Raw genomic sequence first — 121896 nt, 5'->3', positions numbered from 1 at the left:
TAGTATTATTACTATTGCTAACCGATACAATGTAAAGAAGAATAAAAATGTCTTATATTCCTTAGGGCTTCACAATGCAATTTTACACACATTTTACAAAGGATAACAGAGGCTCAGAGAGGCAACTTATCCAAGACCACACAGAAAGTAACCAGGAAGGATAGGGTTGTTTCATAATAATAACAATGCCTTACATTCCAGGACTCAACAAAAGGCTTTTCTTAAGGAAATTAAACCCTAATCGCAGAGAGACCTGGCATTGGCCCGGGTTTGTAGCTGGTTCGTGGCCCCGAGGCAGTGCGGACTCGGCGTCAGGGCAGGCTGGGGCAGTGGGAAGACCCTGGCCCCGAATTCCCCCAACCCTGCTCTACCCAGGGACCCCCGACCCTTCCCGGCCCCCGGAACCTCCCGGTTGGTCCCACCTCCACTCTAGGCCCTGACCCGCCCCGGGCCTTGCCCGCCTGGGCCCGACCCTCGCTTGGCTCCCGAACCCCTATCCCCACCCCCGCCTGGAGCGCGGCCGGCCGCCCGGCGGACGGGCTGGCGGACTGAGGCCCCTCCCCGGCGCGGAGTCGCCGCGCGGAGGAAGCGGAGGAGGTGCCGCGCCGAGACCTCGCCGCGCTCATGGCGTCTCCCGGGTGAGTGTGGCGATCCGAGGGTCGGGCCGCGCTGTCCGCTGCGGGAACCCGAGACAGACGGGCCGGGGGACCGCGAGTCTCGGACCCGGCCTCAGACCCCGACCCGAGGGGCGTCCGCGCTGGCCCTACCGCGCCACGGCCCGGCGACCCTTCCGGCCGGGATCCGTCCCCGCCGACCTTGGGCGGGCGCGGCGGGCGCTGCGGAGTGGGAGCCGTCGGGCGGCCCCTGGTGTGGGAGCGGCCCCGGCGCCGCCGCGGGCGGGGAGGGCCGGGGCCGGGGTCCGAACGCAGCCAGCGCGGCAGGGGCGCGAGGGAGACCTGCGCGCCAGGCCGGGGGTGGAGGGCGAGGTGTGGGGCCTGGGCCGCGGGTGGCGGGGTGCGGGGCCCGGTTGGCAGGGTCCCGAGCCTGGGGTGGGGTCCGCGGGGCCTCGGCTGGCGGGGTGCGGGCCTTGGGGCCTGGCGCGGGGCCTTGGGGCGGGCGGGGAGATGTGTCATCGCATCGCCTGGGGAGCTGTGCGGAGGCCTGGAAACGGCTTCACGGCGGGTGCCGAAAACGCAGGGCCCCTAGTTCCTGGCCTCTATCTTAATTTTTCAACTTTACACCCGTTGGGAGTTGGTGTCCGGTTTTCACAGTCGTTAGGACGTATCCTGAATGTCACCGAGTCCGGCAAGAGCCGCTTCCAGGATCTCCTGGGGTCTGCGCTGTTACCCACGGCCCTTCCTCAGGGAGGCTGTGCTTTTCTGACATCGCCTTCATTTTACTTTTTTACTTGATAAAGTGTTCTTTCTTTTACGAAATGATATTGACACACATCATTTGTTATTTAAAGGAAAAAAATCCTCACTTGGCAAAATAAAATTTCTAGCCATCCGTTATCCTTTTTTTTGTTTTGATAATTTAATAGGTCATGAGATCTGTGATTGACAGGTTTTCATCCTACACCATCATTTTAGGAAAGTTAGACCCCAAGGTCATTAGTTTGATTGGTAAAATTCTTCATTTGACTGTTGTTCATCATTCAGAGAGTCTTAGACCTGGTGACTGGGATAGCAATGAAAGTTGTATGTCTTTATAGCCCACAAGGGCTTTTCTGGGTATTACTAGCAGGCTTGTGGATCACTGCAGGATTATGGCTTTTTCCCAGTTAAGAGCAGAGCTGTGGAATGAATTGGCTCCAGGAAATGAGTTTTAAAAAGTATGTGGGGATTTGAACCCGGACCTCCAGGCTCCAGTCATGTCTTGGCATCTCCTTGCTGCGTTTCTGGAATTGGGGAGTGGTCATCACTCCTGGTACTGGGTCTTTTCATTGCCAACTGAGTACCCAGTACTTTGAGCTTATAAACAGAATAAACGACAGCCCATCCCTAGAAAGTCGGCCAGTTCAACAGGGGTTCAAGGTCCCACTGCATTCCTGCCCTACTTGTCAGGGAAGGGTGAGGTAGGGTGGACCTTGGGACAGCAGTGACCATGGCATCTGAGCCTGTGTAGGGCTGACATGATTCTTTCCTTAAAAATTGTGATGCATTTTGGCTGGTGAGGTCAGGAAAGGCAGTTGGCACCCAGTCACACTGCTTGGAGGTGGGTTAGAGGTGAACTTCATGCTAGGTGGTCCCCTTTTGTGAGCCAAATAGGGCCCAAGTTATTCCCTGCAGAAAACAGTGTTCAATTTAATATTTTAGATCTTTGAGCTACCTCATGAGTCCGCATTCTGAGGTAATCTGTTATCTTCTGAGGGGGAATCCATTGTGAAGCTGGGGTCAAAACTTTATTTCATTTTATGGGGAAAAGTATGCATTTATTTGGTATATACACATTTGGGACTCGGGCAGACATAACCACTGGACAGGCTTCCCTGGGAGATCAGAGTCCATCAGGGAGTCAGCATTTCCTGAGGTCCTCTGGCCTGTCTCACTGAGTCAATCAGCAAACATGAAGCCTATTTGACTAAGTGTGATGGGGAACAAGTCAGAGATACAGGGCAGAGGTGGAAGGAAATGATTTCTGACTGGACTGTTCATCAAGAAGGAGTCTCCCAAACCGGTGCTCTTTCCTATATGACCATCTCCATGAGATGGTAGGGAAAGAAAGAAGAAATCCTGACATTTTCTGAGGTCTTAACTAATTTGCTAGGCATTATGCTAAAAGCCATCAAAAGAAAAGACAAGTGTTTGAGAGAGGACCCACAACCATTTGGAGCTAAGTGGAGACAAGGCCAGGGCAGGAGAATGGTGCAGGTCTGTGGGACCTGGCCTTCAGGCTGCATTAGGACCTCTTTTGTGGATAGTGAGGTCTCACTGAGGCTGGTTTTAAGTGGGGAAATGGCATTATCACATAGGAACCTTTAGGAAAATCCACCTGACAGCCGTGTGGAGGAGGCAGTGAAATTAAGAGAGATGGAGGACAAGTGCCATCAGCTCATCAACCTGTTACCATCTGGTTTCTATCCCTGCCCTCTTCTGAAATTGCAGAAAGAGCAATTTCAGAAGAATGTGACAGTTTTTTACCAGCTCCCACTTCTTATAGCTTTCTTTCTTATCTTTAACCCTTGCCTAGTTTTCTTGCAAATGCTCAGTCTGCGACTTAATTGCCTGACCAGCTCCTCTGTGCACTGCTCCAACTTTCCTTGGGCTCTGTGGTCATTGTTTGCTGCATTCTCTCTGCATGACAGCATCCACTCTGTGGCATTAATGTCATTTAAAATATCAGGTGTTCTTATCTTAGGGTCTACAATTTAACGGTTGAGCTTCTGGGGTCCTTCCTTGTGTTTGTGGTTCATATATTTTCTTAGGATGAAAGTCTGTAACCTTCATCAGATTCTTTTTTTTTTTTTTTTAGCACTTTTATTCGTATACCATATAATCCATCCAAGGTATACAATGAGTGGCTCTAAGTATTTTCACAGAGTTGTGCATTCATCACCACAGTACATTGCTCCAAAAAAAAAATCCTATACCCTGTATACCCTTCTGTTGTTCACCCATCATTGGTAAGGTAACTTTGTTACAATTTATGAAAGATATTACAATATTACTGTTAACTATAGTCCATAGTTTGCATTAGTATATTTTTCCCCATATGCCATCCTGTTATGAATACCTTAAGTAGTGAGGTACATTTGTTCTAGTTCGTATAAGAACATTTTTATGTTTGTACAATTAACCCCAGTCATCATCCTCTACAGGATTCTCTGTTAAACAGTCCCATGTTCTGTCATCTAGCTTTCCTTTTAGTGGCATACTTGATCCTAAACTTTCCCTTTCAACCGTAATCACACCCACAATTTAGTGCTGTTAATGACACAGTAAATCGCTATCGTCACCTCTATCCTTTTCCCAACATTTATAGTCAACCTTGTTAAAAATTCTTCATCAGATCCTTCTTGAAGGGGCTTTTAGCCTTAATGTTACAACCACCTATGCTCCTGAATTTCCCAGATTTGCATTTCCAACTGCAGTAGCTGTACTTCCCTAAAGGGATAGCTCCTGAAGCTTCCATAACAAACCTGGCTTACCTGTGTAGAAAATATTGTTGGTTGTTTTTGCATTTTTTTTTTTCAGATTATTTGATGGATGATTTGAGAAACAAAAAAAGTAGAAAACAAAATAAAAATAGAATATAATCTGAGTGAACTAAGGTCATCACCCTTAAAATCTTGTGTATTTTTAATTTTAAATGAGAGCCAGCTTTATAGACACAACAAAATTGCCCCTCCCCACCTTATTTTGGCAGGCCTCCTTCTAGACCATTTTTTTTTGCATTTACGTATTGTTTGTTTTTTGCTCTGTTTTTGTTTTTATGTGTGTGGATTTTTAAAAAACTAAATGCTATTGTTTTGCAGTTTATTCACTCAACAGTATGCCTTGGAATTCTTTACATGTCAGAACAAGAAACATCTCTACCAAAATTTTAACAGTATTATTCCGTGATATGATTACTATTATTTTGTTAAGAATGTTTCTACGTTGTTTTTTTCTGTTAGGAAGATGCCACACATTTGTGTCTCCTTCCAGATGTATTAAAGTGTTTTTCTAGAGTAGATACAAAGAATTGGACTTCTTAGTCAGACACCCTGCCTATTTTTTAATTGATACTATCAAATTATCCTAATAAATGGTTATGCCTTACCCTTCCACCTCCATATTTAAAGGGTTCCCTGCACCTCCAACACAGGACAACGTCAGACTTTAAGAGTTTTGCCGTCTGATGGATGAAAAATTAGATCTCATCTTTATTTGCATTTTTCTTGCTTGCTGGTGAGGCTGAATATCTTTTTACTTCTTTTGCCTTTCATATGTCCTCCTTTTGGGTATTTTATGGTTTAACTTTTCTTACTGATTTGCAGGGATTCTTTATATGATTGAATATTGATTGCTTGTCTTTGTCATTTTTTAAAACTTTTTTATTGTATAGTATAACATATATACAAAGCAAAGAAAGGAAAAAGCATTAGTTTTCAAAGCACTCTTCAACAAGTAGTTACAGGACAGATCCTAGAGTTTGTTGTGGGTTACCATACAATCCTCTCAGATTTTTCCTTCTAGCTGTTCCAGAATTAGGAGGCTAGAAGGAATAAATGTTTCTTTTTATCATCACGAATTACTTTTTTTCCTTTTCTTGTGAAAAATAATATAAAAAAGACAATAAATTTCAAAGCACAGCACAAAACTTAATTGTAGAACACATTTCAGAGTTTGGTACGGGTTACAATTCCCCAATTTTCGGATTTTACTTCTAGCTGCTCTAAGATACTGGAGACCAAAAGAATGATTTTTAATGATTCAGCAATCATATCTGTTTGTTAAACCCTTCCTTCTCTGTATAACTCCACCATCACCTTTGATCTTTCTATCCCACTCTTTAGGGGTATTTGGGCTATGGTCATTCTAACTTCTTCCTGTTGGAAGAGGCTGTCACTAGTATGGGTTAGGGAGAGGGAACTAGCTGGTATTCTGAAGAGGTTGGGCCCTCTGTCATTTTTGTGGTACATTTAGTCCTGAAGCCTATTGAAATTAATTGTGTAACGAATGATGTGAGAAAGACTTCTTCTACGCACCCACCAGCTCTCACCCCATTTATTGACTAGTCCCTTCTCTCTCTACTGATTTGAAATGTCTCTTTCATAATAGGTTCAAATTTTCATAGACACGCTGTTTTAATTGCCTCCTGTTCACCCCATTGGTGAGGAGGGGATTCCCCCTCTAGGGTTCTGGGGATTGGCTGAGCACTTGACACTGGACAGGTGAGACAGAAGGCACTTTATTAATTACATAGACTCACAGCCTGGAGGCAGAAGAGGATAGTGCCTGCCCCCCAGGGGGTTGCACTTGGGAACAGAGCCAACAATCCAGGGCTGTGGGATGCAGGCTTTGTAGTATCAAAAGGGTGGGGTGACCCCTGATTCCTACCGAAGAAGGTGATTGTCTTGTTTGAATAATTCCCCAGGCTGGCAGGGAAATGAAACTACTGGGAATACTTGGAAGTGTGCCATGTCCCCTTGACAAGGAAGGTTTTTGGTTAAGAGACTTATCTTGGGGAGTCTGAATGGGGGGATGGTAGGAAATTGCAGTGAGACCATTCAAGGCCCTCTGAGCAGTGTATAATATTGAACCTAAAGCTTCACCCTTACTCCTAATGATGTCAATTTAAACCTCGGTGACAGCTGAAACTTCTAGGGTGTAGGGGAGGTGCATCACTGGGAAGCAAAGTAGGCACTTGTGGGCCTTGTGATAAGGCTGTCACAAAAAACATGAACTTTAGAGGTACTCTCCTTTATAGCTAATAAAGCCAATTGAGAGACCTGGGTGGCGTTGGTGGGGTAGGGACTGTCCCTATGGAGTATGAATTTAGACTAATTAATGCCTGTGGCATTAGTGAACCTAGTGCCATTTTGTAACTTAAATAGGAGCTCTTTGAGAAGCTTTTCAATTAAACTGGTTGCCTGGGGCCTGTGGGGAGTCATTGCCTCCTTCAAGAGCCCAGCATTGTGGAGTCTGAAAGGTGAAATGTGTGCCTTGGTCACTATGGTCAAGTCTGGAACTATGAAGGCGATATGGTGTCCTAGTGAGGCATTAACTTGTGGCTATAGTATACATCTGGAGAGAGTATGTGGACCTGGATTTATATTTTAGATATCTGTGCGACAAGGGATTCCTGAAGTTCTTTATGACAAAGGGGGCAACTCTTAGGCAATGGTTCGAGACGGGGACAGTCATTGGGCAGTCATCAATGCTATGTTTGGGCAATTGTGGTGACCCTGGGATTCCATCCTTTCTCAGGGGTAAGAGATGAAAAGCAGCCACTTTCCACTGAGCTCCATCAAGTATGATTGTGGCAATGTGTACATGAAGTGTACAGACTCCCAGTGTTGGCCATTCAATTCATCCTAAGGGGCTCTTTAAGTAGCCAAGGGGTCTGGGAGAAGGGTGACCTCCATAATCAGGGTATCTGGCAAGGGACTCAGAATAGGGGACTCTTGCAGGTGGAATAAGCTAGAGTACCCAAGCTTAGTTCCATCCTGTAGTAAGGAGGTCTTGCCAGCTTGGTGGCTGAGCTTGTAGTATGCTGCTTTCGTGACCCAAGACATAATGGACAGCTGGGTACAGAGAATCTCTTTTTCCAGCAGTTGCCACTTCACTGGCATATAGCATAGGCCCCAGAAGGGGAGTTTCTTGCATCATAAGTCCATGGGTAACTAATGCCATTGTGAATGGTCTAGAGACTCCAGGAAGCATGAGTGGAAGTTACTTAAGCCTCCGCAATGAAAATACCTATGGGGTATTGAGAATGTCTCTTGTAGGGCAGTTTGGACATTCCTGGTAGGCAGATTTGCAAGTAACAGCATCAGTGAAATTAAGAAAAATTTCTAGATGAGGAATGTGTTGCCTGCAGAACCCAAAGAGGCCTAAAAGTACTTGTTTTAACACTGTGGGTGCTGAGAGGGTCAGTAACTGTTTCCTTGACTGTCAGAGATGGAGCAGCTCTTGGCTTATCAACACTTCTCAGGAAGTTTACAGAGGTGAGATTTTTTGGCAGTATTTTTATGTCCTGAAGAAGTGTGTCAGGTGAATGTTCTCAGAGAAGGACGTCACTGATGTAATGTCATACCTGTGTTCCTGGAGAAAGTTGTAGACAATATCTTCCCTGCAAAGGTCTGTGTAATGATAATACTGTAGGTAGCCAGGTAAAGGTGTATCATGTCCCTTTGGAAGTAAAGACAAAGTATGACTCAGAAGCTATTGCAGTAGGCACTGAATAGAACATGTTAGCCAAATTGATAATAGCCAAATATATCTGTTGCTGAATCATTGTTGGCAAAAAAAAAATCTTCTTGCTTATTGGGTTGAGTCAGTTTCAATAATAATGAGTATTTGGTATGGGGCCTCAATGAATGGGACCACAGCAGTAAGACTGTAAGGTTGCCTTCTTTCCAAATTTAAGAGCAGGCCAATTGGGTTGATAAATGGAGAAGCAGTGGGGATAATTATCCCTTCATTAAACAGGTCATATACACTGATTTCCATCCTTGAAAACCCAGTTTTGATTTATATTGCCATGTTAACTATTATAATTGGAGGGCTGATGAGGTCCCATTTTTTTTTTATTAATTAACAGAAAAAAAGAAATTAACCCAACATTTAGAAATCATACCATTCTACATATGCAATCAGTAATTCTTAACATCATCACATAGATGCATGATCATCGTTTCTTAGTACATTTGCATCGGTTTAGAAGAACTAGCAATACAACCGAAAAAGATATAGAATGTTAATATAGAGAAAAAAAAATAAAAGTAATAATAGTAAGAACAAAACAAAACAAAACAAAACAAAAACCTATAGCTCGGATGGATGCAGCTTCATTCAGTGTTTTAACATGATTACTTTACAATTAGGTATTATTGTGCTGTCCATTTTTGAGTTTTTGTATCTAGTCCTGTTGTACAGTCTGTATCCCATCAGCTCCAATTACCCATTATCTTACCCTGTTTCTAACTCCTGCTGAACTCTGTTACCAATGACATATTCCAAGTTTATTCTCAAATGTCGATTCACATCATTGGGACCATACAGTATTTGTCTTTTAGTTTTTGGCTAGACTCACTCAGCATAATGTTCTCTAGGTCCATCCATGTTATTACGTGCTTCATGATTTTATCCTGTCTTAAAGCTGCATAATATTCCATCGTATGTATATACCACAGTTTGTTTAGCCACTCGTCTGTTGATGGACATTTTGGCTGTTTCCATATCTTTGAAATTGTAAATAACGCTGCTATAAACATTGGTGTGCAAATGTCCATTTGAGTTTTTGCCCTTAATTCCTTTGAGTAGATTCCCAGCAATGGTATTGCTGGGTCGTATGGCAATTTTATATTCAGCTTTTTGAGGAACCGCCAAACTGCCTTCCACAGTGGTTGCATCATTTGACATTCCCACCAACAGTGGATAAGCGTGCCTCTTTCACCGCATCCTCTCCAGCACTTGTCATTTTCTGTTTTGTTGATAATGGCCATTCTGGTGGGTGTGAGATGATATCTCATTGTGGTTTTGATTTGCATTTCTCTAATGGCCAGGGACATTGAGCATCTCTTCATGTGCCTTTTGGCCATTTGTATTTCCTCCTCTGAGAGGTGTCTATTCAAGTCTTTTTCCCATTTTGTAATTGGGTTGGCTGTCTTTTTGTTGTTGAGTTGAACAATCTCATTATAAATTCTGGATATTAGACCTTTATCTAATATGTCGTTTCCAAATATTGTTTCCCATTGTGTAGGCTGTCTTTCTACTTTCTTGATGAAGTTCTTTGATGCACAAAAGTGTTTAATTTTGAGGAGTTCCCATTTATTTATTTCCTTTTTCAGTGCTCTTGCTTTAGGTTTAAGGTCCATAAAACTGCCTCCAATTGTAAGATTCATAAGATATCTCCCTACATTTTCCTCTAACTGTTTTATGGTCTTAGACCTAATGTTTAGATCTTTGATCCACTTTGAGTTAACTTTTGTGTAGGGTGTGAGATATGGGTCTTCTTTCATTCTTTTGCATATGGATATCCAGTTCTCTAGGCACCATTTATTGAAGAGACTGTTCTGTCCCAGGTGAGTTGGCTTGACTGCCTTATCAAAGATCAAATGTCCATAGATGAGAGGGTCTATATCTGAGCACTCTATTCGATTCCATTGGTCGATATATCTATCTTTATGCCAATACCATGCTGTTTTGACCACTGTGGCTTCATAATATGCCTTAAAGTCAGGCAGTGCAAGACATGAGGTCCCATTTTGTCAAACCAATGTGTAAGTGCCAAAGACTTAATTACAATTTATTACTGTTTGTACTATACCCACTATGGGGTATATTAGTACAGTCTGTACTATGATGATGCTAATTTAGGCTGGGCAGTAGTCCTAATGGATAAGATAAAGAATGCCTATTTGTCCTCTTTTATATTTAGTAGCTCTAAAATTACAGAGAATATCAGATTTAAATTTAGTGGGCTCCCTAGGTATAACTAATTTGAGCCTCTGTCTTTACTAAGTCCATGAAAGTTGCCAATTGATGCATTTCAGCAAAGGTCTTGATATCCTTGGTGTGTGTGTGTCTGGAGAGCATGTTGACAAGAGCAAAGGGAGCAGCAATACAGGAGATGGCCAAGGCTGCTACCCTTTCCTGAACAACTCTTTTAGGCAGTCAGGGTGTTGTGCATCTTTCTCCCTGAATAGGGGATCTCCTTCCTTTCTGCAAACCTCACACAGGACCGTCCCTGGGCTTGTCCTGGGAGTACACAGTCACAAACAGGTTTCCATGTGGTAGCCCCACGTAGGCACTGACAGTTATTAGGCCAGACGCAATCACCAGAAAGCTCTAGCTAGACCCTTGGTCAGCAGTACTCTGATTGGAATGTTTTGTGTAATTTTCTCCTTTACATCCTCAGAGATCACCTGCCAAACACAGGGCAAACCTGAAAGCATGTCATGCCAGAATATAGTCAGTTAACAACAAATATTGATTTGGGATGAGAATGTTTTATGGTGGGAAGATGTGGATAATTCCATCTTCAGAGGCAGTTCCATGGCAGGCCAAAGTTCAAACTGCCAGTTGGTGGTTGTGCCTCAGGTGGCCTTTATCATATCACAGAATTAGGTAGTTGGCCAAGAGTAGTTTAGCTGGTATCCTTGGCCATAGTTGGGCATTCTTAGTCATAGTTAGGCATCCTTGGGCATGGTTGAGTGTCCTTGGTCATGGTTGGGGTTTTATGGTCGTAGTTGCGCATCCTTGATTGTGGTTGGGTGTCCTTGGGCATGGTTGGGCAGCCTTTTTGGTAATGCCAGTTGTCTTAATCACCTCCTATTCACCTCTTTGGTGAGGGAGGATTCCTGCCCTAGGGTTCTGGGGATGGCTGCGCACTTGGCACCTGACATTGGATGGATGAGATTGACACAGTTTATTAGTCATGTGCGCTCATACTCCAGAGAAGGAGCTCAGTGCTTATTGTGCAAGACCACGTGGGGAGTGCAAAACAAACAGCCGAGGACTGTACGAGGCAGACATTGTAGCATTAAAAGGATGGGGTGCCCCCTGATTCCCACAGTAGGATGTGATTGGCTTGTTTGAATATTTCCCTGGGCTGGCAGGGATCTGAAGCCCACTACTTTGGGGATAAGCAGGAACGGTACCTAGTCCTACTGATAAGGAGGGTTGTTTGGGTAAGAGGCCTTATCTGCAGGAGCAAAGGAAGAAGAGAATGTGGAGTGAGGCTATTTGAAGACTTCCCAGTATCCCCCACGTGTCAAGTCAGTGTGTGCTTTGTACCTTGATTTTAGGTATTATGATAGCAGCAAACCTGTTTCTGTATCTCTTCAGATCATTTGATCTTTTTTTCTGCGTGAATGTTACAGTTTAATTTCTCTACATCATAAAAGTCTTTAGTATCTTCTGATAAAGCAAGTCTCCTTCATTCTTTTTTCGTTTTTTGGCTGACTGTTCTTGCTCATTAATTCTTCCATGTGAATTCTAGAGTTAGCTTACCAAGTTTAATGACAAATCCTATTGGAATTTTCCTTGGGACTAAATTTAATTTATGAATTTATTCTTATAGTCTTTGTCTGTTGCATATGTGTGTGTGAGATAGTTTAAAACCGAAAACAATGTACCAGTTAGAAACAACTTTTTTCATATATAAATATATTGTGGCCATTTTCCCTTACCATTACATAATGTAAAATGTGAGTTAAGCACCTTCATAATATTGAATAATTTACTTAAGTTATTCATCCATTCTCTTTCATACAGTTAGGTTGTTTCTGAAAAAAGTTTATGTATAATGCTCTGTTGAACATTTATGCAAAATCTTGGTTCATTTTTCTGATTCTTTCCTTAGAATAAAATGGAATTATTGAGTCAAGAAATTGGAAGCTAATGACATCTTCACCCAGTCTTTGAAGGTGGAAAGCTCATTCCTTATCCTTCATATTCTATTAGGCATATTTAGTACCAATTTATTTGATCCAATCAGTAACATCAACTTCTAACCGCCCACATTCCTTGACTATCATCTGATCCCCATAAGTAAACACATATGCCTCAGATTTTTGTTTCAGGAAGTATGGTCATTGTAGCACTGAAGTATTTCCTACAGTAGTCCAGGAGTGATGAAACAAGAGGTGTTCTAGAATGGAAATGGATGGAAAGGAGGAGCTTGGTCTAAGAGAGAGTAAGGGATGAATCAACAAGTCTGATCAGAAGTGGGGGAGAGGGAAAACATGAAAGACACAACAGAAGGAACTGCCGGTCTGTATGTGGGGCTGGGGAGAAAGGCTAGCTGCTTGGAAGGAACACCATGGCTTGGTGGACGAGATCATTCAATGATTGAAACACCAGGAATATGTGACTGATCAGGAATGAGTCATCAAACTGGATGACAAACCCCAGGTCAGTGGTTTCCTCTTTGGCAGGAAGAAAAGACCATATGACCAAGGACTGGGCACCCAGAAAAAAAGGAGAGCACAGCACAGGAGACAGAGTATGGTCCTTTTCCCTCTTGTGTGACCCATCAGACTCTGTGCTCTGCATGTCCCTCCTATCCCCTTCTCCATTAGCACCTAACACCTCACCTCTAAGACCTGAGATCTCCTCTACTGCCACCACCTTTCCATTCTCACCTCAGTGTCACCGCACACTGCAGTTCACAAGGATTCATTACATTTTAGCAATTAAAAGCATTTCCAATAACATTCACTCAATATTAATAAGAACCTCCAACTATATTTAAAAATAATTTTTTAGATAAATTGTAGGTTTACAGAAAAATCGTGCAGAAAATACAAAGTACTCATATATCCTCCCTCCCATGCAGTTTTCACTATTATTAACACTTTGTATTAGTGTGGAACCTTTGTTACTATTGATAAAACAGTATTCTTATAACTGCTGTTATATATTATATAATATATATAGTATGTATAATATTATATATATAGTATGTACTATTATATATTTATTATGTGTCTATAATATATATTATATTATAGTATAGTATAACTATACTATTAACTAATGAAAACATGGTTTACATTAGGGTTCACTGTTTGTTGTACAGTCCTATGATTTAAAAAAGTTTATTCTTGTAACATATTGTTCTAGTTTGCTAGCTGCCAGAATGTGATATACCAGAAATGGAATGGCTTTTAAAAGGGGGAATTTAATAAGTTGTAAGTTTACAGTTCTAAGGCCATGAAAATGTCCCGATTAAAGCAAGTCTGTAAAAATGTCCAAATTGAGGCACCCACAAGAGATTACCTTCACTCAAGAAAGGCTGATGAGGTTCAGGGTTTCTCTCTCAACTGGAAAGTCATGTGGTGAACATGGTGACATCTAAGTTCCTCTCCAGGCCTCTTGCTTCATGAGGCTCCCCAGGAGGTGTTTTCTTTCTTCATTTCCAAAGATCTCTGGCTTGTGGACCCTCTCCTTCGTGGCTCTGCCGTGTTCTGAAGCTTTCTCCAGAAATGCTTCTTCTTTTTTATTTATTTATTTATTTATTTATTTATTTATTACATGGGCAGGCACCGGGAATCGAACCCAGGTCCTTTGGCATCGCAGGCAAGAATTCTTGCCTGCTGAGCCACCGTTGCCCGCCCCATAAATGCTTCTTCTTTTAAAGGATTCTAGTAAAGGATCAAGACCCACCTAGAATGGGTGGAGTCACATCTCCCTCTATTCAAAAGTTAATATCCACAACTGGGTGAGTCACATCTCTGTGGAGATAACCTAATCAAGTTTCCAACCTGTAGTTGTACTGAATAGGGATTTGAAGAAATGGTTACTCCCACAAAATTGATTAGGATTAAACATGGTTTTTCTAGGGTACAGAAATCCTTTCAAACCGGCGCACATATATACAACTCAAAATTTCCACTTTTAATAGCAAATATATAATTCAGTGGTTTTTTTTTTAATTCAGTGGTTTTAATTGTACTTACAATGTTGTGCCTCACCACCACCTGTTACCAAAACTTTCCCATCACCCGAAGCAGAAACTCTGAACCAGTAAAGCATTAACTTCCCATTCCTTACTCCTATCCTAGCTATTGTATTCTAGTTTCTGACTCTATGAATTTACTTATTCTAATAATTTCATATCAGTGAGATCATGTATGTTTGTCCTTTTGCATCTGGCTTATTTTATTCAACATAGTATCTTCAAGGTTCATGTTGTTGCATGTATCAGAAGGTCATTCTTTTCTATGGCTGAAGAATATTCCATTGTTAATACATAAACCACGTTTATCCATTCATTGGTAACCCAAGCAACATTTGGGTTGCTTCCATCTCTTAGCAATTGTGGATAATGCCACTATGAACATTGGTGCACAAATATGTGTTTGTGTCCTTGTTTTTGGTTCTTTTGGGTATATTCCTAGAAGTCGGATTGCTGGGTTGTAGGGTAAGTCTTTAATTAGCTTTCTGAGGAACTCCCAGACTGTTTTCCACAGCAGGTGCACCTTTTTACATTCTCAGTAATAATGAACAAATGTTTCTTTTCCTGCATATCCTCTCCAACACTTGTTATTTTTCTGGGTTTTTTTTTTTTTTTGATAGAAGCCATTCTAGCGGGTATGAATTGATAAATCGTTGTGGTGTTGCTTTGCATTTCCCTGATAGCTAATGATAATGAACATCTTTTCATGTGCTTATTGGCCATTTATTCATCTTATTTGGAGTGAAGTCAAAATCTTTTGCCCATTATTAAGTTGTTTGTCTTTTTTTGTTAAGTTGAAGGATTTCTTTATGTATTCTGGATATTAAACTCTTATTGGATATGTGGTTCCCAAATATTTTATCCCATTCTATAGGTTGCCTTCTTATTTTTTGATAAAGTCCTTTGATGCACAAAAGGTTTTAATTTTGATGAAGTCCCATTTATCTATTTTATCTTTGTTGCATATGCTTTTTTTATTAATTTATTTAAAAAAACAATCGCATTCTTAACTTTTGATCATTCCATTCTACATATATAATCAGTAATTCGCAATATCATCACATAGTTGCATATTCATCATCATGATCATTTCTTGGAACTTTGCATCTATTCAGAAAAAGAAAAAGAAAACAGAAAAAAATTCATACGTACCATACCCCTCATCCCTCCCATTCATTGATCATTAGCATTTCAATCTAAATTTATTTTAATACTTGTTCCCCCTATTATTTATTTTTATTCCATATGTTTTACTCGTCTGTTGATAAGGTAGATAAAAGAAAGGTACAGGCACAAGGTTTTCACAATCACACAGTCACATTGTGAAAGCTATATCATTATACAATCATCTTCAAGAAACATGGCTACTGGAACACGCATTTTCAGGCACTTCCCTCCAGCCTCTCCACTACATCTTTACTAACAAGGTAACATCTATTTAATGCGTAAGAATAACCTCCATGATAACCTCTTGACTCTGTTTGGAATCTCTCAGCCATTGACACTTTATTTTGTCTCATTTCGCTCTTCCCCCTTTTGGTCAAGAAGATTTTCTCAATCTCTTGATGCTGAGTCTCAGCTCATTCTAGGGGTTTTCTCAATCCCTTGATGCTGAGTCTCAGCTCATTCTAATTTTTTGGTCTCACGTTGCCAGGAAGGTCCACACCCCTGGGAGTCATTCCCATGCAGACGGGGAGGGTGGTCAGTTTGCTTGTTGTGTTGGCTGGAGAGAGAGGCCATATCTGAGCATTTGTTGCATATGTTTTTAATATAAAATCTAAGAAACCATTGCCTAACACAAGGTCCTGAAGGTGAATTCCTAGGTTTTCTTCTAGGAGTTTTATAGCTTTAATACTTATATTTAGGACTTTTCTCCATTTTGAGTTACTTTTTGTATATAGTGTGAGTAGGGGACCACCTTCATTCTTTTGCTAATAGATACCCTGTTCTCTCAGCACCATTTGGTGAATAAATAATTTCGTCTTTGAATGGACTTGGCATCCTTGTCAAAAATCAGTGGGTCATAGATATGCAGGCTTATTTTTGAACTCTCAATTCTATGCATTGGTCTCTATATCCTTGTGCCAGTACCATGCTGTTTTGTTTACTGTAGCTTTGTGGTAAGTTTTAAAATTGGTACTTGTGAATCCTCCAGCTTCATTCTTCTTTTTCAAGATAGTTTGACTATTCAGGACCCCTTTCGCTTCCATATAAATGATGATTGGCTTTTCCATTTTTGCAAAGAAGGTTGTTGGAATTTTGATTGAGATTGTGTTGAGTCTGTAAATTGCCTTGAGTAAAATAGATTTTTTAACAATATTTTGTCTTCCACAAAATATTCCAAGAACACAGCATATCCTCACATTTATTTAGGTCTTCTTTGATTTTTTTTTAGCAATGTTTTATAGTGTTTCACTTACAAGTCCTTTACATCATTGGTATAATTTAGTCTTAGATATTTGATTATCTTAGGCTATTATGAATGAATTTTTTTCTTTATTTCCTCTTTAGTGTCTAGAAACTGTACTGATGTTTTCAAGTTGAGCCTGTACTCCACCATTTTGCTGAATTTGTTTATTAGCACTAATAGATTTCTTGTGGATTTTTCTGGATTTTCTCCGTATAGAATGATACCATTTTCAAGTAGTTCTTCCTTTCCAATTTGGACACTTCTTATTTCTTTTCATGCCTAATTGCCCTAGCTAGAACACTGAATATAACATTGAATAACTCTAGTGACAGTGGGCATCCATGTGTTGTTCCTGGTCTTAGAGGGAAAGCTTATAATCTTTCAGCACTGAGTATGATTTTTCCTGTTGTTTTCATATATTCCCTTTATTCTGTTGAAGGAGTATTGTACTATTTCTTATTTTCTAAGTGTTTGTATCAAGAAGGGAAGCTGGATTTTCTCAAATGCCTTTTCTGCATCAATTTAGATGGCCATGTGGGTTTTTCCCCTTTATTCTATTAATGTGATATATTACATTAATTGTTTTTCTTATGATGAACCAACCATGCATGCCTGGGATAAATCCCACTTGATAATGGTATATGGTATATAATTCTTTTAATGTGCTGTTGGATTCAGTTTGCTAGATTTTGTTGAGGTTGTTTTTGCATCTGTATTTGTAAGTTTTATTAGTCTGCTATTGTAGAACCATTTATTTCTCCCTTCAAATATGCCAGTTTTTTATTCTATATTTTGGGACTCTGCTCTTAGATACGTATTAATATAGCTGCCTTAACTCTCTTTGGTTACCGTTTGCCTGGTGTATTTTTTTTTTTCATCCTTACACTTTCTACCTACTCGTGTCTTTGAGTTTAAGGTGAGTCTCTTATAAATAGCATATAGTTGCGTCATGGTTTTGTATCCATGTTCTCTGTCTCTGTCATTTGACTGGAGAGCTGTACTGATTTGTGGCTGTTGTGTACCCCGGAAAATCCACTTTCTTTTTCCTAGTCCAATCTTGGGGGGCAGACTTATCATAGGATGGGCTTTTTTTTTTTTTTTTAATATTTTGATATTGTTCTAGTTTGTTAGCTACTGGAATGCAATATACCAGAAATGGAATGACTTTTAAAAAGGGGAATTTAATCAGATGCTAGTTTACAGTTCCAAGGCCGAGAAAATGTCCCAATTAAAACAAGTCTATAAAAATGTCCAATCTAAGGCATCCATCCAGGGAAAGATACCTTGGTTCAAGAAGGCCGATGAAGTTCAGGGTTTCTCTCAAGTGAGAAGGCACATGGAAAACACAGTCAGAGTTTCTCTCTCATCTGAAAAGGTACATGGTGAACATGGCATCATCTGCTAGCTTCTTCTCCTGGCTCCCTGTTTCATGAAGCTCCCCTGAAGACATTTTCCTTCTTCATCTCCAAAGCACTGGCTGATGGACTTTCTGCTTTGTGGTGCTGCAGCATTCTTTGCTCTCTCTGAATCTCCTTCATTCTCCAAAATGTTTCCTTTTTTATAGGACTCCAGAAACTTATCAAGACCCACCCAAGTGGGTGAAGACATGTTGTCACCTAATCCAGTTTAACAACCACTCTTAATTAAATCACATCTCCAGGGAGATGATCTAATTACAGTTTCAAACATACAGCACTGAATAGGGATTAGAAGAAATAGCTTCCTTTACAAAATGGGATTAGGATTAAAACATGGCTTTTCTAGGGTTCATATATCATTTCAAACCAGCACAGATATCTTCATGTACCATACAGTCCATCCAAAGTATAGAATCAATAGCTCCCAATATTATCACATAGTTGTATATTCATCACCATGATCATTTTTAGAACATATGCATCACTCCAGAAAAAGAAATACAAAGAAAAAAAGGAAAACCCCATTCATCTCATACTGTTTCCCCCTCCCTCTCATTGACCACTAGTATTTCAATATACCCAATTTTTTTTAATCCCTCACCACCCCCATCATATATATTTTTTACCTATGTAACCATACCCTGGATAAAAGGAGCATCAGCCACAAGGTTTTCATAGTCACATAGTCACATTGTAAAAGCTGTATAGTTATACAATCATCTTTAGGAATCAAGGCTACTGAAATACAGTTCAGCAGTTTCAGGTATTTCCTTCTAGCTATTCTTATATACTAAAAACTTAAAGGGGATACCTATATAATACATAAGAATAACCTCTTGAATCTATTTGAAATATCTCAACCACTGAAACTTTAATTTGTCTCATTTCTCTCTTCCCCCTTTTGGTCAAGAAGGCTTTCTCAGTCCCATGATGCTGGGTACTAGCTCATTCCTGGAGTCCTGTCCCACATTGCCAGGGAGATTTACACTGTGGGAGTCATGTTCCACTTAGAGGGGAGGGCAGTGAGTTCAGCTTCCTACTTGGCTTTGAGAGAGAGGCCACGTCAGAGTACGAAAAGATGTTCTCTGGGAGTGACTCTTAGGCATAATTATAAGTAGGCTTAGCTTTTCCTTTGCAGGAATAAGCTTCATAAAGGCACGCCCTAAGATCGAGGGCTAGGCCTATTAGATTAATTGTCCCCAGTGCTTGTGAGAATATCAGGAATTCCCTAGATGGGGAAGTTTAAAATTTCCTCCTTTCTCCCCTGTTCCTCAAGGGGCCTTTGCAAATATTTTTTTTGTTCTCTGCCTAAATTACTCTGGGGTGTATCGGGATATCACACTAACTTGTACAAACCAACAAGACCTCAGTCCCTATTCAAGGTTCTGTGTAGTTCTGGTATTCAAAGAAACTAACCATACAAGTTAGATTAGATAGTGTGTTACCAAAAATACAAATTTTGCACTAAATAAGCACCTCTCCCTTTAGTCTCACAAAGACATTTAAGTTTTACAATATAGACCATATCCTCCTTTACCCTGTATTCTGATACCTTAGTCTATCCAGATCAGCTTCATTCATACCTCTAGTTGAAATCTGAGCTCTTTTTTCAACTATTTGAGCAGTTGTTGTATTGGGTATTGCTGACTGTCAGAGCTTCCATGCTCTAACTCTGAGTTTCAGGTGTCACATAAATACCTGAAGTTCCAAGGAACGACTGGGTTAGACACAAGGAACTCAGCATCTCAGAATTTAGAAATAACAGTTACGACTCTAGAATAGATGTAATTGCTGTAAGAGCTTACAGTCTAGGAATCTTTACCATGGGCCTAAACCTGATAACCCATGCTCTCAACTTTAATTCTTCCAGTTTGTACATTATATTTAGTCCATATGAGTGAGGCATGATAATGTTTGTCTATTCATTTCTTATTTCATTCAACTTACTGTTCTCAAGGTTCATTGATCTAATTGCGTGCCTCACAACTTCATTCCTTCTTGCAGGCACTCAGTAGTCCGTTGCATGTATATGCTACAGTTCCTTCTTCCATGCCTCAGTTGTTGTACCCTTAGGCCACCTCCATGCATTGTGAATCACGAACACTGCCACCATAAATACCAGTGCAAAAGTCCATTCCTGTCTCCACTCTCAGTTGCTCCAAGTATACACCTAGCAGTAGGGTTGCAGGATCATATGGCAGCCCCACCCTTGGCTTCCTGTGGAACCACCACGTTGCCCTCCAGAGGGGCTGCATTCTACTTCCTTACTAACAGTGAATATGTACATCTCTCTCTCTCTTCACATTTATTCCAGCACTTGTATCTCTCTCTTCATTTTATTTATACATCATACAATCCAACCTAAGTAAAAAAATCAGTGATTCCGGGTATCCTCACAGAGCCATGCCTTTACCACCACAATCTATATGAGGATATTTCTTTTTCCTGTGCAAAGAATCCCTTACTCCTCTGCTGTATCTCCCACTTATTGACATTTAGTTCTGGCATATTGCCTTTGTTACATTCAGTGGAAGCATATTACAATGTTATTGTTAACTATAGACTCTAATTTGCATTGACTGTATTTTTTCCTGTATACCATCCTATTTTCAACACCTTGCAATTTTGATATTTATTTATTTGGGGTTGATCTTTTTGATTAAGTTGTTTCCATGGAGATGTGACCCACCCAGATGTGGGTGGGATCTTTTGATTAGGTAGTTTCAATGGAGGTGTGTCTTTGGCCATTCAAGGTGGGTCTTAATTCATTTACTGGAATCCTATAAGAGGGAACCATTTTGTGTACCACACCAATACTATGGGTCAGTGGGTGGGGGGGTGGGTGATAAGGGGAATGGGAGGATTTGGGTTTTTAGTTTTGGTTTTTTGGGGGAGGGTTTATTTTTTATTTTTATTTCCTCTCTGGAGTAATGAAAATGTTCCAAAATTGATCATGGGGGTGGATGCACAAGTACATGATGATACTGTGAGCCAGTGATTGTATACTTCAGATGGTTTTGTTGAGTGTATCTCAATAAAAAACTGTATTTTAAAAAATTAATAAATAAATGAAGATGAGGAATTATACAGACAGAGACATTGGGAGATGCAGAAAGAAAATGCCTGCAGGGAAGCCATTTGAAACAAGAAGCCCAGAGCGAAAGCTAGAGGATTTCACCATTTGCCTTCTCATCTGACAGAGAAACCCTGAACGTTATTGGCCCTTTCTTGAGTCAAAGTATCTTTCTGTGGATGCTTAGTTTGGACATTTTTCTATAGCCTTGTAACTGTAAACTTGTAACTTAATAAATTTCCTTTATAAAAGCCAATGCATTTCTGGTATATTGCATTTCCTGCACACTAACAAACTAAAACAAAAATTTAATCCATTTACATTTAAAGTAACTGCTGATAATATGGGACTTTCTTCTCTCTGATTGCTATTTGGTCTTTCTGAGTCATACCTTTTCTGTGTCCCTCAGTTCTTCCATTAATGCCTACTTTCATTTTTATTTGATTCTTTGTGGTGTACTATGTTTTGTCCCTTCCCATTCCATTCTGTGTGTATTTTCCAAATATTTCTTTGTGGTTACCATGGCACTTACATTTAGCATTCTAAATCTATAACTATCACATTTGATTTGATACCTTAAATAATTCTTGGTTGACAGTTCTTTTCTTTCAGCACTTTAAATATTTCATCTCAATGCCTTTTTGCTTCCATGGCTTCTGATGAAAAATTGACACTTAATCTTATTGTAGTTCCATTGTATATAATACATTGGTTTTCTGTTGCAGTTTTCAGAATTTCTTGTCCTTGGTATTCTATAATTTGACAACTTTGTGTCCAGGCATGGTTCTCTTAGAATTTGTATTGTTTGGGGTCATTTGGCCTTCTTGAATGTATATATTCATGTCTTTCATTATTTTTGGTAAGTTTTCAGGTTATATATCTTTGAATATTCTTTCTGTTCCTTTCTTTGTTCTCCTTCTTCAACTTCCATAGTTTGTATATTATACAAATAGATCTCTTAGGCTCTATTTCCTTTTTTTTTTTGTCATTCTTTTTCTTTGTACCCCTTATCCTAAATCATCTGAATTATCTTAACTTTGAATTCACTGATCCTTTCTTCTGCTAGCTTCGATCTGTTGTTGAAACCCTCTAGGGAATTTTTCATTTCAGTGATTGTGATCTTCAACTCCACTATTTGTTTCTGTTTCATTCCTTTGTGAAATTTCTGTCTCTTTATTGATATTCTCATAATATTCATTCTTCCTTTCCCTGATATCCTTTCATTCCTTCTCCATGTTTTCTTTTATCTCCATGTTTTTCTGATATGTCCAAAGTCTGTTCTCTGTTTTTGGTTTCTGAATTTTATATCCTCTTCATTTCATGTTTCTTTTGCAATATTTTGTCACACACTGGACATTTTAATATTTTTAAATGTTAACTCTAGGATGTAGTCCCTGGGCTGTCTGTTCCTTGCCTTTATTTCTAGCTGGTGAGATGACAGAGATTTCCTTGAAGGCCAGGAGCTAACATAAACACATCCATGCAAACAACACCTTTCACTGTCTTTGCATATTGTCTCTGTTGGCTGTTGCTGTCCTTCAGAGTTTAACTCTCCTATCAAGAGGATCAGCCTAGGGATAAAGTGAAGTGCAAGGTCCTCTGTGTTTTTCTGAGTCCGAGTCTTGACCTGGGTTTGACCTCCTGACCTTAGGAATCCCCCCATTTACAGGAATGTGAATGCCCCATCTAGTCCCTATGAAATAGATGTTAACCACCACCACCCCTTGGGTTTCCTGGGTATCTGGTGTGTCTTAAAGCTGGTAGTCCTTTGCTCAGGTTTTTGACATAATTGTTTCTTCACTGCATTAGCTGTCAGCAAGCTACTTCTGCCTGTAGGGCAAGTTCTGGGAGGGTGAGCCAGAGTTGAGTATATTGGTTTAGACTTTCATGTTTTGACCTGCTATTTTGGCATTGACAGTAGGCATCCCAATATGCATATAGGAGTTATTCTGTTCCCTTCAGAACAGGGCCAGGGACCCAGAGTGGAAACACAGACTAGCCCCGCATGATTCCGGACAGTAGGGAGACGGGGCCAGCAAGGGTTGCATGAGTTTCCCCAACCATTTTTAAAAAATATTTTTATTGAGAAACCTTCACACATACGTTCCATACATGGTTTACAATCAATGGCTCATGATATCATCACATAGTTGTGTATTCATCACCATGATAATGTTTTTAGAACACTTGCATTACTCCAGAAAAAGAAATAAAAATAAAAAGACAAGTATATCATACATCTTACCCTCCCTCTCATTGACCACTCTATTTCCATCTACCCAATTTATTTTACCACTTAACCCCCTGTATTATTTAGGGTTTTCTAGAGAAACAGAATCAACAGGAAATATTCATAAACATAAAATTTTTAAAAGTGTCTCACGTAACCGTGGGAGTATAGAGTCCAAAATCTGTAGGGCAGGCTGTGAAGTCGACGACTCTGGTGGAGGGTCTGGACAAACTCCACAGGGGAGGCTTGCTGGCTGAAGCAGGAAGAGGAGACTCTTCTCTGAATCCTCCTTAAAAGCTTCCATTGATTAGATTAAATGTCACTTATTGCAGATGACAATCCCCTTGGCTGATTACAGATGCAGTCAGCTGTGGATGCAGCTGACGTGATCATCAGTTAATTCTATGAAATGTCCTCATAGCAACAGACAGGTCAGCATTTGCCCAGTCAAACTGGCACCACCACCTGGCCAAGGTGACACATGAAACCTGACCATGGCACCCCCTATTATTTATTTATTTTGTATCCATATTTTTTTACTCATTTGTCCATACCCTGGATAAAAGGAGCTTCAGACACACTGTTTGTACAGTGACACAGTCACATTATTAAAGCTATATCATTATACAGTCATCTTCAAGAATCAAGGCTACTGGAACACAGCTCAACACTTTCAGGTACTTCCTTCTAGCCACTCCAATACACTATAAAGTAAAAGGACCATATATATAATGCATAAGAATAACCTCCAGGATAACCTCTCGACTCTGTTTGAACTCTCTCAGTCCACTGAAACGTTATCTCATTTCTTTCTTCCGCATTTTGGTCAAGAAGGTTTTCTGAATTCCTTGATGTTGGGTTCCAGCTCATCCTTGGATTTCTGACCCACTTTGCCAGGGAGATTTATACCCCTGGAAGTCATGCTCCACGTAGCAGGGGGAAGGCAGTGAGTTCATCTGCCAACTTGACTTCGAGAGAGAGGCCACATCTGAGTAACAAAAGAGGTTCTCTGGGGGGTCACCCTTAGGCATAGCTTTAAGTAAGCTTAGCCTATCTTTTGCAGGAATAAGTTTCATTGGGGCGACCCCCAAGATCAAGGGTTCAAAGCTGCTTTTTCTTGATTTGGCACTTGCCAAGTCACTGCACCCTTTAACTATTTTCTGGAGTTTTGAGGAAGATGGCTCTGCCAGTCTTTGCTACTTATGCAAGGATTCTGGGGCAGGGAGTAGGGGGTGGGGGGTGGCACCCTTGAGCATCTTATACCCCCATATTGGTTGAATGCTTTCCAACTGTTTACCTTTTCTCTTCACTGTCTATGGAGACTCCTTCAACACCATTATTGGGTAAGGTAGGGGCATCCTGGACTTCATCATCTTGAAAGAGCTTAGCTTGGACCACATACCCAGAGCCTACAGGCACTCTTTACTGTAGGTGAACGATTCATTCCTCTGGCCAGGCTGGATAAGGGACAGAATGGAGCCTCATAAACCACAGTTTGGAGAGGAAATGCTGATGAGCTCAAACAATATGTATCTTTGATTCTGGGAGAAGTCCGACAGGATTGCTTAGCTTGCCAAATATCTGCTGAGGCTTCCTCAGAAGGGACATGTCTTTGTCAGCAGGACAGGCTGTCCAGGGGCTCTCCCCACCCATGAATCTAGGATGGTCTAATGAGCTGAGCCAGTAGCCATTTCAATGTGTTCCCCTCATGAGATGATTGGAGAACTAGAAGGGGAGAACAGGAATAGGCCAGAACCCCCATGCCCTAACTCTACAGAGAGGGGCTCACCAGATTTCATGGATTTTCCCATGGATGGTAGAATGGGCTAAGACTTGATCTGATGCAACAACCTGCACTTTACCTATCCATGGAGGAATATCAGAAGAGCCTACCCCAGTGCAGCAGTGTCCCTCTTACTCAGAAAGATCAGGGCAGGGACATTTGAAGGGAATGCTGTGCTTGTGTGTGTTTGTGTGTTTGTTTAATTTAGACCTGGTTACTTTCAAGAATTCTTGAAATAATAGCAGTGATAGTTCAATAATAGTCAACACTTAATTTTGTGTTGTCAGGCACTGCTCTAACTAAGTGCTTTTGCATATATTCCGGTATTTAGTCTTTCCACAAACCTATGTAATAGTACTATCCCTATTTTACAGACAAGGAAACTGAGGCCTGACTAAGCAGGATCATTACACTTTTAAATTTTGCTGCTAGGCTATGTAGTTTTGTCTTCTGATCGCAGAGCATATGAATTAGACTAAAAGAGGAACACTCACATAGATTCTCATGAGTAAGAATCTGTATTAACAGAGCAGATAATACCTTTAATTATAATTTTACACAAGGTGCCTGAAAATAATTAGAAGCAATGCTTTCCTTTAAAGAAGGAGTGACAGTAGCATGGCTTTATACAGTGAACCTTCTAAGTACATTACATTAGCTTCACCTCTGTGTCAGGAATCCCTTCACCACTGTGGTGCAAATGTGGCCTTTTCTGTTTTACTCTCTGTATTGTAACTTTTTATAAAATTGTTAATTCCTCTATTTAAAAAAAAATAGGCAATATGTGCACATAATACAAATTTCAAAAGGTATGAAAGGGACTTAAAATGAAAATTAAGGTACTTCTTACCTTTCCCCATCCAGAAAAGAGGAGATGCCATAGTCAGTCTGGATCCTTCTGGAATCAGGCAATGCATGTGCAGCACAAAGGGTACAAGGCTGAACTCTTTGTTCTCCATCTTGTTGTGTGTGTTATCTTTAAAACACAAAATATATTTTAGAGATGTCTTTTCATCATTTTTAATTCAGTTGGGATTCTTTGCATTTCTTTCAGATTTTTAAGAGCTCTTTATATCTTAAGAAAATGAGCCCTTTGTCCTTGTGTTTTTTATTTTTTCTCCCATGTGAGTATCCTGTTATTGTAGCACCATTTATTGGATTTGTTTTGTTTTTTGTTTGTTTTTTGGGAAGTGCATGGACCTGGAATTGAACCCGAGTCTCCTACATGACATGTGAGAATTCTACCACTGAACTACCCTTTCACCCCCGGCCTTGTGTTTTTCAAAGTATTTAATGTTTTGTTTCAGTACATTTTGGGTTTTTTGTTTGCTTGTTCATTTTTTGCATTTAAGTCTCAGATCCAGTTGGTATTCATTTTGGTGAAAGGAGTATAGTGGACCCCCTTTATTTTTTTCCAGGTTGTAATTGAATAATCACCTGGTGGTCAAAGCCACCTGGATCATAGTTTATATTTTCAGTTGTATTTGGACCTATTTCTGGTCTCTCATTCTACTGAATTTTCTTGTCTGTTCGTGAATCAGAGCTACAACTGTAAATTATTGTAGCTTTTAGTATTTTCTATTATCTGGCGAGTTTTGTCCTCTTTCATATTTGTTCTTTTTCAGTATTATAATTGTTACTGTACAAATATTTTTCCATAGAATAAGCTTATCTGTTTTTTTTTTTTAGCTGAAATTGATTAACAGGTTAATTTAGGGGAGAATTGACTTAAAAATTATATTATTAGACTTTCTTTAAACAAGGTATGCCTTTTAATTTAAGTCTTTTATATTCTTCAGTATTTAAATTTCTTTTCATGTAGATCTTGCACATTTATTATGTTTTTTCATAAATTATTTAGTTGTTGTTGCTATTACAAATGGAAGTTTTCCTACCACATTTCTAGCCTGCTATTTGTATATAGGAAGATGTATTAGCTAGGGTCCTCTAGAGAAAAAGAATCAGCAGGAGATATCCATAAATATAAAATTTACAAAAGTGTCTCACGTAACTGTGGGGATGTAGAGTCCAAGGTCTATAGGGCAGGACACAAGCCAGCAGCTCCAATGAAGGTCCTCAACAAACTCTCAGGAGAGCCTGGCTGACTGAAGCAGGAATAGTGACTCTCTCTTCTGAATCCTCTTTAAAAGCCTTCCAGTGATTAGATTAAGTGTCACTCATTGTAGAAGACACACCATTAGTTGATTACAAATGGCCACCAATGTGGTCATGATTTAAGTCCATGAAATGTCCTCATAGAAGCACACAGGCGAGCGCTTGCCTGACCAGATAACCAGGCATCACCACCTGACCAAGTTGATACATGAACCTGACCATAACAGAAGACAACGAGATTTGTATTTTAATTTTCATGTGTTCACAGCTTGCTGAATTCTCTCATTGTTTGCAATCGCCTTCCAGTTGATTCTTTTGGATTTTCCAGGGACCATAATTTCTAGACACCATAATTTCTTTCTGTTACCATGGATAAGTAGCAAGTTGATTCGGTTGTTGTTGTGACTAAAACCTTATTGCCAGGTGAAATTGTGGTGTGTGTCTTCATGAGAAGAGCAGACAGTGGTGTTTCTGGTGCATAATGTAGGATTGACTTTCATAAGCCTTTGAGCTCCTTGGTCCAGATGCCTGCTTGGGACCCCTATTTGATGTCTGATAGACATCCTGACTCAGCCTGTGCCCACTTGCAGTAAACCCTCAAACTCTGAGACAGTAGCAATTCTGTTTTTTTCTTTCAATTTTATTGAAATATGTTCACACACCACACAAACCACCCAAAATATATAATCGTTGGCTCATAGCACCAGCGTATAGTTATAGCCCATGATCGATTTTAGAACATTTGTATTACTCCAGACAGAAATAAGAATAAAAAATATAAAACCCAAACCCTCCCATACCCTTTATCCCCCACTATTTTTGAGCCTTACTATTGATGTAGTACATTTGTTACTGTTGATGAAAGAATATAGTCATAGTTTGCAATAGCTATGTTTTTCCCCATATATTGCTATTTTTTTTTTACATTTGTAGTTGTTCGTGCAAGAACTTACATACATGACTTTAAACAACAACTTTCAAATTCAGCTATGATATGTTACTATTTCCCATAATCCCAAGAACAAGCTACCATCACCTCTATCTATTCCCAAACACCTAAGTTCACCTTTGTTAACAATTTTGTGCATATTAGGTAACCATTCCCCCTTCTCTAGCTTCTGTCTATCTCTAGGTACTCTGTATTCTACATTTTTTTCCCACACATGTCTTTATTTTATTACTCATCTAGTCATACACTGGATAAATGGAGTATTAGTCCCAAGGTTTTTACAACCATACAGTCACAAGATAAAAGCTATAAAGGTATACAATCATTATCAAAGATTAAGCTATTGGGTTGCAGTTCAGCAATCTCAGGTATTCCCATCCAGTGGTTCCAACAGATTAGAAACCAAAAAGAAACATCCATACAATGATTCAATAGTCATAATCTCTTGTTAAATCCTAACTACTCTGTCATAACTCCTCCCTCTCATTTGATCGATCTCTTGATCTTCAGAGATATTTGAGCAGTGACTGTTCCAACTTCTTCATGCTGAAATGGGGTGTCGATATTATGGTGTAGAGGAATGCAACTGGTTAATGTTAGTAGCAATTATTTTAAGCCTCAAGTCTTGAAGTTACCCTTGGCTTCTGTCTTCCTCGCACATACTGTCCATTCTGTTGAAATTGTTCAGATATATCTTCAGAGTCCAACCACCTAGCATGTCCTTTGGTGCTGCCACCCAGGCCTGAGCCTTCATCATCTCCCAGCATCCAGTGACATGAGGCAGATGTGCCACCCTCACTCAGAACCCCAGAATGGCTCCCTCCTTCCTCCAGAATAAAAGCCAGACCCCTTTCTGTGCCTTGTAAAGCTCTGTCTTATGTGACCTCACCTACTGTCACATTTGTCTCTCTGCTGACTGCTGAGCACCCCTGAAGGTGCTACTGTCTTTTGTCCCCCACTTTAAAAAAAATATATTTTACTGATAAATTTTCACACACATACGTTCCATATATGGTGCACAATCAGTGGCTTACAATGTCATCACATAGTTGTATATTCATCACCATGATTGTTTTTAGGACATTTGCATTACTCTAGAAAAAGAAATAAAAAGAAAAAAGTTATACGTCTCATACCCCTTACCTCTCCTGGTCATTGACCACTAATATTTCAGTCTACCCAATTTATTTTAACCTTTTTACCCCCTATTTATTTATATATTTATTTAATCCATATTTTTTTACTCGTCTTTCCATACCCTGATAAAAGGAGCATCAGACACAAGGTTTTCACAATCACACAGTCATATTGTAAAAGTTACATCATTACACAATTGTCTTCACAGGTCAAGGCTACTGGACCATGTCTTCTTTTGAGTGCTGGAGTGTAATGATTATCTCCCATTTTCACTGAAGGAGCATGTCCCTAACGGCCCGAGGCACACAAAGCATGTGCACCCAGCCCAAGGAGGCATCTTTCCTGCTCTCCCAGGGAGTTCTAGTTGAAGAAAAGCAAGAGAGCAGCAGTGGGGCAGTCACTGGGGCTTCTTTGTCACACTCCCTGCATCCTCTAGCATATTTAGTTTTTAACTTTTAATTTTGAAACACTTTCAAACTTAGAAAACAGTTACAAAAATAATACAAACCCCACACAGAGAACTCCAGTGCATACCCCTTTTCTTGAGATACCCAGATCTACCCATTTTAACGTTTTTCCTCCTTTGCTATATAATTGTGTATCATCTATCCATCCATCAGCATCTCTATTTTCTGAGCATTTGAGAGCAAGTTGCAGACATCATATTCCTTGTTGTTATTTCTTACGAACAAGCATATTAATTTGTGTAACCGCCTTAAGTACAGTTATCAAGATCAAGAAATTTAAGATTGATATAAAGCTTACAGTCTATATTTCAGTTTTTTGATATGTTCCAATAATGTCCTTTGCTGTTGTTGTTTTGATTTTTTATTTTGAAATACTTTCAAATGTAAAGATCAGCTGCAAAAACAATACAAATTTCATGTAGACAACTCCAACATACCCCCATCTCCCAGATACTTAGATCCACCAGCTTTTAACATTTTGCCACCGTAGCCATATATTTTCTTTTTATCTATTTTCTGACATTTGAGAACAGATTGCACATATCATATTACTTGGACACTTAATATTGCCATGTATATTTTCTGAGAATAAGAATATTCACTTATGAAATCACCTTAATTGCAGTTATCAAATTCAAACAATTTAACAGTGATATAAAACTTACAGTCTATGTTCCGCCTTGGGCCTTTTCTCCTCTATTCTTAGATCCCATCCCAGTATTTGATTGTCATCTCTTTAATTTTTCTTTCTTGTTTTTTAATTGTAGAAATGTATTCCATCTCCAGCCCTTCTCAAGAATACCATTCTTGGGATTAATCACACTCACTATGTTGCAGTACCCCCCCCCCCCCACCATCCATTACTAGTACTTTACCTTCACCCTCAGGAACTATACTCATTTTGCATCAATTCCCCATTTTCCTTGCCGCCCTCCCCTGGTAACCTGTACCCTACTTTCTGTCTCTATGAGTTTGCATATTCTCTGACATTTGCTTTGTGGTTACATGGGGCCTAAATTTAACATATTAAGTCTATATAGTCTCCTTTGCTTTGAAACCAACTACATGGCATACATTTAATTGTAATTGAATTTTAATTGCAGCTGATCAATTTATAATTAATTTAATTATAATGTAATTTTATTTCTGCATGTGGTTTCAATCTAGTTTTCTTAAGTTCAGTGTCCTTTCGTTTCATCCTGCAGAACTCCCTTTAACATTTCTTGTAGGGCCAGTCTAGTGGTAAGGAATTCCATCAGTTTTTGTTTATCTGGAAATGTCTTAATCTCCCCTACATTTTTTTGAAAACAGTTTTACCAAATATAAAATTCTTGGGTGGCAGTTTTTTTGCTGTCAGCCTTTTAACTATCTCACCCCACTACCTTCTTCCTTCATGGTTTCCAGTGAGAAATCGGCACTTAATATTGAGGCTTCCTTGTACATGACATGCTGCTTCTCTTTTGCAGCTTTCAGAATTCTTCATCTTTGATGTTCCTGCAGTTTGATTATAATGCGTTGTGATGGTGTCCACATGGGTTTATTGTGTTTGGAGTTTACTGAACATCTTGGATGTGTATATTTATTCTTTTATTAAATTTGGAAAGTTTTCAGCCATTTGTTTCTTTGATATTCTCTCTGCACCACTCTCTCTTCCTTCTCCTTCTTGGACTCCAACAGTCTATACATTGGTATACTTGATGGTGTCCCACAGGTTCCTCAGGCTCTGTTCACTTTTCTTCGTTCTTTTTTCTTTCTGCTTCAAAGACTGGAAAAGTTCAGTTTTCTTAGCTTCAAGTTCACTAATTCTTCTGCCAGCTCCAGTCTGCTATTGAAACCCTCTAGTGAAAATTTCATTTCTGTACTATGGCCTTTAGTTCCATTTGATTTCTTTTCATAATTTCAGTCTCTGTTGGTATACTCTTTGTCTTCATCTGTTGTTTTTCTGATTTCTTTTAGTTATTTGTTCATGTTTTCCTTTATCTCTGAACATATTTTGGACCATTTTTTTAAAAAGTCCTTGTCTGGTATATGCCTGGTTCTCCTCATTGGTGATTTCTAATGCTTTAATCTTCTTTGTCTGGGCCATCACTTTCTGTTCCTTTGTATGTTTTGTAATCTTTTGCTAAAACCTGGACATTTTAATCTAATGTGTTATTTGTGGAATTTAGACTCTTAATCATCTGTACCTTAAGCTTGATTCCTGCTAGTGTTATGATGGAGCTTTCCTTGAATGTCAGGAGCTAACAGGAAGAAGAAGGAGAATGAGATTAATAATAAAAAAAAAAAGAAGTAAATGACTCTCCCAGGCTCTGCAAATGGACCTATGTGAGTGCTCTCCTTCAGGCTTTTCCATACAGTGAGTTTAAAGAATAGCTCCAGCCAAAGCATAGAGGCCTCCCTGTCCTTTATGTGTATGCACCTTGTCTCAGGCATGCATGTGTGGCCCTAAGAATTCACCTGTTTACATGGATATAAATGTTCCCTTGTCCCTAGGGAAGTTTTCTTACAGTCCCAGGCACTGCACTATTTTTTTTTTTAATTCAGGATTCTAATTTAATTTTTTTAAACTTCTTTATTGTATAGTATAACATATATACAAAGCAAAGAAATAAAAAAGCAGTAGTTTTCAAAGCACTCTTCAATAAGTAGTTACAGGACAGATCTCAGAGTTTGTCATGGGCTACCATACAATCCTCTCAGTTTTCCTTCTAGCTGCTCCAGAATATAGGAAGCTAGAAGGCTTAAATTTTTTTTATCACCACAGTCAACTTTTTTTCTTTCCTTTTTTTGGTGAAAATTAGCATATGCACAAAAAAGCAATAAATTTCAAAGTACAGTACCACAATTAGTTGTTAAACATATTTCAGAGTTCGGCATGGGTTACAATTCCACAATGTTAGATATTTATTTCTAGCTACTCTAAGACACTGGGAGACTAAAAGAGATATCAATTTAATGATTCAGCTATCATGTTCATTTGTTAAGTCCTGTCTTCTCTGTATAACTCCACCATCACCTTTGCTCTTTCTATCCCTCTCTTTAGGGGTATTTGGGCTATGGACATTCTAAACATTTTGTACATTCCAACATTTTTCATGTTGGAAGTGTACAAAATGTTGAGAATGTTCCAACATTTTTCATGTTGGAAGGGTCTGTAACTAATACGGGATAGGGAGATGAAACTATCTGATGTTCTGGAGAGGCTGAGCCCTCTAGGTTTCAGGAGTTATCTGGACCCAGGGACCCATCTGGAGGTTTTAGGTTTCTAGACAGTTACACTAAGTGCATGGAACCCTTTTGGAATCTTAAATATTGCCCTGGGTGTTCTTTATATTGGCTGGAATGGTCCTGGTTGGGGTTTGGCAGGTTATGATAGGTAGCAGTGTCTAACTGAAGTGTGCATTAGAGCAAACTCCAGAGTAGCCTCTCAACTCTATTTGAGCTCTCTCTGCCACTGATACTTTATTAGTTACACTTCTTTACCCCTTTTGGTGAGGATGGAATTGTTGATTCCACAGTGCCAGGGCCAGATTCATCCCTGGGAGTCATCTGCCATGCCGCAAGGGAGACTTTCAGCCCTGGATGTCATGTCCTACATAGTGGGGAGGGCAATGATTTCACTTGCAGAGCTGAGCTGAGAGAGAGAAGCCAGACACTGCACTGTTTATCTTACCAGAAATCCTTTCTTCCAGGCAGGCAGGAATTGACTGCTCTCACACAGTATTCTGTGAGCCACCTACATGCAGGCAAGTTCTGGGATGGAGAGCCTGTGATGAGTGTCCTAGTTCAGTCCCTCAGGCTGTTACCCAGACACTGGGCTAGATGTGTATGCTTCAGGTATGCACATGAGGGATACTGTCCTCCCTCTGGAACAGGGACCATGAATCTTCACTGGGAGTGTGGAATGGCTCCATGCTGAGCTGGTGAGGGGTGGGGTAGGGGTGGGGTCAGCCATGAGATTGTACCATTATCTTTTTTTTTCTTGCCTTTTGCCTTGTTATTGCAGTCCTTTAACTGTTTTGGAGGCTTTGAGAAAAATGTTTCTGTCAGTTCTTACTGGTTGTTCAGAAGCTTCTGTTTGGTGATGGAGCCCTGAAGCTTCTTGATTGGGGACAAGCTAATTAGTATAATTTTTTGAATTGTAAATTGCCAGATTCTACAGTGCTTCTACATTGCCTGTGTTGTAATAGCTGACATTTATTTGTCCTGGTGTGGCCGCTTGATGGAGCCCTTTCACATACATTTTCTCAGCTAGTCTGCGCTGCTGCGCATTGAGTTTTAGACTTTTCAAAGTACTTTCAATGTATGTGGTCAACCTGCCTCTCCACTCTAAATTTGGTTCAGATGTTGACGCTGGTGATGTCATGTTAACACCAAGAGGGTTTAAAAAGGTTTATTACTTACCTAAATGTGGAGAGCTGGAAGGTGTAACTGGCTTGGCATTCCGTGGTAGTCAAAGGGAGTTACTGGGGTGAAGCTCCATTGCATTGGCTGGTGCTTGCATGGTTCAAGCTTTTTGCTGGCTCCAAAGGAGGGAGCCCCCTACCCTCCTTACCAGCTTGCTTAGATGTGTGGCAAAAGGGGGAGTGGGAATGGTGGGGCTTGAAAGCTGTCAGCAGTTACATTTCAAAATGACACAGGGCAATTAATAATACAGTGTTGATCATAATATGGCCAGTAATCGCACCATGTATTTGTGTAGTACACTTCCGTTCAGGATGGTTTTCCTATAGCATCTTGGGTTTTTTGGGGGCATAGTAGACCTCACAAGGAAACTGGGTTTGTTGCTGGGAATTAGTGATTGTTTTAGTTTCTCCTTTCTCTTCCAGATCCCATTGACTTCCAGTTTCTAGCTGCTCCCCATGGCTTCTCTCTCCATCTGACTTTCACTCTACATATAAAGGCCTTTGGTTATATGGATTATAGCCCAACATGATTTACTTGGGCCATACCTTAAATGAAGTAACATCTTGGAGAGATCTTATTTACAGTGGGTCCACACCCACCAGAATGGGGGCCAAGACATGCACAAACTGAGGTATACAATTTGGTCCACCAAAGTCTGCCCTTTGGACCCCCAAAAGACATGTTCTTCCAACCCACAAAATACATTCATTCCATCACAACATATCCCTAAAGCCTTAAGTCATTTCAGTAACAATGCTAAGTACAGCTAAGAGTGTGGTCTATCCTTGGTCAAAATTCCTTTCCATCTTTGGACCTATGAAATCTAGAAAACAGTTGTTTAATTTCAGAATACAATGATGGGGCAGACACGGAATAAATATGCCCATTCCAGAAGGGAGAAATTGGAAGGAAAACAGGGGTCATGTGTCCCAAACAATTCTGAAACCCAGTAGGGCAAACTCCATTAGATTTCAAGGTCTGAGAGTCATCTGTGGGTCAATGTTTTGTCTTCTGGGCCTGATGAAGTGGCAGCCCCACCTCTTCCAAGTGCTTGTGCAGCAGCCATGTTCTCCTCAAACTCTGGTTGAAGCCCCCCTCTCTGGGCCTTGGGGTGTTGGTCAGGGTCTCCTTGATCACTAGAGCATAGGTCCCACCATATCTGAGCATTGGGGTGGCAGTACCCCCTCCCTGTACAATAGGGCATAACACCTGCCCCCTCCACATTTAGAAGCAAACTTGTCCTTTTCACACATGTTGGGAAGGGGGGCATCTCCTCTTATGGCCCAGGATCTCTACAGTCCAGACTAAAGGTACATGAATTCTGCCCTTGAAGTCATTCTTCCTTCATTTCATCCCTTCTCTGTTCCTTTGCATTGCTGTTTGTACACATTTTGCAAAAGCCTCATTGGCTTAGTGTGCAGTTCACAGGGATCCAAACTGCCAGATGGAGGATGTCTGGATAACTGCATTTCCAATCCTGGCTTCCTCTGAAATGGCAATGTTGTTCAGTTAAACCCTCAAGTGGAACTCTGTCTTTCTGGAGGCTCACTTCCCAGAAGCACAGGGAGGTCCCTGATAGAGCTGCTTCTGGCCCTAATCTCAGCACACTTATCCTGATTGACTAAGAATTTTCCAAATTATCAATTGCTAGTTTTCTTCTGCTTAACAGTTTAGTTTTCAGTTTATCACTTTCCTCTTGTATTTCTCTATAAGCTATGAAGAGAAATCAGGGTATACCTTCCAAACTTACTGTAGAAATCTCCTTAGCTAAGTGTCCAAGTTCATCACTTTCCAGTTCTGCCTTCCATTCCAACATCAGAACACAATTTCTGCCACATTCCCTGCTGCTTTACCACAAGGTTGCCTTTCCTTCAATTTCCAATAAGATATTCATCATTTCCTTTTAGGCGAAGTACCTCCGACATCCATTTGCCTGTCGCTAGTCCCTTCAAAGCAATTTAGGCTTTTACTATCAAGCAATTTACAATTCATAATTTACCCATTACCTAATTTTAAAATTATTTCCACATTTTTAGGTGTTTGTCATAGCAGCACACCTTTTTCTGGTACCACAAATTTTTTATTTCCCAGATGCTAAAACAAGTACTATGCAGTGGGTCAGCTTAACAATAGGAATTTATTGGCTCACAGGTTCAGAGGCTAGAAGGCTTGCTTCCTCCTGGGGTTGGTATCTGGCTGGCTTTTCCATCACATGGCATGGTATACAGCAGCATCTTCTCCTTTCTCTTCCTGGTCCCGCTGACCTCCAGCTGAATTTCACGCTGTTTATAAAAGACTCCAGTAATCCAGATCAGAGGCCAGCCTGATTCAGTTGGATCACACCTTATCTAAAGTAACATCTTGGAGAGATCTTATTTACAGTGGGTCCACACCCACCAGAATGTGGAACAAGACCAAGATCACATCCAAATTCAGTCCATCACAGTGAATGATGTAAAACAAAATCCCAGCCCTGCTTACGATACTTGCCCTATTTGCATGACCATTGATAAAGACTGTTGAAGGAGTGGCTGACTCTGAAATGATATAAAGTGCCTTCGATTTTCAGAGTTGGGTGAATGGAAGAACAGGGAGGAGGTATGTTTGATCCCAGGTGACAAAGCTGGGGGTATAATTTCTTATGCATTGAATACCCCAGGTCTCCTGGGCCCATCAGAGCCCATCTTCCAAAAACAAAGATATTGAACCCCAGCATGATGGTAATATACGAAAAGAGGAGACCTAACTAGTGACTCTGGTGGGCAGGTTGGATGGTGCCTGTTCCTGAAGACTATTTAGTGAATGTCCATTTATTAACTCAGTGAGAAGAACTGGTGGGCAGACAGAGTCTCAGGCTTGCCTGTCAGCCAACTCTGGCTCTGGAGGGAAGCGTGGGTCGGGACATCCCCTGAGTAAAACTTTTGCAAAGGATAGATCTCAGTTGGGAAGTGCAGATTCTTACCAGTTTCACTTCATGAGAGCTGCATTTTCCCTGCACAGCTCTGCCTGGACTATAGGGGGGGGATATAGCAAAGAAGCAGGAACCGGGTGCTCAACCAAAGAGGGCTAAATCTGCAGGCAGCAGATTGACTGGTTCCTCCCACCAGTTACTAGCTGTAATGATAAATTATCTAAAACCTTTCTGAGACTATGAGTGAGGCAGGAACTGGGACCACGGGCTGAATTGCCTCCCATGTGGGTGGCTCAGTTTCTGTCTCCTCATTCTCTGGTCTTGACAGTACGCCCTGATAGAAAATAACAGTATATTCAAAGGGAACAAGAGAATTTCACCAGCCTGTCCTTTTCTGGGGATACAAGGGTTACAAGCTAAAACTAGCTAGGGAAGTTGTTGGTTTTGATGATACTGGATCCATTCTGGGAGCTAATGAGGATTCACCTCCTAAATGTTAAATTTCTGCTAAATCCCACCTGAGGCCTTGAGCAAATATTCTGCCAAGTTTTCCTCAAACAGTCCTTTCCTTCATTTTACGGATAGACATTCTACATTTTCCTCCATAGTTTGGGGTCACCTTAACATATATTCTTAGTGCCGCAGAGAAGCTTGGCCTTTAAGAAATGATCTCTGATATTAACAGTAGAATTTCCAAGAGTGGTTAAGGACATAAGGAAATATTGTGATTAGTTAAATGAGTAAGGAAGGTTACTGAACACTACATAGAGTAAAATGTACCGATTGAAAAATGAGACAATGACTGCGGAAGGCACAAGAGGGATGTGGGTTCTGGCTCAGTGGCTGACTAGCTTGTTGATGCTGGCAAATCCCTTGACTTAAACTCTAGCCAAGCCTGGTTTTCCTCATCTGCAGAGTGGGAGAAAATGTCCACCGTGCAGAGTAGTTTTGAGTGTTAAAAGATCTACCTGTTTCAGATTCCTTCATTCACCACCCATTCCTGTGTCTTTGTCTTCATTAAGCCACCAATAATCCCATCAGTGCCCCACACCTTGACTAAAAATGTCTTCCAAAGCTCCTGTTTACAATGTGCTCACACCCACAGAGATGTATGTTAAGATTGAGAACATGTCTAAATCAGGGCATATAGTTCTATTTACCACAAGGATTTCTCACACAGGTGCTCAAGAAGCCACCAACAATAACTACTCATTGCAGCTACGTTTTAGTAGTGAATTTTAAGTACCTTAAATGTCCGTAGTTAGGAAAATGGAAAAATTATCTATGACACATTCATACAATGGAATAATATGTAACAGTTAACATGTGCTAAAATAAAATAGAGGACACCAATTGACCGGGAGGGCCAAGCCCTGACAGGCAAGCACAGATAACCAGATGGAAACTGGGGAGAGGCAGTCTTTGGGTAAAGGCCTGCTGTACTAGCAGGAGGGCTTTAAGGCCAACCAATCAGAAGTAGACACCACAGGAAGGGGCATTCCATGAGAAATAGCCCAAATAAGGCAGAGTAGCTTAGCTGTCCAAATTTTTCTTGCTTCCTCATTTGCCATCTATAAGCTTCTGGTTTTCACTCCTTCCTGGGAGTCCCTGATCTCTTTTGGCTTGGTGTGTCCAGGTTGCAAATTGTTTGTGATCCAAATAAACTTTAACAAAAATTAAAAAAAAAAAAAAAAAAAGGACCTGCCTGTGACAAAGTCAAAGCTTATAAAATGGGAAATACTGTTGCTGTTCTCGCCTGCAAGGATTTACCCTACCCCCAGCCTGGAGTGCAGTGAACCATTGTTGGGTACCCCAGTCAGTTATAAAGAACCCCAGGTAATTTGCTGCCAAGAATAAACTGCAGAATTTGCCACTGATTTTGTACTTTAAATCTAAAATGTGTGTATTGGGATGGTATCCCACCCACCTTGCCTGCTTCCATGTGAAGCAGCATCTGTCTGTAAGTTCTGCTTTTCTTCCTGTAGGTTGGCAGAGGACAGGGAAGCAGCTAACACACCGAACTGTTTGTGGATGACTTAAAACTGTGATGGTTATATAGCATCCTGGGTTTTTCACCTCCATGAACTAGGAATTGGGGCTCTGTGCCAGGCACAGCTTCTTGTTTTCTCTTCTCTTCTTCTGGAGTGGGTGCAGGAGGTCCTTTGTGACAGGCATGTTGTCACAGTGAGGTTATCTTTGCAGGAAAAGTGCAAATGATTGTTTGGGTTTTTTTAAAAATAAATTCTAGCAAATCAAGGTCATGCCTGTAATGCACTGAGACTGAATGCTTTCTTGTGTGGGAAGGAAGGGTCAAAGTTGAGTATTGGAGTGGCACCTACTTGGGAGGTACGTCCTTGGGAATACACTGTGCATGTGGAGGAGAAAAGTCCAGACTAACGCCCTTGAGTGTAAACCACTGGACTCAGGCCCTCTTCGCCTGTCTGAGATCCACGGGGGAGGTACCTGCCAGGGCCGAGCTAGACCCACACCTAGTTTTTCCCCTCTTGGGCTGAGGAACTATTTTTAACCAGTCATATTGTTTTCTTTTCTTAAGATTACCTTTTTTTTTTTTCCTATTATGAAAGCAATATGTGCTCTTCACAGACAAACTTGTAGAAAAGTGAAGACAATGACACCTTCCATTTTTATCAGCATCAGAGGCAGAATAAGTCAATCAGTTGGTTGCATAGAGCTCTGATCTCTAAAGTGGGGGAAACAGCTGTGAAAATGACAAACTTCTCAGAAGATTGAGAAAAACTTCCTGGAATAGAGGATGAGCTCCCCAAAGACTGTGCCGAAATAACAACCAAGCATCCTTATACATTCTTTCTGGGAGGGTGGATTTGATTAATGCAAAACTCACGTTTTGCTGAGGACTCTCTGAGGAGGGCTAAGCTTTGCCTCCCAGCCCCCACCTGGGACCTGGGATGGACTCAAGTTTTCTGTCTGAAGAATATTGGCTTGAAGGGGCATCAAATGATCGAGTCTTCTCTAAGCACTCGTATGTCTCATTCTGGTCCTGACCCCCACCCACATAATTTTAATTGCTCTGTTGGCTTTGTGAAATTAACACATAGGTCTTCTATTAAAAAACATCAAATAGGACAAAAACAAACCAAAATCATACTGTCCAAACGTAACTAACCACTGTTAGCTTTTTTGAACTTTTCATTTGGAATCATTTATAGATAAGTTACAAAAATAAAAGTATTCTTCATCCAGATTCTCCTATTCTTAACATTTTACCTAACTTACCATTCTCATTTATTTTTTTCTATGTCTTGCTCTCACTATATGTGTGTATAACATATATATACAACACACACACATATATAAATACAACATAATTATATTCTGAACCATTTGAGTGTCAGTTGCATACATCATGGCACTTACCCCAAATCTTTCAGTCTAATTCCTTGATACTCACTTACATAACTTACAGTTGTTATCAGTGTCAGTAAATTTAACATTGATAGCATCCATATTTCAATTTTGTCAGTGACCCCCAAATTTCTTCCTCCAGTTTAGGATCCCGTCTAGGTTGGATATTGCATTTGGTTTTCATGTCTCTTTAGCACCCTTTCATCTGAAACATTTCTTCATTCGGTCTATGACATTGACGTTTTAGAATCGTGCAATTTTCTGCTCAAATGGAGCATTTTCTCTTTGGGCTTGTCTGTCTGCTTAGAGCAGGGTTTTGTGGTAGAGCCTGACTGTATACTTGCTGAGAGAACACAGCTGGAGGTGCATGGTGTCCTTCTATCCCTATTGGGGATCTTAATTTTGATTACCTAGTCAACATATTGTCTGAGTCTGCCGTTGTGTAATTGTTCTTTCTTGTTTTTCTTTCTACCTTGCACCTTGTTAAGTTGCCTGTGGAGAGAAATTTTAAGACTGGGCAAATGTCTTCTTCCCAGCAACATTTTCCTCTAAGAGTTTGTATTGGTGGAAGTTTCTTGCCTGAACCATTACTTATTATAATGGTTGCAAAATGGCATTATTTCAACCACAACTTTCCCTCCACATTCTTCCATTCTCCCCCATTTGTTTATTTATCTGTTTATTGCCTTGTATATTTTCACTAATTCCCATTTTTCTGTTGTTTATGATTAGTTACTTTTGGTGCTCAAGTGGTCCCAGATTTGGCCAGTGGGAGCCCCTTCAGGCTGATTCCTGTGTCCTGGGATTGCTCCATCTTTTTTTTTTTTTTCAGCACTTCCTTACTTTCTAAAAAGATGCTGAAGCTCATCTTATACTTATCCCCAGGCCTCAAATCATCCATTTCTCCGAGGAGATCTGATTCCATTTCATGGAAAATGGTGTTAAAGGGCACTTGGAATACTCGATGCTACTGTAGCATCTTTGCTTCTGGCCCTTTCACTGGAAACATATGCATACATTATATATACATACATAGATACACACTTTTGCACACACACATCCACATATTTACATGTGCATGAACATGTGCACATAAACATGCATCTGGAAATTACAAGTTGACACTCATGCTCAGTTCTGATCTACCTCTATGGAGACTGTCCTTTTTTGACTTCCTCCATTCCATGCTGTGTGTCCTATTTTCCATAGGGGACAGAATTCTAGCTTCTGACAACATCAACTCATTTATTTATTTGCTCATTCCTATAATATGTCTTAAATAGTTTAGGAGTTGCACTACAATTCTCATACCTGCTTAAAAGAGATCAGTATTTGTTTGTAATTTTTCCCTGCCCCCATCCCTCCTTCCCACATTGTTAACTTTTGATGAATGTGCTTCTAGATCTCTCTATATATACATAGAGATAAATATACTTTATATATATATATATATATATATACATACATACCATTTTATTAAAATGTAATCATACCATCCATACTTTATATAATCTGACTTTCCAGCCCACTGATTAACATATCATTAACATCTGTCCATATTCACGAAAAGAGATCCACAGACTATTTTGTAGTAGCCATAGAGTAAAGACTCACCATAATGTCCTTTTGTTGGACTTTGATTTTTAAAAGGCATCCAGTTTTTCACTATTATATATAAAGCTGGCATCGACATCTTTGTAACTAAATCTTAATTATTTCCTTAGGATAGAAGTGGAATTACTGGCCAAAGGGTATGTACATTTTTATGTCTTTCTGAATGGCTGTTTTTATGCTTTGGCCAGCAGTCTGTGAGAGTGCTGGCTTTTCTAGACCAGTGTTTCTCAACCATGGCTGCACATTTGAATCATGTAGGGCACTTTTAAAAGCGATGAGACCCAGGCCCAGCTCCCAGCGATTCTGATTTGGTAGATCTGGGGTGGGACCCGGGGTTTGTAGTTTTTAAAAGCCCTTCAAGAGATTTTCATATGTAGCAGTCTGATAAATAGAAGTCATATTTCATTATTTTAATTGTACTTTTCTTCTGAAATTGTTTCAGACATTCAGATTTGGGAGAAGTGGCCCCAGAAATAAAAGCATCAGAAAGACGAACAGCCCTGGCTATTGCAGGTAAAGTTGGTGGATTGTCCCTCTCTAAAGCAGATGCATTTCTTTCATCCTTTTGGTATTTGGGGTATCAGCATGGTCCTTGGCCAGAAATCATGGGCCTCTAAAATATATAAGCTCAAGGCTTTTGCTTTTCCTTTTATGAGAAGATTCGATCTGAGGGTCTTTTAGCTTCCTTTTTATATCCAAAATAGGATTCAGTTTTAAACTGATGATTATCACACAACTAATCAGGAAACCAGCACTCCAGCTTGAGCATGTTGTAGCTGTCATGTTGGGTAATCTTTAGAGTGGAAGGGGATTTATGTTGGGACAGTAGGTTTAATCTGGAATTGTGTTGGGGCAGACCGGGACTGGAGGTCTCTCTGTTCCACAAAGGGTGGTTTTTTTCCTCTGAGGATTTGGGGGTGGGGCTGTAGTTGCCTTTTGTGGGTTCATTTAAGGTGTGGGGGCCACACTTCATTCATCTTAATTTCTCTTAGTACCTCATTTTGGATTTTTCATTAATTTATTGCTTCCCAAAATGAATGTGTTCTGTTGGGTGCTAATAGTGTTAAGCAAATAAAAACAAGAACAGCAACAACAAAAACCCAAGTGTCTGGCAGGTGAATAGATAAAGAAAATTCAGTGAATACACAGTGGAATACTGATCAGGCAGAAAAAAAAATAGAGGTCTGATACAAGCTGCAAGATGGATAGAACTTGGAATTATGTTGCCTGAAATAAGCCACACCCAAAAGGACAAGTATTATGTGATCTTGCCTATATGAGATACCTCGAATAAGCACATTTCTTAGAGAGATAGTAGATTAGAAGTTACTGGGGCAGTGGGGGTAAAGGAGAAGGGAAAGTTGTTGCTTAATGGGTGCACATTTTCTGTTTGAGGTAATAAAAAAGTGTGGTTAATGGACATTGATGATGGTAGCTCAATATTGTGAATGTGTATTGAAAGTTGTAAGAAGGGAAACTGAAGCTGTAAATATATATCAATAAAAAAACTTTTAAAATATGCACAAAAGTTTGGGTTAATCAATTTTGTTTTATTTATTCAAACAAATATTTATTGAACATTTGCCATGTGCTAGCATTAGCGATAGGCATCTGGAATCCTCTAAACACTAGCAAATGAAATGGTTCAGAAATCCTTGTCTTTATGGAACTTGCCTTCTAGAAGGTAGTCGCTTTGGGAATTAAGGGCTAGCTGGTCAAGGCTCATAGGAAAATGGAGATTAAGCAGTAATTATCCAAAGCCCTTTAATTCCTCATGGTCTAGAATTGAGTTGCCCAATGTAGTGGCCACAAATTATGCACAAATTAAAATGAAATGAAATTGAAATTTAGTTCCTCAATCACGTTAGCCATGTTTCAAGGGCTCCAACTCTGATTAGTTCATAGCACTTTTTTTTAATTAAAAAAAAAAGACAGTTTAATATGCATGATTCATTGTGTGATATTTAGTACATTCACAATGTTGTACAATCACCACCTCTATATAGTTCCAAAACATTTTCATTACTCCAAAGTAATTAAGCAGTTTCTCCCCTTTCCCCCCAGCTCCCTGCAACCACCAATCTGCTTTTTGTCTCTGGGTTTACCCTTTATGTGAATGGAATCGTATAATATGTAACCTTTTGTATCTGGCTTCTTTCACTTTAGCATGATATTTTGAAGCTCCATCCACATAGCATGTGTCAGGAGTCCATGCTTTTTATGGCCACATACCATTTTGGATATACCATATTTTGTTTAACCATTCATCCATTGAGAGACATTTGGGCTATTTCTGCCTTTTGGCAATTGTGAATAGTGTTGCTATGAATATGCTTGTTTATATATATTATAATATATGTATTATATATATATATTTTTTGTTTAACCATTCATCCATTGAGGGACACTTGGGCTATTTCTACCTTTAGGCAATTGTGAATAGTGTTGCTGTGAATATGCTTGTTCCTGTACATATACTTGTTTGAGTCCCTGTTTTCAGTTCTGATGAATATATTCCTAGGAATGAAATTGCTGAGTCATATGGTAATTCTATGTGTAAATTTTTGAGGAGCCACTAAAATTTTCCACAGTGGCTGAATCATTTTATATTCCCCTCAGCAATGTATGAAAGTTCCAACTTCTCCACATCCACCCCAATACTTGTTATTTTCTGTGTGTGTGTGTGTGTGTTTGACTATAGCCTCCTGGTTGGTGTGAAGTAATATCTCATTGTGGTTCAGGTTTGCATTTTCCTAATGACTAATGATGTTGAGCATTTTTTCATGTGCTTGTTAGCCATTTATAGCTCTTATTTGGAAAATGTCTGTTCAAGTCCTTAACCCATTTTTTAATTAGGTTGTTTGTCTTTTTGTTGTTGAGTTGCAAGAGTTCTTGATATATTCTGGATATATTTGCAGAATCAATTATTTGTATCTATTTTCTCCCATGCTGTAGGTTGTCTTTTTGCTTGTTGATAGTATCCTTTGATACAAAAAAGTTTTAAATTTTGATGAAATCTATCATAGTTATTTTTTCGTTTAGTTGCTTCTGCTTTTGCTGTCATGTCTAAAAATCCATGGCCAAATCCGAGGTCATAGAGATTATTCCCGTTTCTCCTAAGAGTTTTATGCTTTTAAGTCTTTGATTCATTCTGGGTTTACTTTTGTTTATGGTGTAAGGTAGGGCCTAACTTCATTCTTTTGTATGTGGATATCCATAGCTCATTCTTAACACTAACAGCCTCAAGTTATGAAATTATGTCATGAATGTCCATGCATTGCCTAATCAGAAGTATTCCTAGATTTGATGAAAAATTGTAGGCCCTTACCAGTGCTGGACACAATAATAATTGGGAAGAGGGGGAGGGGAGTCATTCAAGCTTGGTATGTGGAAATAGTTTTAATCTGGCCCTTTTTGGTTTCTGTAACAGTAGACTCATGTTTAGGGTTTGGACTGGCCTGAGCATTATCTCCTTATTTTCCACTTGAGGCCAGTGCTTTCACTTGGCCATGGCCCAAGCCTGTCCCATCCTCTGACCAGTTCTTGCCCAAAGAAAGTATTTTGGAGCTTTTGGATTATGGTATCAACCTCTTCTCTCCTTGTTGAACCTCCTCTAGTTGTGGCTGACTGTGTCCTTTCCTCTCTTCCTACGTACTTTGTACTCTGCCAATGGCTACTGTTTGTATTCTCTGCCTGTGAAACATAGGTCTCTCCCTTCCCTTCTGCAAGCTCTGATCTGTAGCAGATTCTGACTGCCATCTGCTTACCTGCTTCTTCTCTGAGTCAGAGTTTCCTTAGTTTGGTAGCCCTGGCTCTTTTGTCACTTTGTCCATCCTTGTCCTCATCTACCTGTTATCTGCCCAAATCCCAATAAGGGATTCTCTCATCTCTAGTTAAGCAGGGCCCTATCTTCACTGGGTTTAAAGTATACTTTTTATTTCTAAACCAGAAGTCCTTCTTCAGAGCCACTCTGACGCCATTTCCAGCATCTCTAGATTTTCCATTCTCTTTAACCATTTCCCCTCCTCATAAGGCACTGGATTCCTTAGGAAAAGCCTTCTGATGTTTTTTCACCACTTTAAATAAAGTAATCTTCTGCCTGCTGGTCATTGCAGTTTGATCTGTGCAAATAATCCTGTCTTTCCTCTAACATTCTCTTATTCCCCCCCCCCGCCCTTTTCTTTTTTTCACTTCTTTTTCCTTTTCTTCACATATCTGGCTCCCTGAGACACCATCAGAGAAGACTGAAATTTAGGTTTAATCACTTGATTCTTTGGAAATCATGAGAGCATTGTCAAATCTGAAAATACCAGGATTTTTTCTTGATTTATAAACTTTTAAATGTATAAATTTTGTAATAGGTAATACTTTTGCCTGGATCAAAAGTCAAAACAAGAAAAACAGAGAGAGAAATTGTCCTCCTACAATCCCCAATCATCTGTTCTGTCATTGATATTATGTATTTAACTTTATGGGATTTTTAAGGCCCTTTTCACCCCAGTGTAAATACTTGAAGAACACTATACTTTCTGTAATGAAATATTAATGTATTAGAGACGCTGGGCAAATAAGACTATATTTGCAAGTTACAACCCCTCCCCTACTGTGCATACTGCAGGATTAGTAAATTCTTCAAGGAATATATCCTAAGCAAAGCCCTATCCTTTGTGGCAGCTATTATACCTTGATATCATATTTTGGGTTAAAAAAGATACAATTTACATAGGAAAAACTAAAGCCAGTAGTTGCGCTAAAAATAAAATGCCACCACCACAGTCTCCCTTGAGCTTTTTGATTGAAAGTGTTCTAATTTGCTGATAAAACTATGTGTATGTATCTTGTTTTATTCTTCCAGATTTGGAATGGAGAGAGATGGAAGGAGATGATTGCGAGTTTCATTATGGAGGTAGAAGCTCTGGGGGTTTGGCAGCAGATTGGATTGGGGGCAGAGAGGTGGAATGGGTAAAGTGAAAAATAACTGGGATTTTATAGTTTGAACAATTGAGGGAAATTGCTGTCTTAGAAAGAGGGAGGTTTTAAGTTCAGCTGAAATGACTTTTTTGTCAATCAAAGGCACATTATTTGATTGACACTTCATTTTTCCTCTGCTTTTTCCATAGATGGTACAAATGAGGCTCAGGACAATGACTTTCCAACAGGTATGCCGTTTTTTCTCTCTCTCTTCTATCTTTCTGTCCTAGTGAAAGAGGATAGCATCTACACTGGTGGTTTCCAAACCTGATTGTCTATCAGAATCATCTTGGGCGGCAGGGCACTCTGATTCCATATGTGCTAGGCCACCAGACTAACTCTTTGTGTGTCATTAATACTATTGCAAGAAAACCACTGCCACTACCCAGGGGAACTGTTGTTGACAGTTATTCTTGTTAACAACATAGAATAACCTGGCTCCACCCAGACATGGTGTTAAACATCTCTGGAGGCAAGTCTAGGAAGCTGTTATTTTTGCCAAGCTCCAGAAAGTGATTCTTGTGTCCAGCCAGGTTTGGAAACTATCCACCTGGCACAGGATCTTCTATTACAGATCAGGAGCCCCATACCCAGGGCCACCAACCACCTGCTGGGGTCACCCCTCTGGTATGATTGTATATATAGATAGGATTTGTGTGCTGTGTCTTTTCTTCTTTGCCTTTCACTTCCATGCTATTAACAAATAAAAACAGTTGCCCCAAGCCTGGATAAGAAAAAACAATGGCCCTGGTTTCCTTAAGGCAAAGTTCAGAAACCCAAGGAGCACCTTTAAAGAAGTCTGCACAGTGTGACTTTCCTCGTACAGTCCTTTTTCATTTTTTGTCTTACGTTCCCCAGCACTTGGTGCTCTCAGGAGGCTGTACCATCACCACACTGCTGTTGGAATTCTGGGCCCGGGCAAACCAAATTTAAGAAAAGACACAAGGTAGTTGTTGTAGGTCCTGCCAAGAAGCAAGATGCCTGGGAATCAGTCACTTGACTTTCTAGGGAAAGATCAGAAAATGGCCCACTAGCCCTTGCTTACAGCATTCAGTGTTGTACTTAAGTGCACATCAAGGTACCAGGTCATAAATGTTGTGTCCTCTTTTGAGGAGGGAGCTGAACAAAGCCCAGAGTTCAGGGAGATTTGCATTTATTTATTTTGTGTATTAACATATAATGTACTAATCACACACAGTACTAAAGTTGGTAAGATGCCACAGACAGGAACTAGGAATGGTAGCATCACACCTTTGGAAGTAATGGAGCCATTTTGAACGTTTACTAGTTGTAAAATTGTATTGGGGTGATATTTGACGATTTGTACAAATGGGTGCAGAGTTATAAACAGTCTGTACTGAAAAATTTTCATACTTTTATGAAAACAGAGTTTAAAACAGTTACAAGTCTTAGATTTGCAAAATGATTGTTTAGCTATGATTTTGAGCCTTCTGCTGGGCCTCAGGGTGTGGGGCAGAAGCAGAGAAAGCACCGTGCATGAGAGAGAGGACCTGGGGGGGGGGGCTGCATGCCCCAAAGAAGGGGGCGCAGTTGCTCAGTCCAGCCATTTAAATTAGAACTCATTGTTGCTGGAAATGTCAGTGTTTTTTTCAAGAGAAACCAGAAACCCAGATTTTTATATGAAATCTCCCAATTTTTAATTGTAGTCAATTTCTATTTTCTTTTCTTCTAATGCCACATGTATCTGTGGTTACTTTTTACCTCTGGCATAGGGCTTAAAAGCTCCTGTTTTGGTCTCAGGTAGACCCAGGTGTTGGCACAGGTCCACCTCTGATTGCCTCTGTGACCTGGGCATGCCCTGAATGTCCTGTACACTCATCTCCTCCTCTGAGATGAGGCCATTGGGAACCCTCCCTCCGTGCGGGGCCCCTGTATGCGGGGATCTCGGGGTGAACATTTATATATGCACTTCTTTCTGCAGTGGAGAGAAGTAGACTTCAAGAGATGCTGTCACTTTTGGGACTAGAGACATACCAGATCCAGAAACTCAGTCTCCAGGATTCTTTGCAGATCAGTTTTGACAGCATGAAGAACTGGGCTCCTCAGGTACCCAAAGACTTGCCTTGGAACTTCCTAAGAAAGCTGCAGGCCCTCAATGCTGAAGCCAGAAACACCACGATGCTGCTGGATGCGCCGTTAGATGCCAGACCTGTGGAGAAGGAGAGCTGGATGGAGGAGGAGATTGTGTATTGGGACACGGCCGACGATCTTGCCGCCGACATCTACTCTTTTTCTGAGCTGCCAACCCCCGACACACCAGTGAACCCCTTGGACCTCCTCTGTGCCCTTCTGCTCTCCTCGGACAGTTTCCTGCAGCAGGAGATCCTTTTGAGAATGTCCCTCTGCCAGTTTGCACTCCCTCTCATCTTGCCCGACTCAGAGAACCACTACCACACGTTCCTGCTGTGGGCCATGCGGGGCGTTGTGAGGACGTGGTGTTCGCAGCCCCCTCGGGGGGTGGGGGGCCTCCGAGAAGACAGCGCAGTTCTTTCCAGAATGCCCACCTTTGCCTTCGTGCGCATGGATGTCAGCAGCAACTCCAAGTCCCAGCTCCTCAACGCCATCCTCAGCCTGGGCCCCAGGCAACGGGACTGCTTCTGGCACCGGGATCTCAACCTGGGGGCCAACCCTCGAGAGATCGCGGACGGGCTAGTTGAGATTTCCTGGTTTTTCCCCGGAGGCAGGGAGGACGCAGACGTCTTCCCGGAACCCGTGGCCTTCCTGAACCTGAGGGGCGACATAGGGTCCCACTGGCTGCAGTTTAAGCTCCTGACAGAGATTTCCTCTGCCGTGTTTATCCTAACCGACAACATCAGTAAGAAGGAATACAAGCTGCTGTATTCCATGAAGGAATCTGCCACAAAGTACTACTTCATCCTGAGTCCCTACCGTGGGAAACGGAACACAAACCTGAGGTTCCTGAATAAACTGATCCCTGTGCTGAAAATAGACTACTCGCACGTCCTGGTGAAGGTGAGCAGCACAGACGGCGAGGGCTTTGTGAGGAGGGTGCAGGCCATCCTGCGCCACGTGATGAGGCCCCCCTGCAGGCGGGTGTCCGTGGAGGACATGGCCAGTGCGGCCCGTCGGCTGGGCCTGAAGGTGGACGAGGACTGTGAAGAGTGCCAGAAGGCCAAAGACCGGGCAGAGAAAATCACCAGGAAGATCAAGGACCCTGAGGCCTACAGAAGGGACGAGCTGAGGCTGCAGGGAGAGCCTTGGTGGAAAGCAGCACAGGTGGAGAGGGAGCTGGGCCGGCTGCTGTGGGCTGGGGACCCACCAGAGAGGCAGCGGGCTGAGCTGAGGGGCCGGCTACTGGAGCTCCGGCTGCAGCAGAACCGCCAGGCGCCTCCTGGGGCCCTGCAGGAGTTCATCGCGGGCGTTAACAGCCCCTCCCTGAGCGAGAAGCAGTACTTCCTCAGGTGGATGGAGCTGGGGCTGGCCCGTGTGGCCCAGCAGAGGCCTAGGCCACCTCCAGAGACCCTCCTCACTCTGCGGTCGAAACACTGTGGGGCCGTGGACTTTCCCGAGCGGCCAGACCCTGTGGGGGTGGAGCACTTTGTGCGGGAGATGGGGCAGTGTTATGAGGCCGAGAGCTACCTCGTGGAGGCCGGGAAGCTGCCTGCAGGTCAAAGGCGCTTTGCCCACTTCCCCAGCTTGGCTCTGGAGCTGCTTCTGAGAGGGCTGCCCCTGGAGCTGGTCGATGGGAGCACACTGAGTGTCCCTCTCCGCTGGATCACTGGGCTCCTGAAGGAGCTGCATGTGCGGCTGGAGAGGAGGTCACGTTTGGTTGTCCTCTCGGCCCTGGGAGCGCCCGGCACTGGCAAATCCACCCTCCTCAATACCATGTTTGGCCTGCGGTTTGCCACCAGCCGGAGCTGCCGACTCCGAGGGGCCTTCATGCAGCTCGTTGGGGTGGCCGAGGGCTTTGGCCAGGACCTGGGCTGTGACCACATTCTGGTGATAGACTCCGGAGGGCTGATAGGTGGGGCCTCGCCTGCGGTGGGGGACCGCTTCGAGCTGGAGACATCATTGGCCACCCTCATCATGGGCCTGAGCAATGTTGCTGTGGTCAGCCTGGCCGAGACAAGGGACGTGCCGCTGGCGATCCTGCATGCGTTCCTGAGGCTGGAGAAAACAGGGCACCTGCCCAGCTATCAGTTTGTATACCAGAACCTCCACGATGTGGCTGCCCCCAGCCCCAAGCTGCGAGACAGGAGGCAGCTCCTGGAGCAGCTGAGTGACGTGAGCAAAGCTGCAGCCCACATGGAGAAGCAGGGGACCAGTACCTGGACGCCAGCCAACAGGGCCTTCTGCGACCCTGCGAAGCAGCACGTGTGGCATATCCCCAGCTTGTGGCAGGGTGTGCCCCCCATGGCCTCGGTGAGCTTGGGCTACAGCGAAGCCATTTTTGAACTAAAGAGGTGCCTGCTCGAGAACATCAGGAATGGTCTTTCCAACCAGAACAAGAACATCCAGCAGCTCATCGAGCTGGTGAGACGGCTGTGAGCAATGCAGGGAAGCGGTTCAGCTGCGGGAAACTTGCTCTGAGCGGAGGACTAGGCATGTCCACCTGGGGACCTTCCGCAGGGTAGCGACAGCATGGCCTGGACAGGCACCTGGCGACCGCCTGGTCCAGAGTGGGAAGGGAAATGAGCGAAAGATGGGGAGCTCAGTGTCTCCCAGACAGCATTAAAAGGAGAAACAGCCTTATAGATGAATTCAGAGATGCTCTCGGGAGTGTAAAAGGCTCTCAGTGAGTTTTTTGGATGCCTCCAGTGCCCGGGGCTGGGGGGCTGGTGGCGAAGATACACGAGCACTAATCTTTTCCCTGGTTCTCAGCCCCTCTCAGGGCTCCTCTGAGTTGGCCTCTCCCACTGACCCCTATCCTCTGTCTCTCCACGCCCAGGTAGTGGGAGGATGCCCAGGGTGAAGGTGGGCAAGGTTGTCCTGTGCCAAAGAGGCCATGACTCCTGCCAGCCCCTGAGGCATCTGGGTGATGTGATCCTGGCACGGTATTTATTGACTGAGCTGTGAAGCCATCCCCAGCCTCCATCCCAGGAAGAGTTGGCTGTTCCCGCTCTCATGCTCACAGCACTTTGTTTTTTACCTCTAGGAGAACACTCAACACGGCGCGTTGTGATTTATCTGTTTACATGTTTGGCCCCACCCCCCCTAGACTGTGAGCTCCTTGAGGGCAGGGACTAACTGCACATTACCCACTGTTGTACCCCCTGGTGCCCAGGACCGCGCCTGGTACTGTAGGCGCTTAATAAATGTTTGGTGAATGAATGGAATGAATGAATGCACAGATGGCAGCCATGGGGTTCTCCCAACTCTCTGTGCCTTAGTTTTCCTGTTTCCTCCAGGAGGACGCTAGTGCCTGCCTCACAGAATGTCGGAAGCAGGGGCCTCTGCAGAGAAGAGGCCATGCTGCACCATCCTCTAAGCAAAGATCCCTTCTCTACCTAGCAACTGAAGCTGCACTCACTCTCGCATTGCAGAGGCAGGCTTGATATGATGAGGAGGGAAGCACGATACCAAGGAAAGGTCTAGTAGAATCAGTTAAAATGGGGTATGATGGTTTGATGGTACAATGGGGCATGGATGGTAAATATTTTTTATGCACGATTACAGATACTCACATGAAGTCACTCATAGGCAGAAACACATGACCACTCCCTACTCTGTAGTTTTCAGGCTCCTGGATTGCTCCTGGCAGGCCTCTTCACCAGGACATTGAAGAGTCCTGACCTTGGACAGTTCTCATAATTACACCAAACCAAGATGGGCTGAGATTTGAACGATATGGTCTGAATTCTTTGATTCAACTTATCTTGTCATGTTAGAGTAACTCAGAGTCATCACTCCTTTGTCAATATATCTTTATATAATCATCGTCCAACCCAGGAGCAGACTAACTGTAAAGGGCCAGAGAGTAAATATTTAGGTTTGCGAGTCGTAGGTCCTGTGATGCAGTAACTTGGTTTTTGCTTCAGTGCAAAAGCGACCGTAGACAACACATAAACCAATGGGTGTGGCTGTATTCCAATAAAACTTTATTTAAGGACACTCAAAGTTGAATCTCATATAATGTTCATGTGTCGTGAAATACTCTTTTGACTTTTTTCAACTAGTTAAAAATATAAAAAACATTCTTAGTTTGCAGGCCATACAAAAGCCAGCATGGGCCAGTGCTGGCCCTCCTGATCTAGCCAAAAAGAATTTTTTGTTATTGCCCCATAGAAGTTGCACACTTCCACCTCTTCTCCTCTTCTGTCTTTATCCACATGCCACGTCCTAGATGCCAGTTTTAAAGACCAGCATGCATGCTGCCTCTGCCCTGAAACGCTTTATCTTCCTACTGGCTGCAGCCACTTCTCAATCTCCCAATCTTCTCTTTGAAAATGCCATCCCTCCTTCCTATTTTTTGGATTTGGAAGGCAGCATTCCACCCCTACCCCATCCCCCCGCTTTATGTGGCTTGGCAGGCCCCCTCCCTTCTGTGGCTTTCACAGACAGTTCCTGACATGTTTCTTGTTTTCTTCTGTCCTTGGCTGATTTTCCCTATAAGCTGTGATCTTCTTAGGGTGGCATCCATATCTGATTCATCCTTATATGTCTCCAGTGTTTGGGCAAGAGCTTTAGTGCTTTCTCCTCTCCTATCTTGTAGGGTTGGCTTTGCCCCCGGTGTCTCTTCCTAACTGCCAGATATCCCCATACTCCAAAATAAGTTAGAATTTGGCAGGAAATACCTGAGGACTCACTAATTTGGAAAGACAACTTTTGGTTTGGCTTCCACTTACTTTCTTGCTATTGGAGCCTAAAACCTTCTTGTCTGGACACTTGGCTGTTGCCCAGTGTTTTCTGTGCTGTTTGAGTTAATGCCTGAAACAGGCATATCAGGATAAAGAGGAAACCCAGGAAAGAGGGCAGTGCATGGCTGGAAAAGTCCCCTTGAAGCTACGTGGTGGAACAGAATTGTGTCTTAACGATGAGCCTGCAGGGTCCTCACAGAGGTTGGGTCAGAAGGTTAAGGTAGCTATGGTTTCAGCATGCAGAAACAGTTCAGGGCTAAGCTATCCTCATGCCTCAAAGAAAACTGCCTACTAACCAGGATGACTTTAGAACTTCTTTCTTTGGGTTCTGACCTGATTTGTCAGTCTCTTGGGATGTAAAGGGCTGATCTTTACTGATCTCTGACCACACTCCCATATTGGCGGTATCCTCTGACCCAATGAGCAATCAGACCAGCCTTGTCTCCCTTTTATCATTGCCATTATTCTTTTATGGCTGGGTAAGGGCACCCTGACATCTTTGTGATTGTCCCTGCTGGCCCATTTCATGGACTTCTGACCTTTGGCTTGACCTCCTAGGACCAGTCCAGACTCTTAATCCTTTGACTCCCTCTGAGTTTGGAACTGAGCCTCAGGACAATCCCCTGTCTAGTTTTCCAATGCCAGCAGCTGGTCCTGCAGATGCTTGTGGCCTAGCTCCTGGGGCAGAATCAGGTATTTCATGATGCCTTAGTCCATGCTGCTTAGAGAGTGAACTTTTCACTTCTCCTTGCTCAGATGGAAATTGGGCTGGCCATAGAAAACCTGTGAGAGTAAATACATGGGTGTCTGGTCAACCAGGTTACATTTCTCATAAACCTGTACATTGGCTTTGAGGTTTATGTCATAGTAGTTTTTTTGGTGGTGGTTTTTAAAATTTTCTTTAAACTTTTAAGTTTTTTATTAGAGCTGATGTAGATTTACAGAAATATCATGTAGAAAGTACAAAGTTCCCCTAAACCACCCCCTCACACACACAGTGTTAGTTTTTGTAAGCTTAGTTCACATGAGGCTGCTTCCTGGGAGAGAGTTTTGTGTTCACTGCACATAAAAAAATAATCAAGTTTCTCAGCTAGAAAGCTGAGGAACAAACCTTGGGCCTGGACAAATTTCACAAACATAAATAATGCTTATCCTCATTTAATAGATGAACAAAAGGAAGCCTAGGAGGGATTAAGCGACTTATCCCAGATCACCTGACCTGAGTGCATAGACCTGCATTCATAAGCCAGTGTTCTGGACTGCTGGGCTCTACACCTCTCCTACCTGCTACTTACTTTCTCCCAAACTCCCAGAGTTTCTAGGCTTTCTCTATGAGATTGTCCTTGGCCCATTTGCCACCATTGGTGCCAGAAGCTCAGCCAACTACCTTGGGCACCTGCCCTGTTGATTTTCCTGCTGGAATACTTGCCTGCATTGGCCTTCATCAGGGGCCAACCATCACCTCACTGAGCCGTGGAACCCCAGCCGAGCTGTATTACCAGGCTCTTGGGAGCCACTTCTTGTTTCTCTGAATCTTGCTACTTAGAACTTAAGAGGAGTCTCCTTCCTCTGTATTTCATGACTTTAGAAACAAGGCTCCTCCCCCAAGTGGTGACTGGAAGCTTCTATCATGTTATATTCCTTAAACCAAACATGGCAAGGGACCCCCAGACTCTGGTCCCTTATTCACACTTGGTCCCTTTTCTGGAGATCCTCCCTGCCATGGCTTTCTGGAGTCCCAGAATGCTTCACGTGTTGCTCCCTCGGTGTTGAAATGTTGCCCCTGGGTTTTGGTAGCCTGGTTCTTGACATTGGAAACTAGGGTTGAACACAGTACTGAACTCTGGAAACCTGATACTTAGCTAACAAATTAAAAAAAGAAAAATCTTTTCCCTTCTGAAATTCAAAAAAGGATCTCTAGTATCCTCAAGCTTTAGAAACTTCCATCTCTCCCTGGCTCAAAGCAAATTTTAAGAAGTTCGTTGACCTGTCAATACAAAACTTTCCCTCTCTCTACCCCCACCCCCGGAGCCATGGAAACTACCCAGGTGCTTCTCCAGAACTAGGAATTTCACCCAGGTTGCTCAAGCTCAGGCACTAGAAACTTCTCTTCCTAGTGATGCTCATCAATGTGGGGGTTATTTGCCTGATGCTCATTAAAGGCCAATCTATGATGCTAGGATTTCAAAGGGAGAAATAATTTTTTTTCAAAGTGCTGAGCAAGGAGAACAAAAGGCCTATGAGTCTTAAATCTATCTCCCCAAACTGTCATAACAGAGTTTTATAGTATTAGAGGTTAGAAATAGTCTAATTCTTGTATGCCTAGACTACAGAATGTATATAAGAAAATGGTGGCTTTAACATGATGATAAGTATGATTTTTAGTATTATAATGAGCTATACGTTACCTGTAGGTTAAGGTTTAAGCTACTGCATGTGTCAGGCCAACTAGCTTTGTCTAGTTAGATTGCTTAGGAATTGGAGTAGGTTAGTTCTGGGCTGACTCAAGTTCCTTCATTAATAAACATTAAGGGGCTGTCGAGATCACAAGACTTTGAAGTGGTAAAATAAGGAGTAAAAGTGGGGCCAGTCACAGGTTTTAATGAGGCTTTACAGTTAGAATGTAAAGGTTAGATAATAAAAAGTATTCTTATCAAAGATCAAGGCATCTGGTTTACAGTTCAGTGAGTTTCAGATATTTACTTTTGGCTATTGTACAATATAATAGAAAAAAGGCATCTATATCATGATTCAGTGACTATAATTATTTGTTAACTCAATTCTCAGTTACATTAGCATCACTGATTATCAACCAGTTCCCTTAAAAACTGACACTAACGATTTCTTTATTCCTTGGGGATAGTCCTAAAGTATATTATTAGAATCCTGAAATCCAAAACAGGGAAGCCAGCCCTAGTGGCTTCCTACAAATCAAGGATTCTGTATACAGGGTCTATCCATTATCCAAAGATAAGACTAAATCATTGAATCCTGAAAATTAGGTGTGTGCATTTTTTTTTCCTGGGGAAAGTGTTCACTTTTATCAGATTGTCCTAAGCAGTGAAGAATCTGAAATAGATTAATAACTGCTTAGTGATCAGAAAAAATATCAAACATTTGCCCCCAGTATTTAAACTTTTAAACAGAAAAGCTGGTCTAAAGACCATATTTAACAAACTTGGAGCAGCTTCAGGCAAGACACCGGAAAAATAATACAAAGAATTCTGGAACTCTCTGGAGTAGTGTTCTAGTTTACTAGCTGCCAGAGTGTGATATACCAGAAACAGAATGGCTTTTTAAAAAGGGGAATTTAATAAGTGGCAGATTTACAGTTCTTAGGTTGTGAGAATGTCTACATTAAATCAAGCCTATAAAAATGTCCAATCTAAGGCATCCAGGGAAAGATACCTTGATTCAAGGAAGGCCGATGAAGTTCAGGGTTTCTCTCTCAACTGGAAAAGAACATGGTGACATCTGCTAACTTTCTCTCCAGGCTTCTTGGTTTATGAAGCTCCCCCAGAGTGTTTTCCTTCTTCATCTCCAAAGGTCTCTGACTGTGAGGCTATCATGGCTCTCTTCTCTCCTGGCTCCGTGGGGTCTTCCAAAATAGTTCCCTCTTTTAAAGGATTCCAGTAAACTAGTCAAGATCCACCTGGAATAGGTGGAGTTACATCTCTGTGGAGATAATCTAATCAAGTTTCCACACTGCAGTGTTGAATAGGGATAAAAAGAAACAGCTGCCTCCATAAGTGGCTCAGGATTAAAACGTGGCTTTTCTAGGGTACACAATCCTTTCAAACTGTCACAATGGCATATATGAAAAGCTTTTAGACCTTGACGCCAATGCTGCTCTTGTGATTCAAATTTCCACAATACCCAAGCCTTGCTGGAGTCAAAATGGTAAACCTCAGTCTTCTCTCCCCATTCTTGAATGTTCACCACAGTCAGAGGCCCCACCTTCTTTAGACCTGAAGATATCAAGGCCAGAGAGGCCCCAGAACTTGCTATGGGACTATTGCTACTGGGGAGTAATGTTCTTGGGACAGAGGTTAGGGAAGAGAGAGCCTCTCACAGATGTGTGTAAAGAGTGAGTCTTAGTGGACAACCCATGAATAGTGCAGAAGGTTGTTAACAAGAGAAGGGCTGCATGCTCCTAAGGGGATATGGTTTCTTTGATGAAAGAATTAACCAAGTAAATATAATCTTTTGTGGGTGTGTTTGTGAGTTGTTTTCTTTGATCTGTATCATTTAATTCTTAAAAAATATTCAAGATGTATTTTATTGGGATATAGTTCACATACCACAAAATTCACACACTTGTGCAACTATCACCACTCTCTAAAGTCAGAAATTTTCACCATCCTAAAAAGAGACCCTTTACCAGTTAACAGTCCTACTCCAAATTCTCCCTGTTCTCTATCCCCTGGCAACTACTAATCTTTCAGTCTATGGAGTTGCCTTTTCTGGGTATTAGCATATAAATTGTATCACAATAAGTGGCTGTTTTGTGTGTGGCTTTTTTCAGTTAGCATGCAGTTATCCATATCATATCATGTATCAGAACATCATTCCTTTTTATTGCAGAATAACATTCATTGTATAATTGTACCACATTTTACATATCTTCATCAGTTAATGGGCATTTGAGTTTCCACTTTTTGGTTATTAATATGTCAGGATTGGCTTTTACATTTCTGCACAAAAGTCTGCTAGAATTTTGATAGGGATTGCATTAAATTTCTAGATTGCTTTGAGCAGTATTGAGATCTTAACAATACTACATCTTCCAAATTGTGAAAATGGGGTGTCTTTCTATTTAAGTCTTTCCTTTAGCAATATTTTGTACTTTTCAGGGTACACATTTTCATCTCCTTGGTTAGATTATTTCTAGGTATTTAAAATAATAGCATTCTTTTAGATGCTATTGTAAACAATCCTTTTCTTGATTTCCTCTTTAGAGTGTTCATTGCTAGTGAATTGAAATATTGATTTTTTTGTGATGCTTTTGTACCTTGATACCTTGCTGAATTCATTTATTAGCTCTATTTACTTTCTTGTGGATTCCTTGGGATGTTCTATATGGAACATAGTATAGTCTAGGAATAGATATAGTGTTACATCTCGCTTACTAATTTGGATGCCTTTTTATTTCTTTTTCTTACCAAATTGCTCCCATTAGAATTTCTGGCACAGATCTTGAATAACAATGATGAAAGTAGGCATTCTTGTTTGTTCCTAATTTCAGTCAAAAACATTCAGTCTTTCACTATTGCATAAGTACATTTGTGAGTTTATCATAAATGCCCTTTATCATGTGGAGAAAGTTACCTTCTATTCCTAGTAGTTTATTGAGTGCCTTCTCTATCAATCTCTTACCTGCTATATTTTATTAATTCTAAGAGGCAAAGTTTTTTCATATTTCAACATCTTAAATCAGAGTCATGTTATAATCAGTCGGTGGTAATTAAATTCGCCACATTTTTCTTAATGGTATATAAAACAGTGGTGTGTCTTCTAATTGATGTTATCTTCAATTTATTGAACTATAGTACCTAGCAAGGATGGTGTTGGGAAATCTTTACCAATGTGAAGTTGAGCCTGATATAGTAGCCATCTCCAACTCTCCAGATGTAGTGTGCTAGCCCGGTAAAGAAAAGTCTCTTCTCTCTTCTGAGACAATAATTAAAAAATGATTTTTAACTGTAAGCTTATCCTGAGTTCCTCTAAGACTCCAACAAAATTACCTCAGGGTACAGCTTTATGAGCACTACAGAGTCCAGACCACAGAAGACAGAACCAAAAAGCTTCTGGCTCTTGGTTTTCTAGAATTGTCTCTGTGACTGCTGTCTCTCATCTATGGCACACACTCTGCCTGGAACCTCTTCTTGCCTTCCTTGGCTCTGGTTTGACTCTAGCTTGTCCTCAGGATGGCCAGTCTCATGCCAGTCCACCCCAAATGTCCCTCCCTGAGGGGGCTTATAGGCCCTTTTTTCTGCTTCTATTGTAGTCCTCGCTGGCTGAGTTTTCATTTTCTCCTTTTCTGTCCTCCCTGTCAGAGCTCCCTAGAGTGTCTCACTTGTGTTTGTGTTCAGATCTAGCACAATGTTTGGTAAATCACAGCTGTCTGAGATACAATTGCTGGTTCAGGCAAGGCCCATTCCTCTGTCTTGTCTTTGTGCAGATTCTACCCTTCTACTCCCAGTCATGGTTTGGCCCCTTTGGGTTCTGACTCTCTTAGCTCAAGTTCCCAGTGTGACGCTGATAATATGTTTCTAATTCCCTGTGATTCCAATGTCAGAAGAGTGGACGTCCCCAGGGCCCTTTTCACTGGGTGGAAGAAACATATTGCTCAACGCTGATGTAAATAATTGTAGCTTGATAGATGTTCAGGTAGGAACTGACCTCTGCCCACTGAGCCTACTTCTTTTCCTGTGCCCCGACAGAGGGAGAATGAGAATAGTGACATGGAGCATGAATTCACAGGGTGAGCTTTGAATTCGTGGGTCCTGCTCTATTTAGCATTTATTCAAGGGGAAATAAGTGATGAGAGCTACTCTGGTTACCTGTACCTGAGAGAGATGGTTTTGAGACATCTCTCTCTGCTTTCACTTATAAGATTTCAATAGTTGGTTGACTTATTTCCCAAAAGGGGGCTCAGAGCTTCTGGTATTCATCTTGGTGAATGGGCTGATTATTAGGAGAAAATGATTTACCGGGAGTAGTGTAAAAAACACAGATTTACAAAATTTAAAGTCAGCAGATCTACAGCAGGGTAAGGGCTTGCAAATGGAACTATTGCAAGAGGAATTGTCTTGGCTAACACTCCTTGCCAAAAGGAAGGCACATGTTCCTCAGGCTGGAGAGCCCTCTCCCAAAAGCTATATTCTGGTGAGTTACAGGGAATAAACACCTTGCTTCAAGTTTGATTGTGCTCTGCACATCCAGATGGGTCCAAATGCACACTGTCTCCGTACTGTCCAGCCAGGGCTGGGTCTGCTGTATCCTTTGAGCATTACTTCAGGTGATCTCATGGTGCCCTGCACTGGACCCAACTGGACAGACCATCTCAAAGAAATCCAGACTGACCAGCATGCCCTCATCTGCCTTGTGGCCAAAGAGTGGCAGGCTTGGGCTGGGGCTAGTCCTCTCAAGATTAGAATTCATCTTTTGAGTCTTTTTTCATCCTGAACAGAGCTGCCTGGGTCTTCCAAGGCAAGTGGGAGAAAAAAAGGAGTATGAATGGCATCCAGCCAACCTTTTTTCCCAGAAGGATCTCTGCATATACAGATTTTGGAAGTCTCCCAAATTTTTAAATTTAGGGAATTGGTTCTCAACCATTGCTGTGAATTGGAATTATCTAGGGACCATTTAAAAAATGCCACCCCCAAGACTTTTTAATTGTTTTGGTGTTCTGGGGATGAAATATCAGATACGATATTTAAAACCTGCCCAAGCTATTCTATCATGCAGCCAGAGGTGAGAACCACTGGTTTTAGAACTTAGAAGTGTCTTCTGTTTCCTCCTGGTTATCATGTGGAGAGTAAAGAAGTTCTTGCCTGATAACTGTTTTTATATTTCAGTCTCCTCAAAGGCCTCAGGGCTCTGGTCCCATATTCCACAGCTGGGGTACAGGTAGGCCTGTAGAGTGCGGTCACCATTAGGTAGATTTTCTACATTTCTGGATGTGGCTGCTCTATACCCAGTAAGTCCACAAAGGCTAGTCTGAAGTGGTCTGTTGCCAACTACAGATACTCAGGCTTTTCTCCCAAATGAATGTTTTTGAACCCCCATCTGTACTCAATGATGCAGTGGAACCAAAGATGGTGAGGGACCCTAGATATAGAAAGAGCACATTCTTTGGAACAAGAAGGCTTATCTCGGGTGACTCACTGAGACCCCATCTTCCAATCTGTAAAACCTGAATACTATTGCCTCCTTTATAGAATTGTTGGGAGAACCAAGGTGCATCAAAATGCCAATAAATGGAAGTCATAGAGAAATGAAACACCTCATTGAAATTTTTTCCTAGGTGTAAAACATACAAAAACAATGAGCAAACTAGCTCAAGTTTTGCCTTATCAGTAATTACCTGAAATGTAAATGGATTAAACATGTAATCAAATGGTAGAGACTGGTAGAATGGATAAAGGAGTATGGTCCAACTATATGCTGACTATAAGACACTAACTTTAGATTACAAGACACAAATAGGTTGAAAGTGAAAGGAGTTTCAAATTCCTAGAAACACACAAATTACCTAAATGGATTCAAGTAAAACAGAAAATATACTTCGAACAAGTAAAGAGATTGAAAAAGACAATTCAACAGACCAAGAACAATTAAAGAGATTGAGTCAGCATTAAAAAAAAAAATCTCCCAATGAAGAAGTCCAGGACCAGATGGATTTATTGCTGAAGTCTACCAAACATTTAAAGAAGAATTAACACCACAATTTTTCTCAAACCCTGCCAGAAAATTCAAGAGGGAACAGTTTCTAATTCATTCTGTGAGGCTAGTATTACCCTGATATCAAAGCATGATAAAGACACCACAAGAAAGGAAAATTACAGACCAACACCCTTTTTGAATACAAATGTAAAAAAAAAAAAAAATCCTGGATCGAACAGTGTATAAAAAGATTATGCACCATGACCAAGTGGAATTTATTCCAGGAATACAAGAATTGTTCAACATATAAAAATCAATCCGTTTAGTATAACACCTTAATAGAACAAAGGAAAAAACCCACATGATCATTTCAATTGATGCAGAAAAAAAACTTTTGACAAAATTCAGCAGGCTATCGTGATTAAAAACACTCAGAATATTAGGAATAGAATGGAACTTTCCCAACATTATAACCAGAGTGAACATTACACTTAATGGTGAAAGACTAAATGTTTTTCCCTGAAAATAAAGAGCAAGACAAAAATGACTGCTTTCATCATTGTTATTCAACACTGTATTAGAAGTTCTAGCCAGCAATTAGGCAAGGAAAAGAAAAGGCATCCAAATTAGAAAGGAAAAAGTAAAACTATCTCTAGTCACAGATGATATAATCCTATTTATAGAAAATCCACTTGGAGCAAAGAAATGAATTCAATAAATTTGTAGGGTAACAAGAGCAGAAGAAAAAATCAGCTGTTTTTCTATTCACTAACAATAACCTGAAAAATCTAGAAAACAATTCTATTCACAATAGCATCAAAAAGCATAAAATATCTAGGAATAAATTTAACCAAGGAGGTGAAAGATATATACTTTAAAGTACAAAAAAATTTCTTTCGAAATTAAAGAAGACCTAAATAAATGAAACAATATCTGGGTTCATGAATTGAAAAACTTAATATTGTTAAGAGGCCAATACTAGCCCAAATGATCTATAGATTCAATCCAATCTCTTTAAAAATTCCAGCAGCTATTTTTGCAGACATGGAAAATCTGATCCTCGCATTCATACGGAATTGCAAGGAGTCCCAAAGAGCCGAAACAATTCTGAAAAAGGACAAAGTTGGAGTACTACATAATCAAAACAGTGAGATGAATGAGTAATAAGAAACAAAAACAAAACAGCAAAAAACAAAAAAAAATGTGATACCGACATAAGGATAGATTTTATAGACCAATGGAATAGAATTGAAAGCCCAGAAATAGATCCACACATGGACAATTAATTTTCAACAAGGGTGCCAAGTTCATTCAGTGGGGAAAGAATAATCTCTTCAACAAATGGTGCTATTAAAACTGGATATCCACATGCTAAGAAACGAAATTGGACCCCTACATTATGCCATATACAAAAATTAAAATAGATCAATGTCCTAAATGTAAGGACTAAAACCATAAAACTTCTAGGAGATAATATAGGAGCAAATCTCTATGATCTTGGCATTGTATTCTTAGATATGAAACAACAGGTACATTTTAATTCACTGAAATTAAAAACTTTTGAGCATCAAAGGGTATTATATAGAAGGTGAAAAGACAACCTTGTGAATGGTAGAAAATAGTTGCAAATCATATACTCAGCGTTTAATATCCAGAATATATAAAGAACACTACAATTCAACAATGAATAGACAAACAATTCAATGAAAAAAAATGGATAAAAACTTGAACAGACATTTCTATTCATATACAATGGTCAATAAATACATGAAAATATGTTCAACATCATTATCCATAATACCTCATCACACTTACAAGGATGGGAATTTTTTTAAAAATATATTAACAGGTGTTGGCAAAGATGTAGAGAAATTGGAACCCTTATATATTATTAGTGAGATCGTAAAATGGTGCAGCCACTGTGGAAAGCAGTATGGTCATTCCTCATAAAGTAAAATATAGGATTACCATATGACCCAGCAATTCCTCTTCAAGGTATATGTATTGGTTTGTTAAATGCTGCCAGAATGCAATATATCAGAAATGGAATGGCTTTTCAAAAGGGAATTTATTAAGTTACAAGTTTACAGTTCAAGCCATAAAACTCCAAACTGAAGCATCTGGAGAACTAAACTGTGATATTCTCAGAGGCTGGAATGTGACACAGCAATTTAAAATATATTTTAAAGAATACATAATAAAAGGGATTATGTTCATGATATTATGTTTGGTGAGAAAGCAATCTACAGATTGTATAAACACTGCATGTACAGAATGTATTAAAAAGTTTCCCCTCATGATTTAAAACAATATAACAACTCATACTAATGTATAAAAATTAGTACAAAAACTTTTAATCATGAAAACAGACTCACATGATTCCCTGTCCTCTATGAACTAGTGGAAACCCTTTTTACAACAAGATTGTGAATAAAGTGTAGGTAAAAGTATTTGGACCATGGAAATGTTTGCCAACTGACATGCTCATTGTCACTCTTGGAAAGATCTAGATCACTTTGAAATTGCTGGGAGACACATCAAGCCTAAGGAATAGTGGCTTCAATAGAGGAAAACAAATTTGATTATGCCTCAAGGACAAAATCTGAACTCCTAAGCACAGCACCAGGTGCTAGGAACAGCTACCCTGTACTGTCTCCTGCAGGAGTGCTATGGGCGCCCAAAATGCCTCTGTCCCTTTTGCTAGAAAACCAGTCCCCTTCTTGTCCTTTATTTGACTCACATCTGTTTCAAAACTCAGCCCATATCTGTTCTTACCTCTCTCCCATTTCCTCTGGTCAGGATGCTAATTCCTGTGAGTTCTCATAGAACCCTTCATAGCTGGTTCATGTCCCTAAAAGGATAGAGTTTTTAGGGACACCATTCTCTGCATTCTGTTTTTTTGTTTTTTTTTAACATTTATTAGCTGCTCACTCTGTGCCAAGCATTTTTATTTCTTTTCTTACTTTTTTCTGTGCCAAGCATTTTACAATGCAATTTTCACAACCATTTTTGTACCCACTTTACGGACAGGAAAAACTGAGGCTGAGGAAGGTTGTCACTTCCCCATATTACACAGCCAGAAAGCAGTGGGTCTAGGATCTGCACTCAGGCAGTTCAGACACAGACCTCATGCTCCTCACTAACTTGGAGCAAGTTTTAAAAAATCTTTCATTCTAGAAAGATTCATCTAAGAAAAGTTGAAGTTCTTACATCTGGAAAGTACTGTGGATTGGAGATCATCTCACCCCTGTCCTGACTTCTTATCCAATATGTAGAACAACTGGAGGCCATAGTTTGAATGATCTTACACCTTTACTAATAGGTATTATGAGAGCCCAGCTTCAAGTTTGATTAATGAAAAATCTTGGTAATGCAAAATGTTCCTGACAGAAGTCAAGAAATCTGTGTCTTAGCCCTTCTCTGCCTCTCTCCAGTGTGACCTAGAACAGCTCACTCTTTCTCTTCATGTTCCTATCCTCCCACAGGAAACAAGGAAGGTAAAAATACTAAAAACCACAGCTGAATACAAATAATATTGAATTATTATTGAATACAAATAATAGTGAACCACATGACATTGACATCTTCATAGGTCTAAAATGGCCAAATATTGGCAACTTCACATGATTCAACAGAATCAACTAATAGCTATCATTGATTAAATACTCTTTTGATCCTAGGAATCGGTGAGGTATGTACTATCACCCGATTTCAGTTTCCAGGTTCTTGGTTGCACCATACGAAAGAATTCAGAGGCACAGACAGCACAGCTAGAACAAGTAGGTAAGAAATTTATTAAGTACACATTCAGAAAAAGGAGCACTGCAGGCACTCTTGCAAGTAAAGAAAGATGGAGGGCGAGAGGCCATGGGCAATATGGGGCCATTTCCATTTGCTTTTTTAAATTTTTATTTTTAAAGGTGTTTATTAGTCATATACAAAATAAAGAAAACCTTATATGTCACAAACATACACTATGTACAGCAAGAAATACCTGAGGGGCTGGCTCAGTGCTGCCCCTCCTGGACAATAATTTAGTAATAAATACTGTGCAGGGAACCCACCCCACCCCACCCCTGCCTGCCCAGGTTGTTCCTGACCATCAACAGCGAAGGCCAGTGGGGCACCTTGGCCCCTCTTCCCTAGATCTTTAACACCTGTCCCCCACCTCAGCCCACCCAACCCCAGCCTTACCCAGCTTCAGCTACAGGTGGAGCAGGTGGAGTCTGCTCAATCTGCCCCACAACCCACCCTTTCAGCATGGGTACAGCGCTAGAGCTGGACACACTGGGCAGCCCTGGTCCTGGTGCAGCTATTTGCTTTTTATTGCAGCATCATTTGTTGAATTTGTGTTTATTTGCTTATTTGCTTTTGGGGGAAGTGCATGGACCAGGTATTGAACCCAGGTCTCCTGCATGATAGGAGAGAATTCTACCACTTAACTACCCTTGCAGCCCCACCATTTGCTTTTATAGATGAGTTGTACCTATTCTCCCTCCCCCTTTCCCAGAGTGGTGCTTGGTGGTAGATCTTCATTTGGGTGTGTCCCTTGGCTCCAACTTGCTTCTGTAGATGGCTTACTCAGGTGGGGGTCGTTTGGTTCCAGGTGGGTCTGCTACCCACAGGTGTTTCCTGTAAGTGAGTAAACCCCAGGCAGGGTATCTGTGATGGACACAGGCCCTGCTGACCTTGATCAACCATCTTCCTTCACGATTTTTTTCTCTCTTCTTTCTGTTCTAGTCTGCCTATTACTAAAGCCCATTTTACAGGTAAGGGAACTGAAGCTTAAGGGTATACCAAGATTGTTATAATCTGGGTCTGACTACCGAGCTCAAGTTTTTTTGGTTACTGTGGGGAATTCTGAAATAAGACATCCGGCGCTACTACTCTCCCCTCTGCCCTTAACGATTACTGGATACCAATTTGCAGCGGCCAGGCTCTGGTTTGAGTATTGCAGACCCAATGATATCCCTACGATTTTCCTTGCTTGCAGGCCCCCTTCCTCATAATTCAAAAATTTCCCTCCCCAAAGATCGGTTAGCCATTAAGGTTCTGGTCACTCATGGCCAAACTCTTCACTCTGCCTAATTCATCATTGAAAAATTGAGTCAATTTAACCGTAACAAGCATCTTCTTTGTTTGTGGGTCAGAGCTCGATTTTGTGCGTGCGTGCATGTGTATGTGGATGAACATCATGTGCTGGCAGGGAGATGCAGACCAGGTTCGCCTCCTTACCTCGTCTCAGGAGCGGGCTCAGCAGTCGTATTTCTAGCACCTGGGAAAAAAACAACCTCTTCGAGCTGGACTGTAACGGAGCTCTTCAGTACAGTGCGAGATCTTTCGAAAGGAAACTCATTTCTTGCATCATCAAATTTTCGGATCTGAACTCCGATGCAACGGTGTGGCAAGGCGGAGAGCTGCAATGATGAGCCTCTACCATGGTTGCAAGGAAATGCAGGAAAATTCTGGTGCTCTGATCTTAGAACCACCCGGCCCCAGCACGGCCCAACCCGGCGACCGCAGAGAAATAACCTCCTCCCTCTGAACTCCTGGGCCAGAACACCAGCACGTCGCCAGATTGGCCAGATTTCCTCGCTTCTGCCACGCCCGCTCCCCCCCCCCCTCCTTCCCGGCCCCATCCCTCTACACCTCGCCGGATCCCCTGACGAGCGGCCCCGCCCCCTCCATAGTTTCCAGCCCAGTGGCCCCGCCCTTCCCGCGCTTTCCGCTTGGCCCAAGATGGCGGTGACCCTTTACGGCTCCGCGTTCCGGCGGCGGGTAAGTGTACGACGCGGGCCGTGGTGGCAGGGAGTGGGAGGCCCTGGTTTACGTCTCACGCTCCCCCGTCCCCACAGGTCCTAGCCGGGAGTCGAGAGCTGCTGTGCTCCTGGCGCGCCCTGCACATCTCCGCGGCCTGCGCCAAGGTGAGGGACGCGAGGCGGGGTGCAGGAGCCTCCTAGCCCGGGGAGAGCCGGTAGTGCGAGTGGCAGGGGATACGGGTTCACGGGTCCTTTCTGCTCGCAGAACCGGGCCGCCCGCGTCCGCGTGGGCAAGGGGGACAAACCGGTGACCTACGAGGAGGCACACGCGCCGCACTACATCGCCCATCGTAAAGGCTGGCTGTCTCTGCATACAGGTGAGGGGACAGCGACGTGTCAGAGAGCCGGCAACACGCCGACCTCAGGGCGCCCTGAAAAAAGAGCTCTCTCTTTTGTTCAGAGTGTTAAAGGACGGTTTAAACAATAAAACAACCCTCGACTGCAAGCAATAGAAAGTGAACGTGTCAAAGATTTTTAACTCAGTAATTAATTAGGGGATCGGAAAGCGAATAAAACTGGTTCAAAGGAGAAATAAAAAGTCCAGACATATACATCAGGAATATGAAAATGAAGTAAATGCGAAACTGGCTTTTTCAAAACTCGGGGATGGGGCTTAGTTGAACCCACAACGAACAGAAATTATTAGCATGTCTCTAGGCAAGAATTATTTTTCAGCATTATCAATTATCTTCAGTTTACAGAGATGTACAGTAACTCAGAGGTAAGGACAGGTTTAAAGTCCCCTTTTAGCATCATATAACAGATGCATGTGCCCTAACTAATGCTATTTTCCATTTAAACAAGCTTGCATTTTACAAGTATTTAAACATACTTGTTTCTCTCCAAGTATGTATTTGGTTTGGGGCTGTGGTTGGGGAGGATTCTCAACTTGGAAGTCTGAGATGCACCGAAAATCTTATTTACAATATAGATTCCTTTTTCTAACCCCCTCAGGTCTGGTTCTAAGTTCTGGGGGTCGGGTGTGGAGAATCTATTAACAGATTCCTTAAGTGTTGTAGGGGACTTCATGGACCATATTGTGCAGTCCTCTGATGGAGGCAGTGACGCTGGCTCATGAGGGAGAGCTTGTGTCCCTAATCCTAGAAATAGCTCTTGGCCTCTGAAGGAAGAGTGCTTCTTTAAGCCAAGAAAGAGTGGGAAAGGGGCTAGATCATCTTTTTTACCCTGGCTTCAGGCTTCAATGCCCCCTTTTGTAAAACAAGAATGATGATTATATCTACCTTGTGAGGTTGGTTTGGGAATTTAATGGAATAAAGTACTTTGTTGTTATCCAACTGGCAGAGGAAAAGAGAAGAGATGGGGTGGGGGTGGCGTGCAGCTTGGGGGTGAGTGCCCATAGCTTGTAGGTGTTACCTGTGGAGTTTGGCAGGTCCCCTAGGTAGCCGGACTGAAGTCTGTGATGTCCTCCCTTCAGGTAACCTGGATGGAGAGGATCATGCTGCAGAGCGAACAGTGGAGGATGTCTTCCTTCGCAAGTTCATGCTGGGTACCTTCCCAGGCTGCCTGGCTGACCAGGTGGTACTGAAGCGCCGGGCTAACCAGATAGAGATCTGTGCCCTGGTGCTCAGGCAGCTGCCTCCCCACAAGTACTACTTCCTTGTGGGTTACAGTGAAACTCTGCTCTCCCACTTCTACAAGTGTCCCGTGCGTCTGCATCTCCAGACTGTGCCCTCAAAGGTTGTATATAAGTACCTATAGGATAATTCCCACCCCACCCATTTTTGGCACCAAGCTCTAGCCTGCAAAGGACAGAAATGTGTGGGAAAGGAACAAAGTAGAACATGGAGAAATACATCCCCTCTGCGTTCTGAGGTCTTGTTTTTAAAGCTGCTGTTGAATAAAGACCCTCTTTGTTGTCTTGCCTCTCAGTATGTCTCTACTGTTTAGGTGTGTGAATGAGTGCACAGTTTCATCTGAGGAGGCTCCATGGTTACCAGGAAAGCCTTCAGTTACCTGAATTTTCAGCTCCAGTTCTACTTCATTGAGTACCTGGTGCAGTCATGTTGTGGGTACTTTACCCAAAGTTCTTTTATTCTTTCTAAGTAGAAAGTTCCATTTTTGGTGATTATAAAGTAAACAAATTAATTTTTAAAAAATCAGAACGGGAACATATATGAAAAAGGCCAAGAAGCTGTCTTACAATCCTACCCAGAAAGAGCTACTATTAACATTTTATTGCATTTTATTTCCAAATGTACCTCTTTTCAGAAATACTTTAATGTGTACGTATCTATTCATTCAACAAATTTTTACCTTATTTGTCCAGGTTCTCTTCTAACTGCTTGGGATTTGTTAATGTGCAAAACTTTCTAAGATCCTTGTTTTGTGACACTGATACTCTAGCGGAGGGGGCTGGAAGGGTTAGGCCATGTTAGAGTCTCTAAGGAGGTGAAGGAGGTAGATATGCAGGTCAGTAGAGGCAGAGCATTTCAGAAAGTTGCCTCCACGAAAGCCAGCTTGTGGTGCTGCAGGCAGAGAAGAGGGGTTGGGAAGTAAGGATCACTGATTTTCACCTCAGTACTGACCTAGACCTCACTTTGAGCCTAACTCTGACAAACTCATCCTTATCCTAATCCCCACCCTGACTGGACTGTCATACTGATCCTGAACTTGGCAATGACCCTGAATCACTAACCCTGGCTGATATTGGCCTTTACCCTGACCCTAACCTTCACTCATTCTGACCACAATCCTCACCCTGACACTGAACCTGAACGTCATTCTTACTCTGATATTAATCCTCTCCCTGACCTTGTTCTACAATCTTACCTTCGCCCTCAACCTCAATGTGGCTATGACCATCACCCTCACTCATACTTTCCCTGACCATGTCCCTGACCCTCACCCAAACCACAACCCACACTTGACCCTGAATCTGAGCTTATCCTTGATTGATTTTCAGCCTGACTCTGACTTTGTCCCTCATATTTGCCTTAACCCTCCCCTGTACCCTCACCCTCCTTTGTCCCTCACCTGGACACTGGCTTTACTCTGATCCTGACTTTGATCCTTTGACAAAGACCCTCATTCTGAACTTCATACTAACATTACCCCAAGCTTTTCCTGGATACTGACCTGGAACCTTAACCTGACCCTGACCTCATCCTAACTAATGCTGATACTCACCTTGACTGTGGCCATGACCTCTCACTGATACCCCTAATGTGACCTTCATCCTGAACCTGAGAGCCATTTAAATCTGACTCTGACTCTAAACCAGAATTTTGCCCAGAGTCTGATCTTGACTTTGACACTGAGGCTGAACTCTAACTTATACCATGCCCTTGATCTTCACCCTGACCCTGCAACCAGACACTCTGCCTCATACTGATCTGACCCTGAGATTGACCCAGAATCTGATCCTAACTTTGACCTTCATTCTGATCCTGCTTTTGACCTTCAATCTGACTGAACTGTTAAATCTGAATTTTACCCTCACCCTTTACCTGATTCTCACCTAACATGGGCTTGAACATGTTCTCATCCTCATCTTGACCTGAGGTGGACCTCACTCTGACACTGATGCTGAACTTCACCCTGAACTTGATCCCTTACTTGGTCCCTTATCAGCTTGATTTTTGGGAGCATGGGCAGGCACTGGGAATCGAACCCAGGTCTTCAGCATGGCAAGCGAGAACTCTGGCCACTGAGCCACTATTGCCCACCCTATCAGCTTAATTTTGAGTCTATCTCTCACCATGAGTGACCCTCAGACTTTTTTAAAAGAAACTTTTTATTGAAGTAACTGAAATATAGCACAATTTCTTTTTTACCACATTTATGTGTACAATTTTAGTAGCATTAATTTATATTTATAATCTTGGCACTACCATCACTGACATCTATTACCCTTTCTTTCTCATTACCTCAAACAGAAACTATACATTAAACTAGTAACTCTTACCACCCTGCCCCGTTCTATGCCCCTGCTAACCTATAAGCAACCATCTGTCTCTATGAATTTTACTTCTAGGTATTTCATGTGAGATTATACAGTATTTGTCTTTTTGTGTTTGGCTTATTTCAGTCAATAGAATGTTGTGATGTCTACATATAGCATCTACATATAGCATCTCGTACATACCCCTGCCTTCCTTAGATAGCCCTTCCTATAATGCCCTGGAAGCACGCCAAGCTTTGGGTGCTATAACCTTGAGTGCAGACTGCCCCGAACACATTTTCTTTTGAGAAGAGAGCTCATAAATTGTTTCCCCAGTACTTGCATGCAAGCCCCTGGCACTGAAGCACCTTTGTTCCTCAACCATATATAATCTGTGGACACACTCAATTGACTGTTTTGCTGTTTCACTGTCCATTGCAAGGTACCTGAAGCACTCTAAGGGAGCTATTAGGGGAGTTTTTCAGTTCCCCTAATACATGCTTTTGGACTGATCACTCTGGCATTTAGTATTTCTTTTTTTTGGAATCTCAGCTGGGTCTCCCCCTATTTCTTTCCAAGCAAGCCCTGCTACTGGTTCATTGGGACACATTTGTGTAGTCAGCAGGATTCTGGATACAGCTGAGGAAGGAGAAACCAGGGTGGCTGCAAGGGTCTATGTGGGGCTCTGTTACATTTCTTGTGGACATCTCGGTCTGGGAGTACAGTAATGCTCTAAAAACCCTGGGAGGTCTTGCCTACCTGCTGGAAGGGCTAAAATTGTATTCAGCCAGCAGGAGGTGAAGTGGCTAGTGATTGGGGTAGGGTGGAGCTTGGTTAGCAGCTGTAGCTGGAGTACATAAACTAGAGGAAGAAGTGCAGGTGGTGTGGGACACGAGATCAATTACAACTCTGCTAGAAACTGATACAGCAGGGAAGATGAAAGAAGGGGGGCCTAAGGCTGAACTCCTTGGCCTGCCGATATACAAAAAGGTGTGGGGAAAGGCACCTTGATATAAAGGTATGGGCCATATAGTAAAGGCTTCCACTTGGGATGCAAAGACCCAGAATCCTTTAGATAGATTGAATCTGAGGAATTTGAGGTAATCAGCCCAGAGAATGGGGACGGGAAGTGTTTCTGTGTGCTCATCCCCTTATACAGAAAAGGTAAAACAGACTAGGCCAGTAGGAACTTAAGGACCCCCTCTGTCAGTGAGTCAAATATATTCCACCTAGGACTATAGCCCCGTGGAGCTGATAGATATTGTAAGCTCTTTCTGCCAAAATCCCACAAAGACTGCTGGCTGCGTGACTTTTTTTTTCCTTTTTTTTTGCATGGGCAGGCACCGGAAATCTAACCCGGGTCTCCAGCATGGCAGGCAAGAACTCTGCCTGCTGAACTACAGAGCCTGCCCTGCATGACTTTTAAAGCTATAGGATAATGGAGCTGATGGAATAGTCTTGTCAGGGAGTACAGCTGAAAAGATAAGTAATGTCACCACCCACCCATCCATCAGACAGCACTGACAAGGGGTGAGGGCAGTCCTGGGCAATCACACCTTAAATTGATCGGATCGTTAATGTCTGCTAAGAGGCATGGCTGACAGAGGGGGAAATGCCAGGAGATGCCATGACTCCCTGGAATACTATGGAAGGGGCACAAGCCCACTCTTCCAGGGCCCTGACCGCCACTTTTACAGCAGGCATAAGGAATAAATTAATAAAATCAGCACCTCTCAGTTGGCAGGGTACATTGCTCCCTGTTCTAAGCCCTCTTGCTGATATCCCAGTGTATGATGTAGGGTGAGGCCTTGCTGAGATAGGAGATGTACCCCTATCATACAATAAGCAGATACTGGGACTCTCATGGACACCATTATGGCCTCCGACAGCATTTGGTATACTGTTGTTAACCTGGCAAATCCTTCACAATCCCACTCCTACAGGAGCACCAGGGTCAATTCGCTTTCCAGTGGCAGGGTCTAGTGTACCTACAGCATACTGCCACAGGGGTATTGAAAGGCTTAAACTCACGCAATTCCTATTTGGGACAAGAGAAATGTTTTGGTAATGGATGGTGGTGCTGGTAGCACAGTATTGTGAACATAATTAACAGCAGTGAATTATATATTTGAATGTGGTTAAAGGGGAAATTTTAGGTTGTACATACGTTACTAGAATAAAGTTTTTAAAAATCCATGGAATGGCATAACACAGTGAACCCTAAGGTAAATGATGGTCTATAGTTAACAGTAGAATTATTAAAATGTGCAGTTGAGGCAGGCTGGAATAGGACACCTGCAGTCAGGGGCTTCAATCAGTCTAGGCACAGAACGAATGCTTAAATCTGATTTAAGATTGTAGTAGAAGTGAGGGCAGTATAGGAAATGGCTTAACCACAAGGCATCAAACATCAAATGTTGGAGACTTTTGGCCTACTTCTCAGAAATGGCTGAAATGAACAAAAAGAGAATGAAAGGAGGGGTAGAGTAAGAAGGGAAATTTGGAATTTCTATGCAATAGGCTGGGATTATGCCCATCAGACAAAAGGACTTTCCACAAATCCTTCCTGAATAACTCCATCTCCAATCCTGGCTTTTTCTGAAATGGCTGACTGGTTCCACATTTGGTTAAATCCTCACATGAGATACTATTCTCTGTAATTAGTGGGCACTGTTAGTGGAATTAGTGGGGCACTTTTCTTTGGAATTAGTTGGGCTCTATTCTCTGGAATAGTGCTTCCTGGAAGCCTAGACTTTTCCAGACCATCAATTTCTGGTTTCTTTGCACCCAAGAATTCAGTTCTCAACTTATTTCTTTTCTCTGGCATTTTACCATAAGCTTCAAGGAGCAGCCAGACTGAGGTTTCCACTTTTAATTTGGAAATTTTTCTGCTAATTATCCAAGATCGTCAGTTTCAAATTCTGCCTTCTATTTACATAGAATACCTTCCTTCAAGTTTGGAATGATACATCCATCGTTTTTGTCTAAAGCCTCATGAGAGGTATCTCTAGAGTCCACATTGTACCACAGTCTCTTCAAAGCACTGTAGGCCTTCTCTATCAAGCTTCTCACAATTCTTCCAAAATCTGCCCCTTATCCATTTAAAAAGCTGTTCCAACATGTTTGGTATTTGCAATTAGCAACACCCCACTTCTCTGTTACCAAAATCTGTTTTAGTTTGCAATCTAGTATGCCAGAAATGGAGTGACTTTTTAAACAGGGGAATTTATTGTGTTGCAAGTTTACAGTTCTAAGGCTGTGAAAATGTCCAAATTAAGGCAAGGCTATAAAAATGTCCAAATTAAGGCATCCAGGGAAAGATAGGTTGGTTCAAGAAGGCTGATGATGGTCAGGATTTCTCTCTCAGTTGGAAAGGCACATGGCAACATCTGCTAGCTTTCTCTCCAGGCTTCATCAGTGGCTGCCCTGAGGCTCTGTCTTTTCTGTTGGCTCTGTCAGTTCTGGTGGCTCTCCAAGTTGCTTTATTTTTAAACATGTCACCCCACTGAGCTTTTTGGCCCATTCTGCCGTTACACAAGCTACAAGTGCTTGCTTAACAGCTGAGGGGCACTCTTTACCAGTATGTTTGAAAGTGAATAAAAATCCATATAAAACAAATAATCAAGTAGCTTCCACAGGGACACAGATAAGTGTGACCCCATCTCCTAGTCTTTCAGATCACAGCATCTATACCAACCCTACTCTTACAAAGATATTTCAAACCTAGCAGTAATTAAGTTAAATGGTCCTCCCAAATCCCTTAATTCAAGCTAAACTCATAATTAACAGCTACAAAAATGGTATTGACACATTAGTACTTAGCTGAAGCACAAGTTGCTGGGTGATACTTCATTCCATTTTCCCAAGCATATGACACAGGCAGGGTGCTGACATCCTTCCCTTCTACTTCAAGTGGAAAATCATGGTTCTTCATTTGCCACATGAGTTACCATTTTGTCCCTGACATCACATAGTGGATCATTAGCCTCTGCAACCCACTGAACCTAGAAGTAGCAGCCACAGTGTAAACACTGAAGTTTTCAAACAGCATCCAGTCACCCACTTGCATTTTCATTAGGTCACAGCACTTAACAATTCAATTAAGGCCATCACATGTCAGTCCCCATATGCTAGATGAATAGTATTTCTCATTTGGTTTGGGTCTCTTTTGCAGAAGGGGCTTTATGTGTATATGATCACAAAGGATGCAATTAAATGACCCATATACTCCATCATTGATGTAATATATAAGGTTTATTCACTCAATTCATCTTCACCATCAGAGTCTGTCTGTTCCTTTTGTACAAGTTTTTTTGGGCTGTAATATTCAGTGCAAGTATGAAAGCTGATACAACATAATATCTGCCTGGCTCAGCTGTGATTTTCTCTCTAGAGTGTGATGGAAAATTCTTGTCTAATGTTGAATTGAATACACTATTGATCTCTTCAGATTTAAGATAACATTGTCAGATCCAGGAAAGCCATCACCAATATCAGGCAGATACATGCTGAAATTACCCTCAGTTCCCATGTCAAAGACACAATAGGCACCTGAGACTGCCTGCATGACAGTCTTAGGATCATCACAGCCACTTCCCATGTGGAAGCTGACACCAGTGACAACAATATTTAGTTTTTTAGCCCATTCCAAAACAAGCCTGCTGGTTTTGAGTGTGGCTCCAAAGTTAACATGAAGGCAACAGACTGCTTTGAAATCATCGATGGCAATCCACAAAACCAGTCTCACCTTCAGATATGCCCTGGCCACTTTCATTAACTCAATTTTGCTGTCAAATATCAACATCTCAGTTCCACTAGTGCAGCACATTTAATTTGAGACATTGTTAGGGGTTTGCATAGATTATCTTCTTGGGAGGCACCCCGAGCTCTGCAACAATTGTATTTGACTTGCTATCACAGTCAAATCTTGGCCTGATTGTAGCCAGGATCTTCACTATGACTCTGCTTTCATTACATTTGACTGCGTAGAAGGGAGTGAAAAACGAAGAGATTTTAAACATCTTAGATGTTTCTTTTGAATGTCTCAAGGTCTGCAACATAGAAGGCATCTTTATCATCAGAAGAAGACACATTATTAATTTTGTGATCCAGAATGTCCTTCCAGAGGACCACTGCCTGAGGTGGCATGGGAACTGCTGGCAGAGGGGCAGCTGGTGGCAGAGGCTAGAGGGGCCTGACCTCATTGTGGTTTTGATTTGCATTTCCTTAATAGCTAATGATATTGAACATCTTTTCATGTACTTTTTAGCCATTCATATAGCCTCTTTGGAGAAATGTCTATTCAAGTGTTTTGCCCATTTTAAAATTGGGTTGTCTTTTTATTGTTTAGTTGTAGGGCTTCTTTATATATTCTTGATATTAAACCCTTATCAGATATGTCATTTCCAAATATTTTCTCCCATTGAGTAGATTGTCTTTTTTAATTCTGTGACAAAGTCCTTTGATTCTGAACAGTTTTTAATTTTGAGGACGTTGTCCATTTATCTTTTTTTCTTTTGTTGCTTATGCTTTGAGTGTAAAATCTAAGAAACCATTGCCAAACACAAGATCCTAAAGAGGATTCCCTACATTTTCTACCAGGAGCTTTACTGTCCTGGTGCTTAGAGGACCTAATTCATTTCTTTGCACATGGATATGCATGTAATATTTCTTTCCATACTTTCATTTTTATCCTATTTGTATCTATTGATCTAAGATCGAGTTCTTGTATGCAGCATACAGTTGGGCCATGTTTATTTACCCATTCTGCTGATCTCTGTCTTTTAATTGGAGGGTTTAATCCATTTACAGTTCCCCCAAGTATACACCTAAATACAGGGTTGCAGGATCATATGGTGTGCTGGTTTGAAATGATGTATGTACCATAGAAAAGCCATATTTTAATCCTAATCCCATTTTGTAAAGGCAGCCATTTCTTCTAATCCCTATTCAGTACTGTATGTTTGAAATTAAATCATCTCCCTGGAGATGTGATTTAATCAAGAGTGGTTGTTAAGATGGATTAGGTAGAGGCGTGTCTACACCCATTTGGGTGGATCTTGATTCGTTTCTGAAGTCCTATAAAAGAGGAAACATTTTAGAGAATAAGAGATTTGTAGAGAGCAGAGAATCCTGTAGCACCATGAAGGAGAGTCCACCAGCCAGCGACCTTTGGAGATGAAGAAGGAAAATGCCTCCCAGGAACTTCATGAAACAGTAAACCAGGAGAGAAAGCTAGCAGATCATGCCGTGCTCGCCATGTGCCCTTCCAGCCGAGAGAGAAGCCCTGACTGTGTTTGCCATGTGCCTTCTCACTTGAGAGAGAGACCCTGAACTTCATTGGCCTTCTTGAACTAAGGTATCTTTCCCTGGATGCCTTAGATTGGATATTTCTATAGACTTATTTAATTGGGACATTTTCTCAGCCTTAGAACTGTAAACTAGCAACTTATTAAATTCCCCTTTTTAAAAGCCATTCTGTTTCTGTATTGCATTCTGGCAGCTAGCAAACTAGAACATATGGCAATGCCACTCCTCGCCTCCTGTGGAGCCACCAAACTGCCCTCCAGAGGGGCTGCACCACTCTACTTCCCAACCAACAACGAGGAGGTACAACTCTCTCTCTCCACATTTTCTCCAGCACTTTTATCTCTGTTCATTTTTAAAATAATATTTTTATTGATAAAACTTAACATACAAACATTCTTAACATACAAATATTTCATACATGATGTACATTCAGTGGCTCACAATATCACCACATAGTTGTGTATTCATCACCATGATAATTTTTTTGAACATTTGCACCACTCCAGAAAAAGAAATTAAAAGGAAAAAACTCTTACATACCATACCCCTTGTTCCTCCCTCTCATTGACAACTACTATTTCTGTCTACCCAATTTATTTTAACCTTTGTTCCTCCTATTATTTATTTATTTTTATACATATTTTTTACTTATCTGTCCATACCCTAGATAAAAGGAGCATCAGACACACGGTTTTCATAATCACACAGTCACATTGCAAAAGCTATGTCATTATACAATCACCTTCAAGAAGCAAGGCTACTGGAACACAGCTCTACAATTTCAGGTACTTCCCTCCAGCCACTCCAATACACCATAAACTAAAAATGAATATCTATATAATGCATAAGAATAATCTCTAGGATAACCTCTCAACTCTTAGAAATCTCTCAGTACTTACACTTTATTTTTCTCATTTCTCTCTTCCCCCTTTTGGTTAAGGTTTTCTCAATCCCTTGATACTGCATCCTGGCTCTTCCCAGGATTTCTGTCCCACTTTGCCAAGGAGATGTACACTCTTGGGAGTCATGTACGTATAGGGGTGGAGGGCAGTGAGTTCACTTGCTGTGTCAGCTTAGAGAAGCCACATCTGAGCAACAAAAGAGGTTCTCTAGGATTGACTCTTTGGTCTAATTTTAAGTAGGTTTAGCCAATCCTTTGTAGGAATAAGTATCTTAGGGGTGAACCCCAAGATCAAGGGCTTGGCCTATTGATTTGGTTATCTTGCTGCTTATGAGAATATCAGAAATTCTCCAAATGGGAAAGCTAAATATTTCCCCCTTCCTCCCCATTCCCCCAAGGGGACTTTGCAAATGCTTCTTTATTCACTGTCCAGATCACTCTGGAATTTATTGGGACAACACACTAACCTGAACAAACCAACAAAATCTCATGCCCTATTCAAGATTCCATGTATTTGTGGTGTTCAACTAAACTGACTATACAAGTTAAATTAGGAAGTGTACTACCCAAAATATAAATTTTGCACCAAATAAACATTTCTCCTTTTAGTCTGATACAGAGATTGAAATTTTAAAATATGGATGATATCATCCTTTACCCAGTCATTTGATATACCTTAGTCCTATCCAGATCAGTTGCATTTATACTTCTACAATGTCTGATCACTTTTTCAACTCTTTTAACAGTTCCTGTATGGGGTACTGCTGACTTTCATAGCTTTAGAGCTCTAATTCCGTGTCTCGGGTGTCACGTAAATACCCAAAGTTTCTGGGAAAGACCATGTTATATACAAAAAGCTCAAGATCTCAGAATTTAGAATTAACAGTTACACCTTCTGAATATATGTGACTGCTGTTAGTGTTGCACGTCTGGTGCTGGGGCCTAGCCTTCAGCTGAGTGGCTTCCAAAACAGGATATGACACCGGAGGTCAGGCTTGAATCATTTTATTTAGCTGTGCAGCAGGACACAAAGTTTTACGGGTGCTGTGGCGAGTGGGGACAAAGGAGGTACAAGCAGTTAAAGGTTTTATACATAGCAAGATGTGGAAACGTTCGGGTATGGCACCGTGGACCAATCATCAGGCAAGTTAGGAGTTATAACCATATTTGGACTAGACAGAGACATGTTTTTGCTAACTCATTGATCCTTATGCTGTGCATATGTGAGGGACTTTCCAGCTTGTGTACTTGACTGTCTCGCTTAGAGTTAATGGCTGCTGGCTAACTATGGCTCATCTGATAGCCTGTGACAAGTTCTATAATTCCCCTCCTCAAAGGGCATAGTCAGCTTATATGAGGCCCGAGTTGCAGATAAGAGAGGTGGATATGAGGTTTGTGTAGGTGTTTTTGCGCACAAAACCATACTTTTAGAAGAAGTGGTATTAGTGGGGCAATGTGTATACCTTCTACAGTGTGCATAATGAGTTGCCAAAAGCAGAGGATGAGGCAAGGTAAAACTAATAGGGCAGCAAGCCCATACAGGACAAGGAGCCCAGTGCATTTACACCATTCAGAGGAGAACATAGAACCTAGAAAGCTTTTATTTAAGTCTAGGACCCCTGTCCAGGTCTGGACAGGAATGTGGGCAAGTTTTTTCACTTGGTCTGTAATTGTTTCAATGGCTTTGCCCTGATCATAAATTTGTAGGCAGTAGTTGGTTAGGTTAAATCTGCCACAAACGCCACCCTCCTTGGCCAGCAGATAGTCCAAGGCAAGGTGGTATTAGTAAATGGCAGTATACAGCTGAGTATTCTGTTTGGCCAGCAGGTTAAGAACAGTAGAGGTTTCTTATAATCACAAGCACAGCCTGTAAGTGGATAATTCAGTTAAGTATAGGGGTGTGGTACCCCCAGGATCCATCCTCAGCCCAGGTAGCTGGACCATAGTAGTGGATAATTCTTTCAGGTGGCCATTCATTGTCCTTTCAGTGGCCAATTTAGAGCGAGCATTAGGCTCACTCCCCCAGTTCCTCAAATGCCAGGACTCCTAAGCATTCCCCAGTTTTAAGGAGGAGTAAGAATAAACTTGGTTTTAGCAACCTAAGACACAGGACCCAGGCCGATCAGGTTGTAAGGTGGCATAAATGAACTTTTCACAAATCCAGAACAAGTTATCTGTCTTGCCACACTGGGGTGGAATTTGAGGGATTGTTCCAGAGGAAAGAAAGAGAAGGATTATTTCCCCATGGTCAGGCATCAGGAGTAGTGACATTGCAAACTGCCCAAGAGCTAGTATGGTTTCCATTCCATTCCTTAGTGGTTTCCCATAAGAGGTTACCTACCTCAGAGCTGTTTCCTTGAATGTGGGAGACACAGAGGTTGCCAACCAGATTAGTACTGATATTCCATTGGTTGGGCTGGCTATGCTGGTGAAAGGTTATGTTAGGCCAGGGGAGGCTAGTATAGTTCAGTTCCTTGGCTTCCCAGGGCCATTACTCCCTCATATTTGTACCCCCACAGATATAGCAATTAGTAATGTTTAGGATCCCTGCAATATGTTCAGTTAGATCAACAGACACATTCTCGGTAACAGGGGGAATTTCAATGTTAGTTTGCACTTCCTCAAAAAAGGTATGGTAGATGTAATAAGTTTGTGGTTTTATGTTATGAGTGGTGCACTGGATGTGAATTAAGTTGATTAGGTCCTTTCCAGTACCATCAATGAAAATTCCATAGTCACGGGAGAAGTCTGGTTCCAGATCATTGAAGGTGAGGCAGATTGCATTACAGTTTTGGGCTTGGCAATTTGGGTCAGATGGGTTTTCTTTTAGCAAGAACCTTTGTTTTCCTCTAACCAGGTAGACTGTAGTTGTGACCTGAGGTCCAGCCAGTGGTTGACCACTAGACAAAGGCCCAGTCAGGGCATGGTTCTTGGGCTCTTTGGTTGGTGGAGCACAAATATTTACCATTGAACAAGTAGGTTCATTCCCAATTGATGTTCCCACAGTTGGCCCAATAACTTTGGGCTACAGGTGTGCAAGTATCGAAACAGATTTCCATTTTGGGCTGTTTTTGGGTGGTGTGGTTAGTTTCAAGGAGTATGGCCTGTGATCAGACTCGTGATCCTCCCACATGTTGGTGAACCCATACTGAACAGGTTCTGGTGGGAACATGTGGTTTTTTGTCATAGAAGACAATGTTTTGACCAGTTTGGCAGGTGGAAAAGGTAGTTCTCTTATGTACACATGACCCAACAGTACCTGAGCAGGTATACAGGGTATGGTAGATAAAGGTAGAGGTTGCCTTTGTTCCCTGTTTCATCTGAGAGATGCAGGGAGTATAGGGGTTACTGGTGCAAGAATGGGTGGCTGGCAGGAAGATCAGGATCAGGTACCATGGACTCATGTTGATAACTGGACGACTTGGGATCTTGAGCTGGATTATTTTGATGGAACAGGAATTGGAGGCTGTTGGTGGCGTCAGTCTCCTGGGACTGGGCCGACCAGTGTTCTGGCTCAGGGACTTTCTTGACTCTGGAGTGATGAAGCCAGAAGCTGTGTCCAACTATCTTGATGGTGGAGTCTGTAGTTAGCAGGACCTGGTGAGGTTCTGACCACTGGGGCTGTAGTGGCTGCTTGTCCCACTTTTGGATGATGGCCCAATCACCAGGCTGGAGAGTGTGGACTGGTCCATCAAGGCTGAAAGGTTTTTACTGTAGGGAAGCAGAATGGACTACAGACAGTACACGGAAAAGAGACTGTATATATTTACATAGAAGTTTATGGCCTAATATTGCTTCCTCCCCCACCTCAGGTGATTACAGAAAGGCCAAGGTCTGACAAACACTTTCTCAAAAGGGGAGAGGTTGAGTTTGCCTTTGGGGGATAGTCAGACTGTGGTCAGGCTAGGGACAGCACCTTAGGCCATTAAAGGCCTGAAACTGACAGTTTTTTGTTAGGAGAGATTTTAGAGTTCGATTCATTCAACCATAGCGATGGTCTGTGGGCTGTAGGGAGAGTGTAGTTACCAGTCGATATTCAGGGCCCTGGCAGTTTGCTGAATGATGGAGGTGACAAAGTGGGATCCTTGGTCAGAGTTTAGGTTCTCAGGAAATCCCCATCTGGGGCAGATGTCTTCTAACAGATGGCGGCATACCTCATGGGCTTTTGCAGTCTGACAGGGAATGCTTCAGGCCAGTCAGAAAACTGGCCAATAGCAGAAGGTGGTGGTAGCCGAGGGCGCAAGACAGTTATGTGAAGTCTACTTGCCATTGCTGACCTGGGTATAAGGATGGGTTGAACAAGCACCTTCTGGCTTCTTGGGGCTTCAGTAGGATCTGTGGGTTGGTTTTCTGGCAGATAGGACAGTGGGCAACAAGGTTCTGGAGAATGGGTCGTACTGGTACTGATGACCTAAAGTAGCAGAGCTGTATTTGTAGGAGTTGTTCTTCACCCAGGTGGTGGTGTAAATCATGCATTTGGGAGCAGAGAGCCTGGAGGAGGAGCTTGGGAACCCAAGTGTGCTTGGTGTTAGGGTGAATTAGCCATGAGCCTGTCACTTTGAAACCTTCGTAAGCCACCTGCTTTAAATCTTCAGCTGAGTATTCAGGGAGCTCTGAGGGAAGAGAAATGGCAGGATAGGCTAAAGCCCTTGGAAATTTGGCAGTGGCCCATGCTGTGTGATCTGCCGCATTGTTGCTTCTGGACTCCGGGGATTCAGCTTTTTGGTGGCTGGGTAGGTGAACAAGTCCAACTTCGAGCAGGAGAAGAACAGCCATGAGGAGGCGAGACATTGCCTTGGCAAGTTTAATTGGGGATGGTCATTGATGGAGCAGTCCCTTTTCTTTCCATAACTGGGCAAAGGCATGCAGGATTCCCCAGACATACTTATTGTCAGTGAACAAGTTTATTTGGAGGCCCTGTCCAAGATGCAGGGCCTGGATGATGGCCTCAAGTTCTGCCCTTTGGACAGATGCATTTGGGGAGAGGGTGCCACTGGCCACAGTATTTAGTGAGTCATTTACAATTGCCCATCCAGCGTACCTGGTGCCATTGTCAATGAAACTGGAGCCATCAATAAATAGCTGAAGATCAGGATTACAAATGGGGTATTCAGAGAGACCCTCTCGAGGCTTAGTTTGCAGGTCAATGCTGTGGGTGCAGTCATGACTGGGAATTTCTGGATCCATGGAGTACAGAGGCAAGAGGGAGGCAGGGTTTAGTCAGTTAGAGATTTGTAGGGTAAATTCCGGATGTTCAAGAAGAATGGCTTTACATTTAAGGAGATGGCTACTGGTCATCCAGGTAAGTCCTCGGGTTTCAAGAATAGTCTGAGTAGCATGGGGGGACAGGATGGTTAGAAGTTCTCCAAAGGTGAAGTTTTGAGCTTCCTGGACAAGCAGGGCAGCTGCAGTGATGTCCTGTAGGCAGTAGTCCCATCCACTGGCAGTGGAGTCAAGTTGTTTGCTGAAGTAAGCAATTACCTTGGGGCTATAGGATGAGTCTCAACAGAGGATCCTCAGGCCAGCCCTCCTCCTTCCACCTCATGGAGCTGGAAAGATATCGTTGGGCTGGGCAAGTGCAGAGCCGGAGCTGAGGAGAGATGTTTCTTAAGTTGGTGAACCTGACAAGCAACTTCAGCGGGGGCCAGTAGTGTTGGTGATCAGAGGTTTTCTGCCTCAGCATATTGTAAAGGGGCTTGGCCAGAGTTCCATAGTTCCAGATCCAGAGTCAACAGTAGCTGGTTAGGCCAAGAAAGGACTTGAGTTCTTTGTCGTGGATGGAATAGAGATGTTGCAAATGGCCTTTACCTGTTCAGGGACTAGTAGGCATTTTCCTTGGTCAAAGTCATGCCCAAGGAATCAGACTTTGGTTTGAGTGATTAGAGCCTTTTTCTGGGACACCTGGTATCCTCATTCACATAGGAAATTTAGCAGAGAGATGGTGGCCTGAACACAGGCAGAAGCGGTAGGAGAAGCCAAGAGCAGAACATCTGCATACTGAAGAACTTTGAGTTCCAGTGGACAGTCTCATTCTTGGAGATCAGCAGCCAGAGCTTGGGCGAACAAAACAGGAGAGTTTTTGAGTTCCTGGGGCAATCTGGCCCAGGTGGCTCAGAGAGGGCGGTCAGGCTGAGAGAAGTAGGTGAATGCGAAGATGGGATGACTTTCATGGTCCACTGGAATGCAGAAGAAGGCATCCTTTAAATCTAATACCATGTAGTAGTGAAATTGGGGGCTTGGGATGCTGAATAAAGTATAGGGTCTGGAACCAGCTGTGGAAGATCTACTGTCCACATGTTGACTTCTCTTAGGTCATGTACCATGCAGACTTCACCATCTGTTTTTTTGACAGCCAGGATGGGAGTGTCCCATGAACTGTCAGGAACAGGGCATGGTTCTAGGACTCCTCCTTCATGCAGGTGGAAGATGACTTCCAGGAGGCCAGGGATAAGGTTGCGGCAGAGAGTACTGGCAAAGGCAAACAGGTTGAGCTTCCGGCTTGAGAGTGATGTGGATGGGAGTGGCAGTGACAACTAGTCCAGGGAGTCCTGTTTCCCAGACCTGGGGGTTGACTTGGTTGGAGACCAAGGACAGGGAGGCAACCGTGACCAGGCTGGGGTGAGATGACCCTCTCCAGAAGTTTGTTCCCTGCCAAAAAGTTACAATGATGGGGCCATCGGGCTCACAGGAGATGAATACTCAAGTCTTACACAGGATGTCTCTGCCCATTAGGTTGATGTGGGCCTTGGGTAAGTACAGAAAGTTATTTTCAGTTTCCCGGAGAGTTGGGCTGTAGACAGGGATGTTCATGAAGAGGGAGACCATTTGGCTTCCCATGGCCTCCTGAACTGATAAGGTGGACTATACAGGCACTGGGAGGGGCCGGCAGACAGCAGACATGGTGACACCAGTGCCTATGAGGACTGGCAACATTTTTCCAGCCACCTGCAAGTTTACGAGGGGCTCAGCAGGTGGTCTGGGCCCCTGACCCCATCACTCATCTTTCTCTGTGAGGGCCATTAGATTAGGTTGGGCCTGGGGAGCTCCCTGTGCCTTTCCTGGAAAGGTCCTGCACCCTGGCCCCCTGTGCTGCTTGGCTGGGCAGGGATTTTTCCAGTGGCCAGCTTGTTTGCAGTAGGCACATTGGTTGGTGCCAGGAGGGTGCAACCTCCCTCTCCCCCTTTTGACCGATGGCCATTTCCCCAGAAGCTGACAGTTTGCTGTTGGCCTCCTCTATTTCCCTGGTTAGAGACTTGAACCACCATTACCAGAGCTTTCCGGCCCTTTCATTTGTCTGGCTTTTCTGAGCTGCTTCTAAGAGCAGGCAGCATGTTTCCAACCCCACTGGACATTGTAGTTAATTTCTGACAGATGTTGGGGTCCAAGTGGGTTAAGAACAGGTATTTTAAAATTGGCTCAGCTGCTGGGCCAACATCATCTTCGCTGGTATGGGTGCGGACCATTTCCCTGAGTCTCTGATCCTGATAACATTCTTCTACCCAGGACCAGTTGTTGGTGCAAACTATGCTGGTTTCTAAGCCCTGTAAGAAGAGGTCTTGAAAATGAGCCAAGTGTTGAACAGGGAAGACATGGGCTTGGCCATTTTGAGTTCAGGAGTCATCGTTAAAATCCCAGTCCATTCCTTTCTTGATGCCTGCCCAGGAGAAAAAAATAATCCCATTCCGAATTGACCTGCCAATTGAACTAGCCAACCACTCGCCTGTAGAGGGCGATGTTGGCTTAGGAGCTTGCTAGTCGGCGGGCATTTGAAGCCTTTTGGGAGGTTTCTACTTCCTAAAATACCAGACTAGCCAAGGCCTTCAGATTCTCCCATGGTTTGGTTTATGAATGGCGAAGAGGGTTCGGATAGTTTCTATCACCAGTCGGGGGCTGGGTAGAGAACTTAACCTTTAATTCAGCTAGTTTGGCTACCTCTGATGATCCCCTTGCCTGATGCAAATATAGCCAAATCATGGCTGGACCCCCGCCCCAGCAGAGGGAATTAATTTGGTTACGGGGACTAAGGGGTACAGTCCAGTTGGCCCTGGGTTGGTTTTTTCAGAGGTTGAGACCAATGGGTAAGGCAGTGGGGAACTGGAAGACTCAACAGGAGCTGAGGTTGGGCAACTGGCACCGTTGAAGGACTTCAGGCCTCAGCAGGGGCCACAGATTTTGAAAACTAAGAAGGGTTACACAGGAGGGAACTGAATTGGAAGCCATAGGAGGTGTTCCTGAAAACTATACAGTAAGACTCTTCCCCAAACTTTCCAATTTCATCTAGCCACGCTACCCAAGCATTTAACAAATTCATATCAAAAGACCCTGTTGGTGACCATTTTGACAGACTGGCAATATCGTATTTTGGCCATATTACAGGACAATATTTAATCATTTTTCTCTTAGACCTCCACTTTTCTAGTTTTGACCAATTTTGCAACACACGTTCTAGGGGCATGATAGGTTCCCGTCTCCTAGAGATGATTGGCTATTTCCCATTTTAGATATAGGTTAGTTACAGAAGTTTTTACGCAGGCAGAACAGTTAAACAGAGGACCCAATTCAGGTTTTATTTGGACGGTCTGTGAAAGATCCTAGGGCGTCCCTGAAAATGGGTGAATCCACAATCAGACAGATGACAGAGACCGGTGGTCCCAACAGGAATGGTTCAAGCCGGCAGAGACCCAACGATCCCCAGGTGTCTCCATCACCCAACTGGTCAGAGTCTTCTCAGGTCCACTCAACAGGTTGATGAATGCTGAAAATCCAAGTGTCTGGCTGATCTGACGATGAAGGCCAGGAACCAAAGGCGTCTGATCCGGTGTTGCAGATAGCACCAGTTCAGTCTAGTCTCTGTTCAGGCACCAGGAAACCTGTTGCACCTCTAGCACTGGGGCCCAGACTTCAGCCGAGTGGCTTCTGAAACAGGATGCAACACCGGAGGTCAGGCTTGAATCATTTTACTTAGCTGTACAGCAGGACGCAAAGCTTTGTGGGTGCTATGGTGAGTCGGGACAAAGGAGGTACAAGCAGTTACAGGTTTTATACACAGCAAGATGCAAAAATGTTTGGGTAAGGTACTGTGGACTAATCATAAGGTAAGTTAGGAATTATAACCATATTTGAGCTAGACAGAGATATGTTTTTGCTGACTCATTGACCCTTATGCTGAACATGCATGAGGGACCTTCTGGCTTGTATGTGTGACCATGTAGCTTAGAGTTAATGTTTGCGAGCTGGTGTACGTGACTGCCTCGCCTAGAGTTAGCGGCTGCTGGGTGACAGTGGCTCACTTTGATAGGCTTTGGCAAGTTCCACATAAGAGCTTACAATCTAGGACCTTTACAATTAGTGCCTGATAACCCATGGTCTTGACTTCAGTTCACTGAGTTATTTTTTTTTCCTTGCATCGGCAGGCACAAGGATCGAAACTGGGTCTCTGGCATGGCAGGCAAGAACTCTAGCTGAGCCACCGTGACCCACCCAGTTCACTGAGTTTTTTATTATAAATAGTCCATATGAAGCATGATAATATTTGCTGTTTTGTTCCTGACATTTCATTCAACATACAGCTTTTAAGTTTCATTCATCTAGTTGCATGCCTCACAACTTCATTCCTTCTTGTGGCTGCTCAGTAGTCCATTGTATGTATACACCATAGTTCCCCATTCCATTCCTCTGTTATTGTACCCTTAGGCTACCTCCATTCGTTGTGGATCAGGAACACTACTGCCGGAAACACCAGTGTGCAAATGTCCATTCATGTCCCCACACTTAGTTCCTCCAGGTATAAACTGAGCAACAGGGTTTCAGGATCATATGGTGTCCAGGTCTGAATGTGATGGACCCCAGAAAAGCCATGCCCTTTGATCCTCATTCAGTATTGCTGGGTGGGAGCATTTTGATTGTTTCTATGAAGATGTGACCCACCCAATTGTGGGTGGTAACTTTTGATTATATGATTTCCATGGAGGTGTGTCTCCACCCACTGAAGGTGGAGCTGCTTGCTGGTATCCTTTAAAAGAGGAAACATTTTGGAGGGAGTCCCTTTTGGTAGAGCCACGTGAAAGCCAGCAGACGCTGCCATGTTCACCATGTGCCCTTCCAGCTGAGAGAGAAACATTGAACGTTGTTGGCCTTCTTGAACCAAGGTATCTTTCCCCGAATGCCTTAAACTGGACATATCTATAAACTTGTTTTAACTGGGACATTTTCTCAGCCTTAGAACTGTAATCTAGCAACTTATTAAATTCCCCTTTTAAAAAGCCATTCTGTTCTTGGTACATTGCATTCTGGCAGCTAGCAAACTAGAACATATGGCAACCTACTTCTAGCCTCCTGTTGAACCACTACACTGCCCTCTGATTGGCTGCACCTCTCATTTCCCTACCAACAGTGAATAGGTACATCTCTTTCTCCTCCTCTTCTCCAGCACTTGTTTCTCCTTATTCATTTTTGAAAAGCTTTATGCACACATCATATAATCCAGCCTAAGTGTATAGACATGCATTCACCACCATAGTCTATCCAAAGAAGACATTTCCTTTTCTTCCACAAAGAATCCATACTCCTTTCCCAATGCCCCTGCCTGTTTACATTTAGTCTTGGCATAATGCTTTTGTTACATTCAGTGTAACAATGTTACTGTTGACTATAGACCCTAGCTTACATTGTTTGTATTTTTCCATATACCATCTATTTTCCACACCTTGTAATACTGATGTTTATTTGTTCTTCCTCATGAAAAAACATTTTTTAACTTGTACTTTTAATCATCATCTTTGTATACTCTAGACATTCTTAAATCATACCATCTCAGTCTATCCTCTCTCTTTCCTTCTGGTTTCATACATGCCTCCAGCCCTTCTCCCTCTATCATACTCACATTCAGCTTCATTCAGTGTACTTATATTATTGTGCTGCAATCAGGAAGTATTGTGCTCCACTTCTGATTTTTTACAATCAGTCCTGAGGCACAATCTGTATTCCTTCAGCACCAGTTACCCAATCTCTACTCTATTTCTATCTTCTGATAACTTGTGTTCTTAATTTCAATTCTCCAAGTTCACTCATTAATGTTAGTTAATACCAGTGACATCATATGGTATTTGTCCTTTTTGTTTCTGGCTAATTTTACTCAGCATAATGTCCTCAAGGTCCATCCACATTGTTACTTGCTTCATGAGTTTATTCCATCTTACAGTTGCATAATATTCCATCGTTTGTATGTACTGCAGCTTGTTTAGCCACTCATCTGTTGATGGACATTTGGGCTGTTTCCATCTCTTGGCAATTGTAAATAATGCTGCTATAAACATTGGTGTGCAAAGGTCCATTTTTGTCCTTGCCCCCATGTCCTCTGAATAGATACCTAGCAATGGGAGTGCTGAATCATATGGCAATTCTATACTTAGCTTCCTGATGAACTGCCAAACTGTCTTCCAGAGCATACCCACCAATAATGAATAAGTGTGCCTCTTTCTCCACATCCTCCCCAGCACTTACTGGTTTTTTTTTTATATTGGCCATTCTAGTGGGTGTGAGATGATATCTCATTGTGGTTTTGATTTGCATTTCTTTACTAGCCAATTGAAGTTGAGTATCTTTTTACATGCCTTTTAGCCATTTGTATTTTCTTTTCTGAGAAGTGTCTGTTCGTTTCTTTTGCCCATTTTTAATTGGGTTGTTTGTCTTTTTGTTCTATTTATTCTTTAAAATTCTTCTTTATGTTCTTCTAGTGCCTTCTTGATATACTTTATGTCATTAGCCAACCCATTGAATTTATTTAGGAGATTTGTATGAACATCTTTGATTAGTTTGTTCCAAATTCTTGTCTCCTCTTGTGTTTTAATTTGGTCATTTGGCTGGGCTATATCTTCCTGCATCTTCATGTGCTTTGTGATTTTCTGTTGTCTTCCAGGCATTTGACTATGTTGATGAGGTTATTTTGAAAGTTGATTTTTCTCACTCGTCTAATGTTTTTTATTTGCTTAGGTTTGCATTGAAGGTCTCCTTTTGCACTTGTTTTGCCAGTAATTCCCCACCAAATCAAGGCCTGGGCCTCAGGCGGTTGGATGCAACTCTACTTGAGGATCTTTTAAAAGCCAGACTGCACTTTTCACTTTTTCTAAGCTGATAGCACTCTTGGGCCACCTATTCGCCCTCAGACCTGCCTCTCCCCAACTGCAGCAGCTGGCTGAACTGGATGGAGACCTGGTGCAATTTCAACCAGGGCCTCTGGTCTTGGTGTTTTCCGAAAGCTGCCACCCATGGTCTGGTAGGTGAGAGAGTGCACCTCAGTGGAGACTCTGCTTGTGGGCCTGATGGGTCTGGTAGCCCCCAGCATCCCACTTGGAATGTCCTTGAGCTGTGGAGCCATGTATTTCAACTGCCTTTGTCCACAGCCAAACCTGGCAGCTTAGTGTGGCATGGAGTGGCTCACTTCCTCATCCCCACCTCTCTGTTCATGCATGCCTGATGTCTCCAGGTCTCCCTGGGGAGATAGGAGTGTTAGCAAGACCCAGCAAGTCTCTTGCTGACCCATTGTCAGGCTGGCTCCACTCTGTGTCTCCCCTTCCTCCCAGGGAGAGGGCCCCCCACACCAGAGTCTGGCAAAAAGCAGGCACCAACAGTGGCCTATCTTGGGGGTTGGTGGTGGGCACTATGCACCAGCTGGATGGTCTGTGTGCAGTGAAAGCAAGTCTGATGGCTACTGGGTTCCCCACAGGAGCTCCTGGCTGCAGAGGTATGAGAGAAAGTCTCCCAAGCTAACTGCAGAGATAGGCTGGAGTGCATGGGTGATTTCCTCTTTTGGGAGCTGAACTTTCCTGCATGCTGCTGTTTGCCCCTAATGGGGTCATGGCTGACTAAGCATGTTTACCCCATTCTCTCTGTTCCAGTTTCTCTTATTTTTCATCCAGGACCTCCTTATATAGTATAGAAGACCCTCTCTGGTTACTTGTCCTCTGGAACCGCAGTCCTGGTCATTTTTCTGTCATATCACCCTCATGTATGATTTCTTGATGTGATTTTCAAGAACACACGAATTTAATCTCTTGTGAGAGAAATCAGAAAGTGCTTGCTTGTGAGAGGTGGAATCAACATGAAGGGGGACAAGGGAAACTTCTGGGGTGATGAAAATGTTCTAGGTGTTGAGTAGGGCATTGGTTACATAGGTATGTGCCATTCTCAAACTTTGTTGAGTTTAATCTTATGATCCAGGCATTATACTGTATGCAATTTTACCTTAATTAAAAATATTTTAAGGGGCGGCCAATGGTGGTTCAGTGGCTGAGTTCTTGCCTACCATGCTGGAGACCTGGCTTTGATTCCCAGTACCTGCCCATGTAAAAAAATATATATACTATAAGGAGTCAAACTATTCAGCATGAACCCATCCATCAAGGCTACAGACAGAATGATTGTCACTCACCAGAAATTCAAGGGAGATGGCATAAAGCAGGAGATCAACACACCCATCTTCTAGCTATACTATACAGGTATGACCAGTCTCCAAACATCCATGGGGCCAGAATGAGAGGATGATGGAGCCCACAGGTGGCATATGCAGATACTTCATGATTATGCATCAAGCTAACCCACCGTTCAACAAAGCTCACTCCATCCCCCTGCCTGGCACAGGCACTGTTAAGAAGCTTAACCTGGAAGACCAGGCTGAAATTTAAACTTTTCAGATTCTTTGGAGTTTGAGGGCACAGAGTGTTGTCTCTCCTACCTCTCCCCTCCCAGCCACTGTTCACTTACCTTACCAGCCTGATTTGTCCATACCACCAGGGGAGGGGCCTCATGACCCTACCTTCCCTGCAAGGACTCCCCCCTCCCAATTTTGGGCCTCTGGGGCACGTAATTGGCCAACTTCATCATTTTCTCTGCTCCCTCAATCTGGCTCTCTCTGACTTGGCTGGAACCTAGTGAGATCTCACAGTGGAGGGGCAGCTGCTATGTTGCACTCTCCATTTATGCATCAGCCAATTAAATCAAACATCATTCATTGCAGCAGGCACGCCTCCTAGCCAACTGCAGATGTAATCAGCAACTGATGAGGTTCATGTACCATTGGCTTATGTCGACAGCAACAGAACTAGGTGCCTTCACCTGGCCGAGTTGACAAATGAATCTAACTACCACATGTCTACCCCTTGTCAACTTGGCAACTACACGCATCACCTTAAATAATATTAAGGTGCAAAAATTCTCTTCTGGCTGCAGACCTGTGAATCTCAAAACAAGTTGTCTGGTACCAATATGCAAAGGAGGATATTCACAGGATACAGGTTTTCATTTCCATAGGGAGAATTTGGAAAGAACACAGATGTAAAACCTGCAGGGCAAATATCATTGGATTTAAAAATCTGAAAGTCATTCATCCTTCGACTTTAGAAAGTGGCAGTCCCACCTTTTCCAAGGGCGTATGCAGTGGTCCGCCTCTTTCCGAATCAACCTCAGGGAACATTGTGGAGACCACCTTTTCTCGGCTCCACTCTCTCCAGGCATCGGGGTCACCCCTGTGCTCTCTGCCATTTCCAGGGCACACACTCAGCCCCTCCATGTGATGGCAGTCAGGCTCTCTCCAGTCCCCAAGGAGCGTGCTTTACCTTTTCCAAGGCCTGAGGCGACACAACTCTTCCACTGCAACAAGATGGGAAATTCATCCTCTGCCCTCAGGGCAAACTCACCCTCTCTATATATATGTGGGTCCACTCTCCTGGCCGAGGTTTCTTGGCTTCAGACCCAATTCTCACTCATGAATTCTCACGATTCTCACTCTGCAAACTGCAATTTGTCCCTTTGTGTCCCCCTTTGTCCAGATTGGCAGTGGTTCTGTTTATACCAGCAGTTTCTTCAAGCACTCCAGGACTTCTCCATCATTCTCTTCACAGTTCCTCCAAAATCTTCCCCTTAGCCATCAAAAAAACCGTTCCAACATATTTGGTATTTGCAAACCGCAGCAGCACCCCACTCTCCGGTACCAAAATCTGTTCCAGTTTGCTAGCTGCCAGAATGCAAAATACCAGAAACAGAATGGCATTTAAAAGGGGGAATTTAATAAATTGCCAGTTTACAGTTCTAAGGCCAAGAAAATGTCCCAGTTAAAACAAGTCTACAGAAATGTCCAATCAAAGGCATCCAGGGAGAGGTAACTTGGTTAAAGAAGGCTGATGAAGTTGACAGTTTCTTTCTCAAGTGGAAAGGCACATGGTAAACACAGTCAGAGTTTCTCTCTCAACTAGAAAGGCACATGGTGAACATGGTCAGAGTTCCTTTCTCATCTGGAGGGGCACATGGCAAACATGGCATCATCTGCTAGCTTCTTCTCCTGGCTTCCTGTTTCATGAAGCTCCCCGGGAGACATTTTCCTTCTTCATCTCCAAAGGTCGCTGGCTGGTGGACTCTGCTTCTCATGGTTATGTCATTCTCCTCTGCTCTCTTTGAATCTCTTTCTTTCTCCAAAATGTTTCCTCTTTTATAGGACTACTGTAAACCAATCAAGACCCACCCAAATGGATGGAGACATGTCACCTAATCCAGTTTAACAACCACTCTTGACTAAATCACATCATCCGGGGGGATGATCTGATTACAGTTTCAAACATACAGTATTGAATAGGGATTATTCTACCTTTATGTAATGGGATTTTGATTAAAACATGGCTTTCTAGGGGGCATACTTCCTTTCAAACCAGCATAGCTACCAAACCATCATCTCAGATTTTCCTTTTAGCTGCTCCAGAACATTGGAGCAGAGTATTTATATATATATATATTTTTTTTTTTTTTTTTTTTGCATGGGCAGGCACTGGGAATCAAACCCAGGTCTCTAGCATGGGAGGTGAGAACTCAGCCTGCTGAGCCACAGTTGCCTGCCCTATATATTTTTTATCACTTTTTTCTTTTTTTTTTCTGAAAAATAGCATATATACAAAAAAGCAATAAATTTCAAAGCACAACACAACGATTAGTTGTAGGACAGATTTCAGAGTTTGGTATGGGTTGCAATTCTTCAATTTTAGGTTTTTACTCCTAGCTGCTCTAAGATACTGGAGACTAAAAGAAATATCAATATAATGATTCAGCAAACATACTCATTTGTTAAACCATATCTTCTCTGTGTATCTCCAATATCACTTTTGATCTTCTATCCTACTCTTTAAGGGTATTTGGGCTATGCCCACTCTAACTTTTTCATGTTTAAGGGTTTTCAATAATAAGGTGTAGGGAGATGGAACTAGCTGATGTTCTGGAGAGACTGGGCTGTCTAGGTTTCAGGACTTATCTGGTCCAGGGACCCATCTGGAAGTTGTAGATTTCTGGAAAAGTACCTTAGTGCATGAAACCTTTGTAGAATCTTATATAATGCCCTAGGTGTTCTTTAGGATTGCCTGGAATGGTTTTGATTGGGGTTTGGCAAGTTATCTCATTGGTTCTTTTAGGGCATTGATCTAAGTGGGGGCTAGGTGTGTAAGGGCTAGGTGTGTGTGTACCAAAAGGAACTTTTTATTATGCATCTTAGGTCACTTTCCCCTTCTTCCTTTCCTATCTAACTGTTTCAAGACAAGGCTGCTACCTCTCCTCCTGTGCTACACTGATGCAAACTTACAAGACCCAGTTAGGTCATGTCCATGTGCTGGGTCAAACCAGGTGGCTGATCACAATCCTGGAACTAGGTTTCTGGTCAGCCCCAGTGAGTGCGAGATTCAGCCCTGGTACCTGGTCCCACCACTGTGTACCTCCCCTGGTGGGGTCTCCATGCTGACCAGAAGTACCTCAGGTCTTGGCAGGTAGGGGGCAGTCCCAGAGTGGGCCACTGGTGGCACTCAGAAATAGGGTGGACTGAAGCATATGTTGGTCCAGGACAGGTGTACCAGGCCTGTGGGTGTCAGTGCCACTGTAAATGAGGAGTTAAGATTTAAGGGATGATCATAATTACTGATACTCCTTTTTGCTTTCTGATATACTGGAATACACAGAGGGAAAAACCTGAAATTCCTGAATTATAATTCAGCTGCCTTGATTTGCAAAATGATTATGTAAAAGCCCTTATCTTGTGACTTGTGATTCTAAGAGCTGTTATTCCCTTTATCTGATCTTTTTCTTTAAGTAACTTGTAGGGCAAAGGCCCTAATGCTAATGAAAAATTTTAAATCAGTCATTAACTAGTTCCAGCCCTTTATATTTATAAATTGTATCAGCTAGACTCTACTATTGAAATGATAACTCTGCCTCTCCTTCTTTGGCTTGCATTTTTACTATTGAAATAACTCTCCCTTCTTTCCTTTCAGCTGCACTTTCAAAATGGTAACTGTCTCCCCTTCTACTTAGACTTGATTATTTGAAATTGTAATGACTTCATCTCCCCTTGCTAGAATTCATAAAACCCTTGAGCCCCCTAAATTCTAGGAGACAGATTTTTGGGCTGATAGGCCATTTGATCTCCTGCTTCATACCTAGCAAAATAAACTCTTTCTTGGAATCCCCAGTGTCTCATGAATTGGTCATTTGAGTGCATGGGCAAAAATCTACCACTTTTGTCTGGTACCACCACCTCCCCTGGCTCCATCCTGAGAATAGAATAGTGACACCCAGTGTCTGTTTGGGAATTCATACAGATTATGCAGAAAAGCTCTTGGAGAACCCCCCAAAGCTGGTCCTTAAGGTTGGAGGAAGTGAAGTGACTAAACTCTCCAGCTCTGGCCACTACTCCAGCTACAACCATGACAAATAGACCATGAGTGAGAGAGGTCTAAAGGAAAATTCAGCTGAGGTGAAACATCTTGACGATGAAGAGAGGAAGGAAAAGGTTAACAAGAGAGCAGACAGCTGTTTTGGCCCTGCGTTGGCTGGGGAAGACACCAGGTATGTGCCTACTCTTTCCATAGAAAGACAGGTGGTTTGTGGCAAAATGTAAATCATGAATGTTAATTCCTTCAGGTCTGTGCTCACTAGCTAACTTTTCTAGGCCAGCCCCTTAGTGGGTGCTTATGAAAATGGAAAATCTGGAGTAAGAAGAGTCTCTGGAAGAGGATTTTTATCTCATACCTTTATTTTTCCTCTTAAAAACTGAGGCAGATATGTTTAAATTCCTAATTGCTGCCAGTCTGGGAAGAAGGCAGAGCTGATCGGAACATGCTAGACTCATCCAGGCAAATGTCACATTTTTGATAAGATCTTCCTAGAGCATCAGTTCTTGTCATTTTAGAATGAGGTTTGACACAGTGCACTTTAAATTTTGGGGAGAAGTACAAAAAGGAAGACAATGGACATTTTGTTTTCTTTCATGGCCTCACCAAGTGTCACCTTGCCTCACAACTTCCTGCCATCACTCTTGAATGTTTAGAATGGGGTTGGCAAACTACTATTTGGTGGTAGCTTTTTTCTTTTAACATATTACAAGCTAAAAATGATTTATGTATTTTTGTTGTTATTTAAAAATGTTTACTGTAATATAACTATGAAGTAAACAGTAACTTGACACCTACCAATTTTTCCCCCGAGAAAATAACTCCACCTATAATTATAAATCTTCTCAAGTCATGTTAGTAGGGTCTCATCAATTCAGTAACCAACATATGGAGCAGCATTACCAGCTCAGTGTTACCAGCTCAGCAATGCCAGCTCAAGTTAGTTCTTCTGACACATGCAGTACTGCAGAAGCTCTTTTATTTCTTTCTCATGAGAAAGAGAACACACAGGAGCAAGCAATGAGTGAGAGTGCAAAGCATGGGCGCATGCAGGCTCCTTTTGTCTTAGTACCTAAAGCAAAGGAGTTCCTCCCCTGGTTTGCCATTGGCTGGCTACTTAGGAGTTATAATCTCGTCTCAGAAACTAGCCAATTAAAAAGTGAGTTTTTGACTCCTTATCATAATTATTCATTTGTCTTTGGCCAACTGCAGATGAAGGTGTGTTGGGTCCTTCATTTGTGTATTTAGTTGCCCTTAGAGAGGACCAATCAAGTAAGCCTCATACTTGACCAATCATAGATGAAGGTATCTTGAGTCCTTCATTATCATATGTTGTTGGAGGCAGGTGTGGGCCAGGTTAGAAAATTGGGGCTTAAATTACTTCCTTATTTGAGTGGAAGGAGTCTAGCATCCCCTTTCACCAAGAATTTTAAAATAGCAGTACTTTCATTTTAAGAAAAGGTAATCCTCCCCCACCCCTCATCCCCCAAGTATTTAACATGAAAGAATGGACTTCCTCCCACATTAATTTTATACTTATTAGAAACCACAACAATAACCATGATACTTTGGCATTTCTGTTTACAGGTGCTCCAAAAATGCTCCCAGTTTCACAAAGCTATTATCCACTGTTGCCATGAAATAGAGACTGTAGGTTCTACGTAGCAAAGATTTTTTCTGAAACCAATGTGGAGTCAAAGGTATATAACGCAGGGTGTTCCAGCCCAGCACAACTCCAAGACAAAAGAAAACACTAGACAGAAGATTACCTATGAGTTTAATTAGGGGCTTATGACAGGAGGAAGATTTTCCTCAATGGTGGCCAGTTTTGAGATGAAAGTCTGCACTCCACCCAAAGCCAAGAGAGAGAAAAGAAAGAGAGAGGGGCATGTCCAGGGAAAGGCTTATAAAGTTTAACAGTCTCATGAGATTTGGTTACAACAGTTTCAGCAGGCACTCATGAGATTTGGTTATTAGGGGAGGGAGGTTTTACATTCTTTGACGTTTAATGTCTCTCCTGGTAATTCTCAAAATGGAGGAGGGGGAGGGGCCCAGACCCTGGGTCCTTACAATCCATCCCCATGCAGCACACTGCTGACATTGGACAGACATCGAATTCCGTTAACAGTAAAAGAGACAGTAGACCATAAGTGTTAGGCCTGGAGAACAGGACCCCTTCCCCCCATGATGTGACCTACCTCTGGCAAATATTTCAACAGCTCTCTCACCCTAGCCTGCAACTTTTCATGCTCCAGCAGCTGCCCTCTTATAATAACTCCCATTGCTCAACCTCCACCCTCTGGCAGAAGACAATTACAACCCTGAATGCTTCAGGCAGTGCTTAAATTTTAACTTTATCAGTGAAGCACTGCCCATTTCTAATTTAAGCCCCTAATTCTGAAAGCTAGACAACAGGAATTAACCTAACCTTGCCCCTAACCCCTACCTTAAGCTATAAAATCCTATCCCCTGCTACCTTGGGGCAGCAGTTTCTCTCTCTCTCTCTGAAACACTGGCCAGGTGGTTCTGTTTCTTACTGAAATAAAGCCTTGCCTGAATTTCTTTGTTATCATTCCTGGTGAGTTTGCTGAGTTTGCCTTTCATCAAGGAGTTCCCTACACAGATATAACAACTCCACAAATTGAGGCTACTTTGTGGCTACTGCTAATTCACGAAACCTGTGATTTCAGTCCTAAATGAGAATATTCTCTCCCAGATTTTTCTGATGTGCTGAGTTCTGTCAGGTCTATGCAGTCCAATTTACAGGAGTCACAGTCCAAGGCAGACCAGTGGCACCCAGTTGTGGCAGTTCAGTGCACACTCAGCATTGAGATCTATTGTGTACATAGGTTACTGCAGAAGCCTATTGCAGAAGGATATTTGCTACAATGCTAAGGGAAAAGTAGAAAACAAGCTAAATTTCCATTAGTAGATTTTTCCCCTTGCATTTGCAGAGAGTTTTCTGGAGTCAAATCCACAGTTAGCCTAGGGATAAGTATCCACAGAGTCATACCATGCCTTGGGTTATGGGGGGACCTGAGTTGGCCATATATACACAACCTTTGGTATTTTGTGTATAAACTGTGGTCTAATACTTAAATTTTGGGTGACCCCAATACCCCAGAGACCTAGGACTCCCGATCAACATGGCTGCATAGGCCAGGACTATGGCCAATTGACCTTATTTTCCCCAATTTCTAATCTTATGGCACAGGTAAGAGCAGGTTATTTTCATTACCTTCTCTGGCTGTAACATTGCTGGTCTTTTTATCTGAATTCACAGTGCCTGTAGGGGGCACCACCATTACCAGTTCAACAAGGGCAGGAACAGCTCCTCGTGGCCATGAATTGAGGCTGGCAAGGGCTGGATACAAGTGGTGTATCCACTGCTGCTGAGGTTGTATATCACTTTTTAATTGCTCTTTTTAAAAACCCATTCTTCCTTTCAATTAACCACACTGCTGAGAGGTTGTAAGGCAAAGGAAATGTCCATAAGATGTCATGTTCAGTAGTCCAGATTTGGGTTAGTTATCTGGAAGAGGGGTCCCCCATCACTGCCCACATGTGTGAGGACCCTTATGAATGCACTGAGCTTTTCTAAGTTATTATTGTAGCTCTTTGTTTAGCTTTTCCTACTTGGAAGTTCAGCAACAGCCCAGTGGCTTTATCTACATCTGTAAAAGCATATTTTGCACCTCCAGATAAGGGAAGGAGCCTCATATAATTTACCTGCCACCTGGTGACTGGAGCTTGCTCATGGCTGATGTGACCGAGTTGATAAGGACGCATCCTTGGGTGACACAGTCAACAGGAGGGGTAGGCATCCTCACTTCTTTCACCCGTTGTCTGGTGATGGGCAGGTGGAATTGCTGTGCCAGTCTCCACAGAAGCTGGTACTCATGGTATCCTGTTTTTCTATGCAACCACTTGGCAGTCTCATGCGATATTGGCTTTAGACCATAAATTTTTGCTAAAGCATTTGCTTTAATATTGCCAGGTAAAGAATGAGTGATACGAGCAGAGACATAAAACACAGTTGCCTTTTGCTTGTGACAGGTAGTACAGATATCTTCCTACATTTCTTTTCCCCATAAGAGGTGGCAGACAACAGTCCATTGCTCGTTTCCATGTGGCCATCCACACTGCCAGGCTACAATATCTTGCCCAATTGTCAGCACAAATAGTTAATACATCTCCTGGTTTGTGAACAATGACCATCCATATATACAGCCCTTAATTCAGCCCACTGGTTGCTTTGCATAGTCCCAGTTTCCCATCATATAGTGTCCGTACTTTGCACAGCTATTGCTGTCCAGATGGCAGGCTGCCCGTCCTGATTCATCAGTATATCAGGCAGACTCAGGTACACTGCCATATCCATCAATGGTGGGCGCAGAGACAGCCACCTCAAGAGGCTCAGCAGGGAGGGGCAGGGTTGTTCTTCTACATGGGAAACTGGCCTCAGGATATCATGCATTTCTGCACTTAAAGGGCTGCTGTTGAAAATGCTGCCCTGTAGCAGATAAGTACTACCCACCCTGTATGGGGATGGCTGTTCTTAATTTCACATGACAATTCTGAGTTAGTCTTTCAACTTTCAGAAAGACATTAAAAGGAGCATACAGTTGTTTTTCTAAGACACTGTACCACAGTTTGGCTCCTTTCCAGAGCTGAAACCAAAAGTCAATGAGAACTTGCTTTGCCTGTAGCGTTTGCCACAAACCCCACCTAAAGCCAATATCAGAACTGGCCATATTTAATTCACAAGTCAGATCTGTGCCCAGCCCCCATAAAGCCTGAGCCAGTGTGATGAACCATCTGGCTTTTTCAAAAGCAGCCTGCTGGGAGGTATCTCATTCCCAGGGATAGTGTTTCCTGATCAAAACATACACAGGTTTTAACATTTGGGCTAAGTAAGGAAAGAAAGGTTTCTAATCCCCCAACAATCTCAAGAAAGTCATTAGTTGTTTTGGCATATGTAGCATATAGGAAAACATAGTATCTTATCAACTACTACAAAAGGAATACATTTTGCCTTTCCCAACTATACAATATCTAAGAATTTGACAGGGCTACTAAGGATTGCAGTCCACCATGATCAATTGTCCACTTCTGGCTGTTAAGATGAAATAGCAAAGAATTGAGGCTTTTTTTTTTAGTACTGGAAAAGAGTTACTTATTAACATGACAACATCAAATAATGAAATAGAGTTACATATTTCATTTGGCCAAATCCTTTGCTACAGTCTCATGTCAGGTCGTTAGGCTATGTGACTAGCCTTGTAGGAGCCTGATGAAAATCCTTTGCTCTCCTTCCCAGGTGGGGGCGATAACCACTTGAGTGGCCCTATTTAAGGCAATACTAAAGAGGAAACCTTTGGAAATGAGTCACACAAAGGTGGTGTCACTCCACCCTTTGCCTCACAAACTACTTCTAATTTCTCCTTTTCATATCAGATAAAGAATTCCCTAGTCAGGGGAAGTCAGGATATACCCTCTTGCTCTAGTATGCTGGTGTGCTAATATTTCTAAACTCTTATACACAAGGCCTACCCTCTCATTCAATGCATCCTCCAAATCTGCTGATTTCTCTGCCTTTCTGAAACAGTCTGCTGCAACGGCCTTGCAGACTTGTGAATTTCTCTGTCTTCCTTGCGACAGCTGGCCATAGCTGGCCACAGTGTACACAATGGCCAACTGACTGCAGTGCAGTCAAGTAAGTGGGTGACCCCTTCCCAGGCCAAAAAAGCATGCCACCCTGAGATTACTCCTGCTGAGACACCCTTCTCCAGACTCATGCTCTCTAAAGCCAGTGGCTTTTGGTCTCCTGGCTAGATGACCAAATGTTCCAGCCCAGCACAATGCCGAGACCAAAGAACACACTAGACAGAAGATTACTTGTGAGCTCAAGTAGAGACTATGGACAGGAGGGAAATCTTCCCCAATGGTGGCTGGTAAAGAGATGAAACTGCACTCCCCCCAAAGTCAAGAGAGGGTAAGGGATAGCATGCCAAGGGAAAGGCTTATATATTATATAGTTTAACAGTCTCATGAGATTTGGCTACAATAGAGTTTCAGCAGACTCTTGTGAGATTTGGTTATTAGGGAAGGGAGTTTTACATTGTTTGAGCTTTACCATCTGTCCCAGTCATGTAGGTGGCTATGTGATTTACTCTCAAAATAGAGGAGGGGAGGGGCCTGGACATTGGGTCCTTCCACAAGGCATTACACTAAATTTCTGGATCTAGTACACTAAAAAATGTAAACCTAGGAAGTTAGCTCCTTTTTTATAGAAGAAATAAAGATCTGCAAAAGCTGATTTTTCATTGTATAATATTTTATATACTGTGTGGATCTGCAGAGCATCTGCTAAATAAAAGCAGACATGCACTGTATTTATCCCTGTCCTGCATCCTTGATCCCTCCCACCCCACTTGCAACAATCTACTGCCTAATACTGAGTATTGAGGCTATGATTCCAAATCATCCCAGGCAATCCAGTAAACACAGTTAGTGTAATGCACTGGTATAACGTGTGAACTTAAAACAAATCCTTTTCAATCTTCATCAAAGCTTTGCCATAGAAGAAAACTGGCAGTCAAATTCTCATTCTTTTCACAAGGAAAATACGCTTGTAATACAAGTCCTTCAGGAAATCCTAATGCCACTAACCTTTCTACAGCTTCTTTTTCCTGAGGTGTATTTCAGCTGACCGCTTCCCACATCTGTAATTCCTCCATTTCCTTCATCAATCAATCCTCCTCTTTGACAACCAGCTTCTTGAACTGGTTCATTTAATATCTGAATAAAATGCTCCTGGTGTTGACTAATTTGCTGCAATCACTGAGGATTCTCTCCATCAAACTATCGTAGCAATGCTGGGAGCAGGGAAGGATTCTATTGAATGATTTGTCTCATCTGTTGGAACTGAGGCTGTTGTCATAAAAATTCAAGCAGATGTCTTCTAGAACCTGTTGCAGTTGTTGTGGTTGTAATTGCTGCAGCCACTTGCTGAAGATTGAGGAGCACCTGTAATACTGCTTAAGGGGGCCCACCACGCTTAGGGGGACCTACCACAGCCTGCCTTTATCTCCAGGAATTCTCATCAAAAGGTACTCCTCTGCTCTGCCAGGAGGATTGTGGAAACTGTCTTTTGGGGTACAATTATTTGCTCTTGTTCACCACCCATTGACATCTTATATACCTTATTCTCCTAAGACTGACCTCTCATAAGTGTATTTGTTGCATCTTCAAAAAGGTTTGATGGAGAAGAATGTCCTGATGTACAATCAGTTAAGGTTGGGCTGGTAGCCACTGGTGTCTCTACAGGCTTTTCTGCAAGTTTCTCTTGTTTTGTAGTGCTCACAGATGCAGGTTAAGAAAATATTGTCCTGGAAACTGGTGTGATGGGAGTAGGTATGTAGGTAGTAGCAGAAGCAGGGGCAGCGAGTGGGGCCTGAGCCTCTGCTGCTCCTGAGGAGGGAAGGAATTGCAGCAGTGGTGGCAGAATTGGATTGCTGAGTTGGAGCTGGTGTGGGTGTTGTCACTGCTTTGGGCTTAGTCACCATAACCACTACAAAGTTCTCCTCCTCAATTTCATATTCTTCCAGAGCAGTATCATCACTAAGGATTTTGCCTGCATAAATTAATTTTTGGCCTGCTACCAGAAAGGCATCTTTGCCTTTTTCAGATTCAATCATCTTCAGTGCTTTCACCATCTCCTTGGGGTCGATGCCATCTTGAAGGTCTGCTGCTGTAGGGTCTTCAAGGTGGCTTGCATCCTGCTGCCGCCCTGGGTGCCGGCCTCTGGGCGGAGTCTATGGAGAAAGAAGGTGGGGGCGGGGGGTTGTTGCATTCACCCAGCGGATTGCCCTCGCCCCTAGTCCTAGCCCCTGGACCGCGCCACGGTTGCGATGGCTGCGGCCTTTTTCGCTTTTGCTCTGGCTGCCTGCGCCTAGCGCCAGCCGCTGGGTGTGCAGAGGGGCGCGGGCTCAGGGGTGGATGAGCTGAGAACACGCGAGCTCGCCACCGGGTGGTCGCAGCCATCGTCGTGACTCGCCCAGGCGCGTGCCCTCCCCCACCCCGATTATATATTTTTAAAGATTTTTTCAACACAACAACAACAACAAAAAGGAGTGTCTCACAGAGACTGAGACTGACCGTAGCCAGCAAAGTCTAGATTCTTTTATCTGGCCTTTACAGAAAAACACTTGCCAACCCCGGGTCTGCCCTCACCAACTAAAAGAGATCAACTTGAGAAGAATATTCACAGGTTAATCGAACTTATACAGACTGCAAAATTCCCTTTGGGAAAAAAGGGCGATCTCACATGCTCAGGTCATTACTTCCTGGTGTCAAGTCCTCTGAAAGGTCCCCCAAATATCTCTGAAGTTACTTAAAGTTGTTCACATTGGGAATGAAGGAAGTTGGATATTATTCTATGAAGTTTCCATTGTGATCACCGGGAGAGATGACCATCTGCCAGGAAATTCCCAACTAACACATTTTTGCCTTTTGGTCCCCCGACCTCTGCCCTTAGATATCAAGCACGGAATTCACAGCAAATTACAGTTTTAGTGGGAACATTTGTACTTATTGTGAGTGACCCAAATGCCCTCTATTTAGGGAGTATCTCACAGATTGTAGAGAAGCTGAAACAGCAGGGCATGTATCCTGGACTTCAAAGACAGGAGGTAGGTAGCTCTGGAATTGATTAGTTATACCACCAAAATTCATGCCATGCTGACTTCCTCAAAGGAAAGCTTCTGGAATCCTCAAGTCTATGATTCTCTGTGTGGGTGTTTCTCTCTCTGACTTTCAAATAGATATACCAGGTCAGTGCGAAATGTCTCGTTTCCTGATTTTGGGTTTGAGCATCTCCAATTAATGAAAGTGAGGGGGACACTATTGTATCATAGTCATTTGAGGGGAGTGCTCTTTTCTGGCAATGATTCCCTCCAACCCCCTTTGAGAGTCATTGTCATGATTTGCAAGAAGTACTTGTAGAGCTATTATTGGGTGTACCGGAATTAGAGAACATTGGGTGCAATACAATAATTAGATGAACATGCCTACAAGTTGTTATAATGGCTGGTAATTGTTAGTTTAATCAACTTAACTACATGTTTGAGGTCATATAGCCAATGTACCCTCCAATGAATATGAAGGACTCATCAAATATTGTTCTCTTGGCTCTACCCTGGTCACCTCAGTTGTGCTTAGTATTCCTTTACTGTGTATTTCTTCTCTCACATTTTCTCATTATACTCTGAGAATAAACTTCTAGGAGTGCTTTGTTTCCCCCTGCTGCCAGAATTTTCCAGAAAAGTACTGGTTGCCTTCTCAAGAGTGTTATGCTGCAGAGATCTATCCTGTGGGGCTGTCTGTGAGTCCAGAGATGTAGTTAATTGCAGACTTCACAAGCCTTGTGTGGTTTGTATTTTTATCTTCATTTTATAGATAAGGACTTGAGGTGAAACTGGAAGGTTAGGAACTTGCTCAAGTAAAACAATATTTTGTGAAGCCAGGATCAAACTTTATGTCTAAAGTCATTTTTCACTCCTTTAAACTTTCAGAACTTACTAGGACCAATAGTGGTATGGGCTGAAAACAGATTGGTAAATGATAACACCATGTTGTTTTAAGGGATACCAGGTCATTTTAAAGTTTTTTTTGATTGTTTGTTTTGTGACTGATTTCATGGGTGGGCTCTTCCCTCAGTGAGTTTCTTAGGTGCAGAGGCTGAATCTGATTTATGCAGTTCTTGCTTAAGTCTACAATATTATGAAACATCAAACAAATAAATCAGTACTGTGAAAATGGAGGTCTCTAATTGAAGTGATACCAAAGTCATTTTTTTAACTTTTTTTATTGTATAATATAACATATATTCAAAGCAAAGAAATCAAAAAAACAATAGTTTTCAAGGCACTCTTCAACAACTAGTTACAGGACAGATCCCAGAGTTTGTCATGGGCTACCATATCATCCTCCAGATTTTTCCTTCTAGTTGTTCCAGAATATAGGAGGCTAGAAGGAAAAAATGTTTTTTTATCATAACAATCAACTTTTTTTGTGTGTGAAAAATAACATATATACAAAAAAGCAGTAAAATTCAAAGCACAGTGCAACAATTAGTTGTAGAACAGATTTCAGAGTTTGGTATAGGTTATAATTCCACAACTTTAGGTTTTTACTTCTAGCTACTCTAAGATACTGAAGACCAAAAGAGATATCAATTTAATGATTTAGTAGTCATATTCATTTGTTAAACCCCACCTTCTCTGTATAAAGGGTTAATATATAAAAGAATCTTCAATCTCCCTGCTGTGGCCATTTGTCACTGTGTGACTACAGCAGTTAAGCCAGATGTATAAATACATTCTTTCTTGGAGAATTGGCTCTTCTCCCAGAAGGAAATGCATTTGATAAGGTTGTTTAACTTGAGACTCAACCCTAAACTTCCCTGGGGTTGAGTACTGGAGGACAGTCATGTAGCACATTTTGGTAATTAGCTACTTTTTCCCAAGATGGTATTTAAGCCCCTGGATATGAAATAGAAAATGGAATCTCATCTGAGAAAGATACTTAGCTCAGAACTTTCCTAGTTGGACCCAGAATGCTGTCTCCGGGATTCCCCAGCATTTTGCTTTGGGTGTTGGTGCTGTCCCATCCAGTATGTAATTATTTCTTAATTCTGATTATCTTTTACTTTCTTTTTAATAAAACTGTTATAATACTATTGGAGTTTGTGTTAATCACGTATCCAAACTTCAAAATTAAGTGGCCACAAATATTATATTGCCTTTTGTGCTACAGTCCACCATAACCTTTGATCTTTCTATCCCACTCTTTAGGGGTATTTGGGCTATGGTCATTCTAACTTCTTCATGTTGGAAGGGTCTGTCAATAATATGGGGTAGGGAGATGGAACTAGCTGATGTTCTGGTGAGGCTGGGCCCTCTAGGTTTCAGGAGTTATCTGGTCCAGGAACCCATCTGGAGGTTGTTGGTTTCTGAGAAGTTACCTTAGTGCATGGAACCTTTGTAGAATCTTATATGTTTCCCTAGGTGTTCTTTGGGATTGGTTGGAATGGTTTTGGATGGGGTTTGGCAAGTTATGACTTGCCAAAGCAATGTAGCAAAGATAGCAATGTCTAACTGAAGTTTGCTTAAAAGTGACCTCCAGAGTAGCCTCTCAACTCTATTTGGATTCTCTCAGCTACTGATACTTTATTAGTTATACTTCTTCTCCCCCTTTTAGTCAGGATGGAATTGTTGATCCATGGTGCCAAGGCCAGCATCATCCCTGGGAGTCATCTCCCATGCCTGCCAGGGAGACTTTCACCCCTGGATGTCATGTCCCATGTACTGGGGAGGGCAATGATTTCACTTGTAGAGTTGAGCTTAGAGAGAATCAAGCTATATTTGAGCAAAAAGAGGTCCTTCAGAAGTACCTCTTAGGCATACCTATAGATAGGCTAAAACTTCTCTGCTACCTACATAAGCTTCACAAGAATAAGCCTCAAGATCAAGGGCATGGCCTATTGATTTGGGGGTCCCTATAGTTTGACACAGTATCAGGGGATTTCCTGATAGTAAAGTTTAGTAGTTCCATAATCTTTCTCCCATCCCTCAAGGGATTTTGGCAATGCTTTTTGATTATCTGCTTAATATATTCTAGGATGTATCCAGGCATTACATTAAGCTGTACAGGATTAAAGGATGTCTTTCTTATTCCAGGCTCCCTGTGTTTCAGTTGTTCAAATGAGCTATCTAGACAGGTTGAGTTAGATTATGTGCTACAGAAAATTTATGTTCTGAACAAAATAAACCTTTCTTCCTTTGGTCTCAAAGAGTAGGTGTGGTTCTAAAATATCGACAATGTCTTCCTTACCCCTCCCTGTGTTCTGAATTACCTTAATCCTAACCTGATCAGCTTCATTCTTATCTCTAAATACCAGGTTATAGATATATAAAGCAGCCTCTCAAAATCCAGAAATAATAGTTACCACTCTGGACTAAATGTGTCTGCTATAAGCTTATAACCAGGCCCCTGTTTTCTTATAAGCATTTTCTAAAGGCGATCATACAATAATCATTCTTTCATTTCTGACTGATTTTGTCTCACCAATTGTCCCACAGGTTCATTCACATTGTTGCATGCCTCATGACTTCATTCCTTTTGGTAGCAGCACAGTATTCCATCATATGTATATACCATCATTCGTCAATGTACTCTCAGTCAGTGAATCCTTCAGCCACCTGCATTCATTAGGCATGATGTATAATGCCCAAAGTCCACAGTCCATCAACACTCTCAATTTTAGATAATTTCATTGTGCCCAAGAGAAAGATAACCAATAAACACACCCTCACCAAATAGAAAATCCAAACCTCTCCTTAACTCTTGTCCCTCCCCCCATTATTTACCCCTGCTTTTGTTATGGTACTGCAGATATTTTCCTCTTAAACATAGCCCATAACAAGCACTAGCAGTTTCCCACTGTACCCTGGACTTAAACACTCTTTGTACATGAATCATACCTTTGAAGTAGTTCTTATAAGGACTAATTTATATTTCTAATGTTAATCAGTGGTCTATAGACACGGGTCTATACAACCCATTTCAATCTTGTTCACTTTCAATATAGTTAAAGACCCACTAGAGAACTGCCTTCACTTCTATTTATTCCCTTACTTGAGTTTAACTTCATTAGCCAACCATTCACCCATTTCTAACTTCTCTGTATCTCTAAATCATCTATAATCTGTATTATAAACCCCTGATTTTACCTTTACCATGGTCATAAAAGTGGAATCATACAGTATCTATCCTTTTGTGTCTGGCTTATTTCAGTCAGCATTATGTTCTCAAGGTTCATCCATCTTGTCAAGTGCTTCAGGATATCATTTTATCTTAATACTGCATAATATTCCACTGTATGCACACACCACATTTTGTTAATCCACTCATCTGTTGATGGGCATTTGTATTGTTTCTATCTTTTGGCAATTGGGAGTGATGCTGCTATGAACATCGATGTGCAAATGTCTATTTGTGTCATTGCTTTCAGCTCTTCTGGGTATATAGCAAGTAATGCTATTGCTGGGTTATCGGGCAACTTGATATTTAGTTTCCTAAGGAACTGCCAAACTGTCTTCCATAGCAGCTGTATCATTTATACATTCCCACCAGCAGTACATAAATGTCCCAGTTTCTCCACATCCTCTCCAACATTTGTAGTTTCCTATTTGTTTACCAAAGCCATTTTACTCAACTTATTTTTATTCTATAGTATGAGTTGAAAATGAGAGCACACCTATTCAGTAACTCCTAGAACATTTCCTCCACCAGCTCCAGACATAAATATGGAGTGTTGATAAACAGCCTGTATTTGGAGACATGTGAGACTCTTTCTGGGGTGTCTCACTCCCAATCTGAGAAACAGACACTTCACCTTTACCCTGGTTTTTATTGTCCATTCTACCATTTGAGTTCCAGGTTAACTCCCAGTCCAATCATCTTAGCTTTTTCTCTCTTGTAACATGTAGCTTGCAACTTCATTGGAAATTTTGTGTCTGAGAAAAACAAAACAGCTTTACTTAATGTATAGATTTTGAGAAATTATTGCATTAAAAGATGCCAGTCTGACATTTAGGCATGTCATGTGGCTTAATTTAATACAGTGTGTGAGGTTTAGTAAGAGTTCTTAGTCTTGAGACATTACTAGTTAGCACAGCTTGAGCTTTGCTATAATGTTCTCTTTGGATTTGTTAGCATGAGGCTACCATATTAGTGAAATGACATTGTAGCTCTTTGTTTTGTTTTTAGAGGTTGCAGTGATATTCTAGTAGTAATAGTTAAAGCATTTTAATAGGTAACAAAGAATGCCACTCATAATATCAACTAAAACACATGTATGTAAATCATCCAAATAAACTTAAGAAATGCAAAAACATTTATGAAAAAAAATTACTGACAAACATGACATTTGAATAAATGGAAAGAACATATTCTGTTTTGGACTACTATGTATCAGTTAGCTATTGCTGTGTAAAAGACTACCCTAAAATCATAGTGGCTTAAAATAACCAGAGCTCATGATTCAGTTCAATGACACTTGAGCAGGACTCAGCTGTATGATTGCTGCTTTGTCTGGATTTCCTCTTTTGTCTGCAATCACTTCTGGGTTGGTTGGGTGGCTCTGTTCTGTGGTTGGCTGGGATACCTGGACTCTTGCATTTGCTTGCCCAGGCCTGTTCTTGTGAATTTCCTATTTAAAGAAGAGTGGCCCCCCAAATCAAAGCTGCCTTGATATTCTTTAATTCCTTCAAGCAGCTTCTTTATATTTCACACATCTTAATAGCTTTTCTTGATCTACAGCTCAGTTTGATAACAGGTATTTCATGTTGCTCACAGCAGAATCTTATTGTTTTCTAGTTTTTGTAATTGGTATTCTTCAGCAACTAAGTTTCTAAGATTTCCAGACCTGCTTGGGCAATTGAACATTAATAAGCCCAAATATACCATAGTAGCTACCACAAGAAAAATGTTAAGATATTTTTACTCTGTGGTTCATACTAAAAAAGATCCTCGGACTAAGATACTTCAATTCAGATTTCCTTGGCTTTTGTCTCCATTTGAGAAAAAGACATCTGTCATCCTAGTCCATAGCTTTACTACTAGGGAGGAATGAGGGAGCTTTTGTATATAGCTTATCCCATTTTTGGAGGATAAAGAGAAAAAGGAATCAGATGTTGTATTAGTTAGGATTCTCTAGAGAAACAGAATCAACAGGGAACACTTACAAATAAAAAATTTATAAAAGTGTCTCACGTGACCACAGGAATGCAGAGTCCAAAATCCACAGGGCAGGCTGCGAATCCGACGACTCCTATAGATGGCCTGGATGAACTCCACAGGAGAGGCTCACTAGCCAAAGCAGGAATGGAACCTGTCTCCTCTGAGTCCTCCTTAAAAGGCTTCCCATGATTAGGTTTAGCATCACTAATTGCAGAAGACAGTCCCCTTTGACTGATTGCAAATGGAATTAGCTGTGGATGCAGCTGATGTGATCATGACCTAATCCTATGAAATGTCCTCATTGCAACAGACAGGCCAGTGCTTGCCCAATCAGATAAACAGGTAACACAACTTGGCCAAGTTGACACATGAACCTAACCATGACAGTCCAACCCTTGTCAACTTGGCACCTATATATATATCACCTTAAACCATACTTAATTTCCAAATGAAAACAAATAAGCACACATTTTTTTCTTTTACCTGACAATACTCAACTGTCCTGCATATAACTGGAAACACATTAAATCTCTCCAGAATAGGGTGCAAATCCTTGGGCAACATTCATTCTTAAACTTGATATCTTACAACTTAAATAGTATAACATGAACAAAACAGCATTACAGTCCTCCTTTCTGTAACTGATCACGTGGTCGAAGTTCATATTTATCACTACCTTCTTCCACTACCCGTTCCATGTTCCCTTTACCCTCAGCAAGCACTTCAGCTGGCCGTGGTTCTTTGCCTGGTGGGGTGACCCAAACCTTCATTCCTGAAGTTTCAGAGCCATTAGTAGTCCTGCCTGGATTGTGTTGTTTCAGTTTTCCATTGATTTTAATCACAGGGCATGGTAGTACTAATAGACACCCTAGGGGATCTCCTATATTCTAAGAAAACTCTTCTTTACCTCCATTATGTAGTTGCAGTCCTATTTCCTTCTGATAGTCAGGGTCAATTACCCCAGACAATAATGTAATCCCCTTCTTGGCTTGTTGATCCAGAGGCATAAGTAGCCCAAAGTGACCAGGTGGCAATCTTAACTTCCAGTTCAGTGGTATCACTGTTGTTTCTCCTGGAGGAAGCACACCCCATTTTGGAACTAAAACCTGCAGACCAGCAGAACTCAGGGTAGCAGGGACAGGAAGCAAAAATTTTCCTAGTAGATCACTAGAGGTAATAGTGAGTGGTACCACACCCATTTCCATCCCTTGGTTCCTGGACCCATGGATCCTGGCTATGGGAGAAACAGCACCATACAGCGGACGCTGATTCAGAGCATACAGAGCTTCCTGGAGAACATTACCCCAGCCTTTCAAGGTTTTACCACCTAGTTGGCACTGTAATTGAGTTTTCAAAAGGCCATTCCACCGTTCTATCAATCCAGCTGCTTCTGGATGATGGGGAACATGGTAAGACCAGAGAATTCCATGAGCACGTGCCCATTCCCGCACTTCGTTTGCTGTGAAGTATGTTCCTTGATCCGAAGCAATGCTATGTGGAATACCATGATGATGGATAAGGCATTCTGTAAATCCATGGATGGTAGTTTTGGCAGAAGCATTGCGTGCAGGGAAAGTAAACCCATATCTGGAGGATGTGTCTATTCCAGTTAGAACAAATCGCTGCCCCTACCATGAAGGGAGTGGTCCAATGTAATCAACCTGCCACCATGTACCTGGCTGGTCACCTCGGGGAATGGTGCCATATCGGGGCCTGAGTGTGGGTCTCTGCTACTGGCAGATTGGGCACTCAGCAGTGGCTGTAGCCAGGTCAGCCTTGGTGAGTGGAAGTCCATGTTTCTGAGCCCATGCATTACCTCCATCCATACCACCATGACCACTTTGTTCATGAGCCCATTGGGCAATGACAGGAGTTGCTGGGGAAAGAGGCTGACTGGGATCCACAGAACGGGTCATCTTATCCACTTGATTATTAAAATATTCCTCTGCTGAAGTCACCCTCTGGTGTGCATTCACATGGGACACAAATATCTTCATGTTTTTAGCCCACTCAGAAAGGTCTATCCACATACTTCTTCCCCAGACATCTTTGTCATCAATTTTCTAATTATGGTCTTTCCAAGTCCTTAACCATCCAGCCAAACCATTAGCAACAGCCCATGAGTCAATATACAAACACACCTCTGGCCAGTTTTCCTTCCAAGCAAAATGAACAACCAAGTGCACTGCTCGAAGTTCTGCCCACTGGGAGGATTTCCCCTCACCACTGTCCTTCAAGGACACCCCAGAAAGGGGTTGTAATGCTGCAACTGTCCACTTTCGGGTGGTACCTGCATATCGTGCTGAACCATCTGTAAACCAGGCCCGAGTTTTCTCTTCCTCAGTCAATTCACTGTAAGGAACTCCCCAAGAGGCCATAGCTCTGGTCTTGGAAAGAGAAGGTAATGTGGCAGCAGGAGTGGAAACCATGAGCATTTGTGCCACTTCTTCATGTAACTTACTTGTGCCTCCAGGACCTGCTCTGGCTCTATCTTGTATATACCATTTCCATTTTACAATAGAGTGCTGCTGTGCACGCCCAACTTTATGGCTTGGTGGGTCAGACAACACCCAACTCATGATAGGCAACTCAGGTGTCATGGTAACTTGGTGGCCCATGGTTAAGCGTTCAGTCTCTACTAAGGCCCAGTAGCAGGCCAAAAGCTGTTTCTCAAAAGGAGAGTAGTTATCTGCAGCAGATGGTAAAGCTTTGCTCCAAAATCCTAAGGGTCTGTGTTATGATTCTCCTATAGGGGCCTGCCAAAGGCTCCAGACAGCATCTCTATTTGCCACTGACACTTCCAGCACCATTGGATCTGCTGGATCACACGGCCCAAGTGGCAGAGCAGCTTGTATAGCAGCCTGGACCTGTTGCAGAGCCTCCTCTTGTTCAGGTCCCCACTCAAAATTAGTAGCTTTTCTGGTCACTCGATAAATGGGCCGGAGTAGCACAGCCAAATGAGGAATATGTTGTCACCAAAATCCAAAAAGACCAACTAGGCGTTGTGCCTCTTTTTTGGTTGTGGGAGGGGCCAGATGCAGCAACTTATCCTTCACCTTAGAAGGGATATCTTGACATGCCCCACACCACTGGACACCTAGAAATTTTATTGAGGTGGAAGGCCCCTGTATTTTTGTTGGATTTATCTCCCATCCTCTGACATGCAAATGCCTTACCAGTAAATCTAGAGTAGTTGCTGCTTCTTGCTCACTAGGTCCAATCCACATGATATCATCGATATAATGGACCAGTGTGATGTCTTGTGGGAGGCAGAAATGATCAAGGTCTCTGCGAACAAGATATGACATAGGGCTGGAGAGTTGATATACTCCTGAGGTAGGACAGTGAAAGTATATTGCTGACCTTGCCAGCTGAAAGCAAACTGTTTCTGGTGGTCCTTACTAATAGCTATTGACAAAAAAAGCATTTGCCAGATCAATAGCTGCATACCAGGTACCAGGGGATGTATTGATTTGCTCAAACAATGATACTACATCTGGAACAGCAGCTGCAATTGGAGTTACCACCTGACTGAGTTTATGATAATCGACTGTCATTCTCCAAGACCCATCTGTTTTCTGCACAGGCCAAATAGGAGAATTGAACGGGGATGTGGTGGGAATCACCACCCCTGCATCTTTCAAGTCCTTAAGAGTGGCAGTAATCTCTGCAATCCCTCCAGGAATACGGTATTGCTTCTGATCTTTCAAGTCCTTAAGAGTGGCAGTAATCTCTGCAATCCCTCCAGGAATACGGTATTGCTTCTGATTTACTATTTTGCTTGGTAGGGGCAGTTCTAGTGGCTTCCACTTGGCCTTTCCCATCATAATAGCCCTCACTGCATGAGTTAGAGAACCAACATGGGGATTCTGCCAGTTGCTCAGTATGTCTATGCCAATTATACATTCCGGAACTGGGGAAATAACTACAGGATGGGTCCGGGGGCCCATTGGATCCACTGTGAGATGAACCTGAGCTAAAATGCCATTGATCACCTGGCCCCCATAAGCCCCCACTCTGACTGGTGGTCCAGAGTGACGTTTTGGGTCCCCTGGAATTAATGTCACTTCTGAACCAGTGTCTAATAATCCCAGAAATATCTGATCATTTCCTTTTCCCCAATGCACAGTTACCCTGGTAAAAGGTCGTCAGTCTCCTTGGGGAAGACTTAGAGGAATATTAACAGTATAAATTTGTGGCAGTGTAGCAGGTTTCTCCCCCATAGGAACCTGGCCTCCCCTTCATTCAAGGGGCTCTGTGTCTGTAAACTCTTTCAAGTCTGGAAACTGATTAAGGGGCCTTGAATCTGTGTTTTTATAATTCAGGTTAGACTTCTGTTCCCTTGACCTAGAACTCTTTTGTTTATACAGCTCCAACAAGAATTTAGTAGACTGCCCTTCTATTGTATTTCTAGGTACCCCATGATTTACTAGCCAATGCCACAAATCTCTACATGTCATATAATTTTGATGCCTCCTTTGAGTTTGCTGTCTATTATAATAGCCGTGTCTACCCTGTCTTTGGTGATTAAGTGCTGCCACCTGGCTTCTGCCGACTCGGGATCCTGTCATCCCCATTGTGTTTAAGGATTCCAGCTCAGTGACAGCAGTTCTAACAGCAATATCTGACCTACAGAGAAGTGCAACCACAGAGCTCTTTAGGGATGATGGTGCTAGTCTCACAAATTTATTTCTCACTGTTCTGGTAAAAGGTGCATCCTCTGGACATTCCTGGGTTGTAAGAGCAAGCTTTGCATGATAAATCCACTCTAACATTCCAATCTCTCTAAGCCTCTGGATCCCCTCATCTACATTATACCAGGGCAGTTCTGGCATTTCAACCTCAGGTAATGTTGGCCTCCTTTTGATCCATGTTTCAACCAACCACCCAACCAAGCTGTTAACACCTTTTCTAACTGCTCAAGCTATAACATTGAATGCAGAATCTCTGCTTAGTGGGCCCATATCAATAAATTCAGCCTGCTCCAGCCTTATATTCCTCCCACCAGTATCCCACACTCTTAACATCCATTACCACACGTATTCCCCTGATTTCTGTCTATATAAATTGGAAAACCCACACAGCTCTTTTGGAGTATAACAGACCTCCTCATGTGTGATACTTTGTACCTCACCTTTAGGGGCCTGTTGGGACTTTAGTCTAGTTATACGTCTAGAAGAAATGAGGGGTGTGGGGGGTGGGTCAGGAAAAGAATTAGAAATATCTTACAAGCCATTTGCTTCAGGACCTTCATTTGCAGTTTCATCTGGTGAAACAGGATTAATCACTCTAGGGCTAATCCCTTCAGAAGCAGGTTGGGTGGCCAATTCCTCAAGGCAGCCTGGAGGTGGGGTGGCTATGTCCTCAGGACAGACTATTACAGGGTTATCTACAGAAGACTCAGCATGGCCTAGGGTTTCAACCTCGCCCCCAACATCACTATCAATGCATATGTCACCATCCCATTTTTCAGAGTCCCACTCCTTTCCAATCAATGCCCTTACTTTAACGGCAGACACCATTCAAGACTGAGATTTCAGTTTACGTTGTAAAGTTGCTACTCTAACAATAAGATTCTGAGTCTGATTTTCAGAGATCTCAAGTCTACGGCTACAGGAAATAAGATTTTCCTTCAGGATACACATAGAAACGTCTACATCTTTCAGATGGCACTTAAGCTTCTCGTTTAAAGCCTTAAGCCCATCCCTTTCACCCCTTCCAACATCTCTGTAACTCTTATTTCTACAAAACTCTGTAAAGGTGCCAAAAACATTATCCCCCAGAGTCTGGCTTCGTACAAGCGAAGCATTAGGGGAATCGAATGATGATATTTTGACTATCTCCTTTGCCAACTCACTCCATGGATTGGGAGTGTCATTCTGATTACGGGAATCAGAGTCCTTAGTGTCTCTGAGTCCAGTTAGCATAGAAAACCATTCATAAAAACCCATATTTAAGATTCTGTTTCTTAAGAACCACTCCTGGTACCAGGATGTATTAGTTAGGGTTCTCTAGAGAAACAGAATCAACAGGGAACACTTGCAAATATAAAATTTATAAAAGTGTCTCATGTGACCGCAGGAATGCAGAGTCCAAAATCCACAGGGCAGGCTGCGAATCCGACAACTCCTATGGATGGCCTGGATGAACTCCACAGGAGAGGCTCACTAGCCAAAGCAGGAATGGAACCTGTCTCCTCTGAGTCCTCCTTAAAAGGCTTCCCATGATTAGGTTTAGCATCACTAATTGCAGAAGACAGTCCCCTTTGGCTGATTGTAAATGGAATTAGCTGTGGATGCAGCTGATGTGATCATGACCTAATCCTATGAAATGTCCTCATTGCAACAGACAGGCCAGTGCTTGCCCGATCAGATAAACAGGAACCACAACTTGGCCAAGTTGACACGTGTCCCTAACCATGACAGATGTTTATTTTAAGAAAGTGTTTCTGAATTGAGGCTGTCACTTAACTCTGCTATTTTCTCTTATGTCTCCCAAAGACAAGAAGAATGAAAGAGAACATGGTCAAAATCACAGCACCTCCTATGCCAAGAACCAGTTATCATTTTTATCCCTTTGACTTAATGAAGGGGATGGGAAAGGACTCTACCAAGTAAGCTTCAGTAGCAGAGAGCAGAGAAGGGAGAGCTCATGAATTCATTACTCTCCTGGGTTCTGTCAGTTAGGGACTTCATTGATGTAATTTTCTAGTGATTCCAAAATAATTATCACAAAAAAGGAAAAATTTCTTCATGTTCTATTTTTAAGAAACAAACTTAAAATTTAGTTAATTGCATCAAATTTTTGGATTGTAAGGTTTTTTTTTTAAGAAATCTACATTTTAAACTTTCTTCAGTTTAAACAAAGATGTCTTCTTTGTTTTTAGAAAATATTCTCATGGTTTTTAATTTTTAGGTCTTCTTGTTAAATTGTTCCCTTTATCAATATGTAGCGACCTTCTTTGTCTGTCATGAAAGTTTTTGACTTTAAGTCTATTTTGTCTAATATTAGCATAGCTAATCCTTGATCTGTCTTAGTTACTATTTGTATAGCATACATTTTCCCCATTCTTTCATTATCTTTGAATTTATGCTGAGTCTTTTGTAAACAGCCTATAGTTGGATCAGAATTTTAATCAATTCTACCAATCTTTTCCTTTTGATACAAGAATTTAATCCATTTACATTTAAAATAACTACTGATAATGAAGAACTTTATTCTGTCCTTTTGCTATTTTGTCATCACATGTCATATCTTTTTTGCCCTTCAATTTTTCCATAATGCCTACTTTCATATTTATTTAATTTTTTGTATTATATAATTTTGAGTGCCTTCTCATTTCCTTTGTAATGTATTTTTCACATATTTTTGCTTACTGTATGACAAAGTTAACATCATAAGTCTATAACAATCACATTTGATTTGTTGCCATCTTCAGTATCATGCACAAACACTGTTGATATACCCTTTTCTCCCTATCTTTTTTGTTGCAATTGATATAAATTATATTTTTATACATTGTTTGTAAAAAACCAAAGATTTGTTGTTAATTTTTATGCATTTGCATTTTAGAATATGTAAGTAGTAAATAATGGCATTACATACCAAAATAGGTGATATAACAGTACTGATATTTGTAATTACCCATATGACTACCTTTCCCAGAGGTCTTTATTTCTTTGAGTTGCTTTGATCTATCATGTACTGTCAATTTCTTTCTGTCTGAAGAAATCCCTTGACATGGTTTGTAGGGCAGATCTACTGATGAAAATCTTACTCAGCTTTAGTTTATCTGGGAATATCTCATGTCTCATTTTTGAAATAAGTCCTCACTCGATATTACATTCTTATTTGACAGCTGTTTTCTTTAAATGTCTTGCCCCTCTGTTTTCTTCCCTCTGTGATTTCTAGTGAGAAATTGCACTTAATTTTCTTGGACTCCCTTGATCATAACACATTGCTTTTCTCTTGCATCTTTCAGGGCTCGCTCCTTTTCTTTGCATTTGACAGTTGACTACTAAGGAACTGGGCATGATTCTCAGTGAGACTTCCTGTTTGTAAAAGGTTGTTAGTCTTCTTAACAGTGTATATTTATGTATTTCATTAAATTTAGGATGTTTTCTGATATTATTTTTATTATTATTGATAACTCAAAAACACCACAATCTTTTAATAAAAATTACTCATAAACATCCTAATAAATTTCAAAGAGCAAGATATTCCTTAGGATATTATTATTTTTTGACTATTCCTTTTGCTCATTTTTCTCTTTCTTCTCCGTCTGTCTCTCTCATAATACATATTTTGGTTTGGATGATGGTGTCTCACAGGTTTCTAAGGCTCTGTTCAGTATTTAAAATTCTTTTTCATTCTGTTCCTCAGCTTGAATCATTTCAATGGTCTTGTCTTTGAGTTTACTGAATCTTTTTCTGTCAACTCCTATATGATATTGACTCTCTCTAAGTAATTTTGTGGTTCAGTTGTTGTGATCTTCAACTCTAGTATTTCTGTTTGTTCTTTTTTAAAATTTCTACCACTTTAGAGAGATTATATTATTGTTCATTCATCATTTTTCTGATATCTTTGAGTTCTTCCTGTGTTTTCCATTATTTCCTTCAGCATATTGAGGATCATTTTTTAAAGCTTTTGCCCAATATGTCTTAAGTCTCTTTTCATTGGTGTTTCCTGCATTTTTATTTTGCTCCTTTTGATGGGCCATCATTTCCTGTTTCTTGTAATCTTTTGATGCATATTGTCCCTTTATTATTTTAATGTGGTAATTCTGGGATTTAGTCCCTGAGCTGTGTTTTTCTTAAGTTTGTAGGCATCTAGTGTTATGAGAGATCTCTTCTTAAGTGCCAACAGCCAACAAAAACAAACCTATGCAGAAAATACCTTTCACAGTCATTGCAGCTTTGCCTTATATTTTCCTTCATAATTTAGTCCTTCTCTCCAGAAGATCAACCTGAAGCCAATGTGAAGAACAAGATTCTTTCCATCTTTTCTGAGCCTGCATCTTTTCCTGGGTTCATGCCAGCTTGTGCTCTTAGGAATTCCCATTTACAGGAAACTGAATATCCTCTCTCTTCTCTCTGAAACAGACTTTTCCTCCTCCTGGGCACTCTATTTTGCCTCTTAAAGCTAGGAATTCTTTGTCCAGGTCACTTTTTTTGGGGGGGGGGGGGGAAGAGGATGCGCATGGTCCAGGAATCAAATCTGGATTTCCCGCATGGAAGATGAGCATTCTATCCCTGAACTGTACCAGGCCACTTTGACCCCCTTATCTTGTACTCTGCTTTAGCTGTGTGCAGGCTACTTCTTCCTGTAATGTAAATTCTGGAAGGATGAGCCAGAGGCAAGTGTCCTGATTCAGTCTTTCAGGTTGTTACCTGTAATGATTAGGTTCATTTGTCAACTTCATTAGGTGATGATCCCCAGTTGGCTGGTCAAGCAAGCACTTGCCTGTTATTGTGAGGACATTTTGTGGACTTAAATCATCAACTAGTTGATTGCATCTTTGGCTGATTACATCTACAATCAACTAAGGGGAGTATCTTCCACAATAAGAGATGTTTAATCCAATCAGTTGAAGGCTTTTAAGGGAGAGGTGACAACTTAAGTGGTCAGAAGAGAGAACTTTCTTCTCTACTTCAAACAGCAAGCCTCTCCTGGGGAATTCATCAGTTACCTTCATTGAAGTTGCCAGTTTGTGGCCTGCCCTACAGAACTTGGAGTTGAGCATTCCCGTAGTTGCATGAGACACTTCAATAACTCTCATATTTACAGATTTCTCCTATTGGTTCTGTTTCCTTAGAGAGCCCTGACTAATAACAGCTTTGGTACCAAGAGTGGGATTCAAACCCATCTGGGGATAAGCCTATTGGGAGTGATTCTTGAGAAATAAAATCTTGAAAATGGGTTTTTGCAATTGATTTTCTACTATGATTAGACTCAATGGCATTGACTCTATTTACAATAATGAAGATGGCACTGACAGTCCATGGCATGAGTTGGCAATAGAGATATGCAAAATATTACCATTTGATTCTGCTAATTATGCATTTATATGAGGCAAGTCTCTGGGTGACAGTACTTTTGATACCTTAACAGAGTTTTGTGTAGTTAAAAGTTATAATGATGTTGGCTAGTTGTTCCTAGATATGCTGGATACTATTATAAAAGAAAGGGGTGAGCTGAAGGCTTCAAATTTGCAGCTTAAGTATTGTATGGAATACGTAAAAGTTTCTATGTCTGCAC

General features: G+C 41.9%; 2 protein-coding genes and 2 pseudogenes across 4 annotated transcripts; 2 read left to right on the top strand and 2 right to left on the bottom strand.

Annotated features, from left to right (window-relative positions):
- The first annotated feature begins 567 nt into the window (after positions 1–567).
- On the top strand, positions 568–66264 carry URGCP (upregulator of cell proliferation). 3 transcript variants are annotated; one of them, XM_077117906.1, is made up of 6 exons: positions 568–638; positions 42121–42147; positions 42453–42523; positions 46866–46916; positions 47131–47169; positions 48924–66264. In XM_077117906.1, exons 1-6 carry the CDS (start codon positions 625–627, stop codon positions 51509–51511), a joined length of 2790 nt encoding a protein of 929 aa, XP_076974021.1. In that variant the 5' UTR covers positions 568–624; the 3' UTR covers positions 51512–66264. The 3 variants fall into 3 exon arrangements, with proteins under 3 accessions (XP_076974021.1, XP_076974028.1, XP_076974036.1); XM_077117921.1 differs by having other exon boundaries at positions 578–638; positions 42126–42147; XM_077117913.1 differs by lacking the exon at positions 42121–42147 and having other exon boundaries at positions 572–638.
- A 1597-nt stretch (positions 66265–67861) lies between these two features.
- On the top strand, positions 67862–69916 carry MRPS24 (mitochondrial ribosomal protein S24). The gene is made up of 4 exons (XM_077117933.1): positions 67862–67986; positions 68064–68132; positions 68233–68344; positions 69463–69916. The coding sequence occupies exons 1-4, from the start codon at positions 67948–67950 to the stop codon at positions 69744–69746; spliced, it is 504 nt and encodes a 167-aa protein (XP_076974048.1). The 5' UTR covers positions 67862–67947; the 3' UTR covers positions 69747–69916.
- A 5823-nt stretch (positions 69917–75739) lies between these two features.
- LOC143680843 (ornithine decarboxylase pseudogene) lies at positions 75740–76732 on the bottom strand (annotated as a pseudogene).
- Positions 76733–103375: 26643 nt separating this feature from the next.
- On the bottom strand, positions 103376–104614 carry LOC143684723 (UV excision repair protein RAD23 homolog B pseudogene; annotated as a pseudogene).
- Between the last annotated feature and the right edge of the window lie 17282 nt (positions 104615–121896).

This window comes from Tamandua tetradactyla, chromosome 1 (genome assembly GCF_023851605.1).
Source record: "Tamandua tetradactyla isolate mTamTet1 chromosome 1, mTamTet1.pri, whole genome shotgun sequence".
Classification (NCBI taxonomy): Eukaryota; Metazoa; Chordata; class Mammalia; order Pilosa; family Myrmecophagidae; genus Tamandua; species Tamandua tetradactyla.
This window is presented reverse-complemented; position numbering and strand designations above follow the sequence as displayed.

Excerpts from the sequence above, each read along its gene's own strand:
- URGCP (XM_077117906.1), top strand. Across the intron at positions 42,148-42,452 it reads GTGGAATTACTGGCCAAAGG|ACATTCAGATTTGGGAGAAG; the intron begins GTATGTACATTT and ends AAATTGTTTCAG. Across the intron at positions 46,917-47,130 it reads TTGCGAGTTTCATTATGGAG|ATGGTACAAATGAGGCTCAG; the intron begins GTAGAAGCTCTG and ends CTTTTTCCATAG.
- MRPS24 (XM_077117933.1), top strand. The coding sequence starts at position 67,948 with ATGGCGGTGACCCTTTACGGCTCCGCGTTCCGGCGGCGG. Across the intron at positions 68,133-68,232 it reads TCTCCGCGGCCTGCGCCAAG|AACCGGGCCGCCCGCGTCCG; the intron begins GTGAGGGACGCG and ends TTCTGCTCGCAG. Across the intron at positions 68,345-69,462 it reads CTGGCTGTCTCTGCATACAG|GTAACCTGGATGGAGAGGAT; the intron begins GTGAGGGGACAG and ends TCCTCCCTTCAG.